Here is a 143,578-nt window from a genome sequence, read left to right as displayed (position 1 = left end):
GCGTGGATTAGTCATCTCAAGATCCCTTCCATGTCCAGGATCCAGAGGCCAGGTCTGGATTCCAGAGTCCAGAGAATGGAGCAAGCAGTTCTGTTTTGTGGAAATGCTCAGTGGAGCTGTCTGACCGCTATTTTTCGCTCTGGCCTGGGAGGGAGGACTAGTCGGAGGCGGTAAAAAAGAGGAGAAGAGGGACAAGAGGTGGGGGTTGGGGTGGGGCAGGGGCGCATTTCTTGTAAATGTTGCTCAGCTCCTTTAACTGCTGCGCTGGTTCTTGGAAACCCTCACCACAAAGGGCCTATCTAAAACAGTGTTAAAGCAGATATGGCCTCATCCCCCCTTCGTTTCCGGCCCAGCCTCACACTACTAACCCCGATTGCTAAGAGCAAGGTTGCAGTGACCCCTCGGCTTCACTGTGGGAGGAAGTACAAAAATAAGCAGAACTAGGGTCAAGCTGAGAGGACTTTATTTATTTTTATTCGTAGTAACAGGACATACGGAATGGGGTTCAGCAGGACCCCTGTTCCATGATACAGTCTCATAGCTGGTCCAAGCATGGCTCGCTGCTACTGCGACTTATTAGGGTGGGTAGTGAACACAGCCCAGGAAACAGATCACTGACAATGACATCTAGCCATCTAAAAGGTCCTCAGAAGCCTCACCTCACCCAGATTAAAAAAAAAAAAAAGTCTGCTTGGATTAGTTATCTCAAGGTCCCTTCAAGGTCCAGGATCCAGAAATGGAGCAAGCAAGCAGTTCCTTTTTGTGGAAATAGTCACCCTCCCTAATTTTGTGTTTAGCATACTAACTTTTTTTTTCTTTTTTTTTTCCCAATGCTAGGAATTGATCAGGCCACTGAGCTACATCTTCAGCCTTTTTTTTTTTTTTTTTTTAAATACTGGGAATTGAACCCAGAGGTGCTTTACTACTGAGCTATATCTCTAACCCTTTTAATTTTGTATTTTAAGATAGGGTCTCACTAAGTTGTTTAGGGCCTCCCTAAATAGCTGAAACTAGCCTCAAACTTGGGATCCTCCTGCCTCAGCCTCCCAAGTTGCTGGGATTATAGGTATGCACTGGCAGCATATTCTTTTGAAAGAGTTTTTATTTTATAGGCCTCTTTCTTTAAACTATGTAGTATTTACTTTTGGGGGGTGGCAAGGGAGTGGCTGGCAGGGCTTTGTGCATGCCAAGTATGAACTCTGCTACTAAACTACACCCCAGCCCCAGGTTGAGTGTTGATAAAGTTCTTGAGCTTTATAAAAACAGTACTGGGCATGTATATAGTGATCTGGATCTTGCTCTTCCTACTCAACATTATGTTACAAGGAAGAATGTGTGTATTGTGTAGCACGTAGCTGTAGTTCGTTTTCATTCTAGAATATTCCACTGAGTGAACAGGCATTTTGGCTGTGACTGGTGGAGCCCTACCCAGGGGCACTTAACCACTGAGCAACATCCCCAGCCCTTTTTTATATTTTACTTAAACACAGAGTCTCACTGAGTTGCTTAGGGCCTTGTCAAATTGCTGAGGCTGGCTTTGAACTTGTGATCCTCCTGCCTCAGCCTCCTGAGCCACTGGGCCACTGGGGTTACAAGAGTGCACTCCTGCACTCGGCTCCCCCTCTTCCTTCCTTACTTGTTTGCTTCCTTCCTTCCTTCTTGTCTCTCCCTCTCTCTCTCTTTCTTTCTTTCTTTTCATGGGCCTGGAGATTGAACCCAAGGTGCTCTATCATTAACTACATCCCCAACCCTTTTAATTTTTTTGAGGCAGGGTCTTGCTAAATTGCCTACACTGGCCTTGAACTTGTGATTCTCCTTCCTCAGCCTCCAGAGTAGGTGGGATTACAGGTGTGTGCCCTGCTCTGGTGAGGCCCATCTTTAGGTGCTCCTTGGGTTATTGCTTAGGAGATCAGCACACACAGGTGTAGCCCTTGCCAACACCTTGATGGGAGCCAGGAAGCAGGGTTCACATAGCCACCCATGGAGCACCTACTGCCTAGTGAGTTATCCTTTATCACAGGGAGAGTAACAACCAGGGTTTTCCCTCAGTGCCAACCAATTGACAAGTTTATCACAGCAAAGCAAAAATCAGATGTTCCAAGGGCTTCTGAGAACCCTGGCTCTGGCAGTGACTGTCGTGTATGTGATATGGTGTGTGCACGTGTACAAACTTAGCTATCTCTGGTGTGGTGCGTGGTGGTTGGGGTGAAGCTCGTGGTGTGTATGTGTTGGTGCGTGTGCAGAGTGAGTGTGAGTGCTGTATATCTGCACGCATACACGCATTCCTGGAGTTGCCACCTGCCCATGTCACCTGGACTAAAGATCCATGTTTCTTCACTGCCTGGCCCGGCTGCCTTTCCTCCTGCCTCTGTCCCAATTCTCTCCTCAGCTGCACTCCCTTCTCTCCTCTTCCCAACCTGTGAATCAGACCCCTTTGCCATAACCACCATTCATTTCTCTCCATTTCTCATTCCTCCATTCATGCTGCAGATGGACCTTCCCATACACACTTGAGATCTCATTCTTTTATTTATTGACTTTGCTGGGGATGAATCCAGGGCCTTATGCATGCTAGGCAAGTGCTCTACCTCTAAAGTACACTCCCAGCCTTCTCATCTTTTTTTTTTTTACTTACAATTTTCATGAAATTATTGGCCTTTCCCAGGGCACAGTGACTGGGGAGGCTGAGGCAGGAGGATCTCATGTTTGAGGCCAGCCTCAGCAATTTAGCAAGATATCCTTCCCAAAATAAAAAGTATAAAGGGTTGGGGATGTAACTCAGTGCTCCTGGGTTCAATCCCCAGGGCCAGGAAAAAAAAACAAAAAACTCTTGGTCTCTGCCTCCTACTTGAAACTTCTCCCTTGGTTTCATAACCCCTGGCTTGCCTTCAACTTCTCTGCCATGTAGATTTGGTTTCTTTTTCCTCTCAGTGCTGGGTGTTGCTTCCCTTCCTGTCTTCCAAGTCCCTGCTGTGGGTCCAGAGGGCACACTCAAGTGGGGCAATATGAAGACAGAACAAAAAAAAAAAAAAAAAAAAAAAGCCATTTGCAAAGGCGTGGGGCAGGTTCTGGGAAACCCCAGGGGGCAGTACTGAGCCCTGAGGCTGGTCAGGTAGGGGCACTCCCTCCTGCAGGGCTGAGGGCTAGGGGAGGGAATAGGGAGCTAGGGGGCTGCAGCAAGTGAACAAAGCTGTCTAACAAGTGTTCTGACCTTCATTCTAGAAAAGCAAACAACCTGCAGTAACACCCAGCTGCCCTGGCCTCTCTGTGTCCTTCCATGCCTTCCCATTGGCTGAACCCAACCATAAGCTACGCTTGGAATCACTGACTTTTTTTTTTTTTTTTCTTTTGGTATTGGGGTTGAACCCAGGGGTGTTGGACACTGAACTAGATCCTCAGCTGTTTTTATTTTGAGGCAGGGCTTGCTAGATTGCCCGAGTAGCTGGGATTGACACTTATGATGATTCCTAGAACTTCAGACACCGCTTTCTCCTGGGATCAACAGGCCTGTGATCAACAGCATCCCAAATACCACTGTCCAGAGCCCCCAGGCAACCCTTCACTGAATGTTACCGGGTGCTAAGGGAAAGTGAGACATCCTCAGAATCCCACCTGCTTCAGTTCCACTCACGATATGCCTGAGAAACACAGAGATCCACGCAAGTGAGAGTAGGGTCTTTTTTTTTTTTTTCTGCTTTGAAAAATGGATGTTAGCCAGGTGCACACACCTGTAATCCCAGCAGGCTCCAGAGGCTGAGGCAGGAGGATCCTAAGTTCAAAGCCAGCCTCAGCAAAGGTGAGGTGCTCAGCAATTCAGTGAGACCCTGTCTCTAAATAAAATACAAAATAGGGCTGGGGATGTGGCTTAGTGGTCAAGCACATCCAGACTATAAACAAACAAATAAATATGTATATATACAATTTTATAGAGCAAAGCTCATATTTTTATAATTTAATAATATGCTATCCTTGATCTGTTTCCACTTCAAGAATTATGGATAAACATAATCACCTGATACACCTAATATAACCACAATATGGATACTCATAATTAATTTAGATCATTTCCCAAATTCCGCCATTATGAATAAAATGTTCTTTTTTTTTTGTGGTGCTGAGGATTGAACCCCGGGCCTTGTGCATGCAAGGCAAGCACTCTACCAACTGAGCAGCTATATCCCTAGCCTCTAAAAAGTTCTATTACCAAAGACAGCTTTGGGCAGAGATGGTCACCTATGCCAATATCCATTATCCTCTTTTTCCTTCTAGCTAGTCACGTGGCCTTTTCTTTCTTTCTTTTTTGCAGGACTGGGGATTGAACCCAGGGCCTCATACATGCCAAGCAAGTCCTCTATCACTGAGCTCATCCCAGCCCTTTTTATTCTTCTGGGACTGGAGATTGAGCACAGGGGTGCTTTACCACTGAGCTATATCCCCAGCTCTTCTTATTTTCTATTTTGAGCCTGGATCTTGCTAAATTGCTGAGGCTGGCTTTGAATTTGTGATCCTTCTACCTCAGCCTCCCAAGTCGTTGGGATTATAGACGGCAGCCCCAGCTGTTTTACATTTTTATTTTGAGATGGGTTCTCAAACTTGTGATTCTCCTGCCTCAGCCTCCCAAGTGGCTGAGATTACAAAAGTAGACCCGCTTGCACATCCAGTCATGTGGCCTGTTTTAAGTAAAGATTAAATTCCCCAAATTCTCTTGCAGCTAACTGAGGACACATGACAAAGTCAAGGCCAATGAGATGGAAGCAAAAATGTTGCAAGGGCAGATTCCAGGCAAATGTCTTCCGAGACATTCTTCTATGCCCCCAGGCCCTCCTGCAAGAGAAGAGGAGCTTTGGTGAGGGCAGGTGGTGAGGGGAAGGGGAAAACACTGTGAGTGGACCATGCGATGCCCTCACACCACTATGCCATCTGAGCCCTCATTGCCATCATCCTGATTTGGAAGATGCTTCTGTTGCTGTTGCTTTTATTATTGTCATTATTTTGTTGACGTTGTTGTTACTATTTTAGTGCTGGGGATTGAACCCAGGGGGGCTTTACCACTGAGCTACATCCACAGTCCTTTTTATTTTTTTTTTGTTTAGAGACACGCTGCTGAGGCTGGCCTCCAACTTGTGATCTTCCTGCCTCAGCCTCCTGAGTGCTGGTGTCACAGGAGAGCACCACTGCTCTCAGCTCTGTAAGAAGCTTTTAATATTTCACCAGGAAAATATTTTTTTTTTCCTTTAAGTTAGTGATTTTTAAAAATGCGTGGTCTCTGAGTATACCTTCATCATTTCATGGCCCCCTCCACCCCCTTATGACACATCTCTCTAATTTTACACTGAAGTGAGTTAGAAAGTGAGAATAGATATCAAGCCAAGGCTTATTTATATCAATCTGTGCTGCAAAGTCCCCAGTAGTATGAATAATCTAACATGAAAGGTGATTTTTTTGGGGGCGGGTCACTTTATAAGCAGACGATCATTTCCTTTTTAGAGATGAGAAAACCAAGACTCAGGGGCATTTTACCACTGAGCTACATTCCCAGTTTCATTTTATATTTAGAGACAGGGTCTCATTGAGTTGCTTAGGGCCTTCCTAAGTTGCTGAGGCTGGCTTTGAACTTTCTATCATCCTGCCTCAGCCTCCTACAGGAAAGGTAATTTAAAATGTGGATTTGGCTCTGGAATGTGTCCCTTAATCCTGCAGCACACATTTTCATTGGTGGAGAGAGGAAGTGAATGAACTTTTTTTCTTTTTTAAATCAGCTTAATGAGGGGTAGTTTACACAGTGGGTCCTGTTATGAGCAATGTCCACACTAGAACATTTCCACCCCCCAACAAGTTCCCTGGGCCTTTTGCAGTCCATCTCCCACCCCCCCAGCCCCCACTGGCTCCAGGCCACCCATGATCTACTTTCTGTCACTATAGATTAGTTTTGCCTGTTGCAGAATTCCATTTAAATGGTGTCATACAGCACGTGCTCATTGGGAGGAATGACCATGGATTGGGTGCCCAGTATGTGACAGACACTTTATAAGCAGAGGATCATTTCCTTTTTAGAGATGAGAAAACCAAGACTCAGACACTAAATAGTTCACCAAGGTTACATGGCTACTAAATGACAGCATTCTGACTAAATGTATGTGTCTCCGAGGTCAAGGTCTCCCCCTGACCTTTTGTTATTTTGTTTTTTTGGGTTCTGGGAATTGAACTCAAGGGTGCTCTACCATGGAGCTAGATCCCCAGCCCTTTTTATTTTGTAATAAAGTCTCACTAAGTTTCTGAGGCTGGCCTCAAACTTGCAGACCTCCTATCTCAGTCTCCCGGGAAGATGGGATCACAGACGTGCCCCATTGCGCCTGGCTAGGGTCTTTCTTTACCCCTCACCTTACACTGCTAATGTCCTTGGAATTCCCCTGTCCTCCCCACAGTACTAGGGATTGAACCCAGGGCCTCATGCACGCTAGGCAAGTGCTCTACCACTGAGCTACAATCCCAGCATCTTTTATTATTTTATTATTATTCATTTTTGGTGTCAGGGATTGAACTCAGGGGCACTTAATTTATTTTTGAGATAGCTTCTTGCTAAATTGCTTAGGGCCTCTCTAAGTTGCTGAGGCTGGCCTCATACTTGCAATTCTCCTGCCTCAGCCTCCCGAGTAGCTGGGGTCACTGGTGTGTGCTACAGAGCCCAGCCTGTCCTTAGTCTTAGGGAGGCCCTAAAAGATGACTACGTTAGAGGCAAGTATAAGGTCAAGGCTTCCAGTCTTAGGAAAGCAGGAGTAAGTCACATGGAACAAACTGGAGAGTAGCCAAAAGGTACATAGTAAAGATGATAAGACAAATTGTAACCAAGCACCAGAAACACCATGTCTGTGTTGTACAGATATAAATAGCTACTGGGGCCTAAGAAGAGAAGAGAATGTCGCTGCAGGTGTCAGGGTATGTTCTTAGCAGAGCAAGATGATCAATCCCCCTGGCTGTTTACTTCAGATAGAATTATGAAGTTACTTGGAGAAAATCGGACTCCAGTGGGGCCAGGTTTCCATCCTTCCTTCTTGTCTGGTCCAAGCCATATTGAAATCTGAAATCTAGAAAAATCACGATTTAATGAACCAAACAGAGTCTCAGGCCCCAAGTCTCAGAACAGTAGCACAAGGAAGGCAGCTGGATTCTTCAAGGAGTTTAAGGACAAGGAAAATAGAACAGACAGTTCCGAGAGAATCATGTTTCAAAAGTTTGTTTTGTATCATTTGTCAGAAATCCAACACATCTTCCCATGGAAACCACATTACCAATGGAGGCTGGGCTGTCAGAAGTCCTCTCCAATGCTGAGTTACCACCAGGCGGTGGAAACACTAGACAACCACCAGGAAAACAATACCCTGGCAATCGTAGAACTCAGACAAAACAATGGATTGAGGATTGTAGACAGTTGAGTCTGTCCTTTGCAGTCCATCTTGGGACCTCTTGTCACCTCCCACCATTTATTTATTTATCTATTTATTTATTTAGTTTTGTACTGGGGACTCGAACCCAGGGTCTTGCACATGCTAGGCAAATGCTCTATCACTGAGCTCCGTCTCCGGCCCAGGCCTCCTCCGACCTGGTGCAAGAATCAGCTCCACCACATCCCCATCTGTGGACCTTCTGCCTTACCTGAGTCCATTCTCCCTGCAAGACGGGAGATTCTCTCTTGTTTCAAGTTCAAGTTTGTCTCTTGCTAACTTCTCGTCCTTGATGCTAGCTCTACCATCCGACTCTTCAGGAATCTATTGATACTTCCTCAAGACGAATCTTCAAGTCATTAAGGGGTCCTATCTTGTTCCCCAGAAAAGTCTTCATTCTCAACCAACTCGGGAGCCTCAGTCCTTTGACTGTTTGGTTAGATGACCCCGTTTCCAGACCCCCTCTTTGTCTGTGATATGCTGGAATCAGCCACACCAGCTCAGGAGAACCAGATGCTAAATACCCAGGAGTTTTATGAGTCAGATGACAAACTTACATTGTCAGTTATGGTGGGAGGGTTTACATTAGAGAAATCAGAAAATGCTATAAATTAGGGTTTTTGCCTCTTTCTTTCTTTGCCAGTTATTTTTTAAAATAAAAATTTCTTTTGATAGTGTTGGGAAATTAAGCCAAGGCCTAGTATGTGCGAGGCAAGCACTCTACCACTGAGCTACCTTCCCATCCCTTCATTTATTTATTTTTGAGAAGTTCTGGCTAAGTCATTCAGGCTGGCCTTGAACTTAAGATCTTCTTGCTCACCCTCCTGAATAGCTGGGATTACTGATGTGCCACATGCCCTGTTTTAAAGTCAGTCACTATCATTAGCACACAACTTCTATTGCCATCCCGGTTGCCATTAAATGTGTGCTAAGGTACCTCATTAAACCAGGCCTCCAGAATCAACCTCAGGGTCGGGCACCCTGGCGCATGCCTGTAATCCCAGCATCTCGGGAGGCTGAGGCAGGAGGATTTCGAGTTCAAAGCCAGCCTCGGCAACATGGAGGTGCTAAGCAACTCAGTGAGACCCTGTCTCTAATAAAATACAAAAATTGGTCTGGGGATGTGGCTCAGTGGCTGAGTGCCCTGAATTCAATCCCTGGTACCTCTTCCCCCCACCAAAAAAAAAAAAAAATCAATGTCAGAGTTCCAGGCATTGACCAACAGAAGGAATATGCTGCGTATTTCACTCTCGACTGACATTTTCTTCTCAACCATTTTCTGTTGAGTTAATTGGTTTGAACTCTTTGGTGATTTTTGGTATGAACTATCTAGTCTTATCCATCATACATTTTTATGGTTGTTTTTTTAAAAATATAAGTAACATGTAAAACTTGATATTTCCTTTAAATGACAGTTTTACTAGTTTTTGGCCCATGGTCCCAGCATATTTTATCCTGAATGGATAGTTCAATATCGAAATTTTTTCTTCCCATTTGAGTATCATTTGCAGACTCTACTCTCTACTTCTTTTTTTGGTGGTGCTGGGGGTCAAACCCAGGGCCTTGTGCATGCAGGGCGGTACTCTACCAACTGAGCTATATCCCCAGCCCCTCTACTCTCTTCTTTATAGGGCATCTTCTTCTTCTCCTTCTCCTTCTTCTTCTATTTGATGGTTCTGGGAATAAACCCAAGGCCTGGTGCATATTAGTTAAGAACTATTTTTTTTTTTTTTTGTACTGAGGAGTGAACCCAGGCGTGCTTAACCCCTGAGCCACATCCTCAGCCCTTTTTATTTTTTTATTTTGAGACAGGATCTTCCTAAATTGCTTAGGGCCTTGCTAAATTGTTGAGGTTGGCTTTGAACTTGTGATCCTTTTGCCTCAGCCTCCAGAGTAGCTGGGATTATAGGCATGTGCCTCTGAGCCAGCCCTGAGTAAGAACTCTATCACCGAGGCTACAGGGATTCTTAACATGAGAACCACAACCCTAAAGAGAGACTTCAATGTATATCCTCAGGAAAAATACATGTAGTTTTGTGAGTTGCGACTGTATGTTGCAATCTTTAATGCCCCTAAAGGTCAGATGTTAAATGTCTGTTTGGTTGCCAGCCTGTGGCACTATTGAGAAACTGTGGAATCTCTAAGAGGCGAGGCCTAGGGGAAGCAAGTTAGGTCACTGGGGGTGTGCCCTTAAAGGGGACCTTGTCCCCTTTCTTCCTTCCTTCCTCTCTGTTCCCTGGGTGCCATGTGATGGGCAGTTTCCCCGCCTCCGTGTGCTTCTGAGATGATCCTCTGCCTTGCGCAGGCCCAGAAGCAAGGGGACCAGGATTGACTGACGTTTCTGAAACCAAGAACCAAAATAAATCTTTCTTCCTTTTAAGTTGTTTATCTCAGGTATTTTGTCACAATGACAGAAAGCTTACCCATGGAGCTCATTTGTCTGAGGACAGTACATATAATTTTCCTTAGATTCCTAAAATGGTCTATTAACCCCCAAAAGTTTAAGACCTTGTCTGAGACACTGATGACCTGTGGATTGCAAAGAACCAAGATGGCACTTTAAAAAATTTAAAAATTATATAATAAGAAGTACCTTTTTCTTTTCTTCTTGGTACTGGGGATTGAACCCAGGGTTGCTACATCCCTGAGCTGCATTCCCAGCCTTCTTTGAGATGGGATTTTGCTAAATTGCCAACGCTGGAAACCTTCCTGTCTTTGCCTCCTGAGTTGCTACAGGTGTGCACCACCAGGCCTAGTGTAGTTTTTGATGTATCTTTTTCCTGAAGCTGGTCTTGAATTTGCAGATCCTCCTGCCTCAGCCTCCCGGGTCAGTGGGATTATAGGCGAGCACCACTGCACCCATTTCCTTTGACATATCTTGAGTCTCTACAGCACAGTAAGCTTAATTGGTGGAGAATGGGCAGATAGGTGTGATAGAGGTGGATGTTGACAGGGGTGTAAATTATTATTATTATTATTATTTTTAATTTTTAATATTTATTTTTCAGTTTTTGGCGGACACAACATCTTTGTTTGTATGAGGTGCTGAGGATCGAACCCAGGCCGCACGCATGCCAGGTGAGCGCGCTACCACTTGAGCCACATCTCCAGCCCCTATTATTATTATTATTATTGGTACTTGGTATTGAACCCAGGAACCCTCTTCCACTGAGCTACATCCCTAGCCCTTCTTATTTTGAGATAGGGTCTTGCTAAATTGCCCAGGTTGGTCTCAAACTTGGGATCCTCCTGCCTCCGCCTTCCTAGTTGCTGGAATGACAGGCGTGCGCCACAGTGCCTGGCTCAGTTTTTTGTTTCAACATGTGGCTTCTTTGTTGATGAGGTTTTCAACTTCATTTTATGTCTGTCATTTCTGGAAAAATTGGCAAGATTTAAATATCCATTGGATATTAGATGATATTACAGAATTATGGTTATTTTTCTTAGGTGTGATAAAGGCACGATTGTTATATAGAATGTCCTTATTTTTAGCAGATACACAATATATTTATTTATTTTTTGTGGTGCTGGGAATTAAACCCTGGCCCTTCTGCATGCTAGAAGTGCTTTACCACTTAGCTACATCTCTGGCTCTCTGTGATGTTTTAGAAATGAAGCATCTTGATTTCCATGACTGACATATTACGCAAAAATAAAAGGATCTGAGAGTACAATCAATTTTTAAAAAAATGCGTGTATAGGGAGACTGAAAGCAAATATAACTCGATGTTAGCAGACACGGAATCTAAGTGGAAGTAACGTAGATCTTCATTGTTATTTTTTTAAAATTTTCTGTATATTTGAAAAAAAAATGTGTACGGTTTTAGGGTTTAAAACCCAGGACTCACATGTGCCCTGCAAGTATTAACCACTGAACTAAAATCCCCAGGCTTACTTCTTTGTAATAAAAAGTTGCACAAAATTTTTGGAAAAAAAAAAAAACCACATGCCTGTCACCTGGGTAAGTATTTTCTCTCTGAAATTGTCCAAAACTGAATATAGTAAACAGTACAGACAGCCATCAGCACAAGAAAATGGCAGAAAAACCAGCCACTTCAACACTTAAGTTCTGATAGACAAACACCTTCCCCCCACCACCATTAGGATGTTATAAGTAATACTTAAAATTGCCTCAAAGAAAGTACAGGTGGGTCACTCACATAGAAACTGCTACTAAATAAAGTTGATTCTTACTCTTGGAGGTAGTTTTGTTTTATAGAGTTGCCAGGAACACTTAATCTTATTTATTTATTTTTTGTACTGAGGACTGAACCTAGGGGTTGCTTAACAAATTGAGCCACATACCCATCCCTTTTCTCCGGGGGCATGTGGGGGTACCATTACCAGGGACTGAACTCAGGGTCACTGGACCACTGAGCCACACCCCCAGCCCTATTTTGTATTTTATTTAGAGACAGGGGCTCACTGAGTTGCTTAGTGTCTCCCTTTTGCTGAGGCTGGCTTTGAACTTGTGATCCTCCTGCCTTAGCCTCCTGAGCTGCTGGGATGACAGGTGTGCACCAACATGCCTGGCTTGTTGTTTAGTTTTTTAAATTTTTTATTTTAATTTTTTTTAATATTTATTTATTTATTATATATAAATATGTGTACTGGGAATCGAACCCAGAGGCACTTAACCACTGAGCCATATCTCCAGCCCATTTTTGTCTTTTACTATAGACAGAGTGTCTCTGAGTTGCTTAGGGCCTCACTAAGTTGCTGAGGCTGGCTTTGAACTCAGGATCCTCCTGCCTCTGCCTCCCGAGCCTCTGGGATTACAGGTGTGTGTCAACCCATCAATACTTAACCTTTTTTTTTTTAATGTTTTTTGGTTCCGGATACCTTATTTAGGGCCTGGGGATGTAGCTTGGTGGTAGAGTGCTTGCTTGCCTAGCATGTCTGAGGCCCTGGGTTCATCCCGAGCACTGCAGAAAAATAAAATAAATAAAAGACACCTTATTTAATATATTGTTGCCGGTGGGGTGGCACCTGCCTATAATCCCAGCAACTCAGGAGGCTGAGGCAGGAGGATCTCAAGTTCTAGGCCAGCCTCTTAGTGAAAGCCTGTCTCTTAAAGTGATAAGGCCAGGGGACATAGCTCAGCCATCCTGGTCCAAAACCCGTGCCAGGGTCCTTGAGGGATATATGCATAAACTGATTCAGTAACCTCAAAATCATGGCGACAGCACCGTGACTCAGGCTTCGGTGATGTTTATCCAACACACATTCCTTCTCTTGAGCTGCCTTACAGCTTTTTGCACTTGGGGACACTAAAGCAGCAACTCCGTACTATGCACGGGGCATGTTTTAAACAGCAAAGTCACCAACAAAGAACACCAAAGTGTGAAAAGCGTGGCCCTGATCAGACCACGGAAAGAATGCTACAGGTAGGAGAGCGGGAACCCAGGCGGGAGCCTGGCCTCACCCAGCCTCGCGGAAAACGCGGTGCCACTCCTGCCCAGGGGCCACGTTGGGCCAACTCCAACTTTTTGCGGCTTTGCGTGTGTTCCCAATGACTGTGTGAAACTTCGAGTATGGACCTGAGGTCTGAGATCAATTTTGACATGTGGGCAAATTCACAAATCCAGAATCCATGAAGGATGAGGATCCACTGTATCATGACATAGGTGATGGGGATATTTGGTGAGCAGAGATCCTCCCCCTCCTTGATTTCTTTCATATACTTTTATTTTTAGTGCTGGAGATCCAGCTGAGGGCTTCACTCATGCTAGACAAGTGCTCCCCTGAGCTACCTCCTCAGACCCTAATGTGTAGACAAGTGTAGGTGATCTAATTCCTGTTATAGATGTTGAGTGTGAGAAGACTGCTCAGTGGCAAAGACAAAACTAGAAATGGAGCTCAGCATGGTGGTGCACACCTGTAATCCCAGTGGCTCAGGTAGGAGATAGGAGGATGGAAAGTTGGAGGCTGGTGGCTTAGGAGGCTGAGGCAGGAGGATCACAAGTTGGAGGCCAGCCTCAGCAACTTAGTGAAGCCCTAACTTAAGCAACTTAGCAAGACCATGTCTCAAAACAAAGAATAAAAAAAGGCTGTGATATGACTCAGTACTAGACCCCCCACACCCCCCAAAAAAGAACCAGTACTTTAACCTTCTATTCTAAGAGTTGTCCTGTACACAAGGGATTTTTAGTTTCAATTACTTTAAACAAACTGTAACCATTCAAGCATACCCACAGCTACCAAGTTTTGAAATCTTCATATTTTCATGTAGTTAAATGAAGGAGGTAGTTTTGTTGATTGAGTTATTTATATTAGTATGGACTCATGGATATGCATTTAATTCTATTGGTTTTAGAATCTATTATTATTGTTACTTATTTTGTTGCTCAAGCAGTTCCATCTCTGGCCGTTGGTAGCTCCTTCAGGTTGGCTCTTCTGTCTTTTAAATAAGGCCATCTTTTTTCAGTGGTATTTTTTTTTTTTTTTTTTTGGTACCAGGGATTGAACACAGGGGTGCTTAACCACTGAGCCACATCCTCAGCTATTTTATATTTTTTTAGAGACAGGGTCTAAGTTGCTTAAGGCCTCACTAAATTTCTGAGGCTGGCTCTGAACTTGTGATCCTCCGACCTCAGCCTCTGGAGCTGCTAGGATTACAGGTGTGTGCCACCGTGCCTGGCAGTGACAAGGGTTTTGCTAGGGGAATTGGCTCACTCAGTTAGGTCCATGATAGGGCATCTGTCAGCTACAGGACAGGGAAGCTGCTAGCAGGGCTCAGTCCGAGTCCGAAGTCCTTGGAACCAAAGAAGTCCATGATATAATTCTCTGACCTCAGGAGTCTTGGAGTCCAAAGGCCAGAGAGAGAACCTGGCAGGAGGAGAGAGGCATCCCAGCTCAGTAAGAGAGAGCAAGAACTCGGCTTCCTCATTCTCTTGTTCCATTCAGGCCTCCAGCTGATTGGCAGGTGCCTGCTCACATTGAGGGTGGGTGGTCCCCCCCCCACTCACCCACTGACTCACTAACCTCCAGAAAGACCCTGACACCCCCGACAGCCCGGTCTTCTAATCAATGTCAAGCCACCAAGGTTTCCCTTTCAGCAGAAGGAAAATGCAGCACCTGCTGCAGCATTGAGAATGATTAGTGCTTCACCAGCTATCTGGGAATCCCTGAATCCAGTTAAGTTGACACCCCAAATCGACATCACAGCTCCACCCCTTGTCAGCCGGCCTCCCATTCACATCTCCTTAAACCGTACCTAATCTCCAAATGGAGACAGAAACAGGGTAGAGTCCTCCCTAACACGGGACAAGTGACCCATCTTAACCCGAAGATGTACTAATCCCTTCCCCAGAACAGAGGGCAAACCCTTGAGGGATAATTGCTCCTTGTCTGTTTTGTTTTTTCCAACGTTGGGCCCTGATTCAGGGCCAAGACTGTTCCTTGTTTTTTCACCTTTGTGTCACTTCCAAGCGCGATGCCTTGCAGATAGTTGATAAGCCATGCCTTTCTCTCTTTCCTCGTTTTTTTGAGTACTGGGGATTGAACCTGTGGGTGCTCTACCAGTGACCTCTACCCCCCAGTGCTTTTTTATAAATGTTTTTTTATATCAAGGATTGAAACCAGGGAGCTGGGCCATGGAGCCACAGCCAGCCCTTTTTATTCTTTTTTATTTTGGAACAGGGTCTCACTAATTTGCTTAGGACCTCACTAAATTGCTGAGGCTGGCTTTGAACTTAGGATCCTCCTGCCTCAGCCTCCTGAACTGCTGGAATTATAGGTGTGAGACACCGCGCCCAGGTCCCCAATCATTTTCACCTCACTTTGAGACAGGGTCGTGCTAAATTATTCACACTGGCCTGGCACCCTCGGATCAAGGTGGGATGGTATCAAGCCATGCATTTTTAAAAAAATCTATTTTTAGTTGTAGACGGACAGAGTACCTTTATTTTGTTTATTTATGTGGTGCTGGGGATTGAACACAGGGCCTCACACACGCTAGGCAAGGGCTCTACCACTGAGCCACAACCCCAGCTCGAAAGCCATGCGTTTGGATGAATGAATAAATGGAAGTAAGAAACAGGTGTGATGCCTGTGCTTAAGACACAGTGATGGGGGCTTTTTGGGGAGGAGAAAGGGGTACTGAGGATTCTCTGAGGTATTCTCCTTAGGAAGTGAGGAGAGTGGGGAGCTATGTTAGCTGGGGTTGAAGATACCTCAGAGAATACCTCAGACAATCCTCAGTATTCCTTCCTCCCCCCCAAAAAATCCCCTTTTACAGTAGAAGCACTCTACTGGGCGTGGTGGCACAGGCCTGTATCCCAGCGGCTCAGGAGGCTGAGGCAGGAGAATCTCAAGTTCAAAATCAGCCTCAGCCACTCAGGGAGTCCCTAAGCAACTCAATGAGATCCTGTCTCTAAGTAAAATATAAAAAAGGACTGGGGATGCGACTCAGTAGTTAAGCACCCCTGGGTTCAATCCCTGGTTCCAAAAAAGAAAAAGAAAAAAAGCAGCAGCCGCGTCATTCTAGAGCTGCCCTTTAGACACATCTCTGAGAGGCAAAGGCAATCTTGATGGGAGAGTTTATTTAATTTTTTTTGGTACTGGGGATGGAACTTGGGGCACTTTACCACTAAGCTACATCCCCAGCCTTTTAGAAACTTTATTCTGGGTCAGGGTCTCGCTAAATCCCCAGGAGTCTTGCTGGGCTGCTGAGGCTCCTTTGGGATCCCCTGGCCTCCCCTCCTGAGCAGGGCCTCCGTGCCGGGCTGTGTTTACACGTTGGAGAGAGGCCAGCACAGTGTGTCCTCCAAGGGCCACAGCCGCTGGAAGAGGCCTGGAGTTCCAGGTGGTGGCTCAGGTGGGAAGGACGTCCAGAAACACTTGGACACCTCAGCGCAGAGGTCGTGGGAAAGGGGAGCCCCCTCTCTCCCTGGGGAAGTTCCTTGTCCACTTCTTCCTCTTTACCCCACTGTGCGCCGCACGCAGGTGGAAACGTCTAAGACCTCACTGAGAGCCTCACTCTCCCAGGGTATCTGCAACTGCTCAATCTCCTCCCTCCCCTCTCCTCCGGTCCCTCCTAAGGGCTAACTCGCTGTCTTACTTAAGACTCCAAGAGGACTTCCCTGACTGCCCCTGTGCACCCCAGTGCTTCCTCCAGTACTTGTCATGCTGGGTCCAAGTGACCCATGTGAGCTGTCCCCTCACCAGGCTGGGAGGCTTTGGAATGTGGGCTAGGACGTGCTTTCCTGGAGACTGCCCGGAGCCAGCTCAGGCTTCTAACACGGCAATCAAGGGTGGGAGAAAAGCAGCCCGGGGGGCTAGAGAGCCTCCCAAAGGGACAGTGTCGGGGTGAGTGAGGGCTCTGAGTGTCACCCTTCTCGGGGACACCTGCACCGCTAAAAGGGCTTACTTGACACTTGATGAGAAGGAGCTGGAGGTGGCGGTGGTGTTCCTAGCGTCAGTGGCTGGTGCAAAGGAAAAAGAGTGGGGAGAGAAGCGGAATAAGGAAGCTGCGATCTTACCCTATATGGAACTCCCTGGAACTCTCTAGATTCCTCACCAGGGACTGCAGAAGTGAGGGAGGGAGGAAAGGAGTAGGAAGAGGAGATGCTGGAAGAGCAGCCTCTCACCAGCTGGGAAACCAGAGACAAGGGGCCACTTTGTTCTGCCGAGGGTCTGTGTCCATTCACTCCTCAAGTATTTATCAAGCACCTGTTATGTGCTGGGTGTTGCTCTAGGAAAATAGCATGGTGCTCCCATGTTTTGGAGGTGGGAGGGATAGCTATATATGGTTAGGCAGGTGATATGTGCTAATAAAAAATAAAGCAGCTCCAGAGGCTGAGGCAGGAGGACTGCAAGTTCAAAGCCAGCCTCAGCCACTTAGTAAGTAACTCAGTGAGACCCTGTCTCTAAATAAAATACAAAAAAAAAAAAAAAAGGGTGGAGGTGCTGGGGATGTGGCTCAGTGGTTGAGTGCCCCTGGATTCACTCCCCAGTACCAAAAAACTAAAGTACCAAGTACCAAAAACTAAACTAAAATAAAATAAAGCTGAACTCAGTGATGCACACCTGTAATTTCATTGACTTGGGAGGCTGAGATAGAAAGATAAAAAGTTCAAGGTCAGCCTCAGCAACTTAATTGAGGCCCTAAGCAACTTTGTGAGACCCCCATATCAAAATTAAAAATAAAGAAGGCTGGGGATGTGGTAAAGTACCCCTGGGTTCAATCCCCAGTACCAAAAAATAAAACATAAAAAATTTTAAAAGTAAAGTAGAATGCTTTGCCTAGCATGTACAAGGCCCTGGATTCCATCCCCAGCACCAGGGGAGAAAAATGAAATTAATAAAAATCTTAAAATCTAAAATAAATAAATAAATATGTGTACTGGGAATCGAACCCAGAGGCACTTAACCACTGAGCCATATCTCCAGCCCATTTTTGTCTTTTACTATAGACAGAGTGTCTCTGAGTTGCTTAGGGCCTCACTAAGTTGCTGAGGCTGGCTTTGAACTCACGATCCTCCTGCCTCAGCTTCCTGAGCTGCAGGGATTACAGGTGTGCCCCGCCGTGCTCAGCTAAAAAAAAAAAAAAATTTTTTTAAATAAAAAAGTAATAATAAAAAGCAGGACAAGTGGGTCAGAGAGGAATGGGGAGGGGCAGACAGAGGCTGGCTCACGGAGGTCAGCAGAGGCAGGTCTGCTAAGAGGACTTTGGAGTGAGACCTGAAGGAAGCCAGTGCTTATCTGGAGCAAGAATATTCTAGGCTGAAGGAACAGCCAGTGCAAGGGCCCCAAGACTGGAATGTGCTGGGTGTGTGAGGCCAGTGTGGCTGAGCAGAAGGACGACAGAGATCAGAGGCAGGGAACTGGGTTACTTAGTACCTCGGGTGACACGGCAAGAACGGGGGTGTTTTTATGCTGAGCTGTGGGCACTCTGGTGAATGAACAGAGGCGGGACATGGTGTGACTTAGGTCTCAACAGTCTCCCTCTGGTGGCTGGAAGGAACAAGAGTGGCCTTGGACAGACCAGCGTGACTCAGGCTCTCTCGCTTGTGGCCAAGAGGTCAGCTGGCGTCAAAGTTACCTCGGGACTTGACTGGAGGAGGAGGATCTGCTTCCAGGCTCCTTGGGGGGCTGTGGGTAGGGTTCAGTGCCTTGTGGGCTGCTGTCTTCAGTTCTGTCCACTGAGCCCCTCCTCGGGGATCCTGCCAACATGGGAGCTGGCTTTCCTTAGGGAGCAGCACTCATCACCTTTTGTGACCTGACCTTGGCAGTGACCTCCATCCCTTTTGCTGTGTTCTCTTTGTCAGTAGAGGATCTCCTGGTCCAGCCACGTTCAGGGAGTGAGGAGAGTGGGGAGCGATGCTAAAGGTGGTCTACCCCCCCAGGAAGCATCTCCATAAACACCTGCGGAGCTCAGGGGAGAGGCTGGGGCTGGAGACCTACAGGGCCTGGTTGAGGTGGGCAGGGAGGGGGAGAGACCAAGAGGAAGACAGGACCAAAGACTGAGCCTGGAGCACTCCGGGTTTGGGGGTCAGGAAGATGAGGAGGGTCAGGGGGGAGAATGAGGATGGTGTCCCATGGACCAAGAGAGAAATCTATTCTCAGGAGAGAGCAGGGCCAGCCAGACAAAAGCCACTGAGAGGACAGGTAAGTGAAGGCAGAGAGCCAGTTAGGAGACGGGCAGTGGGGCGGTCATCTTGACAGTGTTGGGGTGCAGGCTTGCCTGGAGGGAATGGGGGAGGGCAGAATGTAGACGCCCAGGCAGCAGTGTTTCTGAGGAGTCTTGGTAGAGAGGGGACACAGCTCCATATTTGAGGATTTTAAACGTTCCTGTATCGAGTAACCGGTAGTGGAGCTGATTCTCGGAACTCTGCTTCTCTGCTCCTCCCCATGACATAGGTCTTCTCAGTTCCCCACCTTCCCACTCCAGCCACCCCAAATAGGGTGGGGGAATCAGAACCCAGAAATCGGCTCAGATGTATTTTTTTGTTTTCTGGTACTAAGAAGAAAATCATGCGTGAGACCAGGACAGAAATACACCCCATTAGCTCCTGGTCATCAGTTCCAGGCTCCCTAAATCTTAAATTAGTTCCCTGCGGATCTGGTTTGGGGGCAGGTGGGGAACAGCTCTGAGTGGAAACTTATTACTGACTGCCATCTTGTGGTCATTTTGGGAACTGCCTTAGGTCCAAATGCATCTTTTACAAGTTGAAGGAGGTGGGGGGATTGTTAGAATAGTACCTGCAGTTATTAAATAGATGTTCAGTAAAAGTGAGATACTATCATGATGATCATGGTTTGGAAAACTGTGGTCAAAACAGCATCCCTTGACTTCATTCTCAACATTTTTTGAGGACAAAGTAAATATCCTAAAAGAAGTTCCTTTTTTCTTTCTTTCTTTCTTTCTTCTTCTTCTTCTTCTTTTTTTTTTTTTTTTTTTTTTTTTGGTGCTGGGGATTGGAAACAGGACCTCATGTGTGCTAGGTAAGTGAGCTACACTGACACCCAAGGTCCCTCCTTTTACCTTGTTAAAAGTTAGAGTGCTGGGCTGGGTGCAGTGGCACACACCTGTCATCCAGCAACTCAAAGGGCTGAGGCAGGAGGATCATAAGTTCCAGGCCAGCCTCGGCAATTTAGGGAGACCCTAAGCCACTTAGAGAAACCCTGTCTCAAAGTAAAAAAATAAGCAATAGTAAAGACTGGGGAGGTGGCTCAGTGGTAAAGTGTTGTGGGATCCTGGGTTCAGTTCCCAGTCACCAAAAAGGAAACAAAAACAGGAGCAAAACACTGCACAGGTGGTTGAATGTAAGACGCTCTCAGGGAAAGGGGCTCCCCTTTAGTCAACAGCATGACCTACCAGCTCTCAGCTCTGGGGTGCTTTTGTTTGTTTGTTTGTTTGTTTGTTGGTACTCAGGGGCATTCAACCACCGAGTCACATCCCTATCCTGTTTTTTGTATTTTATTTAGAGACAGGGTTTCACTGAGTTGCTTGGTGCCTTGCTGTTGCTGAGGCTGACTTTGAACTGTGATCCTCCTGCCTCAGCCTCCTGAGCCGCTGGGATTACAGGTGTGCACCACTGTGCCCGGCTGAGGGTGCATTTCTTTAAATTAGTAGTTCTCAACCAGAGGCAATTTTTCTTCAGGGACATTTGAAAATGTGTGGAGATTTTTTTTTTTTTTTTGGTACTGAGGACTGACCCCAGATGCACTTGAGTATTGATCTGCACCCCAGCCCTTTTTATTTTTTATTTAGAGACAGGGTCTCGCTAAGTTACTGAAGCTGGACTTGAACTTGTGATCCTCTTGTCTCAGCCTCCTGAGTCACTGGGATTACAGGTGTGCGCCACGGCACCCGACTGGAGCTTCCTTAAGAGGGGATTCTTCTTCATCATGTTGTGATGAAGCAACACGATAAACTTTACTTTCTGAAAAGTCTGAGAGGAGGAGAGGGATACAGGAAGCGGGCAGGGGTCGGTCCTTTCTATGGCTAGAAGCAAACCGAGTCTCCAGTTCACCACGCTCTCCAATTAGAGGAGCCACGAACCACCACAGGTGACTATTGAAATTGGAATTAATTAAAATGGAATAAAAAATTTAAAAATTTATTGCCGGGTTATAAGAGCCACACCCTAAGGGCTCAATAGCCATCTGTGGCTGGTGGACAGTACAGATAAAGGGCACTTCCACCAGCCCAGAAAGATCTATTGGCCAGCGCTGCTTCAAAAGGGCTCAGGAGAACCAGGTATCCGTTGGACAATCCACAACAGAGAAATTAGAAGCTAAGAGTGTAGAGGGGACTAGGGCACAGAAACACACACCGATGCCATGGTGACATCAGCTGGAAGGTAATACATCACTCCTGCTAAAACAAGTGGCCCTTCCTCACAGGCCCAGCAATTGGCCCATGCAACCTTCCCTCCCCCAGGAACTCTCCTTCCTCAATGCATAAAACCCCAAAACTCTGAAAGAGCAAGCAGCGTCTTCGGAGCGCAGGCTCCTGGCGTGGCTTAGTTTAACTTGCGGTACAGCATTCCCGGTCCAACCGGGGACCAGGAGTCCATGGTGCTGACCGAGGAGCGCCTGCGGCGGCTTAACTTGCTCGAGATGAAGGAGTCCTTGTAGATAGAATAGCCGTGCTTGGCAAGGCAGGGCAGACCCAAGAAGTGCAGGAACATTCTTGAGACTTGAAAGATCAAGTACAAGTGGCTCAGCTCCCTGAACTGTTTTTTGATGATCCGGTGGATGAACAGGGCGATGGAGAGGTGGAGGCACTCGTAGGCGACGATCCACACGGCGTAGATGGGCAGCCCGGTGTAGGTGTTGTTGTGGAGGCAGTAGAGGAGGAAGCAGCTGACGCCCAGAGTGACCAAGGACAGGACCGTGTTGATGACTTGCCTGTTTCTCATGACCCAAGAGCCCAGCTGGGAGCCGGTGGTCTTGTAGATGTTGTACTTGTCTTGGTAGCCGATGTACGTCAGCTGGTTCAGGTCAAAGATGATGAACTGGACGGTGCTGAAGACAGAGAAGAGGCCCACCAGGAAGGACAACATCCTGGTATCCATTGTATACCAGGGTCACCGGAGTATTGCCTGCAGAGGAAAAAAATATATATATGGGGACACATGACAAGAGAGCACAGCTTGCCTGAGGCTAATTCCCCAAGCCACTAGGGTTGGGGACAGCAATGCTGCTAGGTGGACAAGCCATGAGCTGGAGGTCAAGGGACATGGGTGTGATCCCGCTCTAACCAAATCAGCTGTGGGAACCACATCACTGGGAAAGCACCACTGGCCTGGGGTGATCCGAAGGTAGCTTCCAACTCTGCTGCCCCAACTCCAGCTTCACTTTAAGATGGAAAAAAAAAAAAAAGAAAAAAACCCCACAAACCCCTGCTCTTATTGCTCCAGGCTTGTGGGCCTTAGGAAGCTCCTGTATCTGGAATAATGATGGGATGGATTTCAGGGCTCCCTTCTGGTGAATTTGTTTTCTCCAAAGAAAGGAAACTCTTCTGTCTCCTTAGAGCTTGGGATCATCCCCTAACTCTCCCTGTGTCTTTCCTTCCAAACCCTTAGGAATGGAATTGTCCTGTTTTGTTCCCTGGGAGTGCCTCGGTCTTGTCCCAAGTCACAGGGTTGGGCCAGCAGTGGGTGGCATGGAGGAAGGTTTATGAATGCAAGACTTACTCTTCAGGACAAGATGCTACCCAGGCGAGCCCAGCAGACAGGCCTCCAGCCTCCACCTTGGTTAGATCTCAACTCCACAGGTTGGCTCCAGCCAGGGTGGAGATACCCAGAGCCAGGCAGAGGGTCCAAGGTTGGGGTTGGCCGGACCTCCACTAAAATGTCCCTCTACACCCCGGATCCCCTCCTTACACTTCCCAGTGCAGAAGGCTCCCCAGCAAGCCTCTCTCCTCTCCATTCACCACCCTGTGAGCTACTGCGTGGGGGAGAAGGAAGGGGCACAATCACACGAGGGGAACACACACTTATTCTCTGACTGACAAGTTTCCATGGTGGACAGTTAACCTTGTCTGTCAACTTGACCAGGTTGAGAGACATTTAGAAAATTTGTAAAGAGCACTTCTGGAGTGTGTGTGTGTGTGTGTGTGTGTGTGTGTGTGTGTACCTTCCTGTGAGTCCACAAACTGAGGGTGGGGGAGACCTATCCTAAATATGGGCGGTACCAACCAATAGGCTGGGGACCCATAGGGAACAAAAAGTGAGAGAAGGGGTATCTCCTCTGCAGGTAGGCAAGTTCAATTCTTCTTCTTCTTCTTCTTCTTCTTCTTCTTCTTCTTCTTCTTCTTCTTCTTCTTCTTCTTCTTCTTCTTCTTTTTTTATTGTGTGTGTGTGTGTGCTGGGGATTGAACCTAGGGCCACTTAACCACTGAGCCACATTCTCAGCCCTTTTTTAATATTTTATTTAGAGACAGCGTCTGGCTAAGTTGCTTAGGGCCTTGCTCAGTGGCTGAGGCTGACTTTGAACTTGCAATCTCAGCCTCCCGAGCTACTGAGATTCCAGGTGTGTAATGCACCTGGCTCAGTTCTTCTTGGTTGGGTGCATTCTTTGCTGTTGCCTGCAGACATCAGACTCCAGATTCTACAGTTTCTGAACAGGGGTTCACACAGTGACTTAGGGAGCATCCAAACGTCCAGCCTTGGCCTGGGGCTGCAACATTGTCTATCTTCTTCCATCTTCTCCTCCTTCTTTTTTGGTTGGTTTCTAAAATTTTGTTTGTGTGTGTGTGTTTGTTTTGCAGTTCTGAGGATCAAATCCAGGGTCTTGCACGTGCTAGGAAAGTGTTCCACCACTGAGCAGTATTCCAGCTTTTTATTTTATTTATTTATTTATTTTTTTTTTAGAGAAGGACAAGTTTATTTTGGCTCATGGTGGGCCAGCTGCACAGCTCGAGACCCAAGTTGAGGAAGAGCATCATGATGGGAGGGTGCGGCAGAGCAAAGCTGCTCAGTTCATGACAGCCAGGAAGGAGAGAGAGGGAAGGCTGTGGGGAGGGAGAGCGAGATCTTTTTATTTTGAGACAAGGTCTCGTTCAGTTGCCCAGACTGGCCTCAAACTTGGGATTCTCCTGCCTTAGCCTCCTGAGTAACTGAGATGACATATGGAACACCCCGTTCCTTGTTAAATCTTTGCTTTTCTTGGGGTGGTACTGAGGATTGAACTCAGGGACACTCAACCACAGAGTCATGTCCCCAGGGTCTCACTGAGTTGCTTAGGGCCTTTCTGTTGCTGAGGCTGGCTTTGAACTTGCGATCCTCCTGCCTCAGCCTCCTGAGCTGCTGAGATTACAGGCCTGTGCCATTGCATCTGGCTCTTTGTTAAATCTTGATAACACTACTAGACCTCCTCATCCTCCACAGCATTTATCACACTGCATTAGAAAGGTTTTTTTTTTCCTTAATTTTTAAAAGTATCTTATTTGTTCACTCTTTTATTTGTCTGGCTTCCACACTGGTGTGTTTGCCTATGTATCTGCAGTGCCATGCTAGGTTTCTGGCGCCCAGTAGGTACTCATTAGATGTTTGCTGAGTGAAAGTTGAATGAATAGAATGCACCAGAGAAAATCTGCAGAAGGCAGAGAAAGAAGCTTGGCAGTTATTACGTGTCCCAGGAGGGAGGTGTTGAGGGCAGAGACTAAGGCTGGGACAGTAGGGCTATGGAACTGAAGGGATTTATAAAAGCACCGCCTTGAAACTTACAACATAGGCATAAAGCAAAGGAGTGACACTGTGGGGTATGGGGCTCAATTTTTGGAGAGATCAGTCCAATACTCCATCTGTTTCTCTGGAAGCTGCTGTTTTAAGCAGGACAGATATGAGGCATGATTGGTGGGAGCAGGGAGGTATCAATTCAGCTATAAACAGCTAACACATTGCCTCTTCTGCCTGCACTGGGCTCCTCCAGATCTGGGGTACAGTGAGAGGCTTGTGTATCTGAAGTCATGCAGGGTCAGGAGGATGGTGGGAAATTAAGTGCAAGAATAACCTTAAAAACATTATACCAATTGGGCATGGTGGTCCACGCCTATAATCCCAACTACTCAGGAGGCAGAGGTAGGAGAATCTCAAGTTCAAAGTCAGCCAGGGCAGTATAATGAGACCTTGCTTGAAAATAAAAAGAAAAGGGTTAGAGACGTTACTCAGTGGTAGAATCCTTGCCTAGCATTTGCAGGATCCTGGATTTGATATCTAGTACTGAAAATAAATGAATAATTTATAAAAAAGGAAGCATACTATTGTACTACCATAAGGTTCTTATATTAGATGTGGAGTAGCATAATATTGCTTAAAGGTAGAATGTGATGAGTTACATATGTATACCACAAACCTTAAATCAAATACTAAAATAAGGGCTGGGGATGTGGCTCAAGTGGTAGCGCGCTCGCCTGGCATGCGTGCGGCCCAGGTTTGATCCTCAGCACCACATACAAACAAAGATGTTGTGTACGCCGATAACTAAAAAATAAATATTAAAAATTCTCTCTCTCTCCCTCTCTCTTTAAAAAAAAAATACTAAAATAAGTCCGGCATAGTGGTGCATGCCTGTAATCCCAGTGACTCAGGAAGCTGAGGCAGGAGGATCACGAGTTCAAAGCCAGCCTCAGCAAAAGCAAGGTGCTAAGCAACTCACTGAGACCTTGTCTCTAAATAAAACACAGAATAGGGCTGGGGATGTGGCTTAGTGGTCAAGTGCCCCTGAATTCAATCCTTGGTATCCTACCCGCCAAAAAAAAACCCCTAAAATAACATAAAAATAATTATATTCCATAAAGTAACAAAGATAAAATAGAACCATAAGAAGTATTAAATTAAGACAAAAGAAGACAGAAAGTGAGTAAAAATAAATGAACAGATGAAGCAAATATAAAACAAATAACAAGATAACCATTAAATGTAAATGGTTTAAAAACCCAAATTAAAATTCAGTGGTTGTCAGATTATATTTTATTTTATTTTATTTTATTTTGGGGGCTGGGGATAGAATCCAGGGCCTTGTACATGCTAGGCAAGTACTCTACCAACTGAGCTATATCCCCAGCCCCAGATTAGATTTTAAAAATAAAAAAGTAAGTCCTGACTATATACTGCTTATACTAGGCATATGTTAAAAGTCAATTAGTTGGGGCTGGGGATGTGGCTCAAGCGGTAGTGCGCTCGCCTGGCATGCATGTGGCCCGGGTTTGATCCTCAGCACTACATACAAAACAAAGATGTTGTGTCCGCCGATAACTAAAAAATAAATATTAAAACTCTCTCTCTCTCTCTCTCTCTCTCTCTCTCTCTCTCACTCACTCTCTTTAAAAAAAAAAGTCAATTAGTTAATTTTTTCATTGCAGTAGTAGAGATTGAAAGCAGAACCTTGTGCAAATGCTAGGCATATGCACTACCGCTGAGTCACACCCCCTGCACAATAAGCATCTTTTAAATATAAAGACACAAATACGTTAGAAGTAAAAAAAAAAAAAAATAGATAAATTTGTTATCACAAATCAAAAGAAGGATGGACTGGATGCAAAAATAAACTGTAGGGCAAAGAGTATTCCCAGAGTAAAGAACGTCACTTCAACCAAGTGCAGTGGTACAGACTTTAATCCCAGCCACTCAGGAGGCTAAAGCAGGAGGATCCCAAGTTTGAGGCCAGGGGATGGGGATGTAGTTTAAAGGTAGAATCCTGCTGGTTCAATCCCTGGCACCTCCTCTCCAAAAAAGTCAATTTAAATGATAAAGGGCTTATTTTTTTTGTTTGTTATATCAAAAAGATAGAATAACTCTAAACATTTATGTACCCATTTACACTTCAAAATACACAAAGAAAAGGCTGCTAGTTTCAAAGAAAAATAAGCAAATCCATAATTATATTCAGAGACCTTAATACTTCTTTTTGACTAACTGATAGAAGTAGACAGAAGGGGCTAGGTTTATAGCTCAGTGGTAGAGTCCTTGCCTAGCATGTGTGAGGCACTGGGTTCAATCCTCAGAAAATAAATAAATTAAAGGTATTGTGTCCATCTATAACTAAAAAATAAAATTAAATTAAAATTAGAAAAAGAAGCAGACAGAAAATTAGGAAAGGTTTTACAAGATTTGAACAATATTATCAACCAATTTGATCTAATTCACATTACGGAACACTGCATCTAACAGTAGCAGACTATTCTTTCCAGATTCACACAGAACATTTATCAAAATTAAATGTCATAAAACTAGTCTTGGGGTTGGGTGTGTGGCTCAGTGGTAGATTGCTTGCCTAACATGTGCAAGGCCCTGGGCTCAATCCCCAGCACTGAAAAACAAAAACGAAAAACTAGCCTCAATAAATTTAAAAATGAAAAATGTATGTTCTCTGTTCATATTGAAATTACATTAGAAATCAATGATGGAGATGGGTGCTGTGGCACACACCAGTAATTCCAGCAACTCAAGAGGCTGCGGATCCAGGTTCAAGACCAGCCTTGGCAATTTCGCAAGACCATGTTTCAAAGTGAAAAATAAAAAGGGCTGCAGATGTTGCTTTTAGTGGTGAAGCCCCTGGGGTTCAATCCCCAGTGCCACTAAGAAGAAAAGAAAGAGACAGAAAAGAGAAGAAAAAATAATAAAATATAAAATAAATCTGAAAAATGACATGAAGACTGGAGTGTTGAAAGCTATAAAACATTACTGAGAGGAATTAAAGACTTGAATAAATGGGGAGGTGATATCATTCTCATGCATTAGAATTGAAAACATCAAGATGTGAAATCAAGATTTCAATTCTCCCTAAATCCATCTATGGATCCGGTGCCATCCTTCTCAACATCCCAGAGGGCTTTTATTTATTTTTTTAAAATTTATTCCAGCAGGCTTTTGAAAAATAGAAACTTCAAGCTGATTCTAAAGTTCCTATGGAAATGGAGATGGCCGGTGCTGTTGTTGGAATGTCTGCCCCTCTAAAACGCAGGTTGCAATTTAATGGCCATCATGACAGTGTCTGAGCTGGGAGATTTGAGGGTCACAAGGGCTCCCCTCATGAGTGGACTCGGGCTGGATCTGTGGGAGGGGCTTGCTCCTGGGTTCCCCCTCCCTTTTTTGCCCTCTTTTTGCCCATTTGCATCGTGAAGCCTTTCGTCATGTTTCGTCATGTTTGCCAGTTGCTGGGCCCTCATTCCTACACTTTCCAGTCAACAAATTTCTGTTCATTTCAAATAACTCTGTATCAGGTTTTCTCTCTCTCTCTCTCTCTTTTTTTTTTTTTTTGGTACCAGGGATTGAACCCAGGGTTCTTAACCACTGAGCCACATCCCCAGCCCTTTTTATATTTTATTTAGCATAGGGTCTTGCTAAATTGCTTAGGGCCTTGCTGACTTGTCGAGGCCTGCTTTGAACTTCTGATCCTCCTGCCTCAACCTCCCTGGAATTACAGACTTGTATCACTGTCTGCCTGACAACATTTTTTTTTTTAAAGATGTTGATGGACCTTGATTTTATTAATTTATTTTTATGTGGTGCTCAGAATCAAACCCTGTGCTTCACAACACATTTTTAATCTGCAAAAGATTTGAACAGGCACATTGCCTAAGAAGATATAAAAGTGCTAAATCAGTGCATGAAGAAATGCTCAACATCATTTGTCATCAGGGAAATTTAAATTAAAGTTGCAATGAAATACGACTATATACTTACTAGAATGGCTGGGATAAAAAATTTCTGCCCATGTTAAATGCTGGGGAAGATGTGGAGGGACAGGAACTCTCATGGACCAGAGAGGGAATTTAAATGGGACAGGCACTCTGGGAAGAAAAAAAAAAATGCCAGTTTCTTAAAAAGGGAAAATGGTATTTACTGAAGGTAAATGAAAGCATAAATCCATATAAACCTGCACACAAATATTTAAATTGTTCTTATTCATGATTACTTAAAAATAGAAAAAAAAAATAGAGCTGGGGTTGTGGCTCAGCGGTAGAGCGCTTGCCTAGCACGATCGAGGCCTTGGGTTCCATCCCCAGCACCACACAAAAATAAACAAAATAAAATTATTGTGTCCAACTAAAAAAATAAATATTAAAAAAAATTAAAATAAAAAATTTAAAAAACTAAACAACAAGCCAGGCATGTTGGCGCACACCTGTCATCCCAGCAGCTCAGGAGGCTAAGGCAGGAGGATCACAAGTTCAAAGCCAGCCTCAGCAAAAGGGAGACACTAAGCAACTCAGTGAGACCCTGTCTCTAAATAAAATACAAAATAGGGCTGGGGGTGTGGCTCAGTGGTTGAGTGCCCCTGAGTTCAATCCCCAGTACCCCCCCCCCAAAAAAAAAAAAAAAAGTAAATAAAGAGAGTTGGAAGACAGGGATTACAGGGAAGTTTGGGATGATGTCTGCTCATGAACCTGATCTTGGTGATGGTTTCATGGGATGTACACATGCCAACATTTGTCCAATTATAGGCTTTTGTGTGTGCGTGTGACGGAGTGGACGTGAGTTGCAGACTGTCATGTTTATTTTTTTGAGGGGGAGAGTTTGTTGATCTGCAACAGTACATTGTATGATATGATTGGCTAATTGATTCATAAATAGTAAATTAGTCTCTTCCATAAAGCTACAAAATCCTGAAGGTCAGGCTACACATCTTATACTTTTTTGGTAACCCCCACAGTGTACAGCACAGGGATAATCATAGAAATAAATTTAATCACCTTTTAATTTTTTATTCCAGTACTGGGGATTGACCACTGAGCTATGTCCCCAGTCCCTTTAATTTTTTTAAAATTTTGAGACAGGGCTTTGCTCAATGGCTGAGGTTGGCCTTCAATTTGTGATCCTCCTGCCTCAGCCTCACCGAGTAGCCATCGTGTCCCACAAATTCACCTCTTGAATAATCAAGTCCCTTTAGTGCTTCTTGAACGCCAAAGGAGGGAAAGAACTCAAGATATATTGAAGAACGATTCTCCTCTATTTTTATTGTCTTACTTATCTGGAATATAGCATAGAAAACACAGGGGGAAACCGTAGCACAAATCCACCCCAAGGCCAACAGTGTCTTTTCTTTGTGCTACAACAATCCGAGTCTAAATACAGATTAGGCGAGCCCGAGATCACATTAAAAGAGCTGTGGGTTGAAGAGGAATGAAGACAGACCAAAATAAAGAGCCGGCTGTTCAGCAAATCAGCTTCATTTCTGCACTTTTTCATCTTGATTTTGACCAATAAGGTCATGCAGTAGCATAACCAGAACAGGCAGGCAGAATTCAAGGAAGGTTTGATGGATCATTAGGCCCCTGAACTCAATAAATGCCCTCAAGGAGCAGGATATGTCGCTTATGATCAGAATCACTTCATCTCTCCACATTCCCCTGGAAGAGTGGCCGTGGGGTCTGCACTTGCCAAACTGCTCAGCCAAAGGGGCGCGGGGGGAGAGCAAGAAAGGGGCTACCCTAAGAACCCGAGAGCCCCGCCTCTTGGGGAAAGACAGGCTCCCAGGTCACTCTTTATAGTGGTGGACAAAGCTCAGGATCTTTGACTTCTGCCGAGGGGTCTCCCCGCCGCCCATGGAAACGCGCCTGTTGTAGAAGACGATGTTCCCCTGGTTCCGGCTCTTGTAGATGATGTGGGCGTAGATGATGACGAAGAACAGCCCGTAGCAGTGCAGGAGGGTCCGCAGCACCAAGCCCAGCCAGCGCATGGCGCGCACCTCGGCGGAGCTGAGCTTGTTGGTGAAGACCTGGACCACCAGGTTGACGGCCTCGTAGAAGAGGATCCAGACCCCGTAGACCAGCAGCCCGCCGTAGATCTGCGCGTACACGGCGTACAGCAGGAGGCAGCTGAGGACGATGGTGACCATGGACAGGCACAGCACGGTCGTGTAGCTCCAGCAGATGAGGAACTGCCGCGCGAGGTTGGAGCTCTCCTCCTGGAGGCTGATCTGGGAGCAGTTGCCGTGCCCCAGGTGCTTCCGCTCGAAGATGAGGTACATGTTGGTGGCCAGGATGGTGAAGACCCCCGACAGCACCGTGCCCATTCTGGCCGTCAGCCCGCACCACTGCTGCTGCTTCATGCCGAGGCCTCCTGCGGAGACAAACAACACGCCGGGCTCCAGCTCCTGCCGGTGCTGCAGAGAGCACGCTGCCTGCCTCCTTCTCCATCCACCGTGGGGATGATGGACACCGGGAGGCCAGGACACAAAGGCCGCCCTGGTGGTGGCTCCGGGCAGAGCGCTTGCCTAGTACCGGGGCACTGGGTGCCATCCATGGCGCCACACAAAATAAATAAATAAAAATAAAGGTATTTAAAAAAAAAAAAAATGATTGTGGGGTGGGGAGGAGGAAGGATTCAGTCTGGAGCTGGGAGCAGCAAGCTGAGAAATTAAGAGTGGTGATTCTCAGCCCGCCGCGGTGGCCATGCCTGGAATCCCAGCGGCTCTGGAGGCTGAGGCAGGAGGATCGCGAGTTCAAAGCCAGTCTCAGCAAAAGGGAGGTGCTAAGCAACTCAGTGAGACCTTGACTCAAAATAAAATGCAAAAAATAGGGCTGGGGATATGTGGCTGAGTGCACCTGAATTCAATCCCTGGTACTCCCACCTCACCCCCCAAAAAAGAATGGTGATTCTCAACCTTGGCTTGGCATTTGAATTGCTGGAAGTACCTACCCCAGACCAATCAAAACTTCTCTGGGTTCAAAACCTCCTAGTCATTTTTCATTCGCAGCCAGTATTAGAAAACGCCAAATTGTATGTGAGGCACTGGTATGATTCTCAGCACCACATACAAATAAAAAATTTCATCCACAACTAATAAAAATATTTTTTAAAAAAATAAGAACAATCAAAAAGTAGGAGAAAGAAAATAAACAGAAAGAGCAGACATCAATGAAAAAGGAGATAAAGTAGAAGGACCTCTTATGGGCTAGATTATTTAATAGGGCAACTTGAGGCTAAAAACAACTAAAAAAGATAGACTTGTTTTGTTTTGTGGCAGTGCCAGGGCCTCTAGCTCTCTAGGCAAGCACTCTACCACTGAGCTACAACCCCAGTCCTGAAATAGTTTTTAAATATTTTAAAAGCACAGAAGTGCTGATCAGGTGAGAGGTTTAGGACTTTAGCAAGCGAAACAGGGACTTAGTTTTGCTTTGAGGGTATCTGCCAGTTTGGGCAAACGTAAATTTCTTTTACTTTTTTTTTTTTTTTGGTACCAGGGATTAAATCCAGGAGCAAACCACTGAGCCACGTCCCCAGCCCTTTTTACTAAATTGCTGAGACTGGCTTTTGAGTCCTTCTGACTCAGCCTCCAGAGTTGCTGGGATTATAGGCCTGTGCCTCCACGACTGGCAAGTGTAAATTTCATTATGCCAGCCTTGCAGGTAAGAGGAATGAACAGGCTCCACCCAGGAGGCACATCTGTTGAGAGGTCTTCCCTCACATTAGCCATGGTCCTCCAAAGGGTACCAGTGAATCAAAAGTAAACTTGCCCCCTACATCTTTCTCCCAGGAGACTCTAAGTTCACAGTACACACTGAGCAGATAAGGAAAAAGTTCTTCTTGAGAACTTGTAACCATAACCAGTTTGTGAGTGCATGTGTATTTATAGCCAAGTTATGTAAAGTTTTTTTAAAACCCTTTTATTCATAAATCTCATTTACAGTTGTCTTGAATTAGAAGTGTCTCTAAGTGCCTGGCAGAAACAAACTCAAATCCTCCCTGGAGGATGGCACCTCTTATGCTGGTCCTCATCCCAAAGTCACCATTAGCAATTTTTCAGGGATAATGACCAGAACATGGTAAAAAAAAACATAACCAAGCACATAAGAACAAGGTGCTATGAGAACCAGCAGAAATACCGTATAGCAGCAACAGAACTACAATAAATACAGATTATAAATCAATTCTGATATCATTTTTATTTTATTTGCCTTGTGGTATAATTGCCACTATAGCCATTTTTTAAGAATTATTTTTAATTTTATTGAGTGATTGATTTAGACAGGGTCTTGCTATATTACCCAGGTTAGCCTCAAATTTGTGATCCTCCTGCCTTAGTTTCCAGAGTAGCCAGGATTGCAGGTATGTGCCACCATGCTCAGCGGCCATCCTACCCATTTTTAAGCATACAATCCAGTCGTGTTTATAGTTTATAGTTAATACTGTCATACAAACAATCTCTAGAACTTGTTCATCTTCTAAAATAAACTCTATACCTCTTAAACAAGATAGTCCCATTTTTTTTCTCCCCCAGCTCCTGGAAACCACCATTCAACTTTCTCTAGAAATCTATGTAAGTGAAGTCACATGGTATTTGTTCTTTTGCGACTAGCTTGTTTCACTTGATATAATAACCTGAAGATTTATCTATGGGGGCTAGGCTTGTAGCTCAGTGGTTGAGCATCTGCATAGCAAATGTGAGGCGCTGGGTTCGATGCTCAGCGCCACATAAAAATAAAATGAAAAGGTATTGTTTCCATCTACAACTAAAAAGAATTTTTTTTAAAACAAAAGATTTATCTATGCTGTAGCATGTGTCAGGATTTCCTTTGATTACTATATTTAAATAAATAAAAGGTAAAGTTGAAAATCTATATAGCTGAAATACCATATAGCAGCAACAGAACTACAATAAATACATTTTCTAGAAAATGATCTAGCAAGGGTTGAGGTGTAGCTAGGTGATACAGTGAGCATCCAGCATGTGCAAGGCCCTGGATTCAATCCCCAGCACTAAAAAATAAATAAATAAATAAATAAAGAAAGAAAGAAAGAAAGAAAGAAGGGAAGAAAGAAGGCAAGAAAGAAAGAAGAAATCTCAAAAGGATCCAGAAGGATGGCATTGGTACCCTAGTCACCATCCTTTGGGAGACCATGTTTTTTTATTCAAAAGGAATCAAAGGAAACCCAAATCAAATGGATGTGTGTGTGTGTGTGTGTGTGTGTGTGTGTGTGTGTGTGTGTATCCATATATATATCAATATATTAAAATATAGGGGTTGGGGTTGTGGCTTAGCAGTAAGGCACTTGCCTAGTACGTGCAAGGCACTGGGTTCGATCCTCAGCTCCTCGTAAAAATAAACAAAGTAAAGGTATTTTGTCTATCTACAACTAAAAAATTAAAAATAGAGTTTAAAAATATATATATGTAAACATATTGATTTTTTTAAAATATATTTTTAATGTGCTGCAGATTGAATTCAGGGCTTCGTGTATGCTTAGTATGCACTTTATCCCTGAGCAACAGTCCCAGCCTGGATTTATATTTTAATCATGGTAAAAGAAAACAACTGCCAACCCAGGATTCTGTAACCAGAAAAAAAAAAAATAATTTATTTATTTGTGCTGGGAATTGATCCCAGGGCCTTGTGCATGTGAGGCAAGCACTGTACCAACTGAGCTATCTCCCCAACCCCAGAAAAAAATATTTTTAGAGTTTAAGGGCCATAATATGATGATAACCTTTTCACAAAATTCAAAAACAACTAAAATGAGATAATATGTTATTTAGCCATACATATATATGTGGATAAAACTTTATTTAAAAAGCAAACCAGATAAGGTAACGTCTGCCTGTAATCCCAGGAACTCAGGAGGCTAAGGCAGGAGGATCTCAAGGTCTAGCAGCCTGGGCAACTTAGTGAGATTCTGCCTTAAAATAAAATAAAAGTGACTCAGTGTTAGAGCACCCCTGGTTCAATCCCAGGAACCGAAAACGAAACAAAATAAAAGAGTGGGAGAATAATAAAGACCTCTGAAGTGTAAGAATCAGGGATAGGACAAGGATGTAAAGATAACTGTAAGGGATTCTCAAGCCTCATCATAGTTTAAAGACACAAATTATTAAATAAAAGAATAAAAGTGCTGGCCATGGAGATGCACACCTGTAATCCCAGCAGCTGGGGAGGCTGAGGCAGGAGGATCATGAGTTCAAAGCCAGCCTCAGCAACTAAACGGGGCCCTGAGCAACTCAGTGAGACCCTGTCTCTAAATAAAATGTAAAAAGGGCTGAGGATGTGGCTCAGCGGTGAAGCTCCCCTGAGTTTGATCCCCGTACCAGAAAGAAAAAAGAATAAAAGTGAGCCATACATGTACCAATGATGGCTGCTTTTTATGACCTGGGATGATGAGTAATCCAACTCTGTACACCTAATTCCTGAAGGAAAAAACAGATGGAAAAAAAGCCACATAACCTGACAATGTAACCTAACCTTGTACTTTGCACCTGCTGCATAATTGCCTCATGTACCTACAATGGGCCGCAGACTTCCTCTTAGTCTTCTTTAGAATTCTCCTTCCATTGATCCATCTCTGGAAAAGATTAGTAACTGTCTATCTGTAGCCATTTCGCTCTTCTTGCTTTTAGCAGGAGACGTGGCCAGACAGGCAGTGCGTAGCTTCCCTTGACTGTTTATGTGGCCATGGGACCAAGGGCATGTGAGGGGAAGCCCTGTGTGCCACTTTATAGTCTTACTCATGAAAGAATCAGGGATGCGCTCACTTTCTCTCCTGCGTCTTTTTTCTTTCCTTTTGGTGCTGGGAATTGAACCCAGGCCTCAACCTGGGAGGCGCGAGCCCCTGCCACTAGCTCCACTTCTCCAATCCCTCTTCCTTCCTATTTCTTAGCCATGGTCAGAAATGGTCAAAGAGCTGATCTTTGACCCAGACTTGGAAGCTCTTGCTGAATATGGAAAGCACCTTAATCAGTCATGGAGAATTGCTCCTTGAGATAGAGAAGAAAGAAACAGTTGGGGCTGTGGCTCAGTGGTGGAATGCTGGCCTAGCTCGTGCGAGGCCCTGGGTTCTAACCTCAGCACCACATAAAAATAAGTAAATAAAATAAAGATATTGTGTCCAACTACAGCTAAAAAATAAATATCAAAAAAAGAAAAGAAAGAAATTCTTTTTATAAATAATCTACTATCTTTAAACTTTTCTTTTTTATTATTATTTCTTACATACATGACAATAGTGGAGTGCATTACTTTCTTTTTTTTTTTTAAAAAAAGAGAGAGAGGTAGAGAGAGAGAGAGAGAATTTTAATGTTTATTTTTTAGTTATCGGCGGGCACAACATCTTTGTCTGTATGTGGTGCTGAGGATCGAACCCGGGCCGCAGGCATTCCAGGCGAGCGCGCTACCGCTTGAGCCACATCCCCAGCCCTACTTTCTTAATTATCCATTCACAGCACAATTTTTCGTAACTCTGTATATAAAGTATGTTCACGCCAAATTATGCTATTATATATGAGCTCTCTTTTTTTGCATACAATTCTTAATACACCACCACAATTTTTCATATCTCTGTTTGTATATAAGGTATGTTGACACCAAATTCACATCTTCATACATGTATTTTATATAATGATGACCATCTCTTTCCACTATCCTAGCTATTTCCCTTCTTCCTCCCTTTCCCTCCCACCCCTGTTTCCCATCTAGAGGTAATTTTCCACCCATGCTCTCCCTCCCTACCCCACTTTGAGTCACCCCCCCTTATATCAGCATTTGGTTTTTTTTGGATTGACTAACTTCACTTAAGCATAATCTTCTCTAATTCCATCCATTTCTCTGCAAATGCCATGATCTTATTCTTTTTTAGTGCTGAGTAATATTCCATTGTATATAAATGCCACACTTTTTTTTTTTTTTATCCATTCATCCACTGAAGGACATCAAGTTTGGCTCCACAGTTTAGCTATTGTGAATTGTGCTGCCATATCATTGATGTGGCTGTGTCCCTGTAGTATGCTGTTTTTAGATCCTTTGGGTATAGTCTGAGAAGAGGAATAGCTGAGTCAAATGGTGGTTGCATTCCTAGCTTTCCAAGGAATCTCCATACTGCTTTCCAAATTGGCTGCACTAATTTGCAGTATTTCTTTCTTTATTTTTGATACTAGGGATTGAACCCAGAGGTGGTTTAATGCTGAGCCACATCCCCAACTGTTTTTATTTTTAATTTTGAGATGGGGTCTTGATAAATTGCTTAGAGTTTTGCTAAACTGCTGAGTCTCGCCTTGAGTTTGCAATCCTCCTGCCTCAGCCTCTGTGATGATAGGCATGCACCATGTCCGGCAAGGCCTTCTTATATACTACTATAGCTTAGCCTGTTCTTTAACATTCTACTCCTTCACTAAAGAAATCCAATGAAGAGTAGTGACCCATTTGGATCTAGCACCTCCTTTTTTTTTTTTTTTAACAACTCAGCAGATTTTTACTGTTTGCTTTTTATCTCATTAGCCTATGCTTCTATTCACATTATTCTCATAAAGATGTTTCCTTGCTAGGTACAGTGGTGTGCACCTGTAATCCCAGCAACTAAGGAGGCAAGGCTGCAGTGTTATAGTTAAAGCTTTCGTCCCAGGGTTTCATAAACTGACTTCCAGACCACTCACATATAATCGAATCAAGCCTTTATTGAAGCACACTGATGGCGGCTGACCAGAACATAAAGCTGTTCCCCTGATCAGCCCTGAACAATTGCAAGGGAGCTCCTTATAAGCCTGAAAACCCCAAAAGGGATATTCGGGGGTCTAGTCAATGCAAGCAAGCCAGGTTACAGAAGCGGGACAGTGCAGTCAACAGAGGGAAGCCTAACCAATCACAGTTAGCCCAGTCACCCCAGTTACAGAAACAGAGCCCCGTTACCCTAGTTACAGAAACAATGCCCCATTAGGTAGTTCCGTGTTCTTAAATGTTTCTATGGCAAAAGGAAAAGAGCATCTTGCCCCAGTCATGACCCTTCTCCTTGGCATGGTTGTTTTACTGGATGAAGTCATAAAACAAAATGGAGTCACATTTGCTTCTACTATCACAGCAGCAGGAGGATTGCAAGTTCAAGGACAGCCCAAGCAACTTAGTGAGATCTTGTCAGAAAATAAAATAAAAAGGGCTGGGGCTATAGCTCAGTTGTAGAGTGTCCCTGGATTGTTCAATCCCCAGTACCACCAAAATATATATATATATATATATATATATATATATATATATATGCGTGTGTGTGTGTGTGTGTGTATGTGTGTATGTATACATACGGGTATATACACATATTTATGTCTCCCTTTAATTTTTTTTTTTTAGTACTGAGGATTAAACCCAGGGGTACTTTCCCACACTGAGTTACATCCACAGCACTTTTTATTTTTTATTTTGAGACAGTATCTCACTAAGCTTAGGATCTTGCTTAATAGCTGAGGCTGGTTTCAAACTTGCCACCCTCCTGCCTCAACCTCCCAAGTCACTGTAATCTCAGGATCACTGTGGTTTTTATAATTCATTTGGTAATCAATCATGTATTGTTTTCCAATATCTTTTGTTTTGTTTTAATTGCCATTTAAGTATTTCATACTTATAATAATCATTTTAATACCTACTAATCAGGACATTAAGAGTTAGAGAAGCTACTTAATTTTGTCTAAAGCTGGTCATCGGCTCAGCTGCAAAAACAGCATTTGTTGTTGTTGTTTTGGAGTTGAGGATTGATCCCAGGGGCGCTTAACCACTGAGCCACACACCCAGCCCATTTTATAATTTATTTAGAGACAGGATCTGGCTGAGTTGCTTAGGGCCTCACTAAGTTGCTGAGGCTGGCTTTGAACTCTCCATCTTCCTGCCTCAGCTTCCTGAGCTGCTGGGATTACAGGCGTGCGCCATCACACCTGGTGCAAAGTCAGGATTTGAACGCACGTCTTGCTGGCTTTAGTCTTAACCCTCAACCCATTGTGCCTCATCTGTTCCTGAGATTCGTAGCTTGCTGAGCTCAGAGACCCCCCCATCCCCCATTTCCTGGGAGTCCTTGGCTGGAGAAAGGCCTGTCTCTCAGTCACCTGTCCTCAGTTCCTTTCAGGTCTCTTGGGCTCCTTCCTCTCTCCTTCCTTTTCTCTCTCTCTCCTCCCCAGCTTTTCTCCTTTCTTCCCTTCCCTCCGTCTTCTTCCCTTCTAAGGGTAAACTCTTGGTCGTTCTAAGAGAAAGCAACCGTCTCTGACCTGGGAAAGGAGAACAGACCAGGAATTGAAGGGAACAAAAATTATCAGCCACATCCGCAAACATGTTTTGTTTGAACAGCTCGGTCTTTTAAAGAAACTGGAAATGATTTTGGGCAGGTGGACACTGCCCTGTTGCTCCTGGCCCCAGCATTCCCTGTTACCTGAACACCTCCTGACTTTACTAATTCATCCTGCTTGCCTGGCTCTGGAAGGCTTGGATTTTGAGGTTCGTGCTTTTGAAATCTCCGTATCTCATTTGATAAAGCAAATGTGAAATTTTCTGTTACGTGAAAACACCATTTCTTCATTTTTTTGTGGTGTTGTGGACTAAATCGGGGCTTCACACATGCACTGTTCTACTGAGCCACATCCCCAGCCCGTGAAAATACTATTAATGTGTTTTTTCCTGTATTCCTATATTTGTGATTTAAAATCTTAATACTGTGGCTCATTTTTTTTTGTCCCTACAGATTTATATCTCTCAAGTTATATACAAGTTATATACAAAGTCAATTTAAAAAAGTATGCTTTGGTGGGGCCTAGAAGCACACATCGGTAATTCCTATATCTTGGGAGGCTGAGGCAGGAGGATTAGAAGTCCAAAGCCAACCTCAGCAATTTAGGGAGGCCCTATCTAAAAATAAAAAATAAAAAAGGCTGGAGATGTGGCTCAGTGGTGAAGCACCCCTGGGTTCAATCCCTGGTGCCCCTCCCCCAAAATTAATAAATAAATAGTGTGAGTGAGTGAGAGAGAGAGAGAGAGAGAGAGAAAATTATGCTTTAATGTCGTAAATTATAATATTTAGTGAAATTAAGTAATTATAACAGTAGTAATGATCACAATAAACATTTAGTGAGGCATTGTGTTATAATTTAACATTTTTGTTATATAATCATACATGTTTATTTACTACTTGATAGTGGTGATGGAATCGGGGGTATTTGCACTTTTTATGCATTGAGACGCCCAGATGTCGGTTTTTGCCTGTCAGGAGAGGGATCATTCATAGTTACTGCAACCATTCAGAATTTAGCTGCAAGTTGACCTAAGCAGAGTGAGCTCCTGGCCTGTGGGAGGTGGCCCTGCTAAGTTTTTGATTCTTCCCTGGGACTTTGAAGACTGACTCATCTCCCTCGCAACTTGCAGTTTTACTAATCACTTAATTTGACTCATTTTATCATTTGGCTCATCCTAGGTTTAAGGCAACTGCGGATTTGATTCTAGTACTTTTTCTTAATTTGTTGAATCTAGTTGGTTGTTAACTTGTTTTCCACTGCTGCTGGAACAAATGACCACAAACCTAGTGGCTTAAAACAATACAAATTGCCAGATGTGGTGGCAGATACCTATAATCCCAGAGATTTGGGAGGCTGAGGCAGGAGGGTTGCAAGTTCAAGGCCACCCTTAGCAATTTAGCAAAGCCCCCTAAGCAACTTTGCAAGACCCTACCTCAAAATAAAAAATAAAAAAGGTCTGGGGATGTGGTTTGGTGGTAAGTCACCCCTGGGTTCAATCCCCAGTACCAAACAAACAAATGAAACTTCCTGCCAATGTATGATTTCACAATTCTGTAGGTCAGAGGTCCCAGTTGCCTGAACACCTAACTGGCTTCTCTGCTCTAATTCCTGCTAGATAGAAACCAATTATTGGCTGGCTTGCTTCCAGCTCTTTCAGGCTGTTGGCTGAATTCAATTTCTTAAAGTGTGGGACTGACCTCCCCATTCCTTATTTTATAATAGCTTATGGGCCACTCTTTGTTCTTAAAATTTTTATTTATTTGTTTGTTTGTTTATTTGAGAGAGAGAGAATTTTTAAATATTTATATATTTTTTTTAGTTTTTTCTGTGGATACAACATCTTTTTTTTTTTTTTTTTTTAGAGAGAGAATTTTTTAATATTTATTTTTCAGTTTTTGGCGGACACAACATGTTTGTTTGTATGTGGTGCTGAGGATCCAGACCAAAAGCATGCCAGGCGAGCGCGCTACCGCTTGAGCCACATCCCCAGCCCAAGACTTTTATTTTTAATATTTTTTGTTGTTGTACATGGGTACGATTTCTTCCTTCCTTCCTTCCTTCCTTCCTTCCTTCCTTCCTTCCTTTCTCCCTTCCTTTCTTTTTAATGTGGTCCTGAGATTCAAACCCAGTGCCTCACATGTGTGAGGCAAGTGATCTACCACTGAGCTACAACCCCAGTCCCTCTTAAGGACTTTTGTTGGTTGGTTCTATGGTACTGGGGATTGAACCCCGGGCCTTGTGCATGCTAGGCAAGCCCTCTACGAACTGAGCTACAACCCCAGCCCCAGCCTTTGGTTCTAGATGGTAGGCTTCATGCTTAGCTCCTGTGATCTCAGGGCCAGAAGTGCTCCTTCAAACTCTTCTTGTGCTTGGAACTTCTCTGATTTCTCCTTTTTTCTTCTGCCTCAAGTTAGAAAAGTCCTCTTCTTTCTTGGGCTCCTGTGAGTAGGTAATCTGGGATGATCTCTTTATCTCTAGGTCCTTAGCCTGAATTACATCTGCAAAGTCCCTTTTGCCATAATCATTGGTGCAAAGGTCAGAGGGTTGTTCAGGCTGAATTGTGTTTTCCCAAAATGTGTGTGTGACAGTCCAAACCCCCAATGCCTTAGAATGCGATGCAGTCAGGGCCCTTAAACAGGTGATTAAGTTATTAGGTCATTAGCATCAGCCCTAATCAAATGACTGGTGTCCTTATTAGAAGAAGGAATTAGTCACAGAAGCATGACCATGTGAAGTCACTGGCCCTCTAACAGCTAAGGAGTGAAGACCCAGAGGAAACCAGCCGGCTGACACCTTGGTCTCCGTCTCGAGAACTGGGAGAAAAACATTCTGTGAACTCATCAGCTGGCATCAGTACGCAGCCCTAACCAAACTTCACAGGGGCCAGAATTTTGCCCTCTACAGTCACGCATGGCCTTTGAATTCTTCTTTGGACCTGGTGAATTGCCTATTTCCGACTGGGCAATTATCTTACAAAAATTAAAACATATTTTTGGAAATGTATTTTAACAAAGTTTTCTACAAGTGCAAACAACATAACAACACAAAGTGTTTTTTTTTTTTTTTTAATTAGACTGGGATTAAACCAAATCAATTCAAGAATCTAAATAGCTGTCAGAAAACTCCATTTAATTTCCTTTTTTTGGGGGGGGTACAGGGGATTGAACCCAGGGACACTTAACCATTGAGCCACATCCCCGGGCCCATTTTATTTCTTATTTTGAAACATTTTAGGGCCTCACTAAGTTGCTTAGGGCCTCACTAAGTTGCTGAGGCTGGCTTTGAACTTGTGATCCTCCTGCCTCTGCCTCCCAGCTCATCGGGATTACAGGTGTGGGTCCCTGTGCCTGGGTGCATTTAATTTTAAGAAGTTGCAGAGCTTTCTTTTGGGTGTTCAGTCCCCCCTCCTTTTTGGTAGTAGAGGTTGAACCCAGGGCACGCTACATTCTCCAGCCCTTTTTATTTTTTATTTTGAGACAGGGTCTCAATAAATTGCTCAAGTTAGCCTCAAACTTGTGATATTCCTGCCTCAGTCTCCAAAGTTGCTGGAATTACAGGTGTGTGCCACCGTGCTTACCTTGGGTATATGGTCTTTGATGCCTATTCTTTTCCCATTAGAATTGTAAATTGTATTTTCAGGAGATGAGGCTGCTCTGCTCTTAGGTATTTTTTTTAACCACTTCCAGACTATTATTCCTCCTCAAACCCTTGCTTTCTAGGTCTTCCTATGTATTTTAAAAAAGAAAACTTATGAATTGGATGTGGTGGCACATGCCTGTAATCCCAGTGGCTCGGGAGACTGAGGCAGGAGGATTGCAAGTTGCCAGCCTCAGCAACTTAGCGAGGCCCTAAGAAACCTGGTGAAACCCTGTCTCAAAATACAAAGGACTGGGGATGTGGCTTAGTGGTTAAGCACCACTGTGTTCAATTCCTATACTGAAAAAAAAAAAAAAAAAAAAGTATAAAAAGAAAAAAAATTTTATAGTGACAGAGACAGAACTCAATCTCTAGCCCAGACCTACTAAAATCAGAGTCTCTGGAGGTGGGACCCAGACAAAAGTCCTTAGTTTGCATGAGCCTAGTTATTTGCCTTTTCATACCTAAAACCGGGCAGCTGAAAAAAAACTGAAGGAAAAGTCACACTGTAAGGTATTTTCCTTTTTGCTTATAAAAGCCTTTTTAAAATTAGAGAACAGTGGTTAAAAAGGAATTTATTCTTGACTCTGGGCTAATATATTTGATTAACAGTTACCAAAGATACCTTGTTCCCAAAATAGAATTTTCTGGAACTGATGCAAATAGAATTAGAGATCACAAACAGAACAACACGCTGAAATGGCAAAAGCCAGAAATGCTCTCCACCAAAAGGCTCCTGCCCAGAGTGGATTTTCTATATACTTTTCCCAAACCTCCAATCTAGACCAAAGGTCCTACAAGAGTTTTGTGCCCCTATGAACTCATGGTCATGGATTTCCATGGGCCCCCAACAGAGCTGGGAACTGGTGGTACCCACTGGATGACATCTCCTATTCTCTGGAATGGCTCGTCCAAGCCGTTTCCCTCTGGACCCACAAACCCCATTTCCACATACACACCCCTTTCCTTTGTTAATGTGAGAGAATATCTTTTTCCTTCTACCCTACTATTAACTGTGTTCCAGAGTTGGGTCTCCTGCCCTCTCAGGAACCTTCCGTTGACCACCCCTCATCCCCTCAAGCATATTTTCTTTGTTTCTAACTCCAACCTCACCTTGTTTTTTCCTCCATCTCTGGCAACTCCTTTAATGGTTTCCTTCTGCTATTTATTTATTTAGGGTGCCAGGAATTGAACTCAGGGGCATTCGGCCACTGAGCCACATCCCCAGTCCTACTTTCTATTTTATTTAGAGACAGGGTCTCACTGATTTGCTGAGCATCTTGTTTTTGCTGAGGATGGTTTTGAACACGCAATCCTTCTGCCTCAGCCTCCAGAGCCACTGGGATTACAGGCATGGGCCACCGCGCCCGGCTCTCCTAGTTCTTAAGTATTTGTCTTTTGACACTTTATATTATCTCCCAAGTAATCACTCATTTCTATTCTACTGCCATGTACTCTATGCCATGGTATAACTGCCATGTACACTACATCAGTGATTTCCAAATCCAATCTGGTCTTCTATCTGGAACTTCAAACCAGCATATCCAACTACTACGTCTCCCTTGGGGAACTTTTTGTGTTGCTCTGATTCAAGATGTTCCAAACTGAGCTTATAGTTTCTACCATTTCCATCGCCATATGCTGTGACTCCATGTGTGTGCATGTATGCGTGCGTGTTGGGGATTGAACCCAGGGCAGCAGGTATTGCACATGCTAGGCAAGCCCTCTACCACTGAGCTACACCCCAGCCCCCCCAGTGGTTCTTATTTAAATAAACAATATCAATATGCATCTACCCATTTCTGCAGGTACCTTCCTCTTGCTCATCTTCTACATCCAAGAAAACTCATTGTTTGATCCACTTTACACCCTGCTCCTCCTGTCTCTTGGATTATTGTTTTTCTTATCTGTCTTAATCCGTTCATGTTGCTGTAACAAAATGCCAGAGCCTGGGAAATTTATAAACAATAGAAATTTATTGTACATAGTTCTGGAGGCTCGGAAGTCCAAGATCAGGGCACCAGCAGAGCTGGCTCTCCACACCTCCAAGATGGCATCTTTTTGCAGCATCCTCCCCTGGTGGAAGGCAGAAGGGCAAAAGGCGGCTCTCTGAGTCCTCTTTCACAAGAGCACTCATCTCCTTCACAGGCTGAAGCCCCCATAACTTTTCATTTCCCAGAAGGCTTCACCTCTTAACGCTGTCACCGTGGGGTTTAAGTTCTAACATATGAATTTCGGAAAGAAATATAGATTCAAATCTTAGCACCCTCTCCTCTGCTGCCTCTCTAGATCAATCATGTCTCCTTTGGACTGCTGCAATAACAATTTTGTGATGTTGTAATCTTTTTTTTTTTTTTCTCCTGTACCAGAGACTGAACCCAGGGGCACTTAACCACTGAGCCATATCCCCAGCCCTTTTTATTTTTTATTTATTTTGAGACAGGGTCTCACTAAGTTGCTTAGGGCCTCACTAAATTGCTGGGTTTGGCCTCAAACTCGTGATCCTCTTGCCTCAGCCTCTGGAGTCACTGGGATTACAGATATGAGCCACAGTGCCCGGCTACCCCAGTTTTAGTAAAAGTAAATGTATGAATATATAATTATTTCATGAGTTCCTAATAAGTAGACTGTTAAATAAATACCACTGGCTCCTTTCATTCTGGTAGGACTTTTTTTTTTTTTTTTTTAATGCAGTATCTTCTTAGCTACAGAGATGATTGAAACAGGCAATGTGGAAGGACAGCGGGATAACTCTGTCACAGTCTAAACCAAGGGCAAACAACATTACTATGAAAAGTACTTAAGAATAGTGCAAAGCCTTTTTGGTTTATTTGTAAAATTTTCTGGAGGGGTACATTATCTCAAATGCAGATGCTTCTTGACTTTCAATAGGGTTATAGCCTGGTAAGCCAATTGTAAGTTGAAAGTATTCTAAGTAAAAAATGCACTTCATTGGTGCATGTCTGTAATCCCAGTGGTTTGTAGGCTGAGGCAGGAGGATCGTGAGTTCAAAGTCAGCTTCAGCAAAAGTAAGGCACTAAGCAACTCAATGACACCCTGTCTCTAAATAAGATACAAAATAGGGTTGGGGATGTGGCTCAGTGGTTGAGTGCCTCTCAGTTCACTCCCCAGTCCCCCCCCACCCCACAAAAATGCATACACCTAGCCCACTGAACATGATAGCTTAGTGACACAGTGCACTGCAGAGTCAGCTGTTTGTCCTTGTGGTTGCTTAGTTGACTGGGACCTGCAGCTTGCAAGAGACTATCATCCTACACATCACTGTCTTTGAAAAAATCAAAATTCAAATTCAGGGAGTAGGGATGTATTTCCGATAGAGCCCTCACCTAGCATGCATGAGGTTCTGGATTCCATCCAGCACTGCTCCCCAGAATAAATAAATAAGTAAATGCACTGTTTCTACTGAAAGTCTTTTTCACACCCTTGTAAAGTTGAAAAATTGTAAGTTGAACCATTGTGAGCTGGGGGCCAGTTCTACTACACAATTAGAAGTGATTCTGAGGGGCTGGGGATATAGCTCAGTTGGTAGAGTGCTTTCCAAGCATGCACAAGGCCCTGGGTTCCATCCCCAGCACCACAAAAAAGAAAAAAAAAAAAAAGTGATTCTGTGACTCCTCCTTGGAATGTTAGTTCATTTGTGCTGCAATACACAATTCTGGTACAGTAGAGTACCACAGATAGGGTACTTTACAAAGAACAGAAATGTGTTTAGAAAGCAGCCAACATTGGTGACACATGAGGGCGCCTTTTCGCTGTGTTCTCAAGTCTTCACAAAGCAGAAGGTCAAGAGGGGCTAAGCTAGTTCCCTCCAGTCTTTTTTTTTTTTTTTAATATAGAGTTCTTTTTCTTTTTTTTTTTTTTTAAGAGAGTGAGAGAGGGGAGAGAGAGAGAGAGAGAATTTTTTAATATTTATTTTTTAGTTTTCAGCAGACACAACATCTTTGTTTGTATGTGGTGCTGAGGATTGAACTTGGGCCACACGCATCCCAGGCGAGCGCGCTACCACTTGAGCCACATCCCCAGCCCCCTCCAGTCTTTTTGTACAGCACTAATCCATTTATGAGGGTAAAGCCCTCACAACTTAATTACTTCCTCAAAGGTCCCACCCCTTAATACGTGGGGATTGAGTTTCAACACATTTGAATTTTGAAGGGGACAAAAATATTCAAAGCATAGCAATATATTTATGTAGATTTTCCAGCAAACTATACTGGAAAAAATAAAGTTAGAAAAATAAATACTCATCCTTTTATATCACCATTTTGTTTTGTTTGTTTGTTTTTAATACCAGGCATTGAACCCAGGGGTGCTTTACCAGTGAGCCATATTCCCAGCTCTTTGTATATTTTATTTTTAAAACTTTAAAAAATATTTTTTAGTTGTTGATAGACCTTTATTCACTTATTTATATGTGGTGCTGAGAATCGAACCCAGTGCCTCCCACACGGCAGGCGAGTGCTCTGCCACTGAGCTACAATCCCAGCCCTGTGTACTTTGTTTTGAGACAGGGTCTTGCTAAGTCACTTAGGGCCTTACTCAGTTGCTGAGGCTGGTCATGAACTCGCAATACTCCCGCCTCAACCTTCTGAGCCGGTGGGATTATAGGCATGGGCCACTATACCTGGCCCCTCTTTTACCTCACTTTGACAGAATTATTTTTGAACCCACAAAAGTATGTAATGTTTATTTTAAAATGCTCTTTGTTTTATAGGCCCTGAACCAACTTTTATCCTGCTTGGGCAGATTTCACTTGCCAATCTGCAACTCAGTTTAACTCCTTTTGAACAGATTATTTTTAGGGCATGAGTGTCTGCATTGTTTTCGGTGGTAAAACTACCCACCTAGGTTCAATTCCTGGATTAGGGGAGCTAGTTAATTAGTTGTGTTCTGGGTTGCCAAGGGCATCCTGAAAAATGTAAGAAAAGAAATCTGTAAGGGAGGTGTCAAGCTTAAGAGTAGCAAGTTTTCAAGTCAAATGGTCAGAGTTTAGATCTTGGCTTTGCTGTTTACTGTAAATTTATTCTCTCCAGGTCTCAGCTTCCTCAACTTTAACTCAGGTATACCAGTTACTATTTACTGACTTGCATAACAAATTACTCCAAAATTTTGTAGCACAAGACAATCGTTCATTGTGTGCATGGATCCTGTGGAGGAACACTCTGGACAGAGCAGGGGGTTTGCTTAATTCTGTGCATGATGGGAATTTGATTAGGGCACACCCAGGATGACTTCTCACCGCTCTGTGAATTTTGGAGACTGCTGGAGGACACACGTGTCTGGAATGGCTGCTGGCTGTCAGCTGGGGGCCTTAGTTCCTCTCCACGTGGTGTTTTCTGTATGTGGAGAAGGTTTCTCTGGGTTTCTTTTCAACCTGATGACTGGCGTCCCCTGAGTACTCTCAAGGACCAAGCCAGGGGAAGCTATCTCACCTTGTCTTAACCTAGCTTCCAAAGTTTCTCAGTGACACTTCTGCTACACTGTACTCTGGAAGCGAATCATCCAGGTTGACTCACACTCAAAGGGAGGGGAATTAGATTCTACCATATGTAGGACAGTGTTAAAGAATGTGCCAAGATTCAGGGAATTCTGGTTATGAGAGTGTTCATGATCCAAGTCCCATTTTGCCAGGTGGCCCAGGGAAGAAAAGTCATCATAACAAAGGGATATTCACCAATGAACACACAGTCTCTGGCTCTCCCCTCCCTCCAACATTTCTCTTTGCTAAAACTAAGGGCTTCTGTGTGCATCGAGCTGCATCAAGTCCAAGTCTTTATTGATCAGTCTCTGCCGGGCAGCCCAATGTCGATAATTGACAACATACAACATAAGGTAAGTCATTTGCAAAGCAATATGGCAAGTCTAGCAGAAAATGCAGGCTCTCATGCCGCTGTTAAAAAGCTGTAGGGAAACTGCTAAAATCACATGCAAAGTTATTAGGAAATGTGGATGTGACAGACCAGTTAATAGCTAGAAAAAAGAAAATCAATAAGAATGTAATAGGCACTTCAATAAGAATGGTTTGAAGGTGAATAAACTGCATATTTGCTCCATTGAACTATTAAATGGTTGTCAAGATGAATGACTGTAGCCACACATAAGGATGTGGTAGATTTTGATAAAAAAAGACATACTGTTAAAACAACTACACAGCCGGGCATGATGGTGCACGCCCATAATCCCAGTGGCTCAGGAGGCTGAGGCAGGAGGTTCACAAGTTCAAAGCCAGCTTCAGCAACATAGCAAGGCCCTAAGCAACTTAGTGAGACAAATGTCTCAAAATTAAAAGGGCTGGGGATGTGGCTCAGTGGTTAATCCCTGGTATCAAAACGAAACTAACTACACATACACACTTTTTAAGATAGACATAATAAAACTGTATGAAAAAGAAAATAAAGTAATAATAAACTCAGGAATCAGAATGATGATTTCTTCAGGCCAGGAGAGGAAGTAAAATGAATTATGGGGACTATAAAGTCATACACAAATTTCTAACAATATCCTAATTTTATTTTGAGTGGAGAATTTGAGAGTATCTGCTACATTATTTAAAATAGCTAATATTTTAAAAGCAAAAGAGAGAGAGAGAGAGAGAGAGAGAGAGAGAGACAGAGAGAACCGTGCATAATAGACCAATGAGGATATGTCATGAGCCAAAGATTATGTAAACCTAATTGTGAATATATGAAGTATAATAAAAACACTAAGATAAAACAAAGATAATAACAACATTTACCTTATAAAGTTGCAGAGAATATATTTGAGATACTCAGAACCGTTCCTAGCATTGTCCAATATAAAAGCTTTTGCTATTATTATTTTTACTTTATGCCAAAGAGTAACTACTATTTATTATGCATATAAAACTACTATTTATTTAGGTGTGTTGCAGTAGACACCATGAGCTTCCTTCTCAATATCTATTTCTTTCTTCTTTGCTAATAGAAGTCTGCTTTTGTTTAGAATGGCAGTGAGCCCAGATCTGGTAAAATATTTGCTTTCCCAGATATTGGTTTTTTATCAAGGATATCTATGAGTCACAATTGTAGCAAATGATATACAAGCAGAAATTTGCTCAGGGCTCTGGGAAGACTTTTTGATTTTTCTGATAAAGACAATAATGTGACCAACACTGTCTTTGCATCTTCTTTTTTTCTTGGCTTGAATGTAGTGTGATGCCTGGGATCTCAGCAGCTATTTGTTACCAGACAAAAGGTGTGACGAGTAAAGCAAATTTGCTAAGGATGTCAACACAAAAAAGGAACAGTCTTATTTTGTTTTTGTGTCTTTCTTTTGACCCTTGAAGTTGAGGGTTCATCTAAGCATTGATGTAAAAAAAATCAGTCCAGGACTGGAAATGTGGCTTAGTGGTAGAGTGCTTGCATTAGCATGTGTGAAACCCTGGTTTGATACCCAGCATGGCAAAAACAAAAACAAACAAACAAAAAAAACTATGTCTAAATAAGTCTGAAAATTATTTTGACTGGCAGAAAATAAAAATTCAAAGACCTGAGAAAGATTGAGGCATAATTTGATTAATTGCATTTTTTTTCTCTCAATGGTATTTAAAATAATGGTGCATCTTGCAGTTGATGGCATTATAGATTCACTCAATTATGGTAAGAGCTTTACATTTTCAATTGCTCTCACAATTTGATTTGTGATCCTTGCAGAAGTTATCATTGCCACTTCCTTTAACTGGGTCTCTTGCAACATTGGGTGAGGGGGGAAGAAAGCAATAGTATGAGAGCACATGATAAGGCTTTACAGCCCAGATACCTTAGGCCTATTGAGACTGCATTTGGCTGTAGGGAAGAGACTCAAACAACAGTGGTTTAAATTAATAGAGGTTTATTTTCTTTTCATAACAGGATATCTGGCAAGTAACAGTCCAGCATTTGGGCAGTGGCCTCTGGGTGACTACGAAGGGGTGGGACAGAAAACAACAGCTGTTTGGTGGTTGTTGTTTTTCACTGCTGGGGGTCAAACCCAGGTCCTCAGGCTTGGTAAGCAAGTGCTCCACCACTGAGCTACGTCCCAACTTGTTTGTTTGTTTTTAAGCCTTTAGATATATTTAATTATTTTCCCCTTTCAACTATTTTATTAGTTATTTACTTCTCTGTAACAGATTACCTCAAACCTTAAATGCTTAGGAGAACAAACATTTAGTATCTCAGTTTGTAAATCAGAAGTCCAGGAGTGGCCTGGGGAGGTGACTGGCTCAAGGTCTCCCAGGAGGTTGGTCAAGCTGTGGGCTGGAGCTCTTCCTCTGAAGGCTCTCTGAGGGGGAGAGAGAGCCTCCCTCTTGTCCAAGCCCACTCATGTGGCCGTTGGCAGAAAGCCTCAGTTCTTTGCTGGATATTGGCGAGAGACCGCAGTTCTTCACCTTCTGGGCCTTTCTATGGGTTGCTTGAGTTTCCTTGGGACATTGCAGCAGGTTTTCCTCATTTCAAGCAATGAGGGGGAAGGGCACCCCAACAGAAGCTGCAGTATCTTTTATAACCTAATCTTAGAAGTGATGTCATCACTTCAGTTGTATCTGATTGGTCACACCTACTGACCTTGCAGGGGTCTATGGAGAGGGACAATGCAAGGACATAAATGCCAGGAGGCAGGAATCGGTGAAGGTAAACTTTGAAGCTAGCTACCACAACTATTTACAGAAAATTAATTTAAAACAAATAAACATTTTAGGGTTGAGGTCGTGGCTCAGTGGTAGAACGCTTGCCTAGCACGTGTGAGGCCCTGGGTTCGATCCTCAGAACCACATAAAAATAAATATATAAAATAAAGATATTGTGTCCATTTGCAACTAAAAAATGTTTAAAAAAACAAATAAACATTATTTTAAAACTAGATTAAAAACACACCAAATGGTTGTTGCTAATTCACTCTTTCACCAGAATAGCTATGCATACCCATTTTAGTACAGTTGCCCGTATTTGGTATTACTAAAGTTCTTTCTTATTTAATATACTCCCTCCATTTAGTAATTCTTTCCCAGTGTGTATGAGTTTCTTATATAATAAATGCAACATTCTTTGTCAGAAAAAGAGAAAGGGAGAGAGAGAGAGAGAGGGAGGGAGGAGGGCAAAAGGAAGGAGGGAAGGGAGAGAGAGAGAGGCAGATGGCTCTGGGAGAGGGAAGCGTGGAGATCCTACTTGCCTAGTGACAGAGCTCCAAGGAAGGAAGGGGATCTCAAAGGGGACTTCTGGCTTTGTATCTGGAGAGGGGAGTGGACCCCAAGTACTAGGGACTCTCTGCCCCCAAACTCAGAAGGAAAGTCTGCCACTCGTGTGGGGCCAGAGGCAGGAGCTGGTGGGTTGCAGGGCCCCATTCTGTGGCTGGCCTGAGATGGCAGTCAGCAGTCCCAGATGCCACAGGTGAGAGGCCAGCCTGTTTCTGGCACCAGATTCTGCGTCTGCATTCTGAGTGGTTCCTGGGATCCCAGGGAGCCTGAGTGATAGCAGAGATTGGATTTCCTTCTAGTCTGACACTATCAGGCCCATTTAATTAGATTTTTTTAAAATGAGAATAGACATTTTTGTGTGCATATGAGCTTAAGTTCTTAGAGATATACCTTCTACATTTTCTTATTAAAAAATCCATCAACCTGAAAAAAAAAAAAAGCTTCGGAGATAATTTATGATCTCTTCCTAATTTCATTCCCTTGGTTCTGTACACCACAGTATGAATTTACAGCATCATTGAACAATATAGTGCAAGAACTGGCTTTATTATATTATATGTTAAAAATAATGTAAAATCTTGCTGGGTGTGGTGATGCACATCTGTAATTCCAGAGGCTTTCGAGGCTGAGGCAGGAAGATTGCGAGTTCAAAGCCAGCCTCAGCAACAGTGAGGCACTGAGCAACTCAGTGAGACCCTGACTCTAAGTAAAATACACAATAGGGCTGGGGATGTGGCTCAGTGGAAAAGTGCCCCTGGGTTCAATCCCTGGTACCTTCCCCCACTCCAAAAACAAACAAACAACCCCCCCCAACAACAACAACAAAACAAAAACAAAAAGTAAAATCTCACTCATTTCCTTTCCTCCAGGAGAAAATTCTGTCTTAACAACCCCCGTTTCCCTGCCTTTTCCTATACCCTGTTTCTTGCTGGAATCACATAGAACCCCCAAGTTCAACCAACCTTGGAACCTCGAGGATGGTCTGGATTTCAGGCAGGTGGGGTCATTGTGAGGAGCTCAATATTCAAATTTCAGTGATCTCAATTCTTCTGGACCTAAAGTTGAGGCTCAGAGCTCAGCCCCCAGCCAAGTGTCCTCCTCTCACCCTAGGGTCTGTAACAGGGAGTCAAACTTGGGATTGAGCCCAGGGGCATTTTACTACTGAGCCACATTCCCAACCCTTTTTATTTTTTATATCAAGATAGGGCCTCACTAAGTTGCGAGGCTGACTTTGAACTCAAGATCCTCCTGCCTCAGCCTCCCAAGGCGCCGGGATTACAGGTGTGCAACCCTGCACTTGCTGTAGGGGGCTGGGAACCATTCCCTTCTCCCTCAATTTTTAAAATCAGAACTTCCTACTCACTCACATGTCAAGATCTCTGCTTTCATGAACCAAGATTTTCTCAAGTGGGGAAAGAAAGGGGTAATCCTCTTAAACCTGCAAAGAAAACGCCTGTCATGCTTTGGTGGTGAATCAGCTGGACAAGCAGGGAAACCGGCCCCAAAGCAGAATGAGGCAATTCTGACAATAAATCACACTGCTGTAAACAAAGTCCTCCTGATTTGACTGCGACTCAGCTTCCAGGGGCATTTCTCAGCGTTGTTTCCCGTGGGTGTGATACTTTCACTTCCTCAATATCTTTTCTTCCCTTCTCCACCTGCTCATCCCTCAAGGTCATTCAGAAAGGAGTCAGGGCTCTAAGTTGGCACCTGTAGTTGTCTTGGCCTTTCTTTTGTGGTCGTAAGTGGGCATCCTCCCCCCCCCCCCAGGAGGGTTCCAGGAAGCTTGTCTCTTTCACAGCAGGTAAAACATTTCCTGGAAACCCCCAGCAGCCTTCCCCTCATGGCGTTGAACTGGGTCACATGGCCACTTAGCCACAGGGGAGGCTGGAAAAGCAAATTCCTGGCAAAGCTGAATGAGATTGCCAAAAACAGATTTAGACAAATGATTTAGGCCCAGGCTGGGAACAGAGTGGCCTCCCTTGCCAAAAAAATAAAAAAAAAAATGAGCCCTCTTCACATGAAAGAAGAAAATGACTAACAAAGTCCACCCTGGAGATCTTGTTCCATTTATTATCTCCTCTTGAACAGGGCAGAGGCTACTTGTCCCTCATTCCACAGAAACAGTGTTTAGATAAACGCTTGATTGGCCTTAAAGTTGACATTTCCCAGCCTTCTTTGCAGCCGAGTGCAGCCATGTGACCAGTTTCTGAGAATGGACTGAAAGAGGAAGAAACAAAGCTGACCATCTAGTATTAAGGATAAAGGTCATGTCCTCTCTTGTCCTCATTCCATTGGCTGAAATGTGGATGTGGGAGGCAGGGCATCTGGACCAACTTGACCATTTCAGACCTCATGTCCTTATGTGACGGAGTAACAGAGAAGGAGCTGAGGCCCCTGAAGGTTTTGCGGCACAGGACAGCCACCTCAGCTCAGGCTTTCCCAGGAGAGGGACCAACTGTAATCTCCTGTCATGTTTCCAGCACTATTATTTTGCAGCAACACTTGTATCTGAACAGATCCAATTGCCTCCAATCCCATCTCTCCCCAGTCTCTCCCCATCAGTCTCTCCCTGGGCCCAGGGTTCTCTCTCATTCACCTTCAATCTTTCTCTGTGTTAGGGCAACAGATTCAACTCTTGGCTGATTTAAGTAGAAAAAGCAGTTTATAAACCAGTGGGGAAGGTTGTAGAGTCATCAGAATCAACCTCTATTGCCACAATAATGTCACATAAACAATCATCAACCTCAGCTGCATGTAACAGATGAACATGTCTTTTGTTCACACGTCTGTGGAGTTCGGCTTCTTCGGGGCTGGGCTGATCTGGGCTGATCTCAGCTAGACTCACTTGAGTGTCTGGGATCAACTGCTGGTGGACCAGGCAGCTATTGATTTTGGCTGAGCTCATTCTTATGTCCCAGGCTGACTGGCTGTTGGCTGATCTAGGATGGCCTCTTCTGGGCTAACTCAGGGAGACTTGGCCTAGCTCCCTGTTTCTCTCATCATCCGGCAGGCGAGCCTAGACACGTTCTCACGGCAATGACAGAGGGCAGCATCGAGAGCAAGCCCAATTACGCAAGTGCTTTTCAAGCCTCTGCTTCTACAATGTTTACTAGAATCCCATTGACCAGAGCAATCACTAGGGTGAGCCCCGAGCCAGAAAGGGAAGGTCCAACGAGATGAGGTCTTGCAGGGGAGAGCTGAGGCCATTACGCAACCAGTCTAGGGTGGGAGCCAACATTACACCGCCAAGCCAGGCCACTGAAGACGCTGCCACTGCCCCGATGAGCATTTGACTCCACAGTCACACCAAGAGTCCTTTTGGCACCAGACCCCGGGTGTTGTGCTGCCCTAACTGTTCTCCCAAAATGAACGCTGCTGTCACTCCTGGCACTGCCCATCCACAGACAGACTCTTTCTGCTTCTGCTTCTTTGCATCACAAGCTCCTGCTGATTCCAAATGTAGAATGGGCATTTTTTTTTTTTTTTTTTGGTACCAGGGATTGAACCTAGAGGCACTTAACCACTGAGCCACTTCCCCAGACCTTTTTTATACTTTATTTAGAGACAAGTTCTGGCTAAGTTGCTAAATTGCTAAGGCTGGCTTTGAACTTGCAGTCCTCCTGCCTCAGCCTCCCAAGCCTCTGGGATTACAGATGTGAGCCACCGTGCTCAGCTGGGCACAAAGAGTCCGTGACTTAGCTTTCACAGGAAGGGTGGGAAAGTGAGTAGCTGGTATTTTTAGCAGCAATACCAAGAAGTGAGTTTTGCTTCTCACAGCGTCATAAGACAGGAACATCTCCATATAGAGGAAAGGGGGTTACCCCACTAGAGCTCAAAACCCAAATCAGAACAACAATCATGGCAATGATGGTGATGGGGAGGAGGAGAGCCACATCCCCAGCCTTTTTTTATATTTTATTTTGAGACAGGGTCTCACTGAGTTGCTGAGGCTGGCTTTGAACCTGCGATCCTCCTGCCTCAACCTTTCAAGCCACTGGGATTGCAGGTGTACACCACTACACCTGGCTGAGAAGCTTGGTCTTTGTAAAGCAGTGGGACAGGTGATATAAGCAGAGGCGCATGCCATATAGTGATGAGTAAAGGAACTCTGAGAAACACATGCCTCAGCATCCCCCCACCTATCTTAGTGCATTTTCTGTTGCTAGAGCAAAATATCCGAAGTTGGGTATTTTATACAGGAAAAGAGGTTTCTTTTTCTTTTCTTTTCCTTTCTTTCTTTCTTTTTTTTTTTTTTTTAATATGAAACGCTTCACGAATTTGCATGTCATCCTTGCGCAGGGGCCATGCTAATCTCTGTATCATTCCAATTTTAGTATATGTGCTGCCGAAGCGAGCACCAGAAAAGATGTTTCTTAAGCTCACAGCTCTGGAGTTTCAAGAGCTTGGCGCCAGCATCTGCTCAGCTTAGATGAGGGTTCAAGATAGATAGCATCTCGGTGGCGGGAGCGCGTGCTGGTGAGCAAAGCGCGAAGGAGGAGGTCGCCAGGAGGTGGCGCGCTCCATTCTATCATCCTATTCTCCTGGGAACCAGCCCAGTCTCATGACACCTGCATTAATTCCCTCCAAGGGCCGTGCCCCTGTGACCTAATTACTTCTGCTAAGCTCCGCCTCTCAATGGTCCACCACCCCAACACCCCCACACTGGGGACCACGCTTCCAGGACATGAGCCTTTGGGGGACACACTGAAACCATGTCCTAACCATAGCACCACCCATGTGCAGAAGCAGCCGGGTGTTTAAACACCAGCTTCTGAGGGTTTCCAGGGTGCCCTGAGCACGGGTAGGATAGTTTTCTTGGGAGCTGGGTGCAAGCCTTTGGGAAAACACAATGTACTGAGCACACGGAGAGGCTGAGGATGTGGACCACGACGGCGTCTCCTACCTGGCTTCTCAGGAGGAACGTCTCTTGTGAACCTTTAGAGTTCCGGGTGCGTTTCCTCCTCTGCCCAGATGCTTTTCTCTCCCTTTTCGCCTGGTAAACTCCTAGTCACCTCTCCGCAGCTTGCAGAGAGGAAGCTGTTTCCCAAGGATACAGCACACACCCTTTTGCACCACTTGTCACTCTGCTTTACCTACCCTCAGGCCACCCCTGCTGGATTGTGCCCTTGTACAAGGTAAAGACGGTTTGCACACAGCCTACCATATAGTTTGGTGCCTGGGATACAGAAGATGCTCAATACAAGCTAGGGGGATGGGAGAATTAACAACTTCTAGCTACAGAGTATGGCACTGATCTGAGGCAGCACTGCATTAATCTGAGGCAACATTATACCAGCTTTTGTGTCCCTTCTCGCCTCTGTGGCATTCCTCTTCCTTCATTCACCCAACGCCTTCCTCTTTCTCCCGACGGTAATATCTCAATCTGCTGCTAGATACTTCTCTTATCTCAAAGGAGCACAAGAAATAGGAAACCCGGTGTGATGTTCATCTTTGTCACTGACCAGCTTGGGGACTCAGTCTCCTCATCTGTAAAACGAACGTGAATGTCTGTGTTCATTATCTATCTATCTGTCTTGCTTTTTGTTGAACTAGAAATCAAACCCAGGGGTACTTTTTAACACTGAGCTGTACCCACAACTCTTGTTCATTTTTTATTTTGAGGCAGGGTCTCCCTAAGTTGCCCAGCCTGGCCTCAAACTTGTGAACCTCCTGCCTCAGCCTTCAGAGTAACTGGGATCACAGGCCTCCACCACCACACCCAGCCTCTCTGTCAATTATTAAGGAGCTCTGAAGGAACATTTCTAGAAGGATGACACACAGGGAACTGGCAGCAGTGGTTGCCTCTGGGAAGGAGAAATTGGTGGCTATGGGCCAAGAATATGCGGCAGACAAACTTTCCCTTTATGTCCTGCGTTGTTTCCAACTACCGCAAATGCAGTGGCATTAAAAAACAAAACAACAACAACAACAACAACAAAAAACCAGAAATGTATTCTCTCGCAGTTCTGGAGACCACAAGTCCAAAATCTAAGTGTCAGTGGGGCCACACCTTCTCCAAATGTTCAGGCGGGAAAGCTTCCTTGCTTATGCTGGGTTCTGTGGCTCTAGGAATACCCTGGCTTGTGACCACAGGACTCCAGTTTCTGCCACCAGGGCCACATTGCTCCATGCTTTCAGTCTGAATCTTCTTTTCTATAAGGACACTCACTGTCTTTGGATTTAGGGCACAAGTAACCCAGGATGATCTCACCTCAAAAATCTCAATTATATCTGTAAGACCCTTTTTGCAAATAAAGTAACATTCACAGGTTCTGGCGATTTTTATGTAGACATATCTTTTGGGGCTACTGTTTAACCCACTGTGTACCTATTTGTATTTTTTTTTTAACTTTTTAAAATTTATTCTTTTTAGTTATACGTGACAGTAGAATGTATTTTGACATATCATATATACATGGAGTGTAACTTCCCATTCTTGTGGTTGTACACGATGTGGAGTTACACTGTTCGAGTATTCATATATAAACATAGGAAAGTTACATCCCATTGATTCTACTGTTTTTCCCATTCCCATCCTCCCACCCATCCCCCTACTCCACTCTGTCCAATCCGGTGAACCCCCAATCCTCTCCCACCCCCCTACCCCATCTATTTTTTTTTTATTTTTAAATTGTTCTAATTAGTTAAACACAATTAAATGACAGTAGAATACATTCTGACACATAGTTCACAAATGGAGCACAGCTTCTCCTTCCTCTGGCTGTAGTTGGTATGGTCACACTGGTAGTGTGATCATTCATGTATGTAGGGTGATAATGCCTGTCTCAGTCTTTCGTCCTTCCCATCTCCACGACCCCACCCCTCCCCTCACACTTGAATTTGTGCCATACAAATGATGAAAGATTCACGTGCGACTAAATAGAGATTAAGATTTCAACTTTTCTACTTCCCGTTCAACCCAATTTTGTTCTTTTCCAAGGATCTGACTTTGATCCACCTTTTCTCTGCTAAATTTACCATTGGAGACATGTTATAGGACACGAAAATGGAACTCTCGTCCCATGTGGGTGGACTCGGAAAGGAAAACAGACAATTCAAAAAGCACCTGGGCAGTAAATTGCAGAATTAAACATACGCCTATATAGTAAACCAGCAGCTCCACTCCTTTCATATCCTAGAGAAATCCTTCCACTTGTTCTGTTCTCTAGGAAGCATGGATAAGAATGTTCATAGACATAGAGTTCATTGTGGCATCAAGTGTGAAACAAACATATGTTCATATGTTTCCTATGTTTTGTCTGTCAATAGTAGTACAGATAAAAGTAATATTTTAAAACAGAGTATTATACAGGAGTGAAAATGAGTAACCCTAGCTATGATATGGGTAAAACTTAAAACCATGCCATTATCTAAAAGAAGGAAGCAACATGATAGCTACAGTGCAATATTATTAAAAAAAGCAATATATTATATAAGGATGCAAACATGGAAATGTGGAAAGTATAAAGAAAAAATAAGGGAATAATTAATACAAAATTTGACAGTGTTTACATCTGATAGAGGAAAAAGAGGAGCCATAGGAAGGAATTCCCACCAGGATGTCCTGTTGTGTAGTATGGGGAATGGGTACCTGAATACAAAAGTTATAACTGGGTGCAGTGGCAAACACTGTAATTCCAGTGGCTTGGGAGGCTAAGGCAGGAGGATTGCAAGTCTGAGGCCAGCCTCAGCAATTTAGCAAGGCCCTAAGCAACTTAGCGAGACCCTGTCTCAAAATAAAAAATGAAAAATAAAAAGGACCAAGTTGTAACTCAGTGATAAAGTACCCCTGTGTTCAACCCCCAGTACCAAAACAAAAGTTATTTGTCAAACTGCATACTAGTTTTATATATTCTTGTGTGTGTGTGTGTGTGTGTGTGTGTGTGTATGATGTATTTAAAATTCTACTATAGGTGAGGATATGGATCAATGGAAATTTATACTCACTGCTGTGAGCTTGAATATAAATTGAAAAAAACCATTTTAGAGAATATTTTGCAATATCCAGTAAAGTGGAATCTGTGCATTTTGTTAGGCATTCCTAGGTGTAGTCAATCTGTACTTTTCAAATGTTCTCACCACAGCCTTTTATTAACAATGCAGGGCTGGGCACAAGGATGCACTCCTGTAATACCAATGGCTTAGGAGGTTGAGGCAGGAGGATCACAAGTTCAAAGCCAGCTCAGCAACTTAGTGAGGCCCTAGGCAACTTAGCAAGACTCAAAATAAAATTTTAAAAAAGGGCTGGGGGGGGGGGGATGTAGCTCCATAGCTAAGTACACCTGGGTTCAATTCCCCAGAGGGGGAGGGGGAGGAGCTTCCCCAGAGAACACCCTGGCCCCTTCCACCATATGAGGACACGGCTAGCAGCACCATCTATGACCCTGAAAACAGGCCCTCACCAGACACCAAATCTGTCAGGCCTGGGACCTCACGCTTTGCAGCCTCCAGAACTCAGTCTTGAATCTTGGTTGTTTTTAAGTTACCCCGTCTGTATTTTGTTGTCACAGCCAAATGGACAAAGACAATTGACAGACTAGAATTTGAAGAAGGCTGCACTAGAGAAGATTTTGCTCAAGGTACTATGTAAAAGATTGTTGATGGAGCACTGTTCAAAACGAAAATGACTGGAAATGAGAATTAAGCAGTATTCATATAATGAAGCAGTATATCACCACTGAAATGCATAGACGAGCGCTCCGTTCCCAGGCTGGGGAGTGAAGAAAGGCAGTTGCTGAAGCATATGTACAGTGTGGTGATATTTATAAAGTTTCAAAACATGAAAAACATGTTGTTTATGGATATGCACATATGTAGGAAAAGTCTGTAACATGCACGGGAATGCCGAGCCCATAACTCAGCATCGTGGAAAGAGGGAAGGGTACGGGATCAGAGAGGGACAAAATAGGCTTTTGTGGGGGTTTTTTTGTTTCTTATTATTCCTTCTTTCATATTTTCTGTAGCAGCTGGCAAACTGTTACCTGTGGGCAAAATCTGATGTGTTATTTTTGTGGCCTGTGAGCTAAGGGTGGTTTTTACATTTTAAAATTATTGAAAAATGGAAGAATATTTTGTGACATGTGATAATTACAACAAATTCAAATTTCATTGTTGTAAATAAAGTTTTATTGAAACACAGCCACGCTAATTTACCTACCTAGTGTCTAGGGCCACTTTCATATTATACGGTAGAACCTGGGAACTGCAGCAGAGATTGTGTGGCCTGCAAAACCTAAAATATTTACAACCCGGCCCTTTATAGAAAAAGTTTGCTAACCCTGATTTATTGTATGACATATATTTTATAATACTAAAAAATGGTAGCCTTAGCTCAACATGCTGCTGCATTCCTGTAATGTCAGGGACTCAGGAACCTGAGCCTCCTGAGGCCGGCCTCAGCAACTTAGCCAGACCCTGTCTCAAAATTAAAAAACATAAAGGGCTGGGGAGGCAGCTCAGTATTAGTGTGCCTTGGGTTCAGTTTCCAGTACCAAATAAATAAATAAATAAAATGCAGCATTAAAGAAAAATTCCAGAAGTAAAAAGATATATATATATATAATTCTACTATTTACCAAAACTTGCTTTGTTTTTCCATGTGTTCTTCCAATCCCTGATAAAAATCCATATATTTTTATTGACATCAGGCAAAGATATTTTGCATTCTACTGCCCCTCTCCTGATGTACATCATTTCATACACACTTTTTAAAAAGTATATATTTTTTAGTTGTTAATGGACTTTTATTTATATGTGGTGCTGAGGAATGAACCCAGTGCCTCACACATGCTAGGCAAGTGCTCTACCACGGAGCCACAACCCCAGCCCATTTCATACACTTTTTGATGTGCTATGTGGCATCCAAATGTGCACTCTGCAGTGGCATAATATGGTTCAAATTTGCAAACCATACGCCATCTCTGCGTAACTGCTTTCTCATGTTTAAACCTTATATTGTTTGCATTCCCTCCTGTTTGTTTTTGGTTACCAGGTAAAGAACATTTTTTTTTTTAAGAACAAAAAGAATTTTAATAGACTTGATTTTTTAGAACAGTTTTAGATTTACAGAGAAATTGAGCAAATAGTAAAGAGAGTTCCCATATGCACACCCCATACTGTCTCCTTTCTTTTATTTTTTAATTTGTTCTAATTAGTTACACGTGACAATAGCGTGCATTTTGACACACTGTACGCAAATGGAGCACAACTTCTCCTTCCTCTGACTGAACATGGTGCAGAGTCATTATGTGTATACAGGGTAATACTGTTCCCCTTCTGGCTAACATCCTGCATTTTAATTAGTATGGTACATTTGTTACAATTAATGAGCCAATATTGATACATTATTATTAACTAAAAACTATACAATTCAGATGTCCTTAATTTTTACTTAATGTCCTTTTCCTGTTCCAAAATAATTTATATTATGTTTATTTTTTATGTCTCCTTAGGCTCCTATTGGCTGTGACAGCTCCTCAGACTCACCCTGCACCCGCCCCCCACCCCCCGCCGTGGTACTAAAGATTGAACTCAGGGGCACTCTACCACTGAGCTATGTCCCCAGCTCTTTTTATATTTTATTTCAAGACAGGGCCTCACTAAGTTGCTGAAGCTGGCCTCAAACTTATCATCCTCCTTCTTCAGCCTCTTGAATAGCTGGGATTATAGGTGTGACTACCATACCTGGCTTTTAATTCTTATTTTATTTATTTATTTGGTACTGCAGGTTGAACCCAGGGGCACTTTGCCACTAAGCCACATTCCCAGCCCTTCTAATTTTTTTTAGTTGATACAGGGTCTTGCTAAGTTGCTGAGGGTCTCGCTAAATTTCTAGGCCACGAATTTGCCATCCTCCTGCCGCAGCCTCTCAAGTAGCTGGGATTACAGGTGTGCACCACCACACCCAACGTTTAAATTGTATTTTAAGTCAGGATCTTGCTAAATTGCCAAGGCTGGCCTCAAACTTTTGATTCTCCTGTCTCAGCTTCCTCAGTGGTTGGGGTTACAGGTGTGTACCACTAGGCCCAGTGACTTCCTTGTTTTCATGGATCTTTTTGTTTTTTTTTTGAGAAAACTGTAAAGCTTCATGAGAGAACCTGAAGTCAAAGATCCAATGCAAGAAGAGTTTGTGCTTGGACCCGGGTTGTAGCTCAGTGGTAGAGAGCTTACCTTGCGTGCGTGAGGCCCTGGGTTCGATCCTCAGCATAAAAAAGATTAAAAAAAAAAAAAAAAAAGAGTTCCTGTGTGTGTTTATTTGAACCTCCTTTTATCTGCCTCTGGCCCTTGAGGTTGATACAATCTCCCTCTCAACATCAAGACCATCTCCTTTTACCTCCAGTCTTTGCATGTGGTAATCCCTGGAGATCAGCTTCCAGATCAAGCCTTGGAACCTCAAGGGCTCCTTGTCTTCTCTCTCCTGACCAGAGGTCATGTCCTGACTTTCAGTTGGTGGCAGTTCTCATTGAGGTGGTTCATCCCCAGATGCTGGGTAACCACAGGCCCAACCAGTTGAGAAGATTCTGGTTCCTCTCTTCCTCCTTCTGGTTTAGATGTTACTCTTGCTTGCTCAGTTCCAAGAGAACAAATGAAGATAAGGCCTCTCCTGCCACTGCCTTGTGCACAGAAGGCGGCCCTCAAGGCCTTGCTGGTTTAGAGGAACACTGGGCAGGTGTGCTGTAGAATGTCCCTCTGTCGGGTCTGTCTGCTGTTTTTCTCACGTTAGACCATTAGGGTTCTGGTTTGCTGGGAGGAAGCTTACAGAGGTCATGTGCCATTCATCACATCCTGTCAAGGTACACATTATCAGCGTGTGACTGATGGTGACCTTGATCGCCTGGCTGGGTGTTTTAGTCCAATTTTTCCACTGTAAAGTTGCTCTTTCTTCTGCGCCCTTCCTATACTGTATTTTTGGGAAGAAATGACTAAGGCAGCCTGGAGTAATGCTCCGCCTCCTGTAGGGAGGAGCACCTAGAAAATCTATTTGGAATTCTTATTCCCTGGAGATCTGTTCCTTCTCCCCTATTTATTAACCTATTCAATCATTTATTTATGTCAGCACGGACTCATGGATACTTGTTTTATACCTGGGGATATAATCCAATTCTACTTTACAAGGGTCCCTCCTCATCTGTGGGGATTAGTTCCAGGACAACCCTGCTGTGTGTCCCCAAATACCTAATCATCCCGTCACCCCCACCTAAACTCTAACCACTCTCTCTTCCTCCCTACACTCCAATACACTCCTGCCTCTTCAGTCTTTTGGCTCATTTCTTTGCCTTCTTTAATACACCCACCTGTCTCTTTTGGCCCTTCCTAGTGGTAGTTTAAGTACTAAGAAAGCTTTCCGCTCAAAAACCCCAGCTTGACCTCACTATCTCCTAGTTGGTTCAACACTTGGCAGTGCACTGTGAAGCCTCCTTGCTCTAACTTATTCATTCTTCCTCTCATCACACAGTCCTCTTCCTCTCACTTCATTCCTTTGTTGAGGCTAAAGTCCACCAGTGATCTCTCTGTAGGTCCAAAGGTATCTCTCTCCTGCCTCCCTCTTCCTCTCTCTCTGATGCTAGGGACTGAACTCATGGCCTCACGTGTGCTGGGCAAATGCTTTACTATGTACCAAGTCCTTTTTATTTCGAGACAGGATCATGATAAGTTGCCTAGGCTGGCTGTGAACTTGTGATTCTCCTGCCTCAGCCTCCTGCAGAGCTGGGATTAGTGTACCGCCATATCCAGTTTTTTTCCTCTATTTTTTGGGGGGAGGGTATTAGCAATTGAACTCAGGGCACTCGACCACTGAGCCACATCCCCAGCCTTATTTTGTATTTTATTTAGAGACAGGGTCTTACTGAGTGTCTTAGCCCTCACCATTGCTGAGCCTGGCTTTGAACTCGTGATCCTCCTGTCTCAGCCTCCAGAGCTGCTGGGATCATAGGCAGGCACCACCACGCCCAGCTTTTTCCTTTATGTTTATCTTCCCATTAGAGCTTCTGCTCTGAAACGAACTCCCTATTATTCTTCAGGTCTTTCTCTTTTCTTTCCTGTCCTTACTCAGGGTTTATGGTTTTTCACAGAATTTTCTCTAAGGGTAGGGATGTGCCTACCTCATTCAACCCCTGCACCTCTCATTCCCTTAACTTCAACCCCTGCGCCTCTCATCCTTGGCTTCATTGTAAGATGTTGTACTCCCCTTTGAATGAAGATGAAGTTAAGGAGGGAAAACTTGCAGGCAGACAACATTGAGAGTCTTCTACTTTTTGTTTCAAAATAATCAAACTCTGGAGATAAATTCAAGGATCACAGACCACAACCATGCTAGTAGAAGTTCTACAAAGTGATGTCACAGATCAGCATCAGTGTCATCTAGAAATTTGCTAGAAATACACAGTTTTAGGTAAAACCTTTGAACAAGTAAATCAGAGTCTAGTCCTTTAACATGATCCCCAGTGCTCTGGATATACAATAAAGTATAGGAAGCACTGCTCTATTGGACCAGTAAGTGCCTGTCATGAAAGAGCACCAATGCTGAGCGCAGTGACACACGCCTATGATCCAAGCTACGCAGGAGGCTGAGGCAGGAGGATTGCAAGTTCAAGGGCAGCCTCATCAACTTAGCAAGATCCTGTCTCAGAATAAAAAAAAAATAGATAAAAGGGCTGGGAATGTAGCTAGGTGTTAGAGCATCCCTGGGTTTAATTTCTAGTACTGAAAAAAAGGGGGAGGTCCAATAACCCCTGGGAACATCAAACCAATGACTTTCACCTCTAGTTGGTCAAAGTTTGATGTGAGGGTGATCTGGCTGCCATAGCTATCATCCCTTTAATGAACAGGGTTGATTTAAAGGATGTCCTAGCTAGGAGTATGGCCTCCCTCTGTCATTATTCTAGGTACAGGTACATTCTGTTGAAGCTGTAACAGGGTTTGAAGAAGACACTCTTTTTCAAGAGGCAAAGACTTCTTCAACCAAGAGTGTAGGAAAGCTTATAGAATCTTTGGTAAAGTAAACCCATCTCACAATGGGTAAGAAAACATAATCCTTCTTAACAAAAAATGTGTATAAACAACATAGAACCAAAAGACAAGAATTGTTTATATTCTTCATTCGCTTACTCATTATAGGTATTTATTAAGTACCTACTATGTGCCTAGCTCTCTTGTAGGTGGTGGGGTCACAGCAGGGAACAAAACAAAGTCCTTGCCTTAGTAGAGTTTGCATTCTCAGGGATGGAGATAGACAGCAAAGGAAAACATAATATGGCAATATAATTCAATAATGCATTGAAGAGGTATAGAGTGGCCAGACATGGCAGTGCATGCTTTTAATTCCAGCAACTAGGGAGACGGAGACAGGAGGATTGCAAGTTGGAGGCCAGCTTCAGTAACTTAGGGAGAACCTCAGCAACTGGCAAAACCCTTTCTCAAATTAAAATATAAAAAGGACTGGTTATGTCATTCCATAGTAAAGTGCCCTCACGTTCAACCCTCAGTAAAAAAGAAAAAAATAAAATAAAATAAAGAATAAAGAAACAAAAGGAAAAACAGTGGTGAAGCCTGCTATTAAAATGGCAGTTGGGGGGCTGGGGCTGTAGCTCAGTGGTAGAGCCCTTGCCTAGCAAGGGTGAGGCACTGAGTTCGATGCTCAGCACCTCCTATAAATAAGTAAATAAAATAAAGGTACATGTACAACTAACAAAATATTTTAAAAAAATAATAAAATGGCAGTTAGGGTAGGTCTCTCCAAGGAGAAGACATTTGAGAATATCTGAATGAAATGAGGGAGGAAACCACCTAGATCATTTGGAGGGAGAGAATTCCAAGCAGAGTAAATGGATAATTTAAAGACCCGGAAGTAGGAACATGCTGAGAATGTTCGAGGAATAGCAAAAGAGATTTAGGAGTGTGGTTGAAAAGGATTAGGAAAGCGAATGAGATGAAGTTGGAGCTGTGAGTAGAAGCAATGCATGCAGGATCTCTTTTCTGCCCCCCAGTACTGGCAATTGAATCCAGAGGTCCTCTTTCACTAAGCCACATCCCCAGCCCTTTTAAATATATTTTGAGACAGAGTCTAAGTTGCCCAGGCTAGCCTTGGACTGAGATTCTCCTGCCTCAGCCTCTCCAGTCTCTGGGATTACAGGCATGTGCTATTTCACCTAGCCCAAAACATGCAGTGTCTTTAAGAAGTTTGGGTTTTATACAAAGTGTGAGGGGAGCCATTGCAAGGTTTTGAGCCCAAGAGTGACATGATGTGACCTACACTTTAAAAGGCTTCCCTTGGCTATTGTTTTTTGGAATAGAATCTAAGGGGGAAAGAGTAGAAACAGGGAGGCCTAATAAAATTTGCTATAAGGCCAGGCGTGGTGGCACACACTTGTAACTCCAGCTACTCGGGAGGCTGAGGTAGGAGGATCACAAGTTCAAAGCCAGCCTCAGCAACTTAGCAAGGTCTTCAGCAACTTAGAGAGATCCTGTCTCTAAATAAAAAATATATCACAAAATAAAAAGGGATGAGAATGTGGCTCAGTGGTTAAGTGCCCCTGGGTTCAATCCCCAGTACCAAAATATAAAAAAGAAAATCTGCTATAAGAGTGTGATTGGTTTAGTTTATTAAAGTAGACATGGGAGTGGTGAGAAAGAGTCCTATAATCCTGACTTCCCTATCAAATATTTATTTATTTTCATCTTTTCCTGATATTGGGGATTGAACCCAGGGCCTTGTGCATGTTAGGGAAGCGGTCTACCTCTGAGTTACATCACCAGCCCTACAACCATTACTTTAAAAGTTATCACTGGGTGCCTGAAGTGTTTGTTTTCTTAAACTTGGCTGGAAAACTGGTTTAAATGTAGAAAACAAAGAAGAATAATAGAGTTTCTCTGGATCAAGCAATGTTAAACACAACCCCTGGGAATCAGTGTTATTTAACATTTCATAAATGATTTTTAAAAAGAGATACTTTGAGACATCTATAGGTACACAAATTATACTTTCCTTTCCAGAGAATGAAATGTCAAGTCAATAGGGAGCATCTTCTGGAACATTTCTAAAGCTATGTGAGTCGGCTGTGTGGTGGCAAGTATTTTGCCACATGGCCAAGTGTAAGGCAGCTCACATGGGGAAGACAATTCAGGCTTTAAGAGAATGAACTCTGAACTGCCAATTGCCACCAAGGAAAGGGATCTAGAAGGTGAAAGAAATCTTTTCTTCAAGACCTCAGTTCTTCTAAGGTCCAAAAGGCCAGTAAAAGTTCTGACCTCAGAATAATTATAGAAACATCAGCTTCAACAAAAACTCAGGACACCCATCTTAGAGCTCAGTACGCAGTGCTAATCACTGCATCCTAAGGGGTGGGAGAGAGAAAGGCAGGTAAACTGGGGGTGGGGGTTGTCTGATGGGTTAAATGTGCCAAAAGAAGACAAGAACAAAATCTATAGACACATTAAAGATTCAGAGAGAATAACAATGACCCTTTTCATACCATCCTATAATTCTGAAATTAGGGACAAAAGAAACTTGAAAATGGGGGTAATGTCTATGTGGAAAGATACCATTGGACACCATGTAAAAGAAGGACCTTCTTTGGATGTGGGAGAGTGTTCCTTAAATATTCTCCCATGTATGGAAGGCCTTGGGCTAATAGTAAATGGGATGAAGTGGAGGGCAATCAACCCAAATTCACAGTCCTTTGTTGGAACAAAACCACTCTAGACTGTTGAATCTCCCCTCAAATCATAAGGGACTACAACCACAGAAACTTAAAAAGAGCAAGAATCACTGACAAGATATTTATAGGATTCAAAAATTCTAATGTTAGATCTCATTATGAGTCAAAATTAGATTGAAAATAAATTCCAGCGGTGAAAGATTTAAAATATATCAATTAGGGGAATTAAGGATTTGGGGGAGGGGTACATCCTTGACTTGTGTGATTGATGCCATGGAGATATTCTATGTCCTCAAAAGAAAGGGTGCTTGGTAATATGAATTGGATGGAAAAAAATAAGAACATTTCTTAAACTCTTGTTTGTCAGCATCTGGGTTCTCATAGTGAGAAAGTGAGAGTCTGAACTGAAACAGGGATTAGTTCATTTGAATAATACAGAGGACAGGGAGATTCTGATGAACCAACTGTTAGATGTTGAACAGTCACCAACCCTGGACTGGGGAGCCGTAAAAATCTTTCTTCACATTAAAAAAAAAAAAAAAAAAATGGGATTTTAACAGGATGAAAAAGGGTAGAGAAATAACCGGTGTGTCCCTGAATTGGGAGATTTTATAAATGGGCCACAGATTTATATTTATAGAAATATATATTAATGCTCTCTCCTTCCAAAAAACAAAATAATAGATTCAGGAACCTCATTCCCCTCAAGGGCGCCGTTCCTTCCCCCGGGTCCCTTTCTTTACCTGTTTCCTCCTCCTGCGGTGGGAACTTTCAGCCCCGCCTCCCTGCTCACCAAGCTCCGCCTTCTCGGTCCACCTGTGTGCCCAGCCCCTGACGTTACCGTTGGGCTTCAGCGGCCTGCAGGATTCCGGCTTCCGATTGGCCCGCGCCGCCTCGGCCTGCGCAGCCCACCAATGACAGCGGCTCAGGGTTGGGGGGTGCCCACATCCAAGATGGCGCCCCCAGGAGCTGGGAGCGGGTGACCGGCGGCGGGGAAGCGGCCTGGGTTGGCCCTCAGATCGCGGGGTCCTGGGGGCATCTCGCCGGCCACCCCCCTGGCCCGCCTGCCAGGCTTCCCCCGGGCCAGAGCAATGGCCGCCGAGAACAGCAAGCAGTTTTGGAAGAGGAGCGCCAAGCTGCCGGGGAGGTGAGCCCAGGACGCTGAGAGGGAGAGGGGATTGGACCAAACCCTTCCAGATCCTAATCCCTCAATCCCGCGGGCCCGGGGTGCCACCGAGGCCGGAAGCCCGGTTTTGAGGGACCTAGGCTGGGAAAGCTGGGGCTGCCTGGCGGTGGCAGGGCAGCTGTCACGTTAAGGAGCGGGCGAACTGTGGGAACCGCTGGAAGCAGGATGTACTCGGGGGTCTAGGGGCGGAGGTCTCAGAAGGGTGACTTCAACTGGCAGGTGGCCAGAGACCTGGTTTAAGGGGCAGTGGAGTTGGGTGAGTAGCCCATGGGTCCTGGGCTCAGAGGGCCATACCCAGAGCTGCTTCCCACTCTAGAAAGGACTCCTTCTCTGGGGTCTCCACCAAGCACAGGTGGTTGCTTGCATGAGGATGGCCACTTGCCTTGGTCCCCCAGTCCAGCACCTACGAATCTTTTTCCCGCATTCTCAAAGGGCTCTGGTGGGGTGCCTGAGGAATTGGGAGCAGGAAAAGTGAGCAGTTCCTAAGCTTGATCTTACTTTATCTTGAGTTGGCTTTTTTCCAATGAGAATTATTACAGGGTGACCACAGAATCGGGGTTATTCCTTTTTCTAAGGATTTTCCCAATCCAAAGTAATCTCTCCCTCCCCTACGTAGTTATGCTCTTTTGTGTGAATGCACCCCAAATTTTCATTCTTAAATTGTAGAGTTGGGGAGCAGACCTTCTAAGCAGTTTCCCCCACTTCTCCATGTGTGTTGACACTCCTAGCTATTGTCCATTCATCAATCTACTGTTCGTTTACAGTTTGAATTTGTTTGGGGCAGAATCCTGAAAAGTCAAAGGAGCAGTGTGTGTTTCAGTTGTGAATTTAAGATTTCTGCCAGCCACAGATTACTTAGTGATAAAATTCATGTTTGGTTTGCCCCACATGCCACCTTTCCCAATAGATTAAGGTCTTTTTCTTCTGGGATAATCCTTTGACCTTGTGATTTTTCCTTCTTTCTTTAAGCAAAGAGATCTGGCTATTTAACTGTTTTATTATATTTAAGATTCTATTAGATATATGTTGAATAGGGTGGGAGTCAGCTTTTAGTATTATATTAAAATAATACAAAGAAAGACAAAGATAGCTTCAGATTAAAGTGCTGTGGAATAACAGTGTTAATATCAGTGCTAAAGATGTTCTGTGTTTTTAGATAAACACCACTTCCTGCCCTCTGAATCCTTTTCCTTCCTGGTCTTGTGAGCTCTCCAGTTGTGCTAACTGTTGTTCTCTGGGGTTTTCCATAGAGAAATCATTAAATTTCAACAACCTAAGATTATAATCAAAATCAGTGGGAAAACTGTTAAATCAGGAAGCAGCAATAGGAGATATGGTTCATGGCCTGGTCTTCTGTGCCTCTGACTGCTGCTTGTTATTAACTATCTTTTTTTTTTTTTGATCAAGGATTGAACCCAGGGGTGCTTTACCACTGAGCCAAATCCCTAGTCCTTTTATGTTTTTTATTTAGAGACAGGGTCTTGCTGAGTTGCTTAGGACTTTGCTAAATTGCTGAGAGCATTAAGTTACTGAGGCTGGTTTTGAACTCTAAATCCTCCTGCCTCAGCCTCCTGAGCTGCTGGGATTACAGGCATGGGCCACCAAACCCAGCTTGTTATTAACTATCTTTTTTAGTCTATATTTCTTCTACTGGATTTTAGGAATAGTCTTTTTTTTTTTTTTTTTTTTTTTTGGTGCTGGAGATTGAACCCAGGGCTTTGTGCACAGGAGGCAAGTACTCCACCAACTGAGCTATTATCCCCAGTCCTTTTTTTAAAATTTTGAGATAGGGTTTTACTAAATTGCCAAGACTGGCCTCTCACTCAGCCTCTTGAGTAGCTGAGACTACGGGCATGTACCACAGTGCCCAGCATAGTCATCTTTTTTAAAATACTACTTTTGTGAGATAGGAAGAAGATTTTTCAGTTTCCTCAATTTTTTGGTTTCCTTTTTCATTCTGAAGAATATACAGGGCTAGAGAAGAGAATTTTCTACAACTTGGATTATTATTTGGGCTCTCATAACATGTGTGACAAAGGACAGATAATTGATAATCTCTCCAGACCTCAGTTTCCTTATCTATGAAATTAGGGAAAAAATACATTCCTTGGGGTTACTGTGAGGACTAAAAGAAATATCCTATTTTTTAAAAAAACCTAGGACAGTATTTTAGCACATTATTCACAATAAATAGTAATTTCTAACATTACTATTACTATTAGAGCAAATATACGTTTAAAAGAATGTTTCTCAGATTCTTATACCAGTACAATTATTTGTCTTGTTTATTCTAAGGCACTAAAATATTGCCATATTTCATAGTAATTGTTAGTCTCTTTGTTTATTGAAAAGAAATATTATTCAGCTGTGTATTTTTAGCAGGGAAACCCTGGGAGCTCCTAGTTAATGGAAAAAAACTAATGGTCTTTTAGATGGAAAAGTGCTTTTGGTTTAAGGCATTTTCTAAAAGATAAAACTCTTACATCTGGACTCTTTCAGTCTTGAAAAAGAAAACTTTCTCCTAAGGGCAGTGACACAAATGACCATGTGCTAGGTTCACAGCAACCTAGAAATGAAACTAATTTGCTCTTCTTTGCAAACTGAAAGGTAAAAAATCATTTGGGTGCAGTGATGTTCACCAGTAATCTCAGAGGTTCAACTGAGGCAGGAGGATTGCAAGTTCAAAGCCAGCCTCAGCAATTTAGCAAGAGCCTGTCTCAAAATTAAAAAGGGATGGGGGTGTGGCTCAGTGGTTAAGTGCCTCTAGTTTTAATCCCTGGTACCACCCCCACCAAAAAAAAAGTTAAAGCAGTAGCAGGTTACTTTCACTTTCTTTGATCATGACTTAATGACTTAAGTGACAACAAATAGGAATTTTCTTAAACAAACTAGCCTAATTCAGAATGAATGAAACCTTCTTTTAAAAATAATAATGTCATTGATAATGCACATACCCTAAAACTTACCTTTTTAAAGTGTACAATTCAATGGTATTTAGTATATTTATTTAGAGTATAGATGGTTTTGTCTAACCATTCCAATTTCAGCACATTTTTGTATCGTAGCATGTATTAGTACTGTATCCTTTTTTATGACTGAATAATATTTCATTGTATAGAGATACCACATTTTGTTGATTCATTCATCAGTTGATGGACATTTGGGTTGTTTCCACTTAGGGAAACTATGAATAGGGCAACTGGAATTGAAAAACTGATCAGTTGTGTTGCTGGAACCCACAGTGAGCCCACTGCAGAGAGGGGAACAAAACCACCATCCACTGTTAATTAGGTAGAAGGTTTATGGAGACACAAGCCTAAGGTAGGGCAGCTGTGGCTATTAGGTTTCATTAGTGATGAGGAATATGATTTTCAGCAAGGATTCTCAAACTTCAGACCTATCTGATTCAGTAGGTCTGGGGGAGGACATGAGCAGTTGAGTTTCTCATAATATCCCATGTACAACAGCTGCTTGGTGGTGTAGGGGCAGCACTTTGAGAACCACTGAGAGAAGAGTCCTGAGTCCTGATGCTTTTGTCATGAATCTTGAACAACTAATGCATCTGCACATAGTGGTCTAATAGGCCCCTCATACTTCACACATCCAGCCAGAACTCTGGATTTCACATCCTCCCTCCCCGCAACTACAAAACTGCTTTTCCCATCTCAGTGGTCCCACCACTCACCTAAGTTTCTCAGGCCCCACTTCCTAAGGTCTGTGACTCTTTCCCTTCTTTCCACATGCACTCAACAAGTCCTGTTGGCACATCAACATATATCCCAGATCTGAGTTGTTCTTACCACTCCTACCCCTGGTACCTGGGTCACACTGAGTCTTCTCCTGCCTGACAACTTCTGTAGCCTCCTGGTTGGTCTTCCAGCTTCTCTTCTTGCCCCTCTACAGACCTCCCATTTGTGATTAGAATAAAATTCAGATTCTCTGTCTTCAGGTTCTTCAGTTCAATGGTATTTAGTATATTTATGTAGAGTATAGATAAATATACTAAATACCAATTTCAGAATGACTTGCGTCATTATTTGGGCTCTCTTAACCTACAAGTTAGGCAGAGCGTGGGGGCACATGCCTGTAATCCCAGTGACTTGGGACGCTGAGGCAGGAGGATCACAAGTGCCAAGGAGGTTTCTGATGTAGGTGGTCAGACTGTGATGTCAAAGCTCCAGAGAAAAGGCTAGGTTGTAGGAGAAAGTACTGAAGTACTCCCTGCTGGATTTCCTTACCTCTGAAATTTGAGGCCAGCCCTCAGGGACCCTAAGAAGTTTAGTGAGTCCCTGTCTCAAAAATAAAAGATAAAAAAGGCTGGGAAATGTGGCTCAGTGGTAAAGCACCTCTGGGTTACATCCTTGGTACCGAAAACAAAAAAGCAACCCAAGTTAAGGACTCTGATCTTTTATTTATTTATTTTAAGGTTGATCAATTGGCTGACTGTATTGGATACTGATTGGTTATATATTGAAAAAAACAAACAATACAAAATACAGAAAAAGTTGGTTTCACTCCCTCCCACTCCCCCCCTTACCCCCAAATACTGATCATCGAGATTTGGTCAGAACAGGGCTCAGACCCAAGGACTCTGATTTTAATCCCAAGAGTAGTAGGACAGGTGGGGGGAGATTTGCATTTATAAAAATATCCTGCTGGCGATTAGTGCAACTAGAGCCCAGTATGTCCAGCACCACAAAACCGAAACCATTCTGGCTGTCTGTGGAGAATGGCTTGGACCAGTGTTTTTCAGTGGCCGCAGGACTTTTTTTTTTTTTTTCCCCTGTCCTGGGAAAAAAACTGGGGACCTCACCCATGCTAGGCAAGCATCTCGCCAATAAGCCATATTCCCAGCCCCAGTGACTATAAAACATTTAACATCCCTGGCCCCTGCTCACTAAATTCCAGGAAGTCCCCCAGTTATTGGGACCAACACTCTTCCCACACACATTGCACAGTTCCACACTCCAGCCCCACCCTTCAGCCCCGGGGAGATCAGTGTGCGTGTGGGAGGCTCATTAGAGGCGGCTGGCATCCAGTAGTGGGAAAGGTGATGCTGGCTTAGACCAGGGCAGTGATAGTGGTCGCAGGGGAGAAGGAGGTGCCAACAAGGTTTCTGAGTTAGGTGGTCAGACTGTGGTGTCAAAACTCCAGAGAAAAAGCCAACTCCCCGCTGGATTTCCTTACCTCTGAAAGGTTTGGATTGAGCTCTGAGACCCCCACCGGTCCTGAAGTTGAGGGTTAAATTCAAAGTTCTACCAGCTCCGACCTACGTGAATGGATTTTCTCTCTTGCTCTGTCATGCTAGATGCTCCTATGGATGGATAGGCGGAGAGTTGAGTGCGTGGGGCTGAAGGTGGGCTTTTCTATATTGTGCTTTTGAAAGTAGCAAGTTAGATGATCTGGATGAACATCCGAGAGCCATGAAACTATAGAATGTTAGAACTCAGGACTGATAAAGCCGCTATAGATGAAGGAACAGGCCAGAGAGGGAAAGTGACTTGCCCCACACCACAGTGCGGATTTCTTGATCCCTGCTGCAGTGCTCTCTGACTCTGCTTCTCCCTCCTCCTGTCTCTGCTAAGGTTCACACTCCATCTGTGGCAGCAGCTCTTCCAGTCTAGGGTGTGGACATTTCCAGCAAAAAGATGGGGGAAAACACTTGGAATGGGAGATACAAATGAGAGCCTGGCTCATTCCCCACATTCTAATTTCTAATCCTACTGGGAAGGGCTTCTCCCTCTTTTCAAGCAAAATGTTATTCCTAAAGTCAAGAAAGTTGCATTAGTGTGAAAAAGAATTGAGGGCTGGGGGTGTAATTCAGTGTGCCTGGTGTGGGCAAGGCCCTGGGTTCTGTTCCCACCCAGCAGGATGGGCTGGGCAGGTGTTAAGACAGTGGCTAATGTTACTTGAATTACTGAGGCACCATGTATTTTTATCAAAAACCTTCTGTGTTGCTTGGTCATTTTTCATAACATTAGTGAATCTGATAATAGACTTAGTGCAATGGCCCTGGCTTGTATGGGCAGGTCCATTACAACATCTTCTTGGCTTGGAAATGTTTTTTTTTCTGATAAAGTAAGTGACTAGAAGATACTAAATTACCACTGAGACAGCATAGAGCCCCAGTTTTGGAAGACATCCATGGAGCGCAAGTGTGAACCTGACTCAGTTGCCAACATGTTTGGCATTGAAATTGGATAACTCTCTTCCCATATTTGCTTTAGCTCCTTTGTTGGTGCCAAACAAATACCTGTTGATTTTTTCCCTACCAAGGTTTTTGTACTGTTGCAACTGGTAAAACACCTATGCAAATCCATGGCATGGTGTTGGTTTTATTAAAGAGAATGACAGAGGTTAAGCCTGACTTTTACTCCCTCTGTCGCCCAGGCAGCTCACCCAGGGCTTTTCTCTGCGGATGCAGTGCGGTTTCTCTGAGCTACAGCGGACTCGCCTCTAATTTTCAGCTGTAGCTGGAGAAGAGTCAGCTTGAGCAGAGTCTGGGTTTTGTAGAATTCCAATTTTTACTCACTGACTATTGTGAAGTGCCTGCTGGTGTGTGTTGCGCTCTGCCAGGTGGTGAGAACACTTCAGAAAAAGACCATGGCTTTCTAGAAGCCGAAAATGTGCTTGGCACCGTGGCTTCCCCTGGTGAAGACGCTGTGTATAATTGACTTTCCGGTTTTTCCACTAAGCATATGTTACTTTTGTAATCAGAAAAACTTAAAAGTGGAGCTGGGTGAAAACACATTGTTGAGTGAAAAAAAATCAAGATGTACAATATGCATATAGGGGCAGGAGTGTAGCACAGTGGCAGAGGATTAATCTCCAGCGTTGGAGAAAAAAATCACACATTGTAAATATGTATCGGAATGTCACACTGTATGCCACTAATATGTTTAATTACCATGTGTCAATCAAAAATAAGAATGTTTTTTAAAAGTGTAACAAAAGAGTGAAGGGATACTGGATACCCTTCAACTTCAGAAGAGTGGTTCTTGGGAAGGGAGTGAATGGGAATTGGACATCAGTAGTCTCTCGTGTGCTTTATATTCTTTTTTTAAATTTATTTTTTAATTAATCAGTTAATTTATTTATTTGGTGCCAGAGATTGAACCTGGGATACTTAACCATTGGTCCACATCCCCAGCCCTTTTTTATATTCTATTTAGAGACAGGGTCTCACTAAGTTGCTTAGGGCCTTGCTAAGTTGCTGAGGTTGGCTTTGAACCTGCGATCCTCCTGCCTCACCCTCCCGAGTAACTGGGATTAAAGGTGTGCAGCTGGCTAGTGCTTTATATTCTTAAACTAAATGTGACATATGTTAACATTTGTGAAGTCGGTGGTGAGCTCATGGATATTTTTTGTATTATTCTTTGTACTTTTGAGTGTTCAAAAATGTCAATTAAATGCTTTTATACTGTTTTAAGAAATTTTTTTCTTAAAACCTTTGTTAGATATCAGCCAGCCACCCATGAAATTACATAAAATTTAAAATAGCATTGTGAGTCGGAGTCAAAGTAAGTCATATTTACAGTGGGGTGGCATTAATATAAACTTTAAAAATACGCAAAGTGATTTTGTATTGTTTTGGGATACACACATAGAAAATAAAAAATGAGTGTGAAGAATGTCAGAGTCTGTGAGTGGCTCCCTAGGGGGAATGGAGAGGTGTGTGCTAGGGGTCTGAACTCCATAGTTTCTTATTTGTGAAACTGGGTATTGATCACCTACATGAATGGACCTTACATTAGGATTTAAATCTAGTTTATTTTAAAAAATGTATATAGATAAGCCCTGATTTATGTATGTTAAGGAATCAGAGAGTGCTTGGGTTAGTGGGTGCTAGGTGGTTGGGATAGGGAGAGTCTCAGTGAGGTTATAGAATTTGAAGGAAATGCTGCAAGATGGATGCAGTTTTGAACAGGGATGTGGAAAATAGAAAAGCATCCAGGTATGTTGGTGCACCCCTGTAATCCCAGCAGCTTGGAAGGCTGAGGCAGGCAGATTGGAAGTTCAAGACCAGCCTCAACAACTTAGTGAGGCTCTAAGCAACTTAATGAGACCCTGTCTGAAAAATAAAAAGGACTGGGGATGTGGCTCAGTGGTTAAGTGCCCCTGGGTTCAATCCCTGGAACCAAAGAAAATAGAAAAGTATTTGGAATAGGGGAAAGAACCTGATTTGATAATTGGATTATGTTTGGAAGGTGGAGTGGAGACCAGTCTTTCCTAGAGTTGAGTTTGGGCTGGGGAGGTGTGGAGATGGAACAGGCTGATAGGCGAATTATAAAATCAGGAAATTGAGCACCTTAATTGTCAGGCTCTTTTAGTTTATCTTCATTTAGCCTCTGTGATCATTTTGGTTTCCTTTCCTAACTTCTTGCCTGGCCTTTTTGAGGTGCACTAAATTGATTTGTTATACAAAGTGTTCCAGGTTCAGATTCATCATGGTTTAGTTCAGCAATGTGTTAACAAATTCAATTTGGGCTCTGATACCTTTGCTGATAAAGTCCATCATTTATCTTAGACTTTCTGCCTGTGCCAGCACATCGCTGACATCTTTAAAAAGTAGTAGAGTATGATTTTAAGATTCCTTTCCTAGGTAATTGATGTCCTCTGGCCCTTCAGCCTGCTCGGTTAGGACTGCTTTTTCTCTGCATGTGTTACTGGCAGGTGGTAAGACTCTTTTTAAAGAGAGCAGTTAAGGATCCTCTCTTATTTTTCTATCTAACTGAGCCATTGAGATCTTCTTGCAGAGTTTATCCCCTGATTTTATGTTTGACTAAGAAGAGGACTTGTGGACCTGGAGAGTTCAAGTGTACTCAGAATATCTGCAAATGCTGCAATACAAATCAAGGACCTTTTAGGTTTTTTGCGTTATGTTTTAATTTTTTTTTTTTTTTAATCTAAGTCCTCTCTCTCTCTCTAAGCCAAATTTTCACTCCTTTACTCTTTTTTTTTTTTTTTTTTTTTTTGATACTGGGGATTGAACTCAGGGGCACTCAACCTCTGAGCCACATCCCAGCCCTATTTTGTATTTTATTTAGAGACAGGGTCTCACTGAGTTGCTTAGTGTGTCATTGTTACTGAGGCTGACTTTGAACTCAAGATCCTCCTGCCTCAGCCTCCCTCAAGCTGCCGGGATTATAGGCCACAGAGCTCATCTTCCTTTACTCTTTGATTTCTTGTTATTTATTTATTTATTTTTAGGTTTTTTTTTTTTTTTTTTTTTTTTTTGGTACCAGGAATTGAACCCAAGGGCCACTTAATCACTGAGCCACATACCCCGCCCTTATTATTTTTTATTTTGAGACAGGGTCACTAAGTTACTTAGAGCCTTGCTGAGTTGCTGAGACTGGCTTCAAATTTATGATCCTCTTGCCTCAGCCTCCTGAGCTGCTGGGATTACAGATGCATGCCACCATGTTTGGCTCTTATTTTTTGTCCTTTCCCCCAGCCTAGGAAACTCTTCAAAGTCCATTAGAGTGGTATTATTTGCTTTTCAGAGTTTGTGTTTCTGTAGTAGTGTCCATAGTACTATAGATTACTTACTTCCAGAGAAATTTAAGGAATAGAGATTCTTATAGCTAAAAAGGAAGGGGCAGTATCCAAAACTAAAGGTAATAGGTGAAAAAAAATCCTCTCTGAACTTCATTTTATTTATTTCAGTGCTGGGAATTGAACCTGGGGTGCTCTACCACTGAGCTATATCCCTGGTCCTTTTTATTTTTTATTTTGAGATAGGGTCTTGCTGGTTTGCCCGGACTAGCCTAGAACTAGCCATCCTCCTGTCTCAGCCTCCCCAAGTAGCTGGGATTACGGGTGTACACTATGGTTCCCCTGAACTCCTAATAGAAATCAGTGTGAAAATGATTGGATTGCATACATTTTTATTTAAAAGCATTTTTAGGATCATCTCTGTACTTGGTGAGTTTGTTCTGTTTTCTAAATATTGGGTGTGGATTAAATCATAAAAATGAAAGGAGGGAGAAAGCCAACATTTCTTGGCACTGCGTGTGTGCTGAGTAGTGTTCTAAGTTTGCAAAGCTATCACACTACCTGCTTACCATTAAGTGAATATTACCACCCACCAGGAATTGTGCTAAAGGGCTTTTGACACATCATCCCATTTAAACCTTCCAACCTTCTTAAGGTTGCTTGATTTATTTCTTGCAGAGGTGATACTTGTACATGATACTGAGCCGGAAAGGCACAAAAGGGTTTGTAACACAAACCTAGTCTCCTTGGAGCCTGTCCTGTCCTTCAGTCATTAGACTCCTTTTCTTAACCGCTGCTACTGGTGTCTTGTATGTTCTGAGATACTCTAAAAATATACCAACTTAATCATACATAATTATGTGTGGACATTTAAAAGATTTTTACAAAAATGGTATCATACCTATAGTATGCATCTGTTTTCAATTAATGTCTGAGTTTGTTTCATGTCAGTGGATTTAGAACTGCCTCATTCCTTTTAAAAGATGGACTATGTCAGACACAGTGAGAAGAAAAAAAGGTTGGGCCGGGGTGTAGCTCAGTTGTACAGCACTTCTGGGTCCAAGCTCCATTACAAAACAAAATAAAAAAGGATGTGCTGTAATTTGATTTATTTTGTGATGCTGGGAATTGAACACACGGCTTCATGTGTGCTTGGTAAGTGCTCTCCACTGAGCTTCATCCCTAGCCTAGTGTACTGTAATTTATTTAACCAGTTCATAATAATCCTTTTCTTTTAATAGGTAACTTCAGCCCATTTATATTTATTGAAATAGCTAATATATTAATCTAAGTTCTATTTTCTTTAAAAAAATCTTTTACTAACAAAATCTTTCACTACACAGACTATGCCTATTTTTGTGGGGGCCTGTATGTATCTATTCTGATAATTTGGAAAGTTTTTTAAAAAATTTTAATGATTTTGTGTGTGTGTATGTGTGTTTGTGTGTGTGTGTGTATTTTTAATGGTACTGGGAATTGAACCAAGGGGTGTACTACCACTGAGGTATACCCCCAGTCCTTTTTATATTTTTTTTTCTTTTTTGGTGGTGCTGGGGATTGAACCCAGGGCCTTGTGCATGCAAGACAAGCACTCTACCAACTGAGTTATATCCCCAGCCCCCTTTTTACTTTTTAATTTTGATAGAGGGTCTTTCTGTCCTTCTGCCTCAGCCTTCTGAGTTGCTAGGATTACAGCTCATTGTCACCAGGCCTGGCTGTACTTAAAACTTTATATCATATTTCTTCAGACATTATATGTTGATTCCCACAATGGTCAATGATTAAATCCATAGTTATGTTTCTTGCTTCTTCTCTCCCCACCTACTTTCAGTTCCTTATATTATTTATTTTATAAATTTATTTGCTTAAAGACAAGGGTGTAGCTCAGTGAAAGACCAGTTGCCTAGCATGCAGAAGGCCTTGGGTTTGATTCTCAGCATCACAAAACAAATCAAACATTAACATAAAATTATTTGTCTTTAGTTTTTTGTAGTACTGAGGGGTGAACCCAGGGGAGGGACACTCTTCCATGGAGCCGTGCTCCCGGCCCTTTTTTTTTTTTTTTTTAATTTTGAGACAGGGCTTCTCTGAGTTGCCCAGGCTGTCCTTGAACTTGCAATCCTTCTGCCTTAGCCTCCTGAATCACTGGGATTCTAGGCATGTGCTATTATTATGGTCTTGTTTCTATCTTAAAATATACTTAATGCTTCTGTTGTTTGAGCTATCAGTTTAAATATTTTGTGAGCTCTCAAAGATGAGAAAGTTAAGGTACTTATTCTCATTTTCCTCTTTTCTGTTTTAATTTATCTGTTATATTACCTTCACATTCTCTCTACAACCATAAAGTCTCAAATTTGAGCTTAGTCCCATACTGGACCTTTTGCTATAGTTTTTCCACTATTTCAGTTGAAACTTGTCCTCTCCTGGTTTCTTCAGGCAGGAGATTGTTTTATTTATTTATTTTTTTTGTACCAAGGATTGAAACTAGAGGCACCTAACCACTGAGCCACATCCCCATACCATTTTTAATTTTATGTATGTATGTATATATGTATTTATGTATGTATGTATTTTGTGCTGGGGGTTGAACTGAGGGGCACTCAGCCACTGAGCCGCATTCCAAGGCCTATTTTGTATTTTATTTGTGTATGTGTGTGTATGTGTGTGGTGTTGGGGATTGAACCAGGGCCTGTGCATGTAAGACAGGCACTCTACCAACCGAGCTATATCACTAGCTCCCTATTTTGTATTTTATTTAGAGATAAGGTCTTGCTGAGTTGCTTAATGCCTTGTCTTTGCTGAGGCTGGCTTTGAACTCGTAATCCTCCTGCTTCAGCCTCCCAAACAGGAGTATAGGTGTGCACCATGCTTATCAAAAGACTTTTTAAAACATTAAATTAAAAAAAAAAAATTCATTTTGTGCTGGGGAGTGAACCTAAGGTCTTGTGCATGTTAAGCACTTGTACTGTCACTGAGGTACATGTACTGCAGCCCCAAAGACTACAGCGTGTGTGTATGGGGAGTGCTAGGCATTGAGCTCAGCCTTATGCATGCTAGAAAGGTGCTCTACCACTGAGCTAAAGCCCCAGGTCCCCACCCCTGCCATTTTTTTCCCCCAGTAGGTTAGTATCTCCTGGTTGAGTTGTTCTAGGAGGTAACCTATTTCTCAAAGGTCCCATCCAATTTGGTGATAGATGATACTCAGCCCACATGTGTGGCTTCCTGACTACTTGCTTCTTCCTGTTTCTTTTTTTAGTATCCAGCCGGTGTATGGAGCACAACACCCTCCTTTGGACCCTCGACTCACCAAAAAGTAAGTCAAGACATTTTTCCTTTCATGATTCTACTTCTTGCATCACCCTCTCCTATTTTGTTGAAGTGACCATTTCCATTTTGTCCTTTTCTAGCTCTTTCTCTGCCCTATTTTGAACCAGGAGATGAGCATTTTTCTTATCTCTAAACGGTCCGTTACTAAATGGGAAATTATCTCACTTCGGAGGTTTTGTGTATATTATCCCTGAAACCTGAGGATCGGTGACCACTCTCCCCATCTTCCAGCAGGAGACCTGGTTTCTGGGGCTCTTTGCTTCTGAATATAAGTAGGCCTGACCCGCCTCCCTCACACTGCGAGAACCAGGGCAAAGAGCATGTAACTGTGGGCTGGCGTTCTTCAGGTCTTGAATTTGACAAATTCAAGGAATCCCAGGCTTACGTACAGTAGAGTTAGAACCTCGCTGGAGACTATGACTCTAGTAAAACTCTTTTTTTTTTTTTTTTAAAGAAAGAGTGAGAGAGGGGGGGAGAGAGAGAGAGAGAGAGAATTTTAATATTTATTTTTTACTATTTGGCGGACACAACATCTTTGTCTGTATGTGGTGCTGAGGATCAAACCTGGGCCGCACGCATGCCAGGCGAGCGCGCTACCGCTTGAGCCACATCCCCAGCCCCTTCTAGTAAAACTCTTAATATATTCTTTTTAAGTACAATCCAAGGCTTGTGAGTATGTATCCATACCCCCAATTTTCACTTTATTACCCTTTTCTTTTATGGGTATCACTCATTACAGTGAATTTAAATGAGCTGGTAGGTCACCTTCTCAGCTCAGAACTTTGGCCTTTGTCTTTGGGTATGCTTAATTTTTGAACTTGTTTTCTAGAAGAGCTGTAGTGTGTGAGGAAAGTTAATGATTTGGGAAGTACAGACCTAAGTTGCCACCCTCCTGGCTCCTGTGTCATTATATCCACCCTTCCTTCCTTTACACAGTGGGAAGTAAAGATAATGTGCAAATTGTGATTCCAATTATATGACTTTCTGGAAAAGGCAAATCTCTGGAGACAGTAAAAAGATCACTGGTTGGTGGGGTTAAGGTGGAGAGAGGGATGAATGGGCCCAGCACAGAGAATTTTTAGAGTAGATACTATAATGGTAGATCGACATCATTATACATTTGTTTAAATCCATGAATGTTTAACATCAAGAGCGAAAACTAAGAAAAATAAACCATGGATTTGGGTGATGATGATGTGCCAGTGGAGGCTCATCAGTTATAACGAATGTGCCTCTGTGGTGGCAGTGGGGGTGTTGGTAATGGGGGTGAGCTATCTGGTCTGTTGACCAGTGTGGCAGGCCCTCTTGATTAGCTCCTTGGTAGTCTTTCCAGGTGACCCCGCTTTTTCCTTTTGCAAGAACCATAATTTTATTCAGATGTTCTGTAAATGATGATGCTCTTAGGCAGTATTAGGGTTGGTGTAACCCTTTTATGATAATCCTTTGGTCATCCCAGTGAGTGGCTTAGGGATGGTCTCATCTCTTGAGCATCTCCTGAGAGAGGGCTCGGAGAAGGGTTTCTTTTTGGACCAGAGAGCAATCATTCTGAGAAGGAAGCCTGTTTTTGCCACCTGTTTCTAAATGTGGTAGTGTGAAAGGAAGATGCCATAAGTTGTAGCAGCTAATTTGTAACTCGAGGGAAAGGCCAGAGATTGTGGAGACACCAACCCAGCAGCCTAATATCGTGGTTTACTATCTAAACATTATAGTTGAGTATTCTGTAACTTGTAACTAACAACATTCTAATCATAGACAGGGGTTGTTAATTGGTAATACATCCATTTCAGCATAGTTTATAATTTCTTTTGATAAACGTATGGCTAACATATAAACCCATCTGTCTACCCATTTATCAGGCACTGAGGTATACTGTCCCATTTTATGTTTGGATCAGGGTCACCCTATCTTGTCAGCACCTGTCATCAACTGAGCTTTCTATATCTAGGACAATAATACCACCATATCTCAAATTGTCAAGACAAACTTTTTTTTTAACTTTATTTTGTTTATTTATTTTTTTATGTGGTGCTGATCAAATCTAGTGTCCCACATATGCTAGGCAAGTGCCTCACCCCTGAGCCACAACCTCAGTCCCAAACTTTTTATACTCTTGTTCTCTTACCTATTAATGATATAAAACCATGGATATGTCCCCTGATCACTCAGCAGAGTTGTAGTCCTATTTTCACTGGATGTAATCACTTAGATTTGAAAATAGGGAGGAATTAATTGTCACTGAATTAATTGCTTCCTTTTTCATGTATGTGGTGGTGGTTAATCCCCTACAACATGGGACAACACCTAGGTATGCACCAGACCGTTTTACAGTTCCAGATTGTTGCTAATAAAACATTTATCACCCTTGTTTTAATACCTTTGTTGGGACATTTTTATTGTTTTCTCCGCTACATGACTGTCCTTCCATTTCAAACTGTCATTAATTACTGTGTAGTTAATCCCCATCACAGCAGAAGCCATTATATTGGGTCTTCAATTATCTGAAGTAAACGAGCACAATAAGTCATTCCCTGTCCATGTGTATTGACTTCAATTTGCCAAATTATTACTGGTAGTGATAATATTGTCTGCAGTAATTTTTATAGCTGAAATAAAACTAGTCTTATTGCTACACAGCCCCATTGGCCACTTGATGGCATGACAAGCTTCTTTTTTTTTTTTTTTTTTTTTTGAGAGAGAGAGAGAATTTTAATATTTATTTTTTAGTTTTTGGCAGACATAATATCTTTGTTTGTATGTGGTGCTGAGGATCAAACCCCGGCTGCATGCACACCAGGCGAGCGCGCTACCACTTGAGCCACATCCCCAGCCCACAAGCTTCTTAATGTGTTATTTTCTAAATTGATTCTAAAGTTTGAGAGGTCTTCTAAGTTGTAAGACTGGTTCATGTGAAGAAGCTACACTGTTACTAAGATGACTTGGATTTATTTGAAAGTTTTGAAACAAATTTCCCCATTTGCTTCACATCACCTTTTCTAAAAATCTTATTGTGTCCCTATAAATATGTACAAATTTTATGTGTCAACCAAAAAATTCCATTAAGGGGAATAACCATATTGGCCTAATAGTGTCTAACCTGTGGCCATTCATTTTCAAAATCTTCTTCACCAACTGTTACTCGAATGTACCATTTATTCTGTTTGAGTTTTTAGTGTTACCTGGATTTCTCGAGTGTCTTTTTTTTTTGCCACTTACTAGCTCCATGATCTCGGGCAAATTACTTAGCCTCTCTAAGTCCTGGTTTCCTCATCTGTAAAATAAAAATAATAAGCCTCACCTCATAGGTTTCTTGTGAGGCTCTCATGAGGTGAGGGAAGGAGCTGGCTTTCTGAACTATACTATGACGTCTAAGAGTGAGGAGGTGTGGTGAAAGGCCCACCCAAGGCCAGTGTGACTAAAACTTTAATATAGTTGTGTTAAATAATGTTGGTTAAATTTCAGATCACACTGTGGCATTTTTGTGTGTTGGGTCAGGGACTGTGTTAAAATGAGGTAGCCTATAAATGGAAGGCACCTCCAGCTAGAATTACCTGGATTAACTTTTTGCCACAACCACTGGTGTCAACAGTAAGGGGAGACATTTCACTTCCAAGGATCGCATCCCTAGATGTGGCTGCTTCTCTTTCAGGCTTCCTAAATCTGACAGCACATTCTGAGTAGCAGGAAGTTTCCCTACAAGGTGAGCGAGTGGGCTGTGTGCATTCTGGGACATTGTAACTGGTGTGTGGCTCTGTGTACTCAGCCACTCCTCTTTCCCGGCTGCGTTGCCTTCCATACTTCACCCTTTTCTTTTTAACTAGTTTTTCTTGGTGGAGTAGCTTGAGAGCTCCTGTGCTCTGGGATCAGGCAGACCTAGACTCCACTGCCTGCTGGCGACCTCAGCAAGTGCCAGTTCCCCCACCTGTCAGAGGGGAATGGAAGGATGGCCTCATGGGCTTGTTACATGAGAAAACAGTGTATGTAAAGGCGAGCGCGCGGGGCCTCCTAGGGAGTAGCCCCTAAATGTTAATGTATTTATGCACGTGTCTATGGATTTACGTGTCTCTTTTGGACATGATATTAGTAAACATGATAAAGCTTCAAAGCCTTAGGCCTTCCCCACGTCGTCCTTGGTCTGTAGCCGTGTTCACCTTCATCCAGCTGTGACCCACAGTGCCTTTGCCTTCCTTGCTGTTCCGTTCCATCCTTGTGGATGGTTCTCACCGACTTTGTTCTGTCCTTAGAGTCCCATCCTCTTCTGGTGATGCCAACCCCTTCCTTTTTCCTTAGGACAAAGGTGATTTTGTAATTCGTTAGTTGATTCTTGGGTTTTGTAGGCTAGGTAGGTGTCTCTAAGCTAATTTCTGGTAGCCTCAAGATAGTCTGCCTTAGGCTGGGGATGTGGCTCAAGCGGTAGCGCGCTCGCCTGGCATGCGTGCGGCCCGGGTTCAATCCTCAGCACCACATACAAACAAAGATGTTGTGTCCGCCGGTAACTAAAAAATAAATATTAAAATTCTCTCTCTCTCTCTCCTCTCTCCTCTCCCTATCTTTAAAAAAATTTTTTTAAAAATGGTCTGCCTTGAATCTTATACCTTTCTGTCTTGTAGGTGACAACCCTTTCCTCCCTACTTTCCTCTTCATTGTCTCTCTCTCTCTTTCTTCCTCCGTCCCTCCCTCCATTTACTTCTCTATTTCTCTCCCTCTCCCTGCCCCACCTCTCTGAGGATTGAACTCAGGGCCAGGCACAGGCTAGATAGGCATCCTTATTGAGTAAATTCCAGTTTTTCTTTGTTTGTTACCTGGGATTGAACCCAGGGGTGCTTAACCACTGAGCCCACATCCCCAGCCCTTTTTATTTTTTATTTTGAGACAAGGTCTCACTGAGTTGCTTAGGCCCTGGCTAAGTTATTGAGTCTGGCCTTGAACTTGTCAGTCTTCCTGCTTCAGCCTTCCTAGTCACTGAGATTACAGGAGTGTGCCACCATACCTAGCCTCCAATTCTTCTTCTTCTTTTTTTTTTTTTTTTTTTTTTTTTAGTACTTATTTTTTAGGTGTAGATGGACACAACACAATGCCTTTATTTTTATGTGGTACTGAGGATCGAACCCGGGCCCTGCCCGTGCTAGGCGAGCGCTCTACCGCTGAGCCACAATCCCAGCCCTTAGCCTCCAATTCTTACTCTACTTTATATTGAATAGTTATCTGTTTCAAAAATATAATGAAATATTCAAATGCATAAAAAGGTATGAATAAAAATACAGCAAACATCCTGATATCCACAACTCAGCTGACTGACTCCTGGTTTTTACTTTGCTCTCAGTGGTGTTAGGGATTGAATCCTGCACCTCATGTATGTGAGGCAAGTCTCTGTCACTGAGCACACCTCCAGCTCTAAAATTCACTTTTTTTTTTTTTTTGGTACTGGGGATTGAACCCAGGGCATTTAACCACTGAATCACGTCCCCAGCCCATTTTATTTTTTCATTTTTTTTTTTTTTTTTAATATTTATTTTTTAGTTTTCGGCGAACACAACATCTTTGTTTGTATGTGGTGCTGAGGATCGAACCCGGGCCGCACACATGCCAGGCGAGCGCGCTACTGCTTGAGCCACATCCCCAGCCCCTTATTTTTTCATTTTTGAGACAGGGTCTCACTAATTTGCTTAGGGCTTTGCTAAGTTGCTGAGACTAGCTTTGAACTTGCAATCCTTTTGCCTCAGCCTCCTGAGCCACTGGGATTAAAGGATAGGTATGATGGTGGGATTCCAGGCGTGTGCCACCATGCGCCACCATGCCCGGCAAAATTCACCTTCTTGATTTGGTTCATTTGAAGAGTCTTCAAAGGTTGCAGTATTTATGCAGTCTGGATTTACATGTGGCCTCTAAGCAGGGAAACAACAATAAGGACACGTGCCTGTGCAGTGGTTTGTGGATGACAGATCTTTCTTACTCCTATGTAGATTTCTTCTAGAAGTGAACCCCCTGAGGTGGTACTATAAGGGGTGGGCCTTGGGGCTCTCCTAGAGAGGAAAAGTAGTCATAGCAGTCATGCTGTCACACAGGAGTACTTTGCCTTTTTGCCCATAGGTGGATTTTTGTATCTGCAGACTCTTGTACTGCATTGCTTAGTTTTATTATTTTTTTATTTGATCTTTTGTTTGTTTCTCATTGTTCTTTCAGTAGGTTTATGAGTGCTCATCCTTTAGGGATTGATGAAGGCCAACAAAACAACCTATTCCACTGATTAATAAAAACAGTATGCGCATTGTAGAACGCATGATTAATTCAGAGAAGCATAAAGGTGAAATTAAATATCACCTATAATTCCACAGCTCAAAGATAAGCACTGTTAACATTGAGGTATTTTTTCCTGTTCTTTTTAATGAATACCTTTTAAAAAAAATACAGAGATCATAAGAAATATATAACTTGGGACCAGGCATGGTGGCACATGCCTGTAATCCCAGCTATTCAGGAGACAAGGCATGAGGATTCCAAGTTAGAGGCCAGCCTCAGCAACTTAGAGAAACTGTCTCAAACTAAAAACTAGAGTGCTGAGAATGTAGCTCAGGGGTAGTACACTTGCCAGGGATGTGTGACATCCATCCTGCGAAAAACAAAACAAGAAAGAAAAAAGAAATATATAGTTGGGTCTTTTTTTTTTTTTTTTTTTGCTTTTATTTATTTATTTTAATACCCTTCCCATATATGACTATTTTTAAAAATTTGTTCTAATTAGTTATGTATGAGGTAGAGTGCATTTTGACGTATCATACATAGATAGAGTATAACTTCTCATTCTTCTAATCGTACATGATGTAGAGTTACACCAGTCTGTAATCATATATGCATATGGTGTAATAATGTCTGATTCATTCTATTAGCCTTCCTTCCCCAAACCCCCTCCCCTCCCTTCACTCCACTCTGTCTAATCCAATGTATCTCTGTTCTTCCCTAACCACCACCCCCAATCCCCTTATTGTGAATTAGCATCTGCATAGCAGAGAAAACATTCAGCTTTTAGTTCTTTGAGATTGGCTTATTTCACCTCCCATGATATTTTCCAGTTCTATCCATTTACCTGCAAATGCCATAACTTCATTCCTTTAAGGCTGAGCAATAAGCCATTGTGTACATATACCACAATTTCTTTATCCATTCATCTGTTGAAGATCATCTAGGTTGGTTCCATAGTTTAGCTGTTGTGAATTAAGCTGCTATAAACATTGATGTGGCTGCATCACTGTAGTATGCTGATTTTAAGTCCTTTGAGTGTAAACCAAGGAGAGGGATAACTGGGTTAAATGGTAGTTCCATTCCAGGTTTTCTGAGGAATCTCCATACTGCTTTCCATAGTAGTTGCATCAATTGGCAGTCCCACCAGCAGTGTATGAGTGTACCTTTTTCCTCACATCTTCACCATCATGTATTATTCTTTGATATTCTTGATAATTGCCATTCTGACTAGAGTAAGATGAAATCTTAATGTAGTTTTTTTTTTTTTAAAGTTGTAGGTGACACAATACCTTCATTTTATTTATTTATTTTTATGTGGTGCTGAGGGTCAAACCCAGTACCTCACCCATGCAGGACAAGCGCTCTACCATTGAGCCACAGCCACAGCCCACTCAGTAGTTTTGATTTGCATTTCTCTAATTGCTAGAAATGTTGAATATTTTTTCATATATTTGTTGATCAATTGTATTTCTTCTTCTGTGAAGCGTCTGTTCAGTTCCTTAGCCCATTTACTGATTGGGTTATTTGGTTTTTTTTTGGTGTTAAGTATTTTGAGTTCTTTATATATCCTGGAGATTAGTGCTCTATCTGAGGTGCATGTGGTAAAGATTTTCTTCCATTCTGTAGGCTCTCTCTTCATGGTATTGTTTCCTTTGCTGTGAAGAAGCTTTTTAGTTTGATTCCATCCCATTTATTGATTCTTGATTTTGCTTCCTGTGCTTTAGGACTCTTGTTAAGGAAGTCAGTTCCTAAGCCAACATGGAGGAGATTTGGGAGGATCCTATTTTTATCTATTTTGTGGAGATTGTTTTTTGCTTTTGGTGGCTATAATTTAGTTAATCACTTCTATTTTTTTTTTAACAGTACTAGCGATTGAACCTAGAGGCACTTAACCACTAAGCCACATTCCCAGATCCTTTTTAGTTTTTGTTTTGAGACAGGGTCTTGCTAAGTTGCTTAGGGCTTCTCTGAATTGCTGAGGTTGGCTTTGAACTTGTGATCCTCCTGCCTCAGCCTCACAAGGCATTGGGATTACAGATAAGCACCTCCATTGCAGCCTTAGCCTTTTTTTTTTTTTGTAAGACAGGTTGTCACTAAATCACAGTTGCCAAGGCTGGCCTGGAACTTTCAACTCTCCTGCCTCAGCATCCCACTCTCTAGGATTTTGGGCATGTGCCACGGAGCCTGGCTAGATTTTTTTTTTTTTTTTGGTTTACAGATTTTAACCAAAAGAAGTAGTGGGCTGGGCTCAGTGGCAGAGCACCTGCCTCGCACATGTGAGGCACTGGGTTCGATCCTCAGCACCACATAAAAATAAACAAACAAAATAAAGATATTGCATTCATCCATAACTAAAAAATATTTTTTAAAAAAGAAGTAATACTAGTATAAACTGTTTTAGATCATCTTTGTCTATTCCTCTGATTATCTTTTTAGAGATAATGAACTACACCAAGACTTGTGGTGTGTGTTACCAGATCATTCTCCAGAGGATTGTATGATACACACACACTCATTGTAGTATCAGAGGACTAGATTCCCTGTATCCTGCTCTGCACTAAAAAGAATATGTTGTTAAGACTTTTCTTGTTTAATGGGTGGTAAAGAGTTGCATCTTGTTTTCATTTACAATATCAAATATATCCTTGGAGTCTTGTGTTCTTCTGTATTATTACGATGTATTTTCCTTTATTCCACCTGGGCTAGTGTTTGAAAGTAATGACTTGTGATATCCTGCCCTCTTTTTTGGTATTCTAATTGGGGCATTTTGATGAGCTATGTCAATTGTCAGACTGTATGTGTCAATGTTAATTTAAACTGTCTTTTTCAACAGGTAGTGGACCATCTGGGGCAGTGGGATGGGTTAGCAGACCACGGACCTCTACCCAAAGGGAAGAAGTACCTCTTAGAAGTGGGGACTTCAGCTATCCTGGCACTCTAGAATGGCCCTGCCTCACTGCTGGGGGTGGGGGTGGGGGTTAGACAGGCATTTTAATGATGTTTTGACTATGTTGTGTTCCAGTCTTTGTGTACTGTAAACTTAGGTAAGACCATATCCTCTGCTTCCCTGTTAAAGGTCTGAGGGATGCAAGGTAGGGCTGAATTAGAAATGTCCTAACCAAATTGTCCTGGGGAACCAGAATAATGGCCTTCAGACACTAAAGGGGAGTGGGACTTGGGACATAAAGAAAAAATTCAGTAAGTAGGAATGATGTTATATGATTATTTTTCCTCCATGGGTTAGTCTGATGTTTCCCAACTTTTAGTTATATACCATCTTTGTGAGTTTTTGCTATATCTTGTACTATTCTTTATTAAATACATTTATTTTTTTTTTAAATTTTCTTTACTCAAATAGATTTATTTTAAAAAGTAAACCTCATCACTTCTGTAAATGAGAAACCAATATCATTTGCCATAAATAGAACTTAACTTTAAAAATAGATAAAGTAAGGGCTGGGGCTGGGGCTGGGGCTGGGGCTCAGCTATAGAGTACTCGCCTGACATGTGTGAAACACTGGGTTCCATCCTCAGCGCCACATACAAATAAATAAATAAAATAAAGGTATTGTGTTCATCTACAACTAAAAAAATAAAAATGAAAACCACACACACACACATACACACACACACACACACACACACACACAAAAATAGACACAGTGAAAAGCATAACAATCTCATTAAATTCTAAGCCAGTTCCTGTTGTTGGCAAATATGTTAGTCCTGAGGCTGGCCCTTGCTTTGTTTAAAAAAAACAAAAAACAAACAAACAGTAGCATCGGGCCTGGGTTGTAGCTCAATGGTAGAGCGCTTGCCTAGCATGCATGAGGCACTGGGTTCGGTCCCCAGCACCATATAAAAATAAAAACAAATAAAAAAATAAAGGTATTGTGTCCATCTACAACTCAAAAGAAAAAAAAATTAAAAAACAAAACAGTAGCATCAAGCTTAGACTTTTTCTCCTCTAAGCTGGCAGAAGAATTTAACAGAGCTGTTAAAAGGAACATTTTCATTTTGGGACTTAATGTTTAATGCTACATATGTGCATATGTGTTGTGTTATCTCCTCTCCTTCCAGTAGCTTATGTCCTGCTCTAAGGGCTGGTTCAGGTTGTGTTGCCATAACAGATTAACTCTGAAATCTTAGTGGATTAATACATGAAGGTGCGTTTCTTGCTCATATTGCTTGTTCAAAATAGGGTGGGGTGGGGTGGAGGCCAGACTGTGCTCACCCTCAGTTGCCTAGGCTGAGGGAGGCCCACCATGTGGAACCTTGCCAGTCACTATCACAGGAGGGAGTCGTGGAGAACTCACACCTGTGAGTTTTTTTATACTGTGGACTTGAAGTGTGTACATCACTTGTTTTCTCAGCCCATTGGCAAAGTCATATGACTTTGCTTAAGTGCAGGAAGGCTGGGAAATATAGAGGTGTACATGGCATATTTGGAGACCATGTGGCAGAGACAGCAACTGCCCACATCCGTTGCTCATTCAGAGACTTCCAGTCCATCCCACTGTGGGCAGTTGTTGTCTAAAGAAGGTGATGATTGTGTAGGGCTAGCTTATTATATTGTTGATATTATAAAAGCAAGTAAATGAAAGTAGTCAGACATGCTGATCAGCCTCTTGGTAATGTTGTGTCTTTTCTTAAAGCTTCATTAAAGAACGGTCAAAAGTCAACGCAGTTCCTCTGAAGAATAAGAAGGCCTCAAGTTTTCATGAGTTTGCTCGAAATACCAGTGATGCTTGGGACATTGGCGATGATGAGGAAGAGGACTTTTCTTCACCTTCTTTCCAAACTCTGAACTCAAAAGTTGCTTTAGCAACTGCAGCCCAAGTTCTAGAAAACCACAGCAAGCTGAGGGTAAAGCCAGAACGGTCCCAGTCAACAACATCTGACGTTCCCGCCAGCTATAAGGTCATAAAGTCCAGCAGTGACGCCCAGCTATCCAGAAACTCCAGTAAGTCCCTTCTGAGCCTCGGCCTTCTCAGCAGAGTACATTTTATTTAAAAATGATTTTTCTTTAAGGAATCACCCAGATCTTCATGGGATGGTAAAAAGCAAGCTCAAGCCTGAGGTTTGACATCAGCGAGCCTAACTGGTCACTAGCTGTCCTTGCCCCTCCCACTTTGGTCACTGCCCAGCCCTGTGACCTGGGCCTTCGCTTCCTGACACCCAGATGTTGCCTGCTGTTCTCCTTCTCTTTTTCCTTTTTCTGTGGTGGGGTCTGAAACTTCTGTGGTTTGATTGCTTCATGTTGCGTTAGGTCTGCCAGGTTTATGATGTTGACTTACATCTTTAAAGTTGTAATGGCTGAAATGGTTGGCAGCCCTGATGGACTTCCTTAGCCCTGGGGAAGGCCACCGGTATAGGGTGGTCTTTTTCCTGTTTCTGCAGGAGGGAGCAACGAATAATGGAAAGCACCTGGTCACACTCCCTGCCCATCTGGCATGCCGCCAGCATGGGTGGGACGAGAGGAGAGGCCTTTTCTGTTTCTTCTCAGGAAACTGGACTCAATAACTGGTTGGGGTGATCGTGGTTTTATAAGATATTTGGGGACTTTCAGTGTACTCTTGTGTATCCATTACTGAGTTTAACATGTCCTAAAGGGTTTTATGGAAGTCAGTTATTCAGAACTGGGGAGGGAAGGACCGTCATTCTAGTGAAAGTTAAAGTGGCTGACCAGTAATGGACAAGATGGAAGTTCAATATCAGAGCCCTGGAGTGTGTCCTGGCTCATGTTATAAGAGCATTTCATTACAGCAAGCTCTTTATACCATTCCACAGTCTTTTTCCAACTTGCTTCTGGTACCAGCTTGAATCATCAGTGCCATGCTCAGATGGGCACTTGGTGTTGATTGGCCCGGTGGCCACAGCAACAGGCTGTGGAAAGTGTCTACACACTATAATTGGGGGTGTAGTTCCCAGTGTGAGGAAGGCCCCCTCCATGATCACTGTTGAGCTGTCCAGGACTCTCTGGCATTTTTCCCTCATGGAGAGGTACCCTTCTGTATGCATCTGTAATATGCTGGCTGTTAACAGACAGATGCACACAGAGGGGAACCTCTGTGTATCTGCTCAGCTTTGCTTTTTCTAGGTTCCACTAGTGACAGTAGGCATCCCAGCCAAGCACCTCGTGACAGTTGTTTCTGTAAACTTTCTAGTAGTGCTGGTTAATTTTGTTGTGACCATTACTTTTAAGGCCTAGATGTATTAAGAATATGAAACAGTCATGAAAGTCATGACAGTCATGATTAAAAGCACTTCTCTTGGGCTGAGGATATAGCTCAGTTGGTGGAGTGCTTGCCTCCCACATATAAGGCCCTGGGTTCATCTCTCAGCCAGCACCATAAAAGCAAAACAAACAACCCCCGCCCCCCCAAAAAAAAAAACCCACTTCTCTTTGTGGTAGTAAAATACTTTGGTGTTTTGGAGTCAGACATAACTGAGGTGTTATCTTTGCTCTCACAATGACTTAACTTCCTCAGGCTGCCCTTGTCTGTAAAATAGTTATAAATTCTTGCCATATGTTGTAAGGATCAAGTGAGATCACTTATACATAGTAAGTACTCAATAAATGTTCGTTCTCTACTGCTTGTTCCTCCTACCCACCATCTTGACTTAGAATATCTGGGGCTAGACAGAGAGTTCCGTTCCTGTTACTTCTGTCATATCATGGTGAAGTCAACGCTGGTTCATTTTGGTGGGAGATGTGGGAGCACAGAGGAACAGTAGCTCCCCAGCGTGGGATTGCCTTTGGCCACAGCTGCTTACCCACTGATTCCCTGGTGGGCCAAGGACAGGCTAGAATTGGGCCTGGGCTGCAGTCCTCTCATGCCTCAGGACAGCCACGCGGGGCCTGGGCTTGAGGAGAGCAGCCCCTGCTTTCATTACAGTGTGCTTTGAGTGTCACCACTTCTCCTGTGCTCTGTGATGTGGAAGCAGAGGAAAGCACCGCCTCAGACTGCACTCATCCTTAGGTGGGGTAGAAAGGTGCCAGCCTGGGGTAAAAAGAAAACACTGGACCTTACTTGGAGGTGCCATGCGTGTTCTCGGAAATTGCTGCAGCATCTGGAGTCTGTGAGCACATGAATGCCTTGGTCCCACGCATAGAACGCAGCCCTTCCTCTGGGGGAGGAGTGGAACCTGGTGGGGTCTCCACTTCTTGCTGCGCCTCAGCTGGGCACCTCTGGCAGCACTTGCAGGCACAGCCCGTGCTCTGGAGGAGGAGGCCAGTGCTGGACAGTCATAGTTGAGGTTTCTCATTCTCTTTCTCTTTCAAATGATCTCAGGTGACACATGCCTGAGGAACCCACTCCATAAACAGCAGTCACTCCCTCTCCGACCCATCATCCCCCTCGTTGCCCGGATCTCAGACCAGAATGCTTCTGGGGCACCCCCAATGACAGTCCGGGAGAAAACGCGTCTAGAAAAATTCCGTCAGCTTCTCTCCAGCCACAACACTGACTTAGGTGAGTCTCTGGAGCCCAGGCCAGGCAGGAGCACTTGGTGATCAGAATTCTCAGAGACCTGGAAGCTGTTGCTCTTTACTCTTCCTTCTTTTACTTTTTTAGTATCTCCTGATCTGGCGCCCATTGCAGCGAACCGCAGGTATTAAGGCCGAAGTAGAGAGTAGGGATGAGTGAGGTGGGATTGGTGTCTGGGGCCTGTAGACACAGCGCAGCTCCGGGCTCTTCTCCTTACGGGGATTCTTACTGAGACCCACACCCACGGTTCTCTCTGTTCCCCTCTGACTCTCGTCTTTGAGCTGTTTACTGCAGGGCTGTGTCCGTGGCTTTCTGCTGCTCTTTTCAGTTCTCTTCCCTGTGCTTGTAGGTGGCAGGTGGTGGTGAGCTCACTGGGATGGTGGGAGGAGTCAGGCAGCGCTGGTCCAGGTTTGTTTTAGGGCCTTTGTGGGAGGACCTAATCCAACAAGGCTGTTTTCTGTTTGCAGATGAACTGAGGAAGTGTAGCTGGCCAGGGGTTCCCAGGGAGGTTCGACCTGTAACCTGGAGACTCCTGTCGGTGAGTTCTACCCACTGTGTAGAGAAGCGTGAGCCTCACACAGCCCTTCTTGCCTGATGAGGTTAGTCTGGACAAGTTGGTCTTACTCCATAGACTTCTCTAGTCCCACTGGATGTGACAGAGCTGTGGGGCTGCAGTCCTATTTCTGTGCACAGAGATACATTCTTTTTTTTTTTCTTTCTTTTTTTTGATACTAGGGATTGAACCCAAGGGTACTCTACCACTAAACTACATCCTTGGTCCTTTATTTTTATTCATTTTATTTTATTGATACTGGGGATTTAACCTGGGGGCACTTAAGCACTAAGCCACACTCCTGGCTCTTTTTATTTTGAGACAGGGTCTTGCTAAATTGCTCAGGCTGGCCTCAAACTTGCCATCTTATCTCAGCCTCCTGAGCCACTGGGATTACAGTCATGCACCACCATGCCCAGCTGTTATTTTTTTTTATCTTATATTTAAATTGTTGAAGCTGTCCTCAAACTTGAAATCCTCCTGTCTCAGCCTTCCTAGTAGCTGGGATTATAGGCATGTGCCATTGTGCCCAGCAAGACACATTCTTGAGAGTTTATTCTCACTTGTGCAGGGTGGAAATATAGTCGTATTCCCAAATGTGGAGAGAAGCATGAGTTGGCTCCTGTGGTCACAGTCTCACTTTCTTAACAACGGAGAAGCAGAATATAGTAAGACAGAGTGATCCCACCTTTGCTTTTTTAAAAAATTGGGAATTGAACCTAGGGGGCATTTACCACTGACCTAAGCCCCTAGCCCTTTTTTATATTTTTATTGTGAGACAAGGTCTCACTAAGCTCTTAGGGCCTCATTAAATTGCTGAGACTAGCTTTAAACTTGTGATCCTCCTGCCTCGGCCACCCAACTCGCTAAAATTAAGGTGTGTGCCTTATGCCCATGAGCAAGCCCTGACACTCCCTGTGCTTCACTTCTTTTTCAATAGGAAAAATAAAAGTGGTCAAAACCCACTCAGCTACTGTGAAGTGGGTTAGTAAGTGAGTCTCCCTCTGCAGCCATACTAGTCTCACTCCCCCTGAGCACAGAGCACTGTGGCAGCCACTGCAGTAGGAACACTTGGACTTGCTCAGCCTGTGATTTCATTCATTCATCCAGTTAAAATTTATTGAGGGCCTGCTGCTTGCCAGGCACCGTGCCAGGTGCAGTTGCATATTCAAAGTCAAGCAAACCAGCATCCCGCGCTCCAGGCATTGACTGGAGGCATTGCCTGAATGTCTTCAACAGGAAGTATCTCTTCCCTCGCTGCTCTCCCAGCCCAATTTTGCAACCACATAATCATCACCTCTGCCACTTTGAGTAAGTTTGGATGCTGCTCAGGGTGGATCTGGTGAGCAGAAGAGGAAAAGGAGATGAGAGAATGGGAGTGGGATCGGGACCAGGATGAGAAGGAGAGTTGGCCTGGAGCTTGGGCTAGGAAGGGCCTGCTGCCAGAAGTTCTGTGTGGCATTGTAACTGCCATGTCACCGATCCCATTCAGCTTCCTAAGCTGCCGATTCTGAATGGTACACTGGAAAAGAGTGTGTAACCAGTACCAAGGGCCTTGGCACACTACTGAGATGCACCATAGAACTTGCCAGTTCCTTGTGATTCCCAGAGGTGCTGGCCTACACACATGTGGCCCTTAGAGGCCATGACTCGGTCTAGTTCCCTCCCACTGACCTACATACACTGCTCTAGTCTGCCAACTCCAGGAGCCATGGAGTGCTCCCCAGCAGTACGTGCTCCAAGCGCCGCACGGGGCCAGTGGACTGAGGAACTCGGAGAAAGCTGGCCCTGTTTCTTCTGCCCACATGTGGACCTCATTGAACTAGGGCAAACACTGTGGCCAAAACCAAAAAGGGATTTGCTCTTGACCTCTCAGCAGTTTCCCTTCTGTTCCTTTAATAGTTTCCAAACCACTGCTCAGGCTAAAATAAAAATAAAGGACTCGTCCAGCCAATGTCTGTCCTCACTGATGGGCAGTCTTGTCTATAGGGCTACCTCCCCGCCAACACTGAGAGAAGGAAGCTGACTCTGCAGCGGAAGCGGGAGGAGTATTTTGGCTTCATTGAGCAGTATTACGACTCTCGAAACGAGGAGCATCACCAGGATACCTACAGACAGGTACGGTCCTTGCCTGCTGCCCCTCTGCTTATTTTGGGGTTCTTAGGTGTGTCGCCTGGTAACATTTCAGGTGGAGGTTTTCCAGGTCTTCAGGCTCTAGTGTACAGATTAGGGATGAGATTTATTTCCAGAATTCCTGCTTTTCATTCAGTGCTCTGATTTTAGCCATTTTAAATAGATGGAACATTTTTAGCACTGGTCAGTGACAGTGCTTCCCAAACTTTAATGTGCATGCAAACCACCTAGGACCTTAAATCATAGTCCCCACCCGGTGACTACGAGATAGTGCGGCTCTTCAGTGAGGCCTGCCCTTCCAACAAGCTCCCTGGCAACGCTGATGCTGCTGGTCCACAGACCACAGAGTGAGTGATGGGTGTTATGGAACATGAGAGGAAAGACAGCTTCACTCAGGAGTGTCCAGTCTCTCTGGACTGTGACATCACCTCTGGCAGCTGTAGTGCCCAGTGAGCACCTCCAGCTGCCTGTCCTTCTGCAGGAGCCATCGCTATTAGGGAATCTTCCAGCATTGCCTGCAGAAAGGACTGTTGGCAGCTTCTCATGTGAAAGAAGGAGAAGAGGAGTCCAGGGGTGGTGGGCCAGCCCCAAGAACTGAAGTAGCCTCTATGCTGATGACATCATCTTTAGGATGTCATCCTAACTAGGGCATTGGGAAGTCCTTAAAGGCCAAACCAACCACGAGTGACCTCTTTGGTAACAGAAGTGAGATTTTCAGTTCCACTTCATGCGCTCCTGGTCCTTCCTCACTTCTCATGTGTCGAGATTTCATAAACAAGTCCTTCTCTGCTCCCCTGTCCTAGCGTGTTTTTTACAGTTACTTTTAGTTCTAGAGAACTGTTGACAAGTTAGCTTCTGAGAGAGGTGTGCACGCTTTGGTTGTACTTGGTAAATAAGTGCCTTCCCAGAGTGAATCAGAATCCAAAGAATGGGGAAAGCACTGATTCCCTTAGGCTGTGAAGCAGTTGCTTGTTGTAAGTGGCTTGTTTGGGAAGGTGTCCTTCTGCTCAGTGAACTATTGCTCTCACGGAAACTACTGCATACAGAATGGAGGGTTTAACTGACTTTTCTTCTGTGTTGATCAGTTCTTTCTAAAGATAATCTGCCTCTAACCCTTATTCCTTTGATTCCCATTTCTTAAGAAAATGACTTGTCAAAAGAACACATTGGCATTTGTGTTTTTGGATATGGCTTCTCTTTTTCAGATTCACATTGACATTCCAAGGACGAATCCTCTCATTCCATTGTTCCAGCAACCACTTGTACAGGAGGTGAGGGATTTACCTACCCTTCTTTGGTCCTTCTCCCCCATAGCCCAGGGCACCTGGCTGCAGTTCTGCAGCTCATCACAACAGTACCTTATGTTCACGTGTGAAGCTTTGTTTCGGAGCACTTTCTCATGTGTTCTCATTTGATCTTCATCAATGTGAGTGGAGAAGAACTTACTCAAGAGTCTTGGGGGCTACCTGGTAACAGGGTAAAGAACCCGTATCTTAGAATTCCTATTTCTGGGTTTGCTGTACTTTATCAAACTAGAAGTAATGGTTGTTTTTGTTTTAATTTGTAGTAACACATATATAACATAAAATGTACCACTTTAGCCTTTTTTGGGGTGGGGAGGCAATAAGGGGTTGAACCCAGGGCCTTGCTGGTAGGCAAGTGCTCTACTGCTGAGCTATATCACCGCCCTTTTTAAATTTTATTTTGAGACAAGGTCTCATTAAGTTACCCAGGCTGGCCTTGAACTTTCCATCCTCCTGCCTTAGCCTCCCGAGTAGCTAGGATCATAGGTGTGCCCATTGTGCCTAGCCATTTTAGTGGACGGTTCACTGGCGGTGATTTACTGGATGTGTGAACATCATCATCATCCATTTTCAGATCTTTTTTCATCTTCTCAGTTTGAAACTTACTACCCATTAAATAATAATCCCCCATTCCCTAGCAACTTGCATTCTGAATTTGACAACTCTAGGTCCCTCAAATAAGTGAAATTATATAATGTTTTTTCCTTTGTGACTGGCTCAATTCACTTAGTATAATGTCTTTCAAGGCTCATTCTTGTTGTAACATGTGTCAGAATTTCCTTCCTTTTTCAAGGCTGAATAATGTTCAATTGCATGTATGTAATGCATGCTGTTGATTTATTTATTATCGATGGACACCTGGGTTGCTTCTTCCTTTTGGCTATTGTGAATAATGCTGCAGTGAACATATGTGCAAATGTTTGTTTTAGTCCCTGTTTTAAATTCTTCGGAAATTAAACCCAGAAGTGAAATTAATAGTGATATTTTGAGACCTAACAAGTTAATGAAGCACATGGAAGGTCAATAGGGCTGTTATCTTTTGGCACAAGTGGTAACTATAAACTCCTTGAGATCAGGAATTTCCTTTGTAGCTTTGCAGTAGCCAAGACGCTGAATGCTAATGCTCTTTGAATTGATTTCAGCTCTCATAATAGGGATGATGGTAAAAATGCTCAAAAATAATTTCTGTTTGAACAATATTCATGATTCTATTTAAACATAAGTGTCTTTACTGATGGGATTCCTCATGACTTACCAATATCATAAGGAATATTTTGAGGCTGACACCATTATTTTACCTAGAAGATTCAATTCAAAAGAGGCTAAAAACATATTCCATACTTGTATAATTTTATCAAAATGGATTCTACTGTCATGTTTAACCAAGAACAACCAATTAAAAAAAAAAAAAAAAAGCTGAAAACATTTGGAATTCCTTTTAGGCACTTAGCATTTAGCTTCCTACTACTTAACCCTGCTTGTTCCTTTTTTTTTTTTTTTTTTTGCAGTCCTGGGGATTGAGCCCAGGGACACTTTACTACTGAACTACATCCCCAGTCCTTTCTTTATTTTTTGTTTTGAGACAGGGTCTTGCCACGTTGTGGAGGCTGGCCTTGAACTTGCAGTTCTGCCTCAGCCTCCGAGTCTCAGGATGCGTGTGCCTGGCTAACCCTGCTTATTCCTTATTTTAACTGGATGATATTCAGATACTTATCCTTTCTTTGTGCAAGCTTACTCTAACCTTGGAGATGGGAAAGTAGTTGTTCAAAAGGCTTTCCTAGTGTGGAATCTGAAAATGAAAATGGAAATTCAAACTTTATTCTTCACAGTTTCTTTCTTTTTCTTTTTCTTTCTTTCTTTTTCTTTTTCTTTTTCTTTTTTTTTTTTTTTTTTGTGTGTGTGTTTGTTTGTTATTTTTGTTGTGTTTTTTGAGATGCTGGGGATTGAATTCAAGGCCACATGCAAGTTGGGAAGCACTTTACCATTGAGCTACACCCCCAGCCCTTTTCATTTTACTAAATTGCCCAGGATGGCCTCCAACTTGAGATCTTCCTATCTCAACTTCTGAGTTGCTGGGATTGCAGGTGTGCACCCCCCAGGCCCAGCTTTGTCTTTTTTCTCAAATCACCTTTTCATGATATGGGCTTAGGCAGAGTAAAAACCCCAACCAAGAAGCAAGAAGTAAGCAACACTGAATACTGAAAGGTTTGCTTTGTAAACCTGAAAGATAATTGAGAACTCTCTCAAAAGTAAGTCAGAACCACTCACACTAGCAGAGGAGCTGAAAGGATACCTTCAGGGGTTATCCTGTCCCCTTCTGTCTGTAGGGCAGGATCCCACGTCTTTTCCTGTAGCGCAGATCCCAAGTTCTCCCCGGTCTCCAGGTTTGATGCCCTTCAGATGCTTTTGCTCGTACAGTGTGGGTGTGTGTGCATTGTCCCATCCTTCCTACGGAGGCATTACTACAGGTCTCCATGCACTTGGCCATTGTAAAAGCCAGTCACCAAGGATCTGTGTATTCATTCACAAGGGCCCAGTATTGTGGCATAGAAACCCTGGGAAGGCCCCAAGAAAGACTGCCCTGGGGACAGGCAAGTGCTGTACCGCTGAGCCACACTCCAGCCCCTGGAGGAGCTTTGTTAAAAAGGTGTCCAGACAGACAAAGGCCACAGAGGTGCAGGGAAGCAAAGAGGGGCAGAGAATTCTTGAGATTTTCTGAAATAATTTTGGTCTAGCTCGAGCTGTATTTTCAAGAAAGGCGAGAGGTCATTTTGCAAGAAGGCTCCCATTAGTGCTGGGCCTGATATAAACGAGTGCCCCACCCCCTTCCCCACACCACAGACAGCAAGGGGGTGAGTGCAGTGCAGGCAGAGGGCCACTCACTTCCTGACAGGGCTTTGTTCACTGCATGTAGGCTGTTTCTCAGCCCTCTCTGACCCCACCATCCGACATAGGGGCTGAGAAACAGCCTTTATTGTGTCTGTAGATGTTTTCCTATATTAAATAACCATCTCCAAAACCATATAACCATTTCCTTTTTCTTGGTCTCCTTGCCTGCTTAGGACTGACCCCAGAGCTAGCTGGTTGGAACCCCACAGAGTGTGTGTGCTAGGGAGGCCTCTGAACTCCTTCCCCACCTGCACACACTGTCACCTCTGCCATTCCTCGGGTGTGGCAGCCCAGTCAAAAAAACATTCTCAAGAATGTGTCTGACCCAGGAATCGTGATCAACAGGACGAAGCCAGACATCGGGTGTCTTCAGATGGAGAAAATAGGGAGGAGAAGCCCTGAGGGCCTAATGCAAGCAGAGGAGAATCTAGTTGAATTGGACGGGGCAGGACTCTGATAAGGGGCTGTAAAGATGTTTTCTGTATCCCCGGCTTAGACATATGGCTTCTTGTGACCAATATACTTTACCCCAGAGGTTCTCCTATGGGGACCCCCAGCAGTTTTCTCTTTTTCAAAGTCCCAGCTGTGTGAGTCCGTAGAATTTGATTTCTTTGACTTCCTTCTAGCAGATGTCTGGGTTGCATCCTGATATAAGAAGGGACTTCCTGCATGTATAGTCTGTCACTTGTTCCTAGTCAGGCAAGAATGGAGCTAAATCTAGATCTCCTTCCTTCTCAGCAGGGTGAGGGGGCGGTGGAGAAGGTATTTCCTCTTTAATTTCTGTGATGACCAAAAAAGATTTAGAGAAAGGTATCAGACTATAATGCTCTGACATCTTGATCCTGGAAATAGAGAAGCAGCATCCAGAAATGAGAATGTGCTGGCTTGAATTAGTGACATCCATAGTGAGCCTGTTTCTAAGTCATTTGTGTCACTATGCTATCCATTTCTCAATTTTATGTCACAGGAACCAGATACTGAAAAGATAAAGGGCAATAATTACCTTAAAAACAATTAGTGCATTAGAAACTCTGCATTTATATCTTCCTTTGTCCCACAGAATGTAAAAATTTCCTCCCAAATTCTACGCCAATCCCAAGATAAACTGTGTGGTAGGTAAGTGGAGGGCGGGAGTGTGTCCCCGTGATTTAACACTCGCGTCTTCTTTCTTTCTCATTTTCCTAGATCTTTGAAAGAATTCTATTTATTTGGGCCATCCGACACCCTGCCAGTGGGTATGTCCAGGGAATTAATGACCTGGTCACTCCGTTCTTTGTCGTCTTCCTCTCAGAATATGTGGGTAAGAAGCACGAGCACCGAGCTGAACGAGCTGTCACTCTTTCTCATCTGCTATCTGTTTGTTTGTTTCTCCCAAGAGTGCAGCCAGTATGTCCTGCTAAAAAACACAGATAGTGGCTTTGGAATGTTTAACAGTGGTACCAGCCTGGGATTCATCTCTTGAGATGATCACAGGTCTCACCTCAAAAGACCTGTTTTGTCACAAGAATGAAAAAGGTGATGTATTTATGTTCTGCCACGAACAAAATGGTCTGATGGCTTATGTGAGGTTGTTTTAGGATTACTTTGAACTCAGACACAGGCTCCCGTCCATAGTGTTGGCATTTTGGGTTGTGCATCAGGCCTTGACACTTCAGTTCATGTGCTAGATCTTAGGAGCAGGATATGGACAAGTAGGGGACAAGAAGTTGGGGTATGAGAATCCAGCTTGTATTGGAGGAGACAAGTTGGGCCAGGGAGAACCCCAGGACCTTGATTCCTAAGCCTCCTCCTTCACCTTTGCCCCACTGGGTTCCCCTCACTTTGGAGAGTGGGTGAATTATGGTTGCAATCGGGCTTTCTCATGGTCCCCCCTAAATGAAGCAGAGTCTTGAAAGGAGTTGAGGATCTTGTTTCTCCTCTTTGGTTTCCTTGATGACTTGTGCTTAGAGGTTCACGGGACACGGAGGCTTTGTTTCCTTAGTCAGGGCAAGAGAAGCTCATGTAGGAATAAGAATGTGGAAAGGGACTTGGAAAATCATCCCCTGTAGGCCCTCATTTCACAGGTGTGTTCTGAGGGCTTCTGCCTACTTACTGGTGGCAGAGCCAGAATTAGAACCTTTTACTTTAGGCTCTGGGGTGATGAGTTATTTGGGGCTTTGGAGGAATAGGTCCATCCAGTTCAGGTTTTCTGAAGGGAAACAAAAGGATGGTCTTTGATGAGACAGTCTCAAAAAGTTAAGTCAACGGAATATCATCCCTTCTTTTGCTTAAATAGCAGCAGCCAAGGTAGAACTGGTGGTAAGGCCTGGTATTGTGGCACACACCTGTAACAGCAGCTACTCAGGAGGCTGAGGCAGGAGGATTTCAAGTTGAAGGCCAGACTCAGCAGGTTAGTGAGGTACTTTCTCAAAAAAATAAAATAAAATAAAAGGGGCTGGAGTTATAGCCTCAGTGGTGGAGTACCCCTGGGTTCAGTCCTCAGTTCTACAAACGTGTGCATGCGCGTGCGCGTGCGCGCACACACGCACAGAACTGGGAGTGAGGGTGGAAGGTCATTCTTGTCCACTCTTTCAGGTGATCCTAAGAAGAGAGCACAACTAGTTAAAATTTAGCTTCCAGAAACATAAGAAAGCCTTTTCTAGAGCACTTTATCACTCCCTGAATAATAGGTCAACTTTAGGAGGCAACTTAATTTTACTGTGTTTTTAACTGTATTAGGAAAGTAGTTCAAGTCTGTCATGGTGGTGCCTGCCTATAATCCTAGTGACTTGAGAGGCTGAGGCAGGAGAATCACAAGTTCAAGGCCAACCTCAGCAACTTAATGAGCCCCTATCTCAAAAATAAAAAATAAATAGGGCTGGGGATTTCAGTGTTAAAGCACCCCTGGATCCAATACCCAGGAGCAAAAAAAGAAAGTAGTTTAGCTGATTTATTGGAATTTGGGGATTGTTTTTTGTAATAGTCATTGCTTTCTTCTTCTTCCTCTTTCCTGCTCTTCCTTCTTTTACCTTTTCTCCCTCGTCTCCCTCTCTCCCTCTTTTCTTCCTCTTTCATGCTAAGAACACAGCTATAGTTTTGGTTTTTTTTATGTCTCTTGAGCTTTATTTATCTGCTGATATGCCCAGTGACTTTTTTTTTTTACAATGACCTTGACATATCATACATTTGAATCAGATGGGATATAATATCTCATTTTTCTGAGTGCACAGGTTGCAGAATCACATTGGTCATGCATTCACACATATAGCTATAGTTCTGATTGGATATTTAATTACCTTGTTAACCAATCTTTTGTATTTTCTACTAAGCTTCCCTTTACTTTCCAAGAATGCCCATCTCGCTCCTACCTCAACCCCATCTGTTCCATGAAGCTCCTGCCTTTCTGTGATAGATAGAACTGATTTCTGATCCTAGTATTTGACAATCAGCTGCACCTGTCAACGAAGGAAGCCATTGCTGACCTGTGGCATCTGCTCAGGGTGGGCCTTTCTGCTTTCCCGAAGGGCCAGTCTAGGCCAGCCTGCATAGTCTCGCTTCTGCAGCTCATCTCTCATGGTCTTCAGGACCTCCTGACCTAGAAAGAGGGGCCCAAAATATCTAATCATGCTAAATTTCAAATACATGTAAACATAGGAAAAAAATCATATTTTATACCCACTATATCCATCCCCCAACTCTAGCAGTATTTTATTCATCAACACTTTTGCCAATTCTCTGCCACTTCACCTTGTAAATTATTTTGAAACAATAAGACAAGGAAACACAGCCATAATGCAAACAATAAGACAAGGAAACACAACCATAATACATCTAAAAAGTAATAATAGCTCTTTAATATAATCTAATGTACAACCAGTGTCCATAAGTTCCCAGTTCTTATAAATTTATTCAACAGATTGAATAGAGTCCAGATTAGGTCCATGTGTTATATAGTTGGTTGATAAAGCTTTTTGAATCTCTCAGTTCCCATCCATCTTTCTTCACCTAAGGAATTTGTCGCTTTAGCCCTTGTTTTTCACCCTAGGGCCTTGCCACCCCAAGCAGTAATAGCATCCTGATTTTTAAATCACCTTACTTTTCTAAAGTACCTTGACAAACCTGATTTTATTTAGTAGAACCAAATATCTCTTTAAGGTAGATGTACCAACCTGCTTTACAGAAGAAAAATCCAAGGATCAGAGATTTAAAGAGATTCCCAAATTCAAATCTGGATTTTCTGACCTTAATACTTAATTCTTGGGCTGGGGATGTGGCTCAAGGTGGTGCGCTTGCCTGGCATGCAGCCCGGGTTCGATCCTTAGCACCACATACAAACAAAGATGTTGTGTCCACCGAAAACTAAAAAATAAATATTAAAAAAAATTCTCTCTCTTTCTCTATCTCTCTCTCAAAAAAAAAAAAAAAAAACCTTAATTCTTGCTATTTGACTTGGGGATATCTCAACTGAGATCTTTGTCCTTGCACATCTAAAGGCTCTCCCTACAACATTCTCTGATCCAAAGTAGTTAAAAAAAAAAAAAAAAGTTGAGGCCATGCATGGTGGCATACTTCCCTATCCTAGTGACTCGGGAGACTGAGGAAGGAGGATCATAAGGTTAAGGCTAACCTGGACAACTTATCGAGACTGTCTTCTCAAAAGATAAAAAGGGCTGGGTATATAGCTCATTGGTGGAGTTCTTGCCTAGCATGTACTGTGCCCTGGTTTCAATCCCCAGTATCACCAAACCAAAAAACAAAATGTGTGTATGTGTGTGTGTGTGTGTGTGTGTGTGTGTGTGTGTGTTGGTGGTGGAGGCATCATGAAGTTGGTAATACTCAATTTTTTTTTTTTTAAAGAGAGAGTGAGAGAGAGACAGAGAGGGAGAGAGAGAGAGAGAATTTTAATATTTATTTATTTTTTTAGTTCTCGGTGGACACAACATCTTTGTTTGTATGTGGTGCTGAGGATCGAACCCGGGCCGCACGCATGCCAGGCAAGCGCGCTACCGCTTGAGCCACATCCCCAGCCCGGTAATACTCAATTATTTTTCCCTTCCCTACATGAGAATTTTGATGGTTCAACCTAATATTTTTCCCCTGGCCATCATTTATCTCTAAATTTTGTTTATTGTGTCTTCTTATATGGAACTTACTAATTTTTATATAGTCAGCTCTGTCCATTCAGCAGGTATTTATTGAATTCTTACTAGGTGCCAGGGACTAGTGACTAAAGAAGACAACAGTGGGCCCTGTCTGTGGAGCCACACTATGATGAAGATTTGGATTGCTTAGGAAATCTTTTCTTCCTCACTCCAAGATTGTAAAAATACTCTGCAATGTTTTCTTCTGATACTCCTGTGGTATCATTTTTACATTTAGCTTTTAAAATGTCCATTAATCATTTATTTTCTTATGTGGCAGGAGTTGGGACTATTCTGATTGGAGGACTAGTTGTTTCAATACCATTAATAAATAGTACATTGTTTTTTCATTGATACAAAATATTTGTTTATAGTATTTATAATATATTATAAATTTATTAAAATCCAAGTACCACAGGGCTTGGATTTATTTATTTGTTTTTTTATTTTTTAATTTTTAATAGCCTAGTGTGGTAGCACACGTATTTATTGTTTTGCATTGTTTTTAATCAGCTTTTTTGCTGCTGCAACTTAAAGACCTTACCAGAACAACTGTAGAGGAGGAAAAGTTTATTTAGGGGCTCATGGTTTCGGAGGTCTTAGTCCATTAAGTGGCTGACTCCATTCCTCAGGGCTCAAGGTGAGGCAGGATCTTGGCTCCCAGTGCCCCACCTCCTCCAAACATACCCTACCAGCCTTCAGTTACCACCCTTAATCCCATCAGGGTATCAATTCACTGATTGACCTAAGGCTCTCACAACCCAATCATTTATTCTCTGAACCTTCTTGCATAAGCTCATACTTATCTAAAATGCAAAATATATATAGTCTATTCCCAAGAGTCCCCATAGTTTTAATAGTTCTAAGATTGCTCAAATTTCGAGTCCAAAGTCTTCTCTGAGGCTCAAGGCAATCTCACATTGTGAGCTCCTATAAAATTAAAAAACAATTTACAAGTATCCAATATATAATGGTACAGAGTAAACATTTTCATTCACAAAATGAGGCACATAGAAAAAAGGGATAGGACCAAAGCAAGACTGAAATCCAGCAGGGCAAACAGGTCCTGCAGTTTTGTATCCAGCATCTGCAGCACATGGCATGATGTCTTCTCCAAAGAGCTTGTTTGTTGTAGCCCAAGTGGCCTTTCTTTTGGCTTATCTCTGTTCTATTCCTGCAGCTTTCTTAGGACGATTATTAGCACGTTACTGGCATGTCTTAATCTCGGGGATGTCCACTTTAGCTTCAGCTTTTCTCCTCACATCTGCGCACTTTGATTTCTCAGGGGGTGCCTGCAGGGACGCAGACCCTGCTGTACTCTGCTTGGCCTGCCAGGCCTTCCTTTGAAATCTTGGTAGAAGCCTCCATGACCCCCTGACTCCAGCATCCTGCATTCCTGCAGAACCAGCATCACGTTGACACCGAGGTCTGCTGCCAACTTGAGCAGTAGCCCAGCCTCCAGGGACCCTGGCTGCAGTAGCCGCTGAGTGTCTGAACATGTTGAAAAAATTTCCTAGACCCCCTTGTGCAAGAAGGGGCGCCCCACTGGTCTCGAGAATTTTCACTTTTATTCCCTTGAACTTGAGTTGGGTGTGGTCTTGCCAGCTCCTGAGATGCCCTCAAGCCATCTTTCTCTTTGACTCTGGGCAAAGTCTTTAGCATTTCTTTAGTGGCAGTACTGTCTTTAACAATTACAACTTCCTTAGCCCTAGTTTTACTCTCATCATTCAAGTTCATGGTTTTTAAATCTTTCTGCTCCTGATTATCACAATAAATTTGACTAAAAGCCACCAGCACTATCCATGCCACTTCCTGAATGCTATGCTTCCTAGGAATTTCTTCTGCCAGATTAAGAAGTTCATTGCTTTTAAAATCAGCCTCACAGAAAGTCTCAGGAGGGCAAAATGCAGATACCTTCTTAAGCAGAACATAACACAAATGGCCTTTACTCCAAATTCCATTACAGCCCTCCTCTGAACCCTCTTGATCCTTCTCTTCCCTGTCCTTGGTCCTATTGCCATTCTAATCTTCTGAGCTCCCACCAGAATCGGCCATTAAGCTCCGCTGTTAGACCACGATACAAAGAAAAGACCACTGACTCCAATTGAAATCAAATTAAAGCAAGCTTATAATTTCCATCTGCCAATGTGTCTCCCAAAAATCGCGGGAACAGAAGACAGCCCTGCAGCTCTCTAGGAGAACAGCTTTATAGCACAGAAAGTTATACAAAGGGGGGTTTGAGAACTTACAGATAACAAAATTTTGACAAGCATAACACAAACCCTAGTTAATATTTTAGCTGGCTCCAACATCAGAATTTATGAGAGTCATTAGAGCTTCAGAGAGGGTTGTTATCTGGTTAGGAAAAGCCAGGGATGGGTTTATCACCACTTACAACAGTCTAAAGCATTTCCAGCTTGCACTGCTAAGCATCTCAAAATTCCTCCCACCAATTCCAAAATGCTCCAAAAACTTATGAACCACAAGGTCAGGTTAGTCACAGCAACAACCCCACTTCTAGCTACCAATTTCTGTTATAGTCAGCTTTTCACTGCTGTGACTAAAAGACCCATTTAGAACAACTGTAGATGAGGAAAGGTTTTGGGGGCAGCTCATGGTTTTAGAGGTTTCAGTTCCTAAGTGGCTGGCTCCATTCCTTGGGGCTCAAAGTGAGGCAGGACATCATGACCGAAGAGTGTGGCAAAGGGATGCCGCTCCCATGATGATCAGTCAGCAGAGAGAGCTGGGTTTATTTTATCATGTGGTGTGTGTGTGTGTGTGTTTAAATCCAACTAGTCTCATCCTTTTTGTTGTTGTGCTGGGAATTGAACCCAGGGGCATTCAACCACTGAGCTATATCTTCAGCCCTTTTTAATTTTTAATTTTGAGACAGGGTCTTGCTAAGTTGTAAAGGCTGGCCTTACACTTGTAATCCTCTTGCCTCAGCCCCTAAGTTGCTGGGATTACAGGTGTGCACCACTGCACCTGGCTCTACTCTCATCCTTTTTTGAAAATTGTCTTGGATCTTCTTTCAGATGAACTTTTTAATTACTTATTTTTATCTTTTTAAAATTTTACTGTGATAAGAACATTTAACATAAGTCTGTCTCTCTCTCTCTCTCTCTTTTTTTTTTTTTTTTTTTTGGTAGCAGGGGATTGAACCCAGAGGCACTTAACCACTGAGCCACATCCTTTTTTGTTTTTTATTTTAAGATAGGGTCTCACTAAGTTGCTGAGGCTGGCTTTGAACTTGTTATCTTCCTTCTGGGATTACAGTGCCACAGTGCCTGGCATGAAGTCTACCTTCTTGAAGATTTTTTTTTTTTTTAGATTTTGAGATAGAGTCTCAGATAAATTTATGTTCTTCTACCTCAGCCTCTCAAATTGCTGGGATTATAGGAATGTGTCACCACTCCCTGCCTTCTTAATGAATTTTGACATACACAATAGAGTATTGTCAACTGTGGGTATGGTGTTACACAGCAGATCTGTAGAAAGTATTCATCTTGCATGACTGAAACTTTGTACCCACAATATGGCAACTGCCTGTTTCCTTGCCCCTGGCAACCACTATTCTTTCCTCTGTTTCTGTGAGCTTGGCTTGTTCCAGCTGCTTTCTTAGTGCAATCATTAGTATTTGTCCATCTGTAAATAGCTTATTTCATTTAGTAAAATGTCCTCCAAGTCCATTCAGAGGAACTTTAGAATCAGTTTGTCAAGTTTAGGAGGTGGGGGACCCTGTAGAATTTTTATTGGAGTTGTAGTAATTTTTAAATTAAATTTTATGGGGGTTCTTTGCTAGCTTTATTGAGATATATAATTCATATACCATATAATTCATCCATTAAAAGTGTACATTTCAGTAGTTTTTAGTGCATTTACAGAATTGTATAACCACACAATCAATTTTAGAACATTTTATCACTTCAAAAAGAAACCCTGGGGCTGAGGCTGTAACTCATTGGTAAAATGCTTGCCTAGCGTGTGTGAGCCCTTGGGTTCAATCCCCAGCACCACCCACTACTCCCCCACAGCCCCCAAAAGACTAAGCCACCAGCTGTCTCTGTGGACTTGCCACGTTGTGACATGTATTAATACTTCATTCCTTTTTGTGGCCAAATATTTCATGATGATGATATGCTATACCTTAAATTTATCTACTTATCAGTCGATAGACATAAATTAAGATTTTTGTTTTGTTATTTGGTTTTGCTTTTTTAGTTCTAGGGATTGAACCCAGGGCCTTACACATGCTGGGCAAGCATTCTACTGTGTGTGAAGTCAGTAGGATTTCTTCTCAAGGCCTTTCTTAACAGAAGTACAACATTGTTTGCTGTCTTCAACAATGGTTCTGTTGTTCGGTAATATTGCTGCTTTTCTCCACGTCTCTAATGGCACCACGTCCTGATAAGGCAGCTGGTATACAAGGCTTTTTGCTTTGACCCCTCTGATGTGACCCTCCCTGCTGCAGGAGGCCTTGGCTGTCCTTCCCCATGGAACACCGTACAGCCGCCCTGTTATTCTGTGCAGATGTCACTCCACTGCCCCATTCCAGTGACCATGGCGTGGGGAATCGGCCCCAATAGAGCTACAGGATCTATGTGCCCAGGACATTGTTTGGTCTCTCTCATCGCTTTCCCTGTCCATTCTCTACAACCTCTATCACTTTTATCATGTTTGTTGTAAAATAGTTGAAAACGGGGAGATCTGGTGTCTCCCTTTTGAGGAAGTTGGGAGGGAAGTCTGTAGCCTGGCCCCCAGGCAGCTTCTCCATCTGCAGAAGGCAGCCGCTTCTGTGAAAGTGACTCCTCTGCAGATGAATCAGCTGTGCCCAAGTTCACTGGTGAAATGCTAGAGGGTCATGGTGAAGAGAGAGTCTCTGGACTGGATCTGTGAGTCTGTGGTATACCTCTAGAGTCTCACCTCTGAGCATTTGGGCTTAGGTGTGTTATTGATCCAGCTCTGAACATATTAAGAGCCCATATGATTGTTAGTGAGGTCATCATCAAAATAAACTACTTAACAGTAACTGCTAAGTGGTGTGCAGAGAGCAGAGCTCATGATGTGTCCTGGTTTTAGAAGAGGAATGATGCCTGGTTAGTTTCTTTCAAGGCAAAATGTGAGACCAGTTGTGAAAGAACTTTTCAGATGTGGTAGCATAGTGGGTTTTTCACTGCAGGTTTTATTTAGAAGCAGGATAGCAGTGGAATTCCCAGGAGGGAAGTCCTTCTCAGATCTGTGACTCTGTCCAGTTCCCTGTGTGTCACTTCCACCCACATATCTCAAAGGGGATGGGTTAGGATTAGCACATTTACACACAACAGAGGATCCCAGATAACAGTGCTGTAACTAAGATAGGAAAGTTTATTTCTTTCACGTTAAAAGTCCAGAGGAAAGTAGTCTAGGACTTAAATGCTGATCCAAGATATCAGGGATCTAGACTCCTCTCTTTTCTTGTTCTGCCATATGTAGCCATGTGGTTTCTTTCTCATGATCCAAGGGACCGCTTGTGCTCCAGCCACTGTACCTGTATTCCAGCCAACACAGAGAACAAAGGAAAAAAGTATACTCCTTCCATTTAAGAATACATCCCCAAACTGTACATGATATTAGTGCCCAGGTGGCCAGTACCTAAGGGTCCTATTAAATACTCTTGGGGAGCTGATTAACAAGGAGGTAAGAAGGAATAATTTGAAGAAAAACTGGCAATATTTGCTACCCCTCAGCTCTCCAACCTGTTTATCTCCTCTTCTTCCCTCACCTAGCAACCCTTTTCTCTCAATTGGCTATATTTCCTGTCACCAAATTCAGAAATGCTAAGAATTATCTATAATTTTCTTTTCTCATTTTTCTGTGTCAACTACAACACTCATGATTTTATGTCTCAAATCTTTTTGGAATCTGTTTCTTCCTCTCTGTTCTTTTGACTCCCTGGTCAGGTCTGAATTGCCAAAATGGCAAAGCAGATTTTTCTGTCTCGTTTTGGCCCCTTCAGCCTGTCTTCCACACCTGCTTGCCCACCAGCTCCTCTGCCTAAAAGCCCGAACATTCCATCACCTGCTGGTGAAACACCCAGGTTCTCAGCAGGGTGCAGTGGTTCACACCTGTAGTCCCAGGGGGGCTGAGGCAGGCAGTCACTTGAGCCCAGTTCAGCCCCAGCCTGGACAACACAAAGACCCCATCTCAAAAAAACTAACATTTTAAGCAGCAGGGTTCTCCAAGTTAGTGTGCAAGGACCTGGGCAGGCTGCTCCCACCTCGTTCCTTAAAACAAGAGCCTTGTGCTCCACCATCTCCTTATCCCTGGATGAACCCTCATGCATGTCTTAAGACTCTCCCTCCTCCTGGAAGATTTCCCCCACGCCCACGCCGCCAGCACCCCTCATCTCAGGCGCATGCCCTCCTCCTACCCAGTAGCACACCACAGCCTGTTGGCTTCTCCCACTTCCCACACCAGGATTGTGCCTTCCCTCCCGCCCTCTGCCACCAGACTATCATTCTTGGAGGCCAGAGACTATTTTAAGTTTCTTGATATTCCCAGTACTTTCATTTTGGTGTCTAAAATAGGCCTTCCCCACGTGTCTGTCTAGATGAATGAGAGAATGAAAATTCCATGGAAATGTTGCTGGACACCGAGTTTGTGACGCTTTGCTGGGCTTGGCCACTGGAGGGCAGTAACGATACTTCTCTGATTCTGGGCTGAGTTGGCCAAAAGTTCTCCTTCCTAAGGGATGGAACTGGAGTCCAGCACACATAAGCAAGGGTTTGCTGGCACCTGTGCTGTGCCAGTGGCTGCTGTAGGCATTAGGGTTACGACTATAAGCAAATTAGTCAAAAAGCCTTGCCTTTTACCTTTAATTGTTTATTCAATGAAAATGGAAAACTGATAGCCCCCAAGACTTGTTCAAGAATATTCATAGTGGGCTGGAGTTGTAGCTCAGTGGTAGAGCAATTGCCTAGCAGGTGTGAGGCACTGGGTTTGATTCTCAGCACCACATGTAAGTAAATAAATAAAGATGTCCATCTATAATTAAAACAATTTTTTTAAATATATATTTTTTAGTTGTAGTTGGACACAAGACCTTTGTTTATTTATATGGTGCTGAGGATCGAACCCAGGGCCTTGTAAGTACTAGGCGAGCACTCTACTGCTGAGCCACAACTCCCTAAAAAGTATTTTTTAAAAAAGAATATTCATAGCAACTTTATTCATACCGATGAAAACTGAAAACAACCCAAATATACATTAACAGCTGTTCATACCAGGGAATAGTACTCAGCAGTGAAAGACAAACAATCGATAGATATAACAACGCAGAAATCATTAAGCTGATCAGAAGATGCCAGATAATCAAAAAAAGTACATATTGTCTGATTCCGTGTATCTGAAGTCCATAAGCAGGCAGAACTAATCTATGGCGATAGAGATGGGGACAAAGGTTGCCTCTGGTGGGAGGCTGGGAGGAGCATGAGGAAACTTCTGGGGTGATGGAAATACTTAGTGTGACTGGGGGTGGTATTTACTGTCAGATCAGGCGAGGCAGGCAGCGACCAAAGGAGTCAGATTTAAAAGGGCCGCTGAACAGGCTTTATTTAGATATCACTCCCAGGCGGAACTCGATCAGACCCACAGAGGGGACAGGGGAAGGGTCTAAGGAAAAACCACGTGGAAGCTTGACCGGACTGGATTTTTATGGGGCTTACAGCAGGAAGGGAAGGGCTTGGGACAGGAAAAGGTGTTTTTAGGGTCCCTTGCCCCTTTGGAGTTGGTCAGGGGAGTTGGCTGAACTCCAGGATTGGCCAGGGGGTGCTGCTGATTGACAGGCACTAGTCAGGAGATCTGGCTGATTGACAGGTGTTTCCGCCAGCATCTGATTGATGTTCTCGCCCCCCCCCCCCCCCCCCCCCCCGCTCGGGCTGCTTTGTTCTACATAGCCACCAAGTTGCCACCACCGACCTAACACTTACCACTGTGGGTGAGTGGTCTTTAGTTTGTGCTGGACCTTGCTCTTCCTTTGTGCCCTTAACTTGAACATTTATGTGTTTGGGCTCATAATCTGGGTCCCACAGCAGTGCCAAGAGGCTGACCTACCCAGGAGCTTCTAATATTTACTGAAGGAAAGCAAAAACAGTATAGGAATCTAAGGAAAGTAAAGAAAACTTGGAGGTGCATTAGTGTTTTGTTTTGGTACTATGAATTAAACCAGGGACACTCTACCACTGAGCTATGTCCCAGTCCTTTTTAGTTTTTATTTTGAGACAGGGTCTCTACTAAGTTGCTGAGGCTGGCCTGGAAATTTCAATTCTCATGCCTCAGCCTCCCAAATAGCTGGTATTACACTGTGCACCATCACACCCCACTAGTATATATTTTTTTAGGGTTTCTTTTTCTTAATTTTATTTTTTAAATTCTAATTTGTTACATATGACAGCAGATTGCATTACAATTCATCTTACACATATAGAGCACATTTTTTCATATCTCTGATTGTATACAAAGTAGTATATTGGTTTTTAAAAGTAATTTTAATCAGGGTGTTGTGACACAACATGGTGTGATAGCCATGGTGAATAGCCAGAGTTCATATCATTCTGAGTTACTAGTTGCTGCCCTGATTGACAGGTGCAGTGTCAGGAAGGTTCTATGGTCAGATTCTTCCTTGTATCTTCAGAATCTCATGTCTCCTCTGACAGGCAGAAACATGGACCTGGTGCTGCAGAACCAGGGCCTCATAATAAGCCTTCCCTCCACCCACCTCTGGAGCAACATCTCGTCTTCAGAAAGCAACTCCCCTGACATAGATGTCAGGTGCTTTGGCTTTCCTGGTTTGTCCAAGGGGCCACTGCACCCTGTTGTACATACTGAAGATTTGTGATAGTGTTGCCAGGTCCTTGCCTGGAAGTGACAGATGAACAACACCAACAATAAGTGTGCATAGTGCTTGAACCGCTTAGAAATTCTATAAAATTGATCAGATGAAGTCCTAGGCACTTCTTTTCTTCTTCTCTTTTGTTTTTTATAATGCTGAGGATCCAACCCAGGACCTCTACACGCCAGGCAAGCGCTCTACTGAGATGCATCCCCAGCACTTTGGCACTTTTCTTAAAACTGTTTTCCCAGATAAAATGTTTAAGTATAGGCCTGGGGTTGTGGCTCAGTGATAGAGCGCTCGTCTAGCACGTGCGAGGCCCTGGGTTCGATCCTCAGCACCACATAAAAATAAATAAAATAAAGGCATTGTGTCCAACTTTAACTAAAAAGGAGTAAATAGAAATTAAAAAAAAAAAAGTTTAAGTTTCTGTTTTATGAGGTTCTTTAGACACATGGCCAAAAAAGATTTTATTTGTTGTTTTCCTCAGTCTCCTTCTGTGATTAGAAAATATTATGCAAGGTATTCTTAAAAGTCCAGTTTTTATTTAAAGAAAAAAAAAAAAAAGAAGACACAGGTCAGGTAAATCCGAGGCTTTGGAAAACAAAGGCCACCTGCAGTTGCCAGCCAGGCAGAGTCACTGGTTCACAGATCTGAAAATGGCCCTGGGATCTCAGATGGATCCTAGAAAGTGCTTGAAGCAGTGAATAGGCGTTACTCTTGTCAGTTTGGGCCAAACCAGTTCTCCCCAAAGCTGTCAGGGAGTTTGTGAGGCATATATTAAGCGGCTTCAGGCCCAGGACTCAGAGTCCTCAGGAAAAATAAACAGTTGACTGGAGCCACCACTCAGCTGCCTTTTATCAGCTAATAAATAGGCATGTTCTCGTCAAGCCCAGAGTGGGCAATTTGATTTTTATAAAGAGCTTTTGGATGCTTTGCCTCTTAAAATAGCCATAAAATATCCCTTAAAAATCTCAGTCCCTCAGCCTGAGTCCTGGCTGCCGTATACTTGTCATGACAACCAAAGACGCTGCCCTCACTGGAGACTGCACGGCTGGCATGGTTTCCCATCTCAGCTTCAATTATGTGTTGAATTTCCTCAAGTGGACGCTTAATGATCCTTCTGAACAGATTGTTTATGCTGAATGAAGCCCTTCAGAGAGCATTTGCTCCTCCTGTTCTCGGCTGCTTCTTGCTGGTGCACTCAGCTCACAGTTTTTGACTGAATGAGTGAATCTTAACCTCCCAGCAGGCAGAAAAAGAGAACTCCCCCTTGCTGTCCGTGAGAGCAGAGGGCTGCTGGGCAGACGAGGCCCCAGAGTAATACTCCAGCACCTTGCCTGTTGGTCCCTCAGCTCCCTGCACAGCTGAAGGTTTGGAATTGGTGCCCTTACCGAGAGTGGCATCTGACCAACTGTGACCATATGTAATTAGCCTGGATTTTCTCCTTTTTTTCCTTTTAAGATTTAGATTTTATTAGCTGTGTGTGTGTGTGTGTGTGTGTGTGTGTGTGTGTGTGTGTGTGATTGAACCAGGGCCTCATATGTGTTAGGTAAGCACTCTACCAATGAGCTACATTCCCAGCCTGCATTTCCTCCTTAAGACCAAAAGGTAGAAGTGGAAAGCTTTGAAAATTGACCAATTTTAAGGTATAATTTGGGAGGGTGGGTTTATTGTTGAAGATTAGATTTGGTGGCAAATAATAGTCTATATCTCATGTCAATATATTTGTATCTTGTATAATAACAATAATATAATGCCAGCTAACAGTTACATAATGCATTTTTTATCCCAGACGCTACTGTTAGCATTTTCCATATATTAATTAACTTTTTAAATCCTTAAATATCCTCTGCCACTGGCACTGATATTACCATCTTAACAGATGACGACTTGAGACTCGAAAGGTAAAGTCATTTGCCCAAAGTCATGTAGCTGTGGGTGACAGAGCTAGGATTTGAATTCTGCAGTCTGGCTTCAGAGTGTGCCCTCACCCAGGTGCTATTCTGCTGACAATAAAAACCACAGGCTATGGGGACAGCCCTGCTCCCCCTGTCCTCAGGGACCCAGGCTCTTCCTCCCCTGTGGCTCCACTTGCATTTCCACCACAGCATTCTGGAATCCTGGAATGCCCAGGTTGGGGAAGATCCTTCCAATATTATGGACCTCTGGATCTTCCTTTGGGAAACGTATATCTGAGGAGTTGAGGGTGTTTTTTTTTTTTTAATCTGGAACCTTCCTTGTGGGTTTTACCTTTTTCTTGTACCCCCCCATTCTCACGATGAGGGAGCTACTGCCCAGCCTGGGTTAGTGTGAGTCCCATGCTCACTGTAAGGAAGAGCTACTCCTTCCTCCTGCACTGTTGAGAGACTGGCTCAGAGAATGATCTGCCTAAGTCCAACCCAGAGCCGTTCTTATACAGGCTCAAAGGGGACAATTCCTTGGGACATTGTAGTCATGAGAGTTGGAGGCAATCCCTGCAGAAATGGATAGATAAAGGGTGCAGAAATGAGCTAGAGATATGTACAGCAACCTGGAAAGATCTTAACATGAAACAAAAAGAAAAAGGAAGATTCTGAGCTGGATCTTAAGGCTCATTTACCTAAATTAATACTATATATGGCCACCCCCCAAAACACTACATAGTAAATGTTGAAGTTAGGACAAAAAGGCAAATGGTATTTCTTGGAAGGGTTATGTTTTGTTTTTTTAATGGGGTTCCTCAAATGGACTCTTATACATTCTCTAAATTCTTAGTTTATGCAAGCTTAGTGTTGTTTATAAAATCTTATTTATTCTTTTTTTGGTGATAAAAGGCAAGTGTACTCAATTGTGGCTCTTTTTTTCTGAAATAATGCATTTGGGGGGACTATCAAAAATTAGCTTATTGTGGAAATTTTGAAAAGTCTAGTAAAGCTCAAAGACAATAAAATCCTTCATTTATACCACCTGGGGACTAAGCACTGTAAACCTTGTAATACGTTTTGTCTTTCCTCTGTGCTTATATAAACACACATAAATAATGTATATATAGTAGTTGAAAGTCTACCATAAATAATTCTGTTCCTTACTTTTTCCTTTGATACTGTGACATACTTTCCTGTGTCATTATGCATTCCTTATAAACTTCATCAAAAATAACTCTAGTGTGTCTGTTGTGTGCCAGAACTGTGGTTAGCACTTTACACATTTATGTATCGGCTGTGGCCAGACTTCAAGCCGGACCTTTTGGTCATTTCCAGGGTCATAGTTTTTCTGACAAGAAACCCTCACTCTCTTCAAAAGTTATTTGTTTATTTATTTATTTTGTTGTTGTTATTGTTGTTAATCGCCTTCAGTGTTCTTTAAGCAGAGTGAGAATTTCAGAGTTGTTACATCTATATGTTGTCATGAGAAGGTTCAGATCTAGTAATCATTCCCATAATGTAAAAGGGCAGGATTCTAGATACATTTTGTCAGTTGCCATGTCTCTCTGTAGCACAAGTGTCTGCCGTGAACATCCTGTTTTCAAAATAGGGCCTGTGGGCCTAAGGGAAAAGCTGCCTTTGGTGCAGAATTCAAGGGCCTGAACATTCCCATGTGGCCTCTGACAGGCGTGCAGTAGCCTGCCTTATTGGACAAGGAGAACGTTTCTTACTACTACACCTCTTTGTAGCAGGAAGGGAGAGTTGAACAGGGGCCAGAAGGAAATATCCCAAGGCCTTTTCCTTCTTCAGATTGATTTTATTCTTTTCTTTCTTTCTTTTTGGTTTGTTTATTTGCATTACTGGGGATTGAACCCAGGGACTTTCTACCACTGAGCTATATCTCTAGCCCTTTTTATTTTTTTACTTTGTGAGACAGAGTATCACTAAGTTGCTGAGGCTGGCCTTGAACTTGAGATCCTTCTGCCTCAGCCTCCTGAGTCTTTGGAAGAACAAGCTGTGCCACCGTGCCCAGTTTCTTCAGGTTTCTTGAGGGTGTCTTACATTTTCCTCACTTTATCTCAGACCAGACAGCTTCCCAGTCCTATTGCTTACTGTGGGGTTCCTGTGAGAAGCTGATAGATGATCCCATCTAGAGAGGTCCCACGATTAAATAGACTTGGGAAATGCTGGATAAACAAAGTTAAGCAAGTTAACTTAGTGCAGACTTTCATATAACTTCTCAAATCCTGAGGAGAAAGAGTTGTTGATCCCAATGGGATTGGTGTGAGAAATGGCCCATTTGGTGTTGTAATGAGATCCTCGGAAACTTTCCTGGGATCCATTTGTCCCCCTGACAAGGGGAGGCGAGGGGCAAGTTCCTTGACATCAAGTTAGCCTGGTTCTTCCCTGGTCAGAATGTATGCTGTGACCTTGAGGAATCTCCAAGATATTTTGGGCTGGGCTTGTGGCTCAGTGGTAGAGCACTTGCCTGGCATGTGTGAGGTCCTGGGTTCGATTCTCAGCACCACATATAAACAATAAATAAATAAAGTCCATCAATAACTAATAAAAATATTTTAAAATAAATTAATAAATAAATCTCCAAGATGTTTAATGCAGTGTTTCTCAACTGCTTTTGTCTATGTAACTCCTTTTTTCTTAAGTATCCTATAGAATTGATATTTTACAGAACCCCTCTTGGGGAATACCAACTTGGTGGAATTAAATCCTAGAAGCACTCACAGTCTGGGTCCATCCTCCCTCAGGCACTACCTTCACTTCTCAGTGACAGGACCATAGGTTCAGGGCCAGGGTGTAGCTTAGTGGTGAACATTTACACAAGCTCAAGGCCCTGGGCTCAATCCCCAGTACTGCCAAAAATAAAAAGGAGAGAGAGAATGTATATGTGTGTGAGCGCTCGCATGCACACATGCATGCGCATGAACTGGTCTGCCTTATCAGCATTCAGGGATTTCATCCTCAAAATGCACTGTGTGGGCTATCTGATCCCAGCTGTTTTTGCTACGTGTAAGTGTGAGAGTGTACAAAGACAGCTCACAGAATTTTTGAAATCAAAGAATTTTCCAGACTGTCTCCAGTGAGCTGGGTATAGCTCATTGAACACGAGACCTGAATTATCACTTTCTAAAGCTGAATGAACAAGTGCAGAGGAGGAGAAAGAGTTGTTGATCCCAATTGGATTGGTGTGAGAAATGGCCTATTCAGTATTGTAATGAAACCCTCAGGAACTTCCCTGGGATCCATTTGTCCCCCTGACAAGGGGAGGCGAGGTGCCGTTCTTTGACATCAGGTTAGCCTGGTTCTCCCCTGGTCAGAAGGACCCTGTTGAAGACACTAGACTCTTTCTTTCTTCATTTTTAGAAAAGACCTCTGGACTTTCTTCACCTTTTGTTTTACAGAAGAGGATGTGGAGAACTTTGACGTGACCAATTTGTCTCAGGACATGCTGCGAAGCATTGAAGCTGACAGCTTTTGGTGCATGAGCAAGCTGTTGGATGGGATCCAGGTGAGCTGGTCCTTCCTCTGTGGGGACAGCTAGGTCCAGAGGCTCCTTCAGGCCTTCAGTGCCCTTATTGCTCTTCAGTATCAGACAGGGCTCCCTGCCCACCGTGGTTCCTCCTTTATCTCTTTCTGTTAGCTTTTCTGTCTAGTGTCCCTGGGAGTCTGAGAAAATCTGTGTGGTGCACGGGTTCTGTCCTCAGAGTAGGCCCCTCCATTCTGCCACACACACAGCGCCCTGTGGCTGTGCTCACACCCAGCAGGACTTCATCGGGCATTACTCATACTACACTGTTCTGGCAATTCTTTGTTCCCCGAAACACTGTGATCAGCCATTAGCAACAGCATTACAACACTGAACAGGCCATTTCTCACACAATAACTTGTACTTTTTAACGAGTTTCAGTGAACTTGAGGGGCAGGAGCACGACTGTTTGGGGTCCCTGTTCATCCTGGGCTCTGTATCGTCTGCAGGATAACTATACCTTTGCACAACCAGGGATCCAGAAGAAGGTCAAGGCACTGGAAGAGCTTGTCAGCCGGATTGATGGTAGGTCCAAAGGAACAGGAATTCTCTAGCAGTAGCCCGTATGATTCTGACACAAGCCAGAATCCTTGATCCCTCAGCTCCCTTCCTAGCCCTTCCCCGTAGCTCACTGCTGTCGTCAGCACCAGCACCCTCCCACGTCTCAGCAGGAAGGTAAGGGAGGCCTCTGCGGGTATCTCAAGTTTTTCTTTCCTCTTCGTTTTCTGTCTCTGAGTTGTGTCGGTTATCCTTCAGCAACTCTGTTCTGTCTAACTCTTCTGTATTTCCTAGGCACATCTCTGGTCCAACTTTCCCAGATTTCCACAGTTTCCTTCTAGAAGGACTTGCCTCCTTCATACTCTTTTTGCAAACCATCTATCACCTATTTGCATTCTTCAAAAGTACTGTTCCAGCGCCTCCTCTTCTACTCAGGATCCTCCTGTGGCTTCCCATTTCTGTTAGCTTCAAGCCTTTAGTAGGCTGCCCTTGTCCTTTCTGCAGTGATGTAACTTAGAACACCCAGGCTTGAGCTGGATCCTCAGGTCTCATTGAGAACCCAGCAGGCAGGACTTGCTAGACCCGTGTGGCCTGGAGTCATGGAGGCACAGCTTAAGAGGACGTCTTTGAGAGGCAGGATTCTTACAAGAGTGGAGTCCCAGCTCTGGCCCGGGACACAGGATGGTAGAACTACAGGGCAATTCAGAAAGCTCAGCTGTTGACTCTTGAGGACCCCAGGCCAAGGAAAGAACCAATACGAGATCCCCATAAAACAGGACCTTTAGCATCAGTGAGGTTCTTTGGGATTCTGCCGGTGAGCACACCAACTCATAAACGCCATGCCCCACTTTTGTGCATAGCCCAAAATAAAAGCCTCTTTCTTTTTTCCACACACAGAAGTTGTGTATCATTCTCTCTCCTTTCCCAACTTCTCTTTTCATGAAAACCTTCCTTGAGGGAGCTGGGGCTGTGGCTCAGTGGTAGAGCACTTGGCTAGCACGTGTGAGGCACTAGGTTCAATCCTGAGCACCACATAAAAGTAAATAAAATAAAATTCCATTGACAACTAAAAAAATATTTAAAAAGAAAACCTTCCTGATTGGTTCTGCTCACTCTTCTCTTCGTCATGACTTAGAGTTTTAGTCTCCCGGCCTCATTTGTTTACTCACCGTTTCGCCTGCACAGTGCAGTGGAATGTTTTCCTGTGTCTTATCACCCTAACCCAGCTGTTGGCACCCATGCTGGGGCCCAACCGGCAGTGTCTGGCATCGCTCTTCCAGAGCTTAGCATGGGACATGTGCTGCCTTTTACTGGGTTGCTACACTGGCTGCCAGAGGCTGAGCAGTTCCAGAGGGCAGAGGCCGTGGTTTCTGCCACTGTCCACTTTTTTTTTTTCCCTGCCCTTATAATTACCTGATAAATTAAGGCCTGGCACTCTAGTAAGATAGTAGCTTTTAAATGTATATATCTCATTTCTTTGCATTTTAGAAGTATTACTTCCTCATTATAGAAGTTTAAACAATGAAGAAAAACACGTAGTAATTAGAAATCTATCTTCTTCCTTAAATTCTATTCCCCTGAAGTAAGCATGGTTAATAGTTCTTTCAAGAACTGTATCAGGAACCAGACTTGGTGGCTCATGCCTATAATTCGGGCTACTCAGGAGGTTGAGGCAGGAGGATCGAAAGTTGTGAGCCAGCCTGGGCAACTTGTGAGACCTTGTCTCACAATTTAAAAAAAAAAAAAAAAAGGTGTTAGGAGCTAGGGCTGTAGTTCAGTGGTAGAGCACTTGCCTAGCATCCTCAAGGCCCTGGATTCCATCCCTAGAAATGCAAAAAAAGAAAACAATCAAACCAAAACAATCCTAGTAAGCATTATTTGAAGGGATGTCACGTAGAATGGAAACCCGGTTTGTTTTGACTTGTGTCAGAATACCACATGGATCCCAAGGGCTGGGAGTTAGTAGGTGGCTAGATTCTGTTGAAGTTGGTAAAGTGCCTTCTGATGAATCACTCAATAAATCAGTGCAAGAAGCTGCCCTTGGTGGGGTCAGTGAGCCCCCTTCACTGGCAGTGGCACAGTCCCTGCTGGCTAGCCATCTGTCAGGGATGCTGGGGAGGAATTCCTCACTGTTGGGAGAATGGCCAAGGTGACCTCCAAGGTTCTTTTCCATTCTGGCTCCTTCTCTGAGGAGTAATAAGATTCAGCAGCCAAGTGAACCGTATGTCTCCTGTTCTGTGGCCAGAGCGGCCCCGTGCAGGCAGAGGTCTCCGAGAGCATCACTTTGGGATGTCAGGCTAGTTCCATGTGCTGGGCTCCCTGAGCTGCAGCGTTGCTGTGAGAATCAGATAGAATCAAAACACAAAGAGCTGTCTGATGCCTGTTTGCCCCACTGTGTCTGGCTCCCCGAGGGAGGGGTGATAAAAAATGGAATCTGCCTTTGAGGCTCCTGAGAGCTTTCAGGGCCTCATCCCCGAGACTGTGCCTCAGGGGCCCACGATGCTTCCTGTTTCAGAGCAGGTGCATAATCACTTCAGGAGGTACGAGGTTGAATATCTACAGTTTGCCTTTCGGTGGATGAATAATCTGCTCATGCGGGAGCTTCCTCTTCGCTGCACCATCCGCTTATGGGACACGTACCAGGTATGAAGAGACCCCTGCCGCTCTGTGCCAGGCAGTCCCTGAGCTGCCCAGCTCCCTGCCCTGTGAGGAGTGCCCAGAAATTCCCATCACCTCCTACCTCTATGTCTGCCTTGGCCTCAAGAGCAGGGCCCTTGCTAAGTCTTCTCAGCCTCTGGGTGCCCTGCCATGCAAGTGATGTCTTGCTGCTTCTGCAGCTTCCAGAAGGGTTGGAACTAAGAGGACCACGGCTGGCTCCTTGTCAGGGCTGTCTCTGTTTTCCTTCCCAGTCTGAACCAGAAGGGTTCTCCCACTTTCATCTCTATGTGTGTGCGGCCTTCTTGATCAAGTGGAGGAAGGAGATCTTGGACGAGGAGGACTTTCAGGTGAGTGGCCAAGAGTCAGCCCTCAATGGCTGTAAAACAGTTGGTGCCATAGCAGGTACCTGGGGTGGGGATTGGAAGGGAGAAAGGATGCTCATGAGAGAGTGGCAGGAAGTCAGTGGAGTCCAGAGGCCTTGGGCCTGAAAAGGATCTTTGTGTCAGAAAGGCCACAGAGTAGCTGCAGACTAGCTGGGCAGCCTAACATCTTTCATTCATTCATTGACGAGCATTTATTGAATGCCTGCTATGCTAGACACCTTTGGCAGTGTAGGATATACTGGGAAATGAAACAGAGGCCTCTGTTCTCATGGAGCCTAAATATTAGTTGATGGGAGACATACAATAAAAGCATAGTAAATAGTAAATTTTTTTAAATGTTAGAAGGGGCCAGGCACAGTGGCACGTGCCTATAATCCCAAATGCTCAGGAGGCTGAGGCAGGAGGATTGCAAGTTCAAAGCTAGGCTCAGCAATGGCGAGGCACTAAGCAACTCATTGAGACCTCTTTCTAAATAAAATACAAAATATGGCTGGGGATGTAGCTCAGTGGTCAAGCACCCCTGAATTCAATCCCTAGTACCCCAAAAACAGATGGGAGTAAGAAATATATATTCTCTCTCTCTCTCTCTCTCTCTCTCTCTCTCTCTCTTTTTTTTTTTTTTTTTGTAGTAGAGTTTGAACCCAGGGGTGCTTAGCCACTGAGCTACATCCCCAGCCCTCTTTATTTTTTTATTTTGAGGCAGGGTCTCACTAAGTTGCTGAGGCAGCCCTTGAACTTATATGTTTCTCCTGCCTCAGCCTCCTGAGTCTTTGGGATTACAGGTGTGCACTCAGCCAAGCTGCAATTTCAAATAAAGTAGTCAGGATAAGCTCACTGAGGGATGGCATTTGAGCAAGTGAGAGGAGGGTGAGAGAGCGAGCCATGTGGGCTTCTGGAAGAATTGGAGCAGAGGGGAAAGCCAGTGCAAAGGCCCCAAGACAGCAGCACAGCTGGGCTGTTGAAGAATCACGGTGGTGACCAACGAGGCCTGGAGCAGTGATCCCAGAGAAGAACAGGAAGAGTGAGGGCAGAGAAGTCACAGGGACCCAGACACAGGACTCGGAGCCACTGCCAAGATTCTGGTTTTCACTTTGAGTGGAAAGGAAAGCACAGGAGGGTCTTGATCAGAGGAGGGACGTGATCTGACTGGTAACCTTGGAAGAATCACCCTGCTTTTTTGTGACCTGTAGGTGTGCATGGGGTGGAAGAGACAGCCAGGATGCTGCCATCGTTCTCCAGGGAGATATGAGGGTGGCTTGGACCTGGGTGGTGATGGTAGGGTGTGAGAAGTTCCCAGATCTGGGGTCTCAGGCTTTCTCGATGAATTGCGTGTAGAGCGTGAGTGGCAGAAGGGCGTTCACAGTGTGTGGAGAAGGCGATAGGGAAGCAGGTTAATGGGGAAGGAGTTGGGAATTCAGTACTGAGCGTGTTGAATTTCAAATGCATTGGGTATCCAAACGGAGACGTCGACAAGAAAAAGGGACATTGTGAGTCGCAAGTCTGAAAGAGAGGGGTCTCAACTGGACGCATAGTTTAGGAGCCTTTGGCTAGAAGCTGCTTAAACCAGGACACTGGGTGAGATCCCTGAGGAAGCAAGTGTGAGCCCTGGCACACCTACAAGAAGAGGTCAGGGAGGAGAGACAGACGGACAAAGGAGGCCACGAGTGGATGTCCTGTGAGAGGACAGCGTCCTGATGGCCTGGGCGGGGATATGTTGAGTCCCTATGAAGAAAACTCCAGAAAGGCCTAATCTAGGTGGTGGAACGCCAGGGGAGAGGAAATGTGGAGTGAGGAGCGAGGTGGCCAGGCTGTGCCATCTGAGGGAGTGCACCCTGGAGGTTGTTCCTGGTCACGATCTGGTGGGGGGGACACTTGTTTCTATGCTGTGTTTATTTCTGAACTGAGGGGGTTTGTCTGTCTTTAATGGGCATATAGTTCTTTTAAACTGGGGGAAGGGGGTAACGGGTGCGGAGAAGCTGAATGTGTTTCTGAGTCCAGCCAGTGGCGTAGTTGTCGCCAAGAGCATCAGCATCTCCGTGTGACCCCTGAGCAGTCAGCCCTGTAATTGGTGTTAGGTGGTGAAAGAACAGATGTCTGTTCTGTAGGGAGATGGGAAGACAGGCTCAGCCTGCCCACGGAGGGCTTTGGAGAACAAGGAGAGCAGATGAGCTGACTTCCCTGAGTCGGTGCTGGCTGAGGTGCCAAGGCTGCAGACCGCTGATTAAGAACCTGGCTTCTGCCAACAAGCAGCATATGTGACATCCCAGGATAAATGAGGACAAGGGGCTGGAATGGCTGTGCGCCGGGGTGAGCTATCAATTTTGATAATGTGGTTGAGGTGCAGTAGGATATTGAGAGCATGAGGTCTAATTTAGTTATCATGAGCCAGGCTCAGAGAGCCTTGTCAGATGTGATCAGAGTGCCCCCCAGATTAGCTTAGAGAGGTGGAGGTGATTCCTGGAATGGCTTTTAGCAATTCACAATGTTGTCATGGAGCAGAGGACAGTGCTCTATGACTTTAAGACTGTGTTAGTAACCAGACTTGGTGGTGAATGCCTGTAATCCCAGCAACTTGGGAGGCTGAGGCAGGAGGATGGAAGGTCAAGACCAGCCTCAGCAATTTAGCAAGGCCCTAAGCAATTTAGTGAGGCCCTTTTCTGGGTGTGCCACATTAAGCAAGTCACTTGGCTCTCTATGCCTGTCTTAATGTAAATGATAAGAAGGGCTGGGGATGTAGTTCAATGGTAGAGCACCCCTGGGTTTAATGCCCAGTACCAAAACAAAAACAAAAACAGATTGTTAGTCATAGTGACATTCCTTACCATAGAGCGTGTTCAGTTATCCGATGGGTCTGAGGCCTTTCGGCAGAAACCCACAGACTAGCCCTGAGCTTTTTTTGCTTTTTGTCTGCTGCTTTGTTAATGCTTCAGTTGATCCTTCTGTGGTGGTGGGGGGGGACACTCCCCTCTTTCTTTAGACCAAATAGAATGGGCGATTGAACTGGATAATCTGCAGAGTTCCTTCCACCCCCACAGTTCTAAAGTTCTATGAATACTGAAAGAAAAAATGTGCCTGGCTGTTAGGCTAGACAGGTGGTAGCCTTCAGGAGAAAGAATCATGGCAGAAGTGTGGGGAACGAGGGCACAGCGCACTGTGCGAGATTGTGAACAGTTGGACATGACCTTTGCAGAGAAAGGAGACATGTGCATCCCCCCCTGCTAAAGGGCTGCTGGTATTAAATCACCACAAAGAAAGCTCCGCGAGTGAATTCAGAGATCACAGAAAGCCAGTTTTAGGGCTAAAAGCTCTCATAAGCAACACAAGGAAAAACCAGGTGAAGTGGTTGCTGAAATAAAAATGGGAGTTGTGGCAGTTTCGGGAAACCAGCCACTTGTCACCCTGAAGAGCTGGGAAGAAGAGCTTGGTGTAAGGGAGTTTTAGAGGGAAAACAGCCACCTTGGGGACAATGCAGAATAGGACATGGTCTTTGGAGCCAGACCACCTGGGGTCTAATTCTAGCTCTGCCACTTTTCCAGGTGTGCAACATTTAGCAAGTCACTTAGCTCTCTGTGCCTTAGTTTTCCTATCTGTAAAATGGGGATAATAGTACCTGCCTCCTAGGGCTCTTATAAAGATTAACCAAGTTCATGCATGTGAAGCAGTTGGAATCATGTACTTGGCACTTAGCTGTCAAAATAGTGAGCTTATTAGCCAGGCATGGTGGCACATGCCTGTAATCCCAGCAATTTGGAAGGCTGAGGCAGGAGAATCACAAGTTCTAGGCCAACCTTAGCAATTTAGTGAGACCCTGTCTCAAAAATAAAAAATAAAATGAGTAGAAAATGTAGCTGAGTGGTAGTCCCGTCCCTGGGTTTAATCCCCAGAACCCAGTACCACATACACCAAAAAAAAAAACAACAACTCAGCAGTTTTGTTATTAATATTATCTACCTGGAGGATGGCAAGTTGAAGCCATCCAGGGCCTGTTTCAAAATAAATCACAAAAAGGGCTAGGGATGTAACATGGTTGTAGGTAGAATGCTTGGTTAACACGTGTGAGGCCCTGGTCAATCCCCAGTATCAAGGTGGTGGGCTAGACACCCAAGTTTCCAACTTGAGTCACCATGCTGGGCTCATCCTCGGTGAAACTACCAAACTGGATGAGCAAACTGGACTGGAGAGGAGGCGTCAGCATGCACAGGAGCAAAGGGCAGGGACCCAGCTGTGGTGAGAGTCCCCAGGAGGAAAGGCACCTGCTTCTTTCCCTCTGGCCGAGCAGCTGCCTACCTGAGGGAGGGACCAAACCTGACAAAGGAGCATCACATTAAGAGGTTTCCTTCCTGAGAGCCCTTAGCAAGGGAATCTGAGGCATGTCACAGGCACTTTGTGTGTAGAATGACCAGTCCTTAGGGACTCGTGGGCTGCTTGAAATGAGAACTTGCGACAGGGCTGGGCCAAGCCTCTTTTGTACTAGGAGGGGGCCCTTTGCAATTATGTCCTTCGTCTGGGCTGGTATAATAGAATAATGCTAATGATGTTAGGTTGAATCATATGCAATTGCTGTTATAAGAGAAAATATTTGAATATCGACAATTTCATAAAGTTCCATATAGTAAGAGCTAATTCTTAGCACTTTTTTTAAATATTTATTTTTTAGTTGTAGTGGGCATGATATCTTTATTTTATTTATTTATTTTTAAGTTGTGCTGAGGATCAACCCAGGGCCTCACACAGGCTAGGCGAGCGCTCTACCACTGAGCCCCAGCCCCAGCCCCAGCCCATTAGCACTTTTAATGTATAGGCACTATCCTAAGTGTTGACCTATGTTAATTCATTTAATCCTTGGAACAAAATACCCAGTAGTCTATAATTAGTACCCCAACTGATACAAATGGGGAAAATGTGTCACCACAAGTAATTAGGTGAAGGTCACTGGGAGAGTGAGTGGTGGAGACCTGTGAACCACTGTGCCTGCTGCCACTTTTCCTGGGGCCTGGCTACATGCTTCTAGGCTGCTCACAGATAGGGCCTGCTTACTCCTCCCCAGGACTCCCCCAGCTGCCTCCTCCCATCTCCTTGGCAGTTGCTAGCAGACTCTCTGCTCACAAAGAAGTGTTGAACACAAAAATCGGTTCTTTTAAACCTGAAAAAGAATTCCTCCAAGGTCCTCCTTGTCCTATTCTGGCTTCTGGGTTTTTCTTCTTCCACTTTCAGAGGACCTGTGATTCCTGCTGCCTTCTCATGCTCTGTGTTCCAGGTACCTGAGTACTACCCCAGTTCTCTGTGGGAGATGGAGGTTGTGAGCGCCAGGCACAAGCAGTCCCTGGAGATGGCTTGCTGGGCTCTGTCCCTCTCCTGGAGTCCTGGAGCCCTGCCCCAGCCTGGTGGTCAGATTAGCTGCTGAGGGAGAGCTGGTGGCTGGAGAGGAACAGGAGTCTTCTGGGCACACAATAGTTCTCTCTTCTGATCTGGCTGGTGGATACTTGGGCTTGTGTATATGTAAAAAGCTATTGAAGTAACGCTTAAGATGTGGTCCCTGAGGCCACCACCACAAGATTGGGGGGAATGTAATTGGTGGAGACAAGTGTAACAACACTAAGACCTACCTACCAAATACACAGTTGACCGTGCAAAAATCACCCAAAGCAAAATGGTTAAATGCTTCCTTTCTCGCTTTTTTTTTTTTTTTCAGGGCCCAGGTCTGAACTCGGGGTCTTGCATGTGCTAGGCAGGCACTCTGCCATTGAGCTGAATCCCCAACCACATGCTTCTTTTCTTGTGTGGGAGTGCTGAAGAGTAAATTATTAGACTCTTGGTACCAAGCGAGGATCTTGATGTTGTTGGCATCTTGGGTATTCAAGGAGAAAAGGGTGACTCTAGGATTCAGGACTATCAAATCACAGAACCAATTGAATGTAGGGATGGTAGCTGTTAAGAGATTGCGTGGTGCTCAGCGTGCGGACTTCTCTCCACAGGAGCAGCAATGGTGGGAGAAGTCCCTGGCTGAAGGGAGGCTGTAGCCACAGTCAAACAAAGACATCTGCGTAGGCCATGAGCACCAGAACTCAACCCCCTGTGCAGTTGTGCACCACCTAGGGGGTGAGGGGGCTTCTCTCACCAGGTGTAAGAACAGAGGGCTGTGAGCCCGAGGACAGGGCTGTGTGTGTCCTGAGGCCAGCATGGTCCTAGAAGCAAAGAGGACTCTTGAGGGAGCTAGGCAAGGACCAAGGTACCTGCCATCCCTACTCCGATTAAAGCCACACCAAGGACAGGCCCTTCTCGAGCATGCCTCTGGCCTGCACCTTGCTAGGTGTCATCTGCCAGGTAGAAGACAGGTCCTCACCGTTGCAGCCAGCCATGGAAAGGTATGTCCTGGCAGAGGAATAGCCAGACATAAGACCCTGTGGGAGTGAAAGTTGGAGGTGTTGGGGGAGAGTTTTTATTCCTGACCCATTCACAGAACACGCCATTGAGGCAGATGGCAGACAGGGGGCTCTGGTCTGGGGAAGACTTTCCAAAGCAGGCTGATGTGAAACCCGGGACAGGAGTCACGATGAGTTCTCTGGGAGGGAATGAGTGGCGGGTCCTCTAGATCAGAGCAGCAGCACAGAGTGCACCAAACACAGAGGAGCTGCTGGGAGGGAGGGAAGCACCTCCAAGGGAAAAAAATCAGCAGAGCACCAGTTACACTGAGCTGTGGGCACGGGGGCACAGCGGGCAAAGGATTTGTACAGGATCACGAAACTCACCAGAAGCCTGAGGACTGTTGTTCTCTGACCTGCTCTCTCTAGGAGGAATATGTGTGAGTCAAAGAGGACAGGCACCCCCCAATACCTGGTCCCTCTGCAGTCTAGGAAGCCATCTGGGAATGTACATGGAGCCTACAGACATGTGAGAGCAGGTGCCAACACTCCGACAACAGAGAAGCACCGCACATGCAGGGGACCGAGGCTTAGTAATCAAAGTTCCTTTAAATGTATAAAAAGGGAACCCACAAGGGAGTCATGTAACCATGCAGTGACTCTGCACCACCGAATTGAAGCATTCTTTGTTCTTTCTTTAACTGGAGAGTCTTGGAGAGAGTCCCGCTGTGAAGGAGGAGACAGGTCAGAGTTATTAAGTGAAATAGTGCAAGCCCGGGGTGCTCCAGGCCTCCATGACGGACTAAAAGTAAATAGATTCCTTGAACCAGATGGCACCACCTATGACTTCTGGGTGTGGTTGTGGAATTGGGTGCAAGTCCTGTCTTTACAGACATTTGGTGAATTGCCAGTTTGAATCCTGCCTGTAAGAAGGGTTTGGAGGGAACCCAGAATTGAAGCTCCACTAAAAAAAAAAAACTGGTATGAGAAAGGGAATGACTCCTAGACATGGAAACAAAAATTCTATACAGCTTTCTGCAAGGGGGAAAAGATCCCAAATGCACTAGGTGCTTTGGTCCCGGAGAAACCAATGGATACAAATTTGACTCTCAAAGTTTATAGGCAAGGACATGATTTTGAAACATTATATTGGGACCAGGGGAAATATTTTGTTACTTCACTGATTCTCAGAATAGGAGAGGTTTGTTTTAAAGTACTTACTTGACTAGGAAAGTATTTTTACACGCCTGAATACACTTTACAATTGCAAATAATGTTCCAATATTGCAAAGTGATTCTGCATACAATATCTTATTTAATAGTCTAATTTTATGCCACCTTTTAAATTCTTTAGCTGTTAATTATTACACATTCTATCTTTGGTTGTGCTGAGCCCTTATCACTGAGTGAAATTAGTTGACTCCGAGATTTCCTTCCAGCAGCTTCTCCTATGACTTGTTTTCTTTTTGTTCCTTTTTCTTTATGCCTCACTTCTTTCTCCCCCCAGGGCTGGCAGCTCATGGTATAGAAATGAGCGCAAGCTCTTGAGCCAGATTGTCTGGGTTTAATCCCAGCCCAGCACTGCTCTGTAACCTTGGGCAAGTTCCTTAACCTCTGTGAGGGTTTCCTCTTCTGTAAAATGGATATAATGTGTATCTCATAGAGTTGATGTGAGGATTGGTGAGTTAGTACAAAGTACAGGTAAGCATTCAGAGCCAGTCTGGTATGGAGTACGTCTCGGTAGGTGGTCACTGCCAGTCTAATTAATCTTGTTCTCCCTCTTCCTCCCCAGTTCTTCCTTAAGCATTTGCTAATGAGGTTCCCCTCTGCCTTTCCTTTATCAGAGTTTCTGTTCACTACCTAATAACCTTCTCCTCCTTTAGTCCCTTATCTAATTGTTTTCTTCCACTCCTCTCACATAACTCAAATTCCTTCTCAGTCACATTGCCTTTTCCTTTGGGATCTGTGGATTCTCAGCAGGTACTGTGCCAGGCCCTTTTCTTCTGTTTCAGCCATGTTTAGGCTTCTTCTGTAAAAGCCAGCTTCCCCCTTTCCATTAATTGAAAACTGCTCTCGATTGCTTGCCCTACACGCTGCCTTCCCCTCCCGACTGTCTGCCATCATATTTCATCTAACAGCATGTCATGCTTAAGGCTCCCGTGGAACTGGCTCTGTAACAAATCTCAGCCATTCCCTGTAGTGGCTCTTCTCAACCCCTAGATAAGAGCTCCTGGTTTGTGATTAATACCTTTGTCCCCCAGCTATGGTTATTCACCATGCTATGTCTTTATCCAATGGACAGGGTTTCCCATTTTTGCAGTGCTAGGATGGGCTGCGGTGGGGGTGATGGAAGCTGGGGGTGGGGTACTGCAGTTCCCAGGCATTGACACCAGGTGGCAGAAGGGTTCCTTACAGCTAAGCCTTATTCTTCTTGGAGGAAGTGAGAGGTTAACTTGTCCAGGGGTGGAATTATTTGGAAGCTTCCCAGAAGTTTCTGTTAAGCCTAGAAAAGTTAGAAGTTATAGATATCTCCCATTACAGCACAGTATATTCTCTTCTAGAGAGCTTAGCCTTTTGTTGGTTGTTTTTCTGCATCAATTATACAAATTATGTAACCATTATAGAAAAAATTTTAAACTCAAGAAGCCAAAAAAAGATAAAAGAAAAAAAATGGGTACCTGAAAATTTACCATACAGACGTAGAGATTTACCATTTAAAATATATTTTAATAGCTATATTATGAAGTTTTATGTATTTAAAATCATTATTCTGAGAAGGGATCCTTAGGCTTCACCAGACATCCAAAAGTCTAAAGAACAGAAAAGGTTAAGATCTCTAGATGAGTCTGCCCAACTGAGAATAAAAGTGAACTCCTGAGGAGGAGGTTGTCAAAAAGAGATAATACCTTTTCCAGTTTGTGTAGGGATGGGGACACGTTAAGGAAAAGAAATAGGAAACAGGAGAGGAGCTCAAGGGGCCAAGGCCAAGGAATTCATAGGTATTATATTCCAAAGTCATCACCTAGATACACAGGATGGATCACAAGTTCAGGGGTGGCCTGAGCAACTTGGTAAGACCCTGTCTCAAAATAAAATACAGTGGACTAGGAATGAAGCCCAGTGGTAGAGCATCCCTGGGTTCAATTCCCAATACTGTAAAAAAAAAAAGAAAGAAAGAAAGAAAGAAAATTCGAGCAACCGTGGAAGGGAGAATGTAGACATATAGAAAAGTGTGTAGCCCGATTCTTTTCTCATGTTCTTCCTGTGGGTTCCCCACCATTTTGACTATAGGTTTTGAGTTCTGTTCGCAGTCTTGGGGATCTAAGGGATCATCACAATTAACGAGGTCTGTCTGTTTCAATGTGTATATTGGTGATCTATGGAAAAGGGTGTGCTCTTGGATGCATTTTCTGGATGAATATTAAGTACCTTTAAAAATTGTTTATGCCTTTTGTTTTTGTTTTTTGTTTGTTTTCAGAACACAGGTGTGCTCTAATACTGAGCTATATCCCCAGTTCCTTTTATTCTTAATACTTTGAGACAGGGCCTCACTAAGTTGCTAAGGGTGCTCACCCCCACCCCCATCAGTACTGGGGATTGAACTCAGAGCCTTGCACATGTTAGGCAAGCATTCTACCTCTGAGCTATATCCCCAGCCCAGAGGCTGGATTCAAACTTGCCATCCTCCTGCCTTAGCCTCCAGAGTAACTGAAATTACAGACATTTGTGCCTTTAAAAAAATATATATATATCTTTATTTTTACATTTATGTGGTGCTGAGGATCAAACCCAGTGCCTTATGTGTGCTAGGCAAGTGCTCTACCACTGAGCCACAACCCCAGCCCCCAATTGTGCCTTTTGACACAGTAATTTAATTTCTAGGAATTTAGCCTTTTTAAAAAAATCCAAGAGATGGATTTATGTACAAATGTGTTTATTATAATTTTATCTTAGTGAAAAACCAGAAATAATTTGTAAGGGTAAAAGAAATTGAAGTTAAAAAGTGAAGGACCAGGTATTGTTAAATTCCTCTGCTACACCCTGAGGCAGTTAAGACAACGCCCTCCTAGGCTATTTTGCTGATTCATAGCCTAGAGCATACAGGGCCTGAACCAATCAGTTTGAATGTGTACCCCGTTTAGGAATAACCAATCACCACTGACCAATCTGTTCCCACTCTGGTCTCAGAGTTGTTGTTCAATTTTCCCGCGCCCCGTGATGATTTGTTCTGATGTATGCAAAACCCCCCCCTCCCCAAAAAGTGTACTTAAGCTCTGCTTAACTTCTGCTTGGGGCTCTGGGCTGCTCTGTCTTCCTGAGTGAGCCTGGAGCCTCAGCATGCTGAATCAATAAAACCCCTTCTGCCAATTGCATGGAGCCGGTCTCTTGTGGTCTCTCCCTCCGACGCTTCGCCGGACCCTTACAAATTAAATATGAAGATTACATTATGGAAAATTCTCTGGCTATTGAAAATGTCTAAGGGAATTTTTTTTTTTTTTTTTTTTTTGTACCAGGGATTGAACCCAGGGGTGCTTAACCACTGAGCTACATCCCCAGCCCTTTATATATATATATACATATAAATTATTTATTTATTATTTGTTCTTCTTAGTTGTACATGACAGCAGAATGCATTTCAATTCATCGCACACAAATGGAGTGCAACTGGTGGTGCTGGGGATTGAACCCAGGGCCTTGTGCATGTGAGGCCAGCACTCTACTGACTGAGCTATCTCCCCAGCCCCTCCCTTTTTCTATATTTTATTTAGAGACAGGGTCTCACTAAGTTGCTTAAGGCCTCGTTAAGTTGCTGAGGCAGGCTTTGAACTTGCAATTCTGCCTCAGCCTCCCAAGCCACTGGGATTTTAGGCATACACCACTGCACACAGCTGGGAGTTTTTAATAATAGAGGAAATGCTTATGATAAATGCCAAATAGATTCAAAATTATATATAGAAAATATTTACTATGTAAAATGTTCAGGAACAGGATTAAAAAGAAATATGCCAGAATGTTTAAAAATGCCTTCCTCTTGATCATGAAGTTATGAGTAATTTATTTCCTGCTTTTTTATTTTTGACTAAACAAAACTTACACTATACTACATGAAAAAAATGTTTTATCACACATGTAATATACAGACTTTATTTCAAAAGATACAGAAGTATAATTAGAGAAAAGTAAAAGACTTCACTCCCCAAAGGTAACTACTGTTAAGAGTTCACCACCCAAGTTGTTAAGTACACACACATGTATGTGCAGATCCGTTGTGTTTTCTTTTATCTAAGTGAGATCCTACTATAAATATTTTTTTTGCAACTTTCTCTTTTATCCATTTAAAAATGTCTTAGATATCTTCCCATGTTAGTCCAGGTAGACCTACTCCATTTGTCATAAACACCACCATTTCTCTTTATCTAACTGTTGCCATAGTGACAGGCACTTTTCTCATCATGTGAAGCAATGATGCAGTGTATACCTTTGACCATGAATGTAAATATTTCCCCAGGATGGAGTTGCTAGATCAAAGACCATGTACATTTCTTTTTCTTTTTTCTTTTCTTTCTTTCTTTTTTTTTTTTTTTTTTTTTTTTTTTTTTTGCCATGCAGGAGACCAAATTGACATCCTTGCACAAGCTAGGCAAGTCCTTTTCTCCTGAGCTGTAGCCCTAGCCCAGACACACACATTTCACTGTGCTAGTGGTGGTTCTGGAGATTGAATCCAGGACCTCACTCGGGCAAGGCAAGTGCTCTACCACCAAGCGACATTTCCAGTCCTTTTTCTATTTATTTCATTTTGAGAAATTTACTTTATCTTGAGTCGCCCAGGCTGGCCTTGAATTTGTGATCTTCCTGTCTTGGTCTCCTGAGTAGCTGGGATGTTAGGAAAGCACCATCATGCCAAGCTCAACTGTGGGCATTTCTAATTAGCCTATATTTGTTAAGGTGATATGAAATTATCTACTGTCTGCTATAACTGATGATCCCAAATAATAGTGACTTAAAACAAGATAGCCATTTACTTTCTGAACTAACATTCTAAGAGCAGTCCAGGAATAATGCCATGGTTCCAGAAAGGCAGGGACTCGGGGATCTTCTATTTATTGCCCTGCCATCTTCAACACGTGGCTTTAGTCCTATGGTATAAGGTGACTATTTCCAGCCTTTCATTCATACCCATTTTTTTTTTTTTTTTTTTTTTTTAGTTGTAGATGGACACAATATCTTTGTTTTATTTATTTATTTTTTTGTATGTGGTGCTGAGGATCAAACCCCGGGCCTCACACATGTCAGCCAATTAGCTACAGGCCCAGCCCCCATATCCATTTTCTAGGCAGAGAAGAAGCTGAGGGCAGAAGCTAGAAGTTACATGCGGATCATTTCTGCTCCCATCCCAGAATTGGCCGAGACTTGATCATTTTGGCTGCGCATAGCAATGATGTGCCATGGGCAACCATATGCCCAGCTGAACTTCTGTCACTAAAACAAAAAACCTCGTGAAAAATATGTAAGATCTTGACACTAAAAACTGTGAAGTACTGGTGGAATATTCAGATCAACCCAAAGCAGGGTTTTTAGAAGTAAAAATAGTGTATGGAGGGCCGTGGGCATTCTCTGTTATCTGTTCTCATCGCTCATCTGTTGGCTTACTTGGCTTCTTGTCTTTTCTTTCACTGATCTGTAGGTACTCCGTTTGTTGTTGTTGTTGTTGTTGTTTTTTGTTTTTTTTGTACCTGGGATTGAACCCAGGAGCACTTAACCGCTGAGTCACACCCCCAGCCCTTTTTTTTTATATTTTATTTTGAAATGAGGTCTTGTAAGTTGCTTAGGGCCTCACTAAATTGCTGAGACTGACTTCAAACTAGTGATCCTCCTGCTTCATCCTCCCAAGTCACTGGGATTACAAGTATGCGCCACCGTGCTCTGTGGTGCTCCTAATTGATGTGGATATTGACCTTTTTATCTTTTATAGGTGGCATACATATTTTCTCCTAGTTTCTTATATTTTAAACTTGTTTTTAGTGTCTCTTGACATATCAAGAATCGTATGAATTGTATGTATTCAATCATGTAAGTTTCTTATGGCTTCTGTATTTTGTATCTTATGACTGTTACTTTTATAGTTGGAAAAATAAGACTACCCAATTCAGAAAGAGAAAAATAATATGAAGCAGCAGCAACAAACAGCATGGGCGACTAAATTAGAGAGATAACCTAAAATCCCATTCATTTTATTCTAATACCCTCTTTAATAGGCTGTTTCCATGGAGCTCTTTGAGAAAACTGAACTTTGAAAGCTGAGTAGGATTTAGCTAGATGGAGGGGAAGAGAAAGTGTTCCAGATGAGAGGAAGAACAGAAACCAGACCACGGAGGCACACACAAATGTGGCTGAAGCGGACCTGGCTGGGTGAGGGTGGGGTGGTGGACAGAAAGCTGGACAGGTGGGCTGAGGACAGCCTTAAAACAAGGGGACCTCGGGGACAGCAAGGAAAACAGTGAGGTTAGGAGAAGGATGTCCAGATGCCACACTGAGAGTGGTCCAAGAGACATCCAGAGACATGGAGTGGTGGATGCCAAGAAGTTAAGACCTGGGTGGTGGGGTGAGCTTTTTATAGCAGGAGTGCAACCCTCTCCCTAAAGACGAGAAAAAAAGTGGATTCCGTATCTAACAAAGGGGAAGTGGCTGAGCAAATTAGGGTGTAGCCTGGATGGCCCGCCAGCTTTGAGACTAACCATTTGTGAAGGCTGGATTGAAAAGCATGAAAGTTATAGTTTAAAAAAGGTGATTAAAGTACATATAAAATTGTAATTATGATTACAGCTATTTAAAGAAACACATAAGGAAGAAAGAAAAACTGAGACGGAATACGTCCAAAGCAGGAGAGCTATATTTGGATGATGAGTGATTATTTCTCTTAAAAGCTTTTTTGTTATTCTTTTTTGTTATTTATGGTTTTTAAAGAGGTGGGTGTTAGTGAATCAAAGAATCAGCAGAGGCTTTTCAAGGCTTCTTGGGGTGAGCTAGCGGCCAAGGCTGTGTGCAGTTTGGGAGGCTGAAGGCTGGACCCTGGGGGTGTGGGGCGCAGAAGGAAAGCCCCATTCCAACCCTGAGTCTTAAGAGGGGTCCTACTGGTTCTGTGGTCTACAGTGTGGAAAGCAATATAAGCCCTTTCTTGCCTTCCAGGGTCTCCTCATGCTGCTACAGAACCTACCTACGATACACTGGGGCAACGAAGAGATCGGGCTGCTGCTGGCCGAGGCGTATAGACTCAAGTACATGTTTGCCGACGCCCCCAATCACTACCGCCGATAGGTGCTGTCTCCCCCTGGGGACCCAGACTGCCCCCATCTCTGATGGCAATCTGATCACTGTGGCCACCGTGCGAGCCGTGGACCCCAGCCAGGAACCACTCCTGCTGTAAAAAGCTCACCCCACCACCCAGGTCTTAACTTCTTGGCGTCCACCACTCCGTGTCTCTGGATGTCTCTTGGACCACTCTCAGTATTCCATGCCATGTGGATGGGCCCAGCTCTGGGAGAAGACAGAAAAGGAGGTACAGGGTTGTCTGCCCCTTTAAAAAAAACTGGACAAAAGAAGGGGAGGCTCAGGGTCTCACTCACATTGTCCCTGCGTGGACCAACATGGACTGGCTGGCTTTTGCCTCCAGGTCCCAAGTGATACCATCACTTTTTTTTTTTTTCTCTCTCTCTTTAAACAGGAAGAAGAACTCAGAATCTATTACATGCCTAAGGCATGGAAGTATTAGGCTTTGATACAGTTGCTTTTTGTGACTTAGTTTGATTTGATCACAGGTCAAATATGCCTTATGTTTTCAGAAGACTCCAGGCCCCGCCCCCTCCCGGTTTCCTAATCCTTCTCCTGCCCTCGTCTGAGCCAGTGAAGGGCAGCTGCTTGAGACAGTTCTCAGATGGAGGAGGCACTGATGCTTTTAACTCTGGGAAGAGGCCTACACCCAAGGGCTAGGAATTTTCTTTTACTTTTTCTCACCAGATCCCTGAGTCTGTGCATGTGAGTGTGTGTGTGCACACCTGTCAGCATTTCATTACATGTCTGAATTGCTGTGTCCAGACTAGCCCCATCAGAACCAGTTGGGAAGAGCCCCGGTGACCAAGTGTATAAGCGTCCTTGAGAATGACCAGGCGGAAAGGGAGAAGGGACTTTTTACCTCTCCAAACCTTTGTTTCCATGACGACCCACTCCAAGATATTATGTGTAAATTGTGTTATTATGTATATGGGTGAAGATGTACAAATATATGTCCTCTTTGTAGCAGATATGATTTTATATTTATAATGTGCATCAACACGTGAAAGCAATCTAGGTCACTAGCACAGATGAGCTTGCCAGGCTGGTGGCTTCAGCGCCTCCAGGTTGGTTTTGGGGCGCCCTCTCTGAAGGCAGTAGAGCAGGGTCTGCTAAGGTGGCCCGGCCCGTGTCAGTGTCTCAGTGTCTTTGTTCCCCTTTCTTCCCACCCTGGGCCTTTCTGGAACATCTGCCCTGCCCCTCCCCTCTTCCGTGGCAGAGCTTCCCCCCCCCCCCCCGCAGCCTCCCCCAGAAGGGACTGCAAAGGGGCAGAAGCCCTTTCTCCGTGTTTTTGACCCTTGCCTTTCCCTGGACTCTGGGAAAGGCTTTCGTTTTCCCATGTTTAAGTCAGCGTTAGATTAAGGACAGAAGCTGTGACCAACTGGTCAGTGCCAAGGGAAGGAGTGTCCTGAGCGTCCCTGGGTTTGGGGCTCTTCTCAGAGAGCAACATTAGGTGTCCCCTACCGTCACCATCACACCCACACAGCTCATGAGATGTGCGACCCATTTTTGACTTTTGGTGTTTGGCAGTGGAGAAGTGGAGAGGGGCGGCAAGCTGTCATCCCCTTGGGAAGCCAAGCAGTGTCCCCACGGGGGCCACCCCAGGTCTCTTTGCCAGCGAAGCGCTCCACACACCACCCACCCACACGTGTGCGAGGTTCTCATGAGCTGTTTCTCAGGCGTTCTTCCTCCTCCTCTCCCCCTATGGTGTGCCTCAGTAGCCTCCTTCACAGAGCAGGGGGGCCTCTGCCTCCCTCAACCAGACTAATTACAGAAAGACACTTGTGTTCCCAAGTGGTGGTTTTATTTTTTTAGTTTTTATGTTTGTATGGGAAATTGTGGATAAAGTGAACAAATTGTAAATAAATAGTGTATTTCCTCCTCCATCTGCTGCTTTTTCTCTGGTGGATTCATGTAACCTGGAGCCAAAGGTTCTCCTTTTCCTGGGTTTTTCTTGCTGATACTCATACATGTGGGGCAGGCCTTCTGGAGGGCAAGCAGGCCCCAGCGGAAGAGCAGCAGGCATTCTGCCAGGTCGGCAGACACTGGGCACCTGCTCTGTGAAAGGGACTATAGAAACTACAAAAATGAGTAACATGGTTCCTAAAGATGACACGTACCTCCCACGTGCTAAGCACCATGGCCAGCGCTTTTCATGGATTATTTCCGGTGTTGAAATGGAGTATATAAACTAAAGGAGGTTGGAAAATCGACTGGAACCTCCGTGCTGGATGAAAGCCTGGAGATAGCTACTCAGCACCCTCCTGGTACTCAGAGGAAAGCCCAGCCCTGGCCAGGAAGGCGGCCTCCGGGTCAGGGAAGTACGCAGCTCCTCCTGGCTTCCTGTTGGGTGTTTTCCACCAAACTAAATAGAACCAAGACTGGCTCTCCATTTAGGGTCCTCAGTTAGGCCTTCTGTTACAGGCTGTTGGTCTTTGGTGACCTTACCATTTGTCATCTACAAAGAAAAGGTTGGCATTGTTTTCCCACCCAGAAGTCCTTTCTAGGATTCAGATGAGACTGTATCTTGGTTTCTGTTGTTAGACCTATAGAAAGATTTGACTTAGCTACATGAAACAGAAACCAGCAGTGGTTTACACAAGATGGGAATTTACTTCTCTCACATAAATGTCTAAAAGTGGGCCACCCAGGGCTGTTATGCTGATGAAGTCCTGGCAAGCTGAATTCTGTTCCTAGGAGAGATCGATGTTTCAAGGTGATCGCTAGCACTCCAGCTGTTTGTGTTGTTTTTTGTTTTGCTTTTCTCCTCACAACTGGATATTGAAACCAGGGCCTCACACATGCCAGGCAAGCACTGTACCGCTGAGCTACATCCCCAGTCCTTTTTTAAAAAATTTATTTTGAGACAGAGTCTCACAAGTCACCCAGTCTGACCTTGAGCTTGTGATCCTCCTAGCTT

At 43.7% G+C, this 143,578-nt stretch overlaps 3 protein-coding genes and 1 non-coding gene across 6 annotated transcripts; 1 reads left to right on the top strand and 3 right to left on the bottom strand.

The window, feature by feature from the left end:
• Window positions 1–21,412: 21,412 nt before the first annotated feature.
• Window positions 21,413–21,967, bottom strand: Tmem217b (transmembrane protein 217B). The gene has a single exon (XM_076858399.1). It carries the CDS (start codon window positions 21,965–21,967, stop codon window positions 21,413–21,415), a length of 555 nt encoding a protein of 184 aa, XP_076714514.1.
• Window positions 21,968–30,377: 8,410 nt separating this feature from the next.
• On the bottom strand, window positions 30,378–30,950 carry Tmem217 (transmembrane protein 217). Its single transcript, XM_076860193.1, has one exon. The coding sequence runs from the start codon at window positions 30,948–30,950 to the stop codon at window positions 30,378–30,380; it is 573 nt and encodes a 190-aa protein (XP_076716308.1).
• Window positions 30,951–55,971: 25,021 nt separating this feature from the next.
• On the bottom strand, window positions 55,972–56,075 carry LOC143402718 (U6 spliceosomal RNA). Its single transcript, XR_013091779.1, has one exon. It is a non-coding gene; the product is annotated as a U6 spliceosomal RNA (small nuclear RNA).
• Window positions 56,076–69,335: 13,260 nt separating this feature from the next.
• Window positions 69,336–141,893, top strand: Tbc1d22b (TBC1 domain family member 22B). 3 transcript variants are annotated; one of them, XM_076860189.1, is made up of 13 exons: window positions 69,336–69,519; window positions 82,313–82,369; window positions 93,276–93,583; window positions 95,916–96,095; window positions 96,578–96,648; window positions 98,653–98,781; window positions 100,002–100,067; window positions 104,175–104,289; window positions 122,305–122,411; window positions 122,879–122,954; window positions 125,443–125,570; window positions 125,837–125,932; window positions 140,518–141,893. In XM_076860189.1, exons 1-13 carry the CDS (start codon window positions 69,464–69,466, stop codon window positions 140,644–140,646), a joined length of 1,518 nt encoding a protein of 505 aa, XP_076716304.1. In that variant the 5' UTR covers window positions 69,336–69,463; the 3' UTR covers window positions 140,647–141,893. The 3 variants fall into 3 exon arrangements, with proteins under 3 accessions (XP_076716304.1, XP_076716306.1, XP_076716305.1); XM_076860191.1 differs by lacking the exon at window positions 140,518–141,893 and adding an exon at window positions 132,760–133,093; XM_076860190.1 differs by lacking the exon at window positions 140,518–141,893 and adding an exon at window positions 131,944–132,027.
• The last annotated feature ends 1,685 nt before the right edge of the window (window positions 141,894–143,578 follow it).

This window comes from Callospermophilus lateralis, chromosome 6 (assembly GCF_048772815.1).
Source record: "Callospermophilus lateralis isolate mCalLat2 chromosome 6, mCalLat2.hap1, whole genome shotgun sequence".
NCBI lineage: Eukaryota > Metazoa > Chordata > Mammalia > Rodentia > Sciuridae > Callospermophilus > Callospermophilus lateralis.
This window is presented reverse-complemented; position numbering and strand designations above follow the sequence as displayed.

Excerpts from the sequence above, each read along its gene's own strand:
- Tbc1d22b (XM_076860189.1), top strand. The coding sequence starts at position 69,464 with ATGGCCGCCGAGAACAGCAAGCAGTTTTGGAAGAGGAGCGCCAAGCTG. Across the intron at positions 93,584-95,915 it reads CCAGCTATCCAGAAACTCCA|GTGACACATGCCTGAGGAAC; the intron begins GTAAGTCCCTTC and ends AAATGATCTCAG. Across the intron at positions 96,096-96,577 it reads CAGCCACAACACTGACTTAG|ATGAACTGAGGAAGTGTAGC; the intron begins GTGAGTCTCTGG and ends TTCTGTTTGCAG.
- Tmem217b (XM_076858399.1), bottom strand. The coding sequence starts at position 21,967 with ATGGATACCAGGATGTTGTCCTTCCTGGTGGGCCTCTTCTCTGTCTTC.
- Tmem217 (XM_076860193.1), bottom strand. The coding sequence starts at position 30,950 with ATGAAGCAGCAGCAGTGGTGCGGGCTGACGGCCAGAATGGGCACGGTG.